The sequence below is a fragment of the Anthonomus grandis genome, chromosome 8 (assembly GCF_022605725.1).
Source record: "Anthonomus grandis grandis chromosome 8, icAntGran1.3, whole genome shotgun sequence".
In the NCBI taxonomy this organism is placed as follows: Eukaryota; Metazoa; Arthropoda; class Insecta; order Coleoptera; family Curculionidae; genus Anthonomus; species Anthonomus grandis.
Window position 1 is genome coordinate 16,867,779 of NC_065553.1, and position 144,047 is coordinate 17,011,825.

Sequence of the window (144,047 nt, forward strand, 5' to 3'; positions counted from 1 at the left end):
CACGAGTTCTCCCTTTTTTTTGTATTGATATACTATCAGCCACAGGTCCGAAGTAATATAGGAAGGAAAGGTCCAGAAGCTCAATATTGTTCTTTCGTTTTCAATAACAGATGTTTTAAATAGCCGTCTGGCATTCGTCCATGGCTTCAGGTGTATTTGTTCGTTTGCTTAAATACCAGGGATACTTGTAAAGTACAATAGATTTTAAAATACTTAATAAATTAAAATCAAGGGCATCCTATCCATTTTAGTTATGCCTAAACTATCACAAAAAAATTATAATGTGTATATTTTGCCAAAAATTATCAGTTGAAATACAATTAACGGTAAATACAGATTCTTTCAAGATTTGGTGCTTAAAATATGAACTTAATTAAAATATAAAGAATCAAAACCAGTTTAATTATGCAAATTATTTATTTTTTAATATTTAATAACAATATAACCCTTATCGTATGTAGTAAATCTGATAAATTCTTATCTATAAATTGTACATAAAAAATTTAATAGGTGTATTAATTTAAAAAATGCTTCTTTCTTGATAAATTTTTAGTTTTTTTACAAGCTAAATACTATCCAAATAACCCTCGTATGTCTTTAAATCTTGAACAGCATGCACAAAGTCAATATAAGAGTAGCCATATAGGTAGAGGTGGCCTGGTTTGCCTGAAATTGAAGCCGGAAACTCAAAATTGATTGTCCGACTGACGGTATACTCTCGAATGTAATGACAATATTGAAGTGCCTTTTCCAGTTTCGAAAAATATCCGATTTGGTAGCCGTATTCGGTTTGTTTAATAACAAAATGATTTTATAAAGATCGCCAGTTGGCTATATAAAAGAAGATTTTTTTAAAGGTTCCCTTTTCACATGTTGTTTGGAAAAGGAAATAAAAGAGAGCGAGTCAGTTGGAAGGGAGTATAAAAATACTTGAAAATAATGCGAATTTCTTATTTGCTTTTGGCAATTATTTGCGATATCATGAAGAGTTTTATGTTTTTTATATAACATTTGAATGCACTATATCATAATATATTAATATAAATGTGAAATAATAAATTGATTACACATCCCTTTTAGGACTGACGTTTTTGTTATTTTTATTGTAGTATTATAATAGCTAATAGAATATTTTTTTAATATATCAGGTTTTAAAATTTATTAAAAGAGCTTCTAGCCCGATATATATTTATTTATTTTATGTTCAACTTCAATGCATTAAAAAATTTAAGATTTCATCATCTATTAACAATCAATTTTTCATATGACTATTGATTTGTCAAAACTTATTGATATTTTTGGAGTGGTTTATGTTTATGTTATTTAATAATTTATTACCTAAATAATTTCTTATTAGTGTAGATTTTAAGATAGGTAATAGATTTTTCAGTTAAGATTTTATTAATTAAACCTTAATCGGATATTGGCGAGGACTATTAGTAGGCGTCTAGTTGGTTACTAATAATCCTTTATATACGAAGATTTTTTGTTTAATATTTTATGATTTATAATATGTATTGGTAAATAAATGTTGTTTAATCATATTATTCTTACCTTTTTTAAGTAACACAACCTTTAAAATCATTTAGCTTCTAATATATCTAGCAAGACTAAATTTCATCATTCTTTTATGTTACGTAACTGTCTTGTGTCATTAAATTTTGTAAATCACTACTGTGAAAAATATTTAATTTATTTAATGCGATACCAACCTTTTGCTTTTTGCAACAATTGCTTTTAATCATTTGGCACAGATTAGATATAAAATTTATAAAAATATTTAATTGCATTACTTAAAACATGTACAATGATTTAATGCAGATTAACTATGCCTGTTTCGGAACTTTAAATTGATCAATTCAATACGGAAACAAATATTTTATTGTATTTATTCCGATCCGAACTTTTGTGCAATAAGAAGGATACTATTACGTGGAATGTTCTGTATCTGATGATGGCTGTTTACACAGCCGAAATGCATAATACATTTACCTAAGTGTCCTACATGCATTTTTCTTGGAGATAAAGACTTCCTCTATTTGTAATCTTTATATACCATTCTCCTACAAAATATGGACTTCTATTTAACTATTAATTCTTTATATGTTTACTTGTTTAGAGTCATAAATCACTGCCGTGACAAATACAAAAATACTTATAGCTTTTATTACATTAGTAAAAAAGACCACACATCTAAAACATGACTAAATTTGGTGATTAGCAATCAATAATGTTAAATTACTTATTCTTTTCCCTATTATTTATTATGCTGGTGATTAAGTTACTATTACAATTTTTTTTTCAAGTGAATACCAGTGCTAAAGTTATAAAAATTGTTAGATTTAAAAATCGATCAATTTTAATGTTTTTATATACTTCGGGTCTTAAAACTCTTTAAATCATTGATGACACGATTGGTTTACTGCATTAAGCCAAATTAATAATTTCAGCTGCAAGTTCATACATATTAATACGCTTGATAACACAGGAAAAAGGAAATACTAAATAAAAATTTTACCAGTATATTTGGCAAAGAGACGGAAAGAAACCACCTTTGATCATGATCAACTTTCCGAATAATTTGAATGAATGATTTGTTGATTGGTTGATAAATAGGCCCAGTAAAAGAAAAAAAATTAAGTCACATAAATAAGTATTTGGTTTTACCTGTGTTATCCTGTAAATAATTCATATTAAAGGATTAATTTTACGTATTTGATTGAGGTTATCTGATCATATATTATAATTTATATAATTTTAATTTAATGTAGGCTTAATAGTGTAGAATTCTTTTTTAATGTAGAATTTCTTTTTCTTCGAGTGCCATGTAACTGCTTTTGAAGGCGTCCGTCGTCTGCTTCTGTCAGTTGCAGCATTTTAAAATTTTGCTTGTTTTAATATTCCGCAATCATGAAAGCTACTTCTTAAAGAATTAATATGGACAAATATATAATTTTCTAAAATAATGGTAAAAGATAGTTCTTCCCAATCGAAGAATAATATTAATCCATAAAAGAATATTAAAAAAATTATTCATATTTTCAAAGAGAGCAAAAACTTAATAATAAATAGAAAAATACATGTTCGATGTCTCTGTAATGACACTGGGTGAACTACATGTTATTTTTAAAAAGTAGATTTTAATCTAATTTCTCATTAGGTGAAATATGCCACCAGGAACATCAAAATCATAATAGCCAAAAATTTAAGACAGACATGTGTCTTTTCTTAAAAAATTAGTTGGTAAGACCCGTACGCAAGATAATTAATAATAATTCTATAATTAATTAATTTAATTAATACATGGGATCAACCCCATTACAAAAAATTTAAATATTTCTGAAAAAAAAAGCTAGACTACCTTATCACTAATTATTAATTAACAATAATTATCAGACTTAATCTTAATAATAAGGATAATTAAACTGATTTATAAGTAGTAATCTCTAAGTAGTAAGTAGTAAGTATTAATCTGTCAAAATGTGAATAATTGACAATGCAAAATTAGATAAGAAAAAACAAAATATATTATTATCAATGACAATGATCAAATGTACTTTAAATTATTAATCATGGAGCAAAATTATTTAAAGGAAAATCCTACAAACTCTTAAAAAGACTCTTAAAATGCAATAAGGAAATTTCCAAAACTTCAATTCCCGTAGAGTTTACTAGCTTTAAGGTTCTTTCAACAGGCGAGTGCATAGCATAGTTGGGACAATGATGAGGCAAAGAAAACAATCGATTTACCCTCAGATTACAGTGTGGAATATTAAATAAAATTTGAAAGGAATTGCGCTATTCGAATAATTTAATTTTATTTATGTGATCTACCCATGATATTCTCAGCACTCTTCTCAGATACCATATCTCGAATGCTTCCAATTTAATTAGGTAACTCGCTTTTAAAGTCCAGGCCTCTACGCCGTACAAAAGAACCGACCAAATATAACATTTTAGAGTTCTGTATCTTAGTTTAAAGTTTACATTTTAAAGGAAGATTCCTCTTAGGTGTGCTACTTCTAATTTATCCTACGACCATAAACTTCATGTTTTTAGATCAATTTTCAGGCCTTATCTAATGATTTACGTGATTTCATAAGATCTTTAGCATTATCCGCGATTATTACAGTATCATTTGCATATGCGATATTGCATATTCATATTATTCCATTTATTTTATTATCTATAGGGTTATCAAAAACCCAATCAAAAAACACTCTTTCCAAGTAGAGGCTAAACAAAATCGGTAATAAAACGCAGTCTTGCCTTACACCCTTGTTATTGGCAAGTTGCGTAATCGAATATATGATTTCTTCGAGTACAGACTTCTAATTGATCGAGGACATGGGTCCTTTATCAAAGTCATTGTTCTCACATTGTCGAAACATCCTTTCTTTGGTCCTAAAAATTTTGTAGCAAGGTTTGTATGCTAAATATTGCTTCTTTTAGTCCAAAATGACTTTTAAACCCAAACTGGCAGCTGCCCATAGCTTCTTCGCATATTCTTTTAGCACATTGTATGAAAAATTTGAAGAAATTATATCGATATAAATAATAAGATAAATTATATATCGATATAATGCAAGATAGATGTACAAAATACTTATTTAATTACAAATTCTTTTATAAATATAATCTTTTGATGTTTTTAGATATAAAAAAAAATGTTTTGCCAAAATTATCATTTTTTAAATCTAGTGTTCTTGTGCTTGATTTTGTATACACAAATTAATATATCACATATTTATATTTGGAAAAAAATAAATAAAACATATTTGTCTCTCAAAAATCTTTATTTTTGGTCCATATTTCTAATCATTCTAGCATATAACAATTAACTGGCTTTATATAAGTACAAATGCTATAATAGACATAATATGTTAACATTAATATAATTTTTATAAATAGGTTTTTTTTAGTTTTGCAAATAAGTAATATTTTTATACAGAACTTTTTTTAATTTTCGCCAAGAAAATAAATAAAACATAAACCAAATAAATCACTTGTAACAAAATATACGCAATAATAAATCTGATGATTTTTTCCCCAACTAAATCAATATCTAATCCATTAAAAAAAGATAAATTGAATTACAAGTAGTTACACATGTGTATATAACATAACATTAAATACCCATTTGGATACAAGAATTATTATTTATCTTTGTATGTATCATTTCTGTTGAATATTTCAAGAGGTGAATAATAATACGCTTTATGGTTTTTGTGTTAATGTCAGTTTATAATGTAATATATAATAATTATACATAATATCTTGTAGTCCAAGTGGTTTTTACAAAAAATCAGTTGGCAAGCCACTGAAAATATTATCCTAAATTTTAACTTAACTTAATTAAAATACGAATTTTACGATTTAATCCAAATTAATTTGATAAAGAATTTAATTACATTTTTCAAAAAAAAAACAAACTTATTATTTTAAGTTAAATTTTATTCTAGATTCAAGATATATTATATATATACATATGCATAATGTAATATTTTTAATACCTTAGGCCCCCCAGGAAACAATACCGGCCTTTATATTATATTTATATGTACATAAACCTAAATTTTGTTCTCAACATATTCTTATACATTTATTCAGAAAACTCTATTAAATACGTTTAATCTACAATAGTTTTTTATATTAAATTCTAATAAGTTTTTCCTACGACTACCACCATCAAAAATTCTTGTTTTTATGCTCATTCAGAAAGTTTTATGCCAATGGGTTGAAAGTACCACTTTCTACAAATAAAAATTAGAGAATACTTATGGGTGCCTTAAGTGGTCGTAGGAATAATAATCTTAAATAACTAGTGAGACAGTGAGTTTTACATTACAATTATGCTAATCTAGAAATAATCAACTTCTGCACTAGCCCTAAATGCTTTTATATACATTTTCAAGATATATATATATATATATATATAGAAAAAGGCACGAAGCATATAAAAGAAAGCTTTTATTTTAATATCCATCAAAATATTATTTTCTACTTTTATATTATTAAGTATTAATAAACATTAAAAAAGAAACATACATCTATAATACATGTTTGTCATAATATTTCTATATAAGCTCTATATTTCAAGTAATCTTAATTTATCACTTAGCTTTTGATAATTATTGTCATAACAGTTGAAGAGCTTTACCTTAAACATTTTTTGTCAGTGCATTTCCGGTTTGTAACCTAAATTTTTTCTTTGCAAGAAGAGGTGAATCTCTCGGAAAGTTGGTCGGTCTGATTCGTTACGGTTCCAACATTCGAGCATTAGATCGTAGATTTCTTTGGGGCAGTTATGGGGTATGTCGAGAAAAATCTGGAAAAGAAAACGTTTTTTAATACAGGCGGTAAATTAGTCGATGGTATGTTAGACATTTATGAAAAGCAGGATGGAGGATTGTTTTTTTAGGTTAAGCAATGGGTATTTCTTAACGATCTACCGATCTAACATATTATTAGCCATGCACCGTTGCTACTTATTCCAAAATATGGTATCATCTATTTCAGATAAAAGTGTCTGTATCATGTTAGCATTTTTGGATTTGTAATTGCTTTCTGAAATTTTTTTCTTTACATTATCCTGTACCTAACTCTATGATAATATTAAATACTTATACTAAATTCCGATTTATAAAGAAACTTTATTTTATTTTCGAAATTTTAGTATTTAGGAATGAGAATGTGGTACTTTATTTAAAAGAGATTTTGATAATGTTTGAGAATATTTGAGATAGATATCAAGAAGAAACTTATATTGAAATCAATCTTTACATATCTGATACGGAATTTCATCTTCGTACATGTGGTTGTATTAATTTCGTATTCTATTTCTTAAGAAACTTGTTTTATCGGTGAAGAGCATTTTAAAAGGAATTAGAAGTAATGTTTGCCTATAACATATTGCAATATATGGACGATATTCAACAATTAGTCTTAGTTGTCTAAACACGTTGAATGTGGTATAAATGTAAAACATTGCTTATAAGAATATATTGGCAATTTATCACGTATAGTACCTGGATTAATACCAGTAATTAATTTTTTTGGCCTTTTATTTCATATTAATTTGCCTATTTCAAGAAAACGTTGATAAATATTTTCGAATATATTTTGGTCGAGATATTACCGCCAGAAAACTGCTCAATATACAATCGTCTGTATAATCTTAAACATATAGCTTTAGCAATCATGACGCATTTTAATAATACTAGTTATAGACCAAATAATAAATGGAATATATAATTTTGTCCAACAGGCAAACAAATAATGTTCTGGTTTAAGAATCATGATAAAAGAATATTATATTAGCTATGCTTAAAATCATTATGCACCTTAGACTCAAATAATATATAGGAGAATAGGATAAACATTGTTATAGATGTTTACTAATAAACATTGTTTCTAAGATACTTTGTATAAATAACATGAAAATACTGTTATAACTGTCATTTATGTACCTGGTTTCCACTGTTTTGATAATATTGAGCCAGATTTTCCAGAACCTTATCGTCAGTCAAATATTCAAACGGCTGTTCCCTCGCAAAAGTTAAGATTTCCCACAGCACTACTGCAAAAGCCCAGATGTCGCTTTTTATTGAAAATGAACCCTGAAATTAGAAAAAAAATATATTTAGCAAATGTCCTTTTGTATTATGATTATAAAATAGGATTCAGGTTCTTATATATATACAGTTTACATTTTAAAATATTAAAGAATAAATGTGCAGCAGGCAACTAGTTAACACAACAAAAACTATATCTATATAACAGCATTATAATAAAATCTTAAATTAAAAATAGATTATATTGTGACCTAAAAATCTTTTTAATAAAATGAATTTTATAATGCATTATACTACTTGCCAGAAGGGCACTTTCCCATGCCATCCATCTTAAAGGTAGAAAACTAGGACCGCTTATTTGACAATAATCCTGGCTGTATATTTCCCTCTGATTGCCAAGGTCTGTCACTTTTACTTCATAATTTTTGCCCACCAAACAGTTTCTGAAATAGAAAATATTTCGAATAAATTAATAAAAAGGCTGAAAAGTTACGATTTTTTGTGAATTTATTGTTGCGACCAAATATGCATTTATTTTTGAGTAAAGTTTAAATTAAAATTTTTAATTTAATTTCTTTTAATTAAATTTATAAAATCAAATAAATAAAATATAAAAACGGGGAAGTTTTTGAGTGTCATATATACCTAGTACCTAGACCAAAATAAAAATTACAAATACAAAAAAATAGATGCTTATAATTTCATGAAATTTGGTTGGTAAAAATAAAGATAAGCTTAAATTATATGGAGAAAAAATTACGTTTAGGCAACATGACTAAAATTACCTAGAACTTCAATATAACAGATAAGAAAATATAATCCCTATATATAAAAAAATTAAAATTGCAATATGAAAATATTGAAAACATAAACTGCCAAGGAAGTAACTCTTAACTACCTGGAAGGGGTAAACATTATGTTACAAGAAAAAATTAAAACCTTTATGAATAAATATTTAGTAAGTCTAATAATTTAGCCGTTAACATTAGATGAAAACTTTAAATTTCTAATGAATATAGACAATTAAATCTTAAAACAAAAAACAATTTCTGACTTTGACTGCTTTAAATTGACTTAAGCTATCTTAAACTAAAAACCAATCCTGTATAATAAATTTAGAACTTCTGGCATTTAGTGACAATTTTTAAAATAGATACTCAAATATGGACGTAATGATTTAATAATAGAACTATCACAACTTTACAGTATAATTATGGCGTTCAGGAGAACTAGTTCAGGAATAAAAAGAAGGAAGAAAAGAAACATTTTGCCTTGATTGTACGAGGCATATACCTGCTCAACACTGTCATGAACATTCTCACCAAAAATAATAAGTCAACAACTATTAAGCACAGGTAGACAGCATCAACGAAGAACAACAAGTTCCATCCCTATAAAATTCGCTTAGTGCAAGAATTAAATGAAGACGACTTTGATTATCGCTTGCAGTTTTACGAAGTTATGAGTGAACGAGCGTTAAACAATAATAATTTTACATTTAATGTGTGTTTTTCAGGCGAGTATTCTTTCTTCCTAAATGGTTTAGTGAATCGCCACAATTGCCGTTATTGGGCTGACAACAATCCAAGGATTTTCCACGAAACACACACAAAACCGCCCCAGAAGTTGTATGAGCTGGTATTTTTGGAAACACCATTGTAGGCTCTTTCTTCCTCCCTGGAAATTTAACAGGCGATATGTACTCAGATTTGTGATAAAATGCCATCAACCCAGCTCTAAAAAATATCATAGAAGAGGACCGCGCATACAATGAACAGGAATTGATTTTCCAACAAGACGGAGCTTGACTCCGCCACATTTCTCGCTAAATGTACTCAACTATTTAAATAACAGATTTGCAGGACGCTGGATAGGACGAAGGGGCGCAATTGAGTGGCCACCTCGGTCCTTTAGATTTTTTCTTGTGGGAACACATAAAATCCGTAGTTTCCAAAACTTCACCTGCTACATTAGAATAGTTGCGAAGCAGAATTATTTACGTATGTCGCGAAGTGACACCGCAAATGCTTCTAAACGTTCGGCAACGGTCTGAAGATAATTTGAATCACTGTATGAACGTTCGGGGACAGCACTTTATTTGATTAAAATGGTAAGCATAAAATCGCTTTTTGCATTTTTGTCACACATTATTGTTTAACTTTCAAGAGCCCATATTTCTTGAACGAGTGACTTGATTTTTAAAAACTAAGCAGCGTTGTATAGGGAATGACAAGACTCTTTTAAAGAGATACCACTTGATCCCCCGTCCCATTTGAAAAAAAATAGGGGATGTCACTTAGAGGGTTGAGTTTTTTGATATGGTTTTTATGTCGAAAGTTGTCCCTCTGACAAACGTACTTGACGTGTTTTTGGATTTTGTCGAAAAGTTGTTTCCCACCCTGTAATGCCTTGCGGTACGTTTTCGATGGGCCACCCTGTATATTTAAAATGCGTTTAACTGAGACTGAAAGATCTGAAATATTAATTATGCTTGGCTGTGGTAAGAAAACTAGAACACAAAACAAACTTTTAATATTTTTCTGAAATTTAAGATCAGTAGAATTAAAGCTAAATGAAAAGAAATTGGAACTCTTAAGGATCTTGGAAGGGGTTAAGATTCTTAACAATATAAGATGAAATATTTTGATTTTATTCCACGAAAATCCAAATATCTCAAGTAATTAGCTCGATTTGGACAAGATCATGATTCATAGAGCGGCCGTCAAAAAATTATTAGGGATAGAAAAGTAGTGAAAAATTCCATTACTTTAAGAGCTACTATAAAATAATCCAAATTGCTTAAGGCTTTCACCTAGGATCTTTCTTATTTATATTAAATATCAATGATATTTCAAAATGTTTTTAGATTGATAAATTTTTATGTTTTGCAGATATCTTAAAATGATACTTTATCTCTGAAAACTACCTTAGGCTTGAGTCGGATTCATGCTCGATAGTGGGAGATCAACTCAAACACCAGTAAATTGTACTATAAATTATTTATCAAGAATATAATTAAAATTTATTTTAAATAGAGTATAACAGGAAAACCATTATCTCATACAATAGAGCACTAGAGGATACTTCATTAAAAGTCACATCTAAATTTAAAATTTCAAAAATATCAATGCTATTAGATGACTGTACGGTCTTATTAAGCTTTTATGAGAACATTGCTTTTTGCAAGCTATATTTTCGTTGCCGTCTTTGAAAGTCAGAATAGATCAGGCAGATTTAATTTAATTTTCACTGATAACTAAATGGTCGGCTGTCATTTATAATATAGTTGGTGGTACTATTAAGAAACACGAGATCTGTAAATATATATCTCTTTAGCCATTTATGTAAAAAAAACTAACCACCACTAATTATTACTACATACTACATAATAACATACTTACACGACATAGAAAAATCTTATTTAGTGATCTTAAGAGTTACCTCAACTGGTTAAAAAGTAATTAAAATGACTTTAAAATAAGCAATAAAAATAAATTGGTACAACAATAAAAGATTATCTTTGAATATGGATAAGCGTCAAGTAATAATTTTAATATTAAAATTAAATCCCATAATAGATAACTACAGGTTATCTAGGCCAGACTCTTTTCGTGATATTTGATAGTAAGCTATCCTTCACCAAGCACTTTCCAATTTATTGATAATGCAGCTTTTCCTTTATTTAATCTAATTTAAGTATGCTTTGATAGTCTGGTCTCCTGAATATAGTCAACACGTTGAATGATCTTAAGATTGTTTACAGGAGGTTTTTAAAGCTGCTCTACTTGAAAACTCGGAGTGCTTAACCTACCAGAGAAAGACTTCCATAAACTGCTTATTACCGCATCCATTGTAATCAGAAAAAAATATCTCTCACAAGTATTTTCATTTAAGCTACTGCAAAATCAACTTGAATTTCCTGAGCTATTACACAAAATTAAATTCATAGTACCTTGCAAATCATCACGTTAAAATGTATTATTCTCTCTGTGTAGAGCTCGAACAAATATAGTGCGGTATTCTTCTATTTACGTAATATATCATGTGCACTACACATAACAAATAAATTAGTATAGCTCACTTTGAAAATGAGATTTTCTGTTAAGCACTGTAATAAATAAATAAATTTTCATACTTGTCAATGCCAGTGTCTTTTTTAGTAAAAAAATACGATTTAATTACCTTATAGACCAGATAATTATAGTAAATACTATGTTTAAGCTAACGTTCCTTTAATAAAATTACATTGTGGTAATAACAAATTTTTTCCTCCATAAAGTTCATAACACATTAATTATAGCGCTAGTTTAATAACGGACAGGCTACAACCTCCGGAATGTGACCCTGGACTGATAGACAATAGATTAAAGCGATCCTCAGACACCGAACCGTTGAATTCTCGAGAGTCGTGTGGACCCGTCCAGGCGACTTCATTAATAAAGTTTGCTGCTAGTTAGGAGACATTGATGTGTCAGTTAATCTCAGATGTGGTCGACCGATTGCCCTCTGGAACTACCCCCTTCAGTTCGCCTAGATTTGGCACTGATTAGATGAGGAGGAACGTTATTAAAGGAATAACGTAACGCTATGTATGTTGTTTCAATTACCTAATCACACGTTCGATAAGTTTAAGCATCAATCATTTAGTTAGCGAAATACAGGTGGTTAGAGATAAAATGAAGTGGTGAAAATAATTAATTAAAGATAAAAATATTATCATTAAAAATTACGAAAAAAATATTGAAGGAATTCGTACCCTTCTCTTTCCAAAAAATTACATCGTTAAAATAAATTATTCATCTCGTGAAATAACTTTAACTATTTAAAGAATTATATTTTATTCATAAATAATCACCCCTTTAAAAAACTAAAAATAACATACTTTCAACTTTATTTAATGATACCGAGCAAGATTGCACAGATTTAAAATTAGGTAATCCATTAGCAGTTTTACAACACCTCTGGCATTCTCAGCTTAATGTGTAAACAGCTTAGCATCCGTGCGAGCTACGTGCCCTCTCTTTTCTCATTTTGCCTTTTAAATCAAGAGCGGCAATTATTTTCCACAAATATGAGCTTGCCGTAAAGGGGTGAAACATCAAAACAGTTAGGAAATGTAAGCATTAAAACAGATAGAGATTAAACGATAAAGAAACTGAAAAAAAGCCAATTTATAATTTTTATTTATGAAAAAAATCACAGTCCTTAATCTCTCTTTCTAATTTCCCCTTTTTTGTATTTACTGTTTTAATTTTAAGCTGTTTCGAAATAAAATTTACAACAAATTTCCTAAGCAATTGCACAACTAAAATTTTTCTTTTATTAATTTGCCAACATACATTTTTTAAATTTAAAAAACAAGAAATTATACTACTCAAACTCCTTAATCTTAGAATTTGTTACTAAATTAGGCTCCGCTATTATACTCTATAAGATTTAATGGTTAACTCTGACTAACGTTTCCACGAGATTTAATTAGCTTACAAGAATTTTCCAAACCAGATCACTTGACGTGAACTAATGCAATTATGTTTAAAATTAAAATTAAAATTTTTACTATTAAAGTAGTGAATAAACATATAAAGAAAATAGTTCAGGCTTTTAATATTATCATTAAATTGCATAATACTAATAAAAATTATAATACTTACCTAGCTGCTAAGTCTTTGTGAACGTATCCGTTGGCCTCAAAATATTTCATTGCTGACGCGACTTGTGATGCCATATATATAAGGCAACCATAACTGAAAATTAAAGGTAATATAAGTTAAAAATGAATTGGCTTTTGTTTATCAAAAAACATGTTTTTTTCTTTTTTTTTTTGTTAGCTCTTGGAATATAATAGAATGTTTTTCCACTATTAGCACTGATATATCAAGACAAATTGTCACGTTATTTCTGTGTTATAAGTGTCTTAATCATCTGTCTCTTCAGTTCATATTACCCTTTTTTTTTACTTGAAGTATCCTGGATTCTTTCAAACAAAAAAACTCAAATATTTGCTCAAAAAGAAGTTTCTAAATTTTTTGTTGCAGTCTTTAGACTAATATTAACCTAGAAAGAGATTAATCAACAAGTTGACACATATTCTATTAAAAAAGAGAGTTCTGCAGGTCTGAGATGCTATATAAATAAGACAAGAGTAACTAAAAATTATAATTAAAAGAAAATTAGTTTTCATAAAAAAAAGAAAGGAAATTTTAGGAAGAGAAATTAAATTTTAAAACATTTTATGTAGTTAGATGTTTATTAAAAATTTCACTATGTTTAAACCCTATTAATGAAAACGTTTTCTAATGAATTAACCGATTTTTGGTATTGATGCCTTGAACATACCTTATCACATTATTTTTAAAAATAGCTTTTAAAACTAACTTCTTAATTGTCTACTACAAATTGTTTTGTTACTTACTTTTTTGGACTTTAGACTAACGTTTACTTCTAAATTATCTTAATATATAAAATCACTTAGAGGGTTTTTTTTTTAACTTTTGAACTATAATGGACGTTTTTTCCACTACCTACTATATAACTAGTACATAGATATAACAAGATAAAGTAAATTATTACACTTGCTTCTAGTGTCTAAATTGTCTGCCTATAACGTATTTTTAGTTGCTTTTTCTCTTTTTTACTAAAAAGGAACTGACAAGTCAATTCTTACAGCAGAGATATCCAAATTTTATATTGCTATTCTCTGTTTGTTATAAATAATTTTTTTATTTCATCTATGTAAGTCATATATTTATATATAAGCAAATAAATTAATGATATTTGATATGACCGCTACCATTTGTAAATTAGCTTATTCACAATGAACCAAATTAGACTAAATTATATACAGTGTGATGTTTAACTGGACTAAATTCAGTTAAAACTAATCAAAATTTATCTCGCAAAATTCCTGAGACCCGTCGATTCTTGTTTATTTTTTTTTCACATTTCAAGATAGTTTTTGTATTTTTTCACCTACAGGAGGGTCCAAATTAACCCCAACTTTTTTTTTTCAAATGGAAAGCCACTTTTTTTAAACTCTCATTAAAAAGAGCCTTTTTTCTTGATTAAATTGCCCTATTTACTTTTGTGATTATTTAAAGGAGAAATACGAAAAAAAAAAATAAAAACCACTAAATTATTAAAAGTTGCATTTAATGTATAAGATACTCAAAATGAGCACCATTTACTTGTTGGCAAAGCCCAAGACGATAATAAAATTCGTTTCTGACATTTTCTAACACTTCTGGAGATATTTGTCGGATTTCTTGCCTAATACGTTCTTTGAGATCATCTAGGTTTCCTGGTTTGCTCATATAAATTTGAATTTTCAAATGTCCCCACAGAAAAAAATCAAGTGGGGTGAGATCGGGAGAACGTGCCGGCCACTCGATTGCACCCCTTCTACCAATCCATCTGTTTGGAAAATTGTCATCTAAATACTGGCGTACATAACGGGCGTAATGTGGAGGAGCACCATCTTGTTGCATCCAGATTCTTTCATCATACAAATCTGGATCGAACTGACTCGAATATAAGGCACGTAAGACTGGAACTAGTTCATGTTTAGGAAATTCTAGATATCTTTCCCCAGTTAAAGTATCATTGAAGAATATGGGCCCTATAACTTGCCTGCCAATTATGCCAGCCCAAATATTAGTTTTCTGGGGAAATTGTGTATTAGTTTCTCTTACCCAGTGTAGGTTCTCGTCAGACCAGTAGCGACAGTTCTGCTTATTAACATGGCCATTTAAGGTGAATGTAGCCTCATCAAAAAAAAGGATCCACTCCGAAGATATGCGATTTTCATCAATGGCGTTCATCATTAATTCACAGAACTGAACTCTGCGATCTGGATCGTCTTCCAATAACTCTTGAACGGGTTGCATTTTATAAGGTCGTTTGTTTGCACTTTTTAGCACAGATTTATGATAAATAGAGTTTTCGCGAGCTACTCTTCTAGCTGCAGTTACCGGATTTTCTTCCATCGCTAACAATACATTTAATTGAGTGTTTTCATCAATTTTAGAAGACCTTTGTCTTGAAACATCCCTCAGGTGCCCAACTTCTCGAAATCTGCTTTCGATTTTACTAACCGTACCTTGATTAATAGGTGGCAAATCTGGATATTTCTGCCTGAAAAAGTAGACAACCTCTAGCTAAGTATGACTTCTGTCCCCATAACCAATCATCATTAAGATTTCAATCTTGTGGGATTCGAATAAATAAGACATTTTTTCAATATAAGTTAACTTATTTAACAACAGGTTGAAATTCACTTTAACAGTGACACTACAACAATGTCAGGAAATGTCATGATACCAATAAAATAAACAAACACGCCAACAGTTTACCAATAAAAAAAATTTCGAGGCTTTTAATCATTTAATGGTTTTTATTTTTTTTTTGTATTTCTCTATTAGATAATCACAAAAGTAAATAGGGCAATTTAATTGGGAAAAAGGGCTCTTTTCCATGAGAGTTTAAAAAAGTGGCTTTCCATTTGAAAAAAAACGTTTGGGTTAATTTGAACCCCTCCTGTAGGTGAAAAAAACAAAAACTATCTTGAAATGTGAAAAAAAATAAACAAAAATCGAATCGACGGAGAATTTTGCGAGATTTGATTAGTTTTAACTGAATTTATTCCAGTTAAAGTCACCACACTCTATAGTTGATAATTTTGACAAATTATAAATTGAATGTCAGATTTACTTTTTGCACTAATGCGTAAAAATTAAACTTTATGAACCCTGTGGAAGTAATTAATTTACTCAGGATAGTAAGAAAAAAGCTTTTTGGTATTTTTAATCAATTACGTGAAAACTCTATTTGGCCAAGCAATTTTTTAAATAATAAAGGAAAATGACTTTTTTTAGGTTGCAATTAGCTTAAAGACAAAAAACTCTATTAAACACTGTACTTAAATATCTAAATGTTTTAATGTAAAAAAATTCTAGGATAGTTTAAACAGAAAAAGAAAAGGATCTAAAAAGATATTCTAGGCTGACGATTTCGATACTCGAAGCATAGATAAAACGACTTGAATTGTCTCGTCTTATCTGTGCTACTAAGTAATAAAAAGTAGTAAAACAACGTCTCTGATCTAAAAGTTTAGCAATAAAAAAGTGAAAAAAAAATTTTTTTATATACAAAAGTTAGTTCAAAGTCTTACAAAGTGTGTAAAATAATTAGATATTTTAAATGTTTTCTTTGGCAATATAAAAATTTCTTGGAAAGTTCTCGTTCATTATTAACTATTTTACACACTTAAAAAAGTAAGTCGTAAAAATAAAGTAAAACTTTAAATCTAAGAACACAAATTGATTTTAACTGAGATATTAATATTGTAATATCCAATAAAATAAGTAAATGATTATACACACTTTTACATAAATAACTCTTAAGGCCGCTTTGTTAAAACTGCCTTCCAAATAATTTTTACCAGAATTTATATAGATCCTTATAACTCCTTTTTTACTTAATCTAAAATGTTATAATTAATTCAAAAAATATCTACTTAAGGAATTAGGCCATTTTAACTTCCAACAGGCTCATGTTTAATGTAAGAAAGACGTCTATTATGGGGTTTAAGTACGATGTTCAGGGTCTGATGTTTGACGAAAATTCCCTCTTGCAGAATAAAGAGTGCTGCAAGTTCCTAGGAATTACCATTGATGGTCGCCTTCGGTTTGAAGATCATATTTTACATTTAGCTGGGAAATTATCTTCTGGTTCTATCTATGTTTTGCAGTAAGAATGGCAAAACAAGAACTGGGAGGGGTGGTTGCACATTCAGTGTACTTTTCACTTATTGAATCTCATTCGGTATGGCTTGCCTTTTTGGGGTTTAACCAATAAGGGGCTACTTAACATTGACTTTGTTATTCAAAAAAAAGCAGTTAGATACCTGTATTCTGCTAAGTTAAGAGATTCTTGCAAACCCCTCTTCATTTCTGAAGAAATTCTAACTCTTTTTTCACTCTTTATCTTAGAAACAGCTGCTCTTATTCACAAAATTCCCAAACTACCCTCTGACACTGGCCATTTGACTTGTCGTGTAAATGATGTTCCCCTACCTATTCCTACGTCTTCCCTCACCAAAAACTCATTAATTTACATAAGTAAAAAAATTTACAATCATGTTCCTCTATGTGTTAGACATATATCGGATGTTAAGAAATTTAAAAGAGAATTAAAGACGCTTTTATTGGCTAAGGCATATTATAACCTGGATGACTTTTTTAATGATAGGTTTAAACCTTGGACATGTTGGAAAGTTTTTTTTTCTTTTTTCTTCTCTAGTTTTGTCAACAAGTTTACCTTTATTTAGTAATTGATTGTTTTATTTAGTTACCTTTAATTCAAGTATGTTCAAAAAGTTTTGTCTTCTTGTGTTTAAATTTGTTCATTGTTTTGTCAATTTTTGAAATTGTATTTTTGTTTTGTTTATTTAGCTTGTAGGATGCTTGTACACAAGATTATTATTACGTAATATAGCACATTTTCTTTCTTTCTTTCTTTCTTTAAGGCTTATATAAAAATTTCTTTTATTAAATGATAATTGGTTTTAAAAATTGCGTTTAAAATACCCTGTTTAATATTTTGTTAAATTTTGTAATACTTTTTTGCCTTTTGACTAGTTCAGGTCTAATAAAACGTTTCAGATATTTCTTTATTAAAAACCACGTATTTTTAACTCTTTTTTCCGCTAATCAAATGCGTTTTAGGGTTCTATTTTCATATTTTTTTTGCCTTCCGGTTAATCTGTACTGATTTAACTTTCAAAAAAATCTTAGCTTTAAAAGATTTAAGGTCTTTTTTTTTGGCTCTATATACATCATAGGTAAGGTCCAAAAGGTAAAAAACTGTACCAGTACATACATACTGCCATTAAGTCATCTGTGTAGCAGATAAGATCTGATTTTATTAATTGCAACCATTATTGCGCCAATGAACCAAACCTACATATGACAACATGAGTGTTAGTACATACCATTTTATAAAGGCATAAGTTCATTTCTGAGCTAAAGCTTTAATTTTTAACACAAAGTCTCGTGCATTTATCTAGAGCAGTTTTTGCCTTAAGAATATCTTCTAAAATACTTAACTTCTTTTAATAGTGTTATTTGAGTTTTGTGTTGCTTTTGGTTCAACTAAGGCTCTATTTTTTGTGATAGGATTTAATGTGATTGTAAGCAGGCTTACAGATTTACCGACAAACCTTCATTCTTGCATTACTTGTTCAGTGCATCCTGTGTTGTTATATAGGCCTAACATGTCTTTTATAGGCGGATTTAATTGTGTATTTAGTTTTCAACTGATTTACTTAAAAATGATCTATTTAGGTACTTCTTAAATTTTGCACTAAGGAACTTATGTTTTTTTTTGTAAAGGTTTTTCGTTTAGGTATACTTTTAAAACTAAACATTTCTCTTTTTGAAGGACGTTTCATGCGTGTTCTTAGCATTAAATTATTAAAATTAAAAATATCATAACGGATTAAAAAAAAATTAGTTTTTATTTAATTATTAGTTTTAGAATCGAAATTAGCATGGTAAATTAAAAATATTTATTATTTAGTTCTATCAATTAAAATTTAGTCGAAAAGAAAAAAATATATTGTTATAAATTTTTGACCAATTTTGGGAATTTTCATTTTATTTGCATTTCAAAAACTAAACTTGATAATATTGTAGTCAAAAAAACAAAACTTGCAAATATTTTTTTTGCGACCTAAAAAAGTGCGTTATTCTCCTTAGGCGTTTCTGTGATATTCGTATACAATCTTAGGCTATAGTAGTATAAGAAAAATTAATTAAAATATTAAATATAAAGACTTTTGTTGTATAAATAACGATTTGAAATAAATTTATTTCCATAAAACAAAACTAAAACAAGCAATATTAAGAAAGTTATTTAAAACAAAAGCTCAATAAGAAAAAGAAACCCCAACTATCTTAATCCACCCTCCAATATTTCACAATATTTACGTTCCCAAACAAGAAACTTTTCCGTCTGCATTTCTCTAAGCAGAAATTATTCGTAGGAATGCCGAGGCCAAGGAAAAGCCCTTTCGAAGTATAAATACGACTTTAGCCCAGTTCTTGGCGCTGTTTAATTTATCACGCTCAAAGTCAAATAAATTTTGCGTACTATTTAAATAAGAAGCTTTATTTAGACTCTTGCGATCTTTAGCCGGTGCTTTTTACGAAAAATAAACAGTTCTGTAAATTATTTAAGACTGAAAAGTGACTAATGAATATTCGCAGAATTTAGGACAGTTAAATAGGTATTTGCATAATTTTATTTGATATGATACACTTTTTTTAGAATACTTTATTTTTTCAAATTTTAACTTTTTAATAAAAAGAAATTAATATTCACTTATTTAAAAGTACTAACCTTAGTACACTAGCATTGCTGGATAAAGCACTTGCACTCTCAGCTACATGATCTTGTAAGTACTGACACAGATCGCCATATTGTGAGTATTCCCTGATAATATAATAGGGTGGATTGTCTAGGGATCCTCCAAGGATTTTTGCCTGATTAGGATCTTGGAGTTTAAGGAGAAATTGTGCTTCGCTGCAAAACGTATAATTTAATTTTATTCATACGACAAACTGTTGTATTCCAAGTGATTACCCTAAGTGCCATACATTATTTTAAAGGACATACTATATCCTATAAAGGGTGTTCGAAAAATAGACGGAGATATTTCAATGAGTGATTCCTTGTAAAAAAAATATGAGAAAAAGTTTATTTAAACATGGGTCCGGAAATGCACAGTTTTCAAGATACAGGATGACAATTTTTTTTTTAAATATTAATTTTTTATTTATATTAAACAAAATATTTACTCGATTTTTTTGAAATGTAGCAGTATTACTTGCTGTATTAGGAGGCTAATTTAGCTCAATTTAGATTCAAATTAGAAGGTCCAGTGGCGTCCCAGGGGACCAAATATTATTGACAAAAATATGTACGCCACTGCCTTTTTTCAACTTTAATATTTGTTGTTTTATTAAGCATTTAAAAGTACAACTTTTTCGCCTCTTGTATTTTTTTTGTATCTCAGTTCGTTTTCAACAAAAAAAATAAATACCGTTTTAAAGGTGGACCAATTTAATGGCCACCTCGCTCCCCTGACTAAAATCCAATAAATTTTTATTTATGGGGACACCTTAAAAGTCTGTTTTTGGCTAGTCCCATACAAACAATAAAATTGTTAATGCTCGCGAAAAAGTGAGAAACAGAGACCTCAAAAGAGGCAAAAAAGAGTGCATCAGAAAAACAAGAAAATAAATTCTACTTCTCTTTAAGCAAATTTTTGTACCATGAACTACTTCCAAAAAAATATCACATTTGTGTCTCTTCTAGTCGTACAGACAACCCAAAGCTAAAAATGAAATATCAATGTTTCTTTAACAAATGTAAAAGTAATTAAATCTTAATTTTAAAGAAGTTATAATATAAGTTCTAGAAAGCTATAATATAAGTTCCATTATAACTTTTAATAGTCATAAAAAATAAATGTATCACACAAAAAACTAATTTTAGATAGTTCCTTGTATTTTCCGCATTATCGCAAAACTATTTAAAAAAAAATATCCTAAAATGAGAAAAAGCACTAAAGATAGTGAAAGTTACTTAAATTTTATGATGCGATCGTAAAAGTTTAGGATTATGTTAACGGCGCAATATGAAATTGAATTTGCTATCGAATTTAGTTGTGCCAATAATAATAAAATTGTCCTTCTGCCATTCTCAAGATATTCTAATAGAGTTTTACTATATATTTCGAAGATTTTCCCGAATTAAACCCGTTTTATTATTGGCACCTTTTTAAGAAATTTGCATATTTTTAATTAAATTAAAAACGCTTAACAATTAATTAACTTACATCCTAAATTCTTCCAAAAGTGCCACGTTGTCCAAAGACATAACGATTCCGAAATTAACTGCACTCGAATCTCTAATAAAATCGTCACGAATTTCGCATATGTGCAAATCCCCGAACCTTCCTTTTCCCATTTTCTCAATTATCTGTAATTTTTCACTAGAGAATTTCGTTAACTGGAAATCTTCCTGCGTTTTGTCTTTTTGACGACCATTATCTGGCATCTCGTTCAGACTCAAGGGTAGAATTAGATGGGGACGAGTCGAGGGCCTATAAGAACATGAAAATAATTAATTGTTATTACGAAATTTTGGTTAAGCACGTAACTGCATGATTGAAAATTTATTTGTTTTTCGATGGCATTTAAGCATTAAATTATTTAGTTAGTTTTTTATATGCAGTATTTATATCTGTAGAACATTTCTGTTTTATAATTTTATGATTGCATACCACAATACTTTTAACATTTTTAATAGTAAAACTTAATATACAAAAGTGTCTAGTTCAAAATATTTTTAATTACTAAAAATAATATATCCCAAAATTAAAGCAAAATACAAATTGCTATAATAATTATTATAAGAAGACAAATTGAATGATGGAACAAAAAGAATATAAAAAAAATATGAAAATCGCTTATATGTTAAATAATGAAATTTATATTAAATAATGAAATTTATATGGGATAAATTTCATTATTTAATATATTAGGGACTACTAATACTCATTCTCTATCTGTATTTATTTTTAATTTAATTTTTAGTATATTTCACGCAATCAGGCAGAATTTCAAATAGTTTATAATTACTTAAAGAAATAAAGCAACATTTAAAATAGATTCTGAACGAAGAAATTGAAAAGAAAGTTGAAGAAACGAATTCTGAAAAACGAGAAAAAGAAGGTAACAAACAAAAAAAAATCAATAGTTTACCTGTTAGAGATCTCAGAGCTTATAGACAAATCGTTCGAAAAAATTTCGCTAATCTCTCTTCCAGAATAATAATCATCTGGTGGGGGCGGCACTGGGGGTGGTTCTTTATTATAACTATCAAATTGTGAGTCAATTCCATGGAAGTTAAGAAAGCTATTTGGATCTAGATCTAAAAATATAAAAATAGTATTTAATCTTAATGAAATATCTCGCAACGCTAGACCCAAGATTTAGTTACTGATTCAACCTCACACAAATTATGGTAGCGCTAATCTTTAAATTAACTAAAAGCTAAGTTAATCCGTGATATATGCAGCTTTCCGGCGAAATTAATTTTGTTTTCTGGATCGTACAGTAGGTTTATTTAGGTCAGGATATCTTAAATAAATTGGGCAATATGTTTAGATTATTTTAAAAATATTTATTTACGTTCTGTATAAGAAAAGTGTTGATTTTGACTGTTTCTCTTTTTTCATAATTTTTTTATTGTTGCCCCTTGGAACATTTTCAAAATTAATTTCTCACCTAGAATTTATTTTAGTTTTTTAAAAAAAATATAATTTTATGATTGGCAATGGTATTTGCTCACAATATTAGTATTTGAAATGCAAATGAAACTTAGGTTATACCTACTTTTGCTTCTTTTTCTGTTTGTTATTTTTATACGGAGTATCTAGTTGAAAACATTCAGTGCGAAAAACTCTTAAATTTAAAAAATTAAAAAAAGCCAAATATTTTTTAGGTAGGGGGCAAAGGAACTAATAAACAGTGTGGCCCAAGTTGAGTGTACATGTATGGGTATCTTGAAAACTATAAGAGATAGAAAATTGGTTAAATGCGGAAAGTTGTAGGGCATTTAGTTACCAATTAAGTGCCGCTTTCATAACGATTTTATCTTTTTCCGATTTTGAAATATTTGGAAAAAACCAAAAAGCATTTTTGAAAAAGGGCTATATTTTTTTTATTTCAACGTATGTTTAAAATCTGTAAAAAAATATTAGGACAACTTTTTAAGGACAACGCATACCTGATTTCAGTTTTTGTTTTCGACGTTTCGGTTCTGAGATTCCATTCAAATAATGAATGGCTGCCATTAACCCTATGAGATCTTCAACACCAATCAGCCCTTCTTCGAAAATATAAACGTATACAAGACAAACTCTTGACTTTCCAAAACAGACTGCGAATTAGAAGATCAATAATACGAACTGTTCGAAGAACTGCTCACAGTTTCCACTCACTACAGCATAAGCACGGACTCACTATTATGTATAAGTGGAGTAGGATTTAATCTACAGGGTATATGGTAATGGAATTTTCAAATATGGTATATGAGGGCAACAAAGCTTTAATTGACTATGCATCTAATTTAAATATACGTTACTAAACCTGAACTAATTTGTATTCGTGCTATATTATATCATGTGCAGGTAAATGATAAATAATAATAACACCAACATACTTTCTTGACACTCGTTAAAGGTATACAAATTAATTCGTAATTATCAAATAACTCCATCTTATCCACAACACCATTAGATAGGCTAACATCGGCGTCGCACCGTGGCGTCGACGTTTTAATTTTTGCAAATTGATAATCGATATATTCTAATCAGTGCGTGATACTGCCGAATTAAATGTTACTTCGGGCAGAAAATTATGGAAATTTTGACCGCGGAACTCGCGGTTGTTCTGGTTTTACCGCCTTCGCATGGCGGGTTTTCGAACAATTAGGTCAAATTTGTCTAAATTCCATTAATATACTTGGCAACCAATTACTTATACCTTGATATTTAATAGCCCTGATTAGTTTTTACATGCAAATAAATGTATCTTACCGGTATAATTTGGACATTTAACAATCACTTGTTGACTGTAGTACGAGGAAGCATTGTTCGAGTAAATTTCTTTGTTTTCCGCATCTATTGTTACCTAAAACAAAAAATATTTTCTTTACTTACACAACATTTTCGCGATTCCCTTAACATCGTCAAGTCCGAACAAAAACAAGTTTAAACGGGTTAAAGCTTAACTGTTCCCCAATCCTCAGACAATAACCAGAAGGTTAAAAACAGGGCATATTCCCGTCCATTCTTCTCTTAAATATGAGCGTTCTTAAACACAACAATACACGTATTTTGGCCTTATCGTCTCCCGGAGCAAAGCGTGTTAATTTCCGGTACGGGAGGCAAAATGCTGTTAAGATAACGAAACGGCCCAGGTTAACTTAGCTATTGCACCAATAATCTTATCTCTGGATGTGGTAAGGTGCCCTTACATCGAAAATTTGCGTGTCGGAGCAGTCATAATTGTATAGTGAGGCTCGTTTCGGGTCAGAATGTGGCATTTTTGCGGTTAAGTAGATTGTTTTGGTACAGCGACATGCAATGCAATTGTTTTAAATTGGATTTAATGATGGTCGCTACGCTTTTGTTTTTTTTAAACCCTTATTTTGTCGACAATAAACATTTTTATCTAATATTAAGTATTGACAGTGTTTACTCAATAAATTATATGAATAATACATTACTATACCCTTCGTAGTTAAGTTCTAAAGAACGATTGTTGGAGAAAGTAAGAAATTTCAAATAATTGTGTGTACAATAAAAGTGAAAAATTAAATAATAAATTATATTTAAAAAATTAATATGAAATTTTCACAGCGCTGTTGTGATTTTAATTGATATTCCAAATATCATTTCTAACCAATTAAATCTTCTAAACAAATAGGCAAGTTATTAATATTTTATTAATTTTTCAGTTGTATTGTAGCAAAATGTGTCAATTTATTTATTTAAAGCTTCTTACGAGAGTTACATATACATCTATGAAGTAAAAATTCATTAAAAAAGTAATTAAAATATTTTGAGACGACATTATGATACAGTGGCCGCCGTGGCTAGATTAACCCTAACAGCTGATTTTTTTATTGAAGCAAGTGAAAAATTTATACCTACGAAAAAAATACATATACTACTCAAGAAAAATTTAAAACCAATAGGGGTGGAAGTCAAATAAAAAAAGATTAGATCTAAAACTTTGGTAAAAACCACATTACAACGAAGGATTAAAATTTCCAAGAAAAACACAAAAAAACGATTTTTCAATTTTGAAATTTTAATTTTCAGAAAAAAAATTTGATTTTTATAAAACTTAACTACTTTTCGGCGTTTTTCTTTTTCCCGAAAAAATTGAATTTTTTTAAAGTCGACCGCTATACAATTTTTTTTTATCGTAGATGTTTGTAAACCAGTAATTTTATAAATTAAATAAAATATACTTACTGTAAAAAAACAGGTGAAAAATTTATTAACCCAAGACTTAGTTTTGCAATAACTAAATTTGCAATAACTGTTAAATATTTGTTTAAATTTTAATAAAACTAGGGAAAAAAGACATATGTGTGTTTAGTCTCTTTATTACATTTCGTGTACTTTGTACACTCAAATTGTTTATTGTCAAATATTATACTCTTGTGCCTAGTATTTTCTATTAGCGGAGTAAATTCGCCGGCAAAAGACGCTTCTTTTTGTTGTACTTGTAAATCTTACTTTTTACCATATAACTCGCAATAATTTCAAAAGTATTCCCAGTATTTAAACATATTTTTGTTTGTTGGAAAGAAAACACTCTAGCGGTTGCAACAGTGTATCACAAGTCTCAAAGATCATTTTTATATTTTGAGTAAACTAGATAAGAATGTCGTTAATCATTATTTGTGCATTGCTTTTTTCAGCAATCGAAAAACTTTTTTATTTCTGAAAATTTTACTATACATCCTGCGGGTAAAGTAAAGTAAAGTGTTTGTGTAAGTTTTCTAAAAAGAATGCAGGTTGTTAAAACTAATAGTTTACGTAATAATTAAAGTTAAAAACAAGCCGCGCCGACTCCTCGCCTCAATAGAGGAACCGCGATATACCGAATACGAACAGATGTAACAAGAAATATTTTGTAGCTATTAGATACTATTAACTATCGACTAATTGAAGGGAAAGTTTAGCGTATTTATTTACTGAAATTGAGGAGTTTATGCAAAAATTATTTTTGTGCCAAAAATTGTCTGTGAAGTAAGTATACATAAAATATATTATACGTATTGTGTAATTTATAGTATTAGTTATATTTATTTTAACTAATAGTTTTAAAGACATTCATTCTTATGGAGTGCATTTTGTGTGGAAAATCAATTGATGGATTACAAGACGAATCGCTGGTTCATAAACCGACAAAACAGGGCCTAGAAACCATGTGTAATGCTGCTGAGAAAAGACTGGACACATGTGGACTACACGTTTTAGAAAGGAAGCAAGCTATTTTAGATAGAACTTTAAAAATTAAGTTTCATAAAAGCTTCCGAAAAACATATACTAGTAATACAAATATTGCTTCTGCCAGCACTAGTACAACCGACAAGGAAATTGTTTGCTTTAAAACCACTAAAAGTAACACTGGTTCATTTGATATAAGAAGCATGTCGTGCTTAATTTGTAACAAAACTGGACCTAGAAAAATTAAGCAAAAAAAGGAAAAGTTAGCTTTGGTACAAACAGGTGAGTAAAATTTTATTTCAAACAAGGTAATAAAACTAAACGAACTGATAATAATTTAAACCGTGTTTATGGCCACTCGATACAATTTTTTACTCAAACCTAAAAGTATCAAATTGACAAGTTATCCTACTGTATTAAACGTTTTATGTCAGACTTGGTATGGTAGTCAGGATTGTTTAAGGTTACTGTGGGTTCATTTGGTTGATTTTGCGAGTCCAGAGAGGCCCTATTTTCTAATTTAAATAGAGGATTTTCTAATTCATTCGAATGTAAAATAAGGCAAAATTCGTACAAAAATCGTTGATATTTGGGAGAATTTCACAGCAGTTTGCAATCTCAAATTAGCATTGATTCCGCTTATGGTTTAGTGTTTAGTTATATTTTTTTATGTTCTAGTTTCTAGTACAGCTATAAGACCTTAACCTTAACAGTTTTTTTACCAATTTTTTTTTCTATTTTCCTTTATAGATTTTGGAAAAAATACGCAATTAAAAATAATTGAGCCAGCGAGACAGAAAAATGATATAATAATGATATCAAAATTATGTGGCTTCGAAGATTTGTTTGCTTTCGATGCCAAATACCACAAAAGTTGCTATACTCACTACATATCGTAAAGAAATATTCATGCCATAAAAAATAAAATTAAAAAATCTCCACAAACATCACAGAAACAAGAAGAGTATTTTTCAGATGAATCGGATAATGCAAACAAGGAAAATTATTGTAGGATCGAAAACAGTAATGTGCAATTAATTTTACATAACGCAGCTGATATTTTAAAAAGGAAAAATCGCAACTTTCAATCTGAATAAAATTTGGAAGATCCCAGTAAGTACGGCTGGATATTAGAGGACAATTTTTGGACACCTGTTTTAACAATCCAAGATTCTGTGCCAGATAATTTAAGAAAGCTTTTGTCTATTCGTTGCTCAGATAAAAACTGTATTTGTGTTACTCAGGGATTAAAATGCTGTGCTGAGTGCAAATGTAAATCTTGCTCGAACACAATAATTATAAGTGAAGATACAGATTCGGAATCTGACTTATATTAAATGCAAGGTAAACCAAAAAAAATCTTAAGCAAAAAATTTTAAGTAATAATATTTTATTGTTTTTAGGCACTTTTGAAAGGAAAATATTCTACACTTATATTATATTTCTTATGTAGTAATTAGTTAATAATAATAATTTATGTTCTTCCACTAAGACTTTTAAAATTAAAAACACGTTCCATAAGGAGAACGTTTTTATTTCTAGTTAAACATCGCATCGCCTTGTCGTATTATTGTTGCCCGTCCCGAGATGCAGTCGCGTTTCACTCGGTCGGCCGCGCCTTATTTGAAATTTAAAATTTAAATATCTCAAAAAGTATAGAGCATAACTTTTTTTCTGAAAACTTTTTTGGATACGTGGCTACATTTCATTCGGTGAAAGTATATAAAAATTCCTTAAAACAAAAAAGTTTTTCGATTACTGAAAAAAGCAATGCCGGAAAGATAATTACCACATTTCTTAGTTATTTTCATAAAAAATAGAGATGATCTTAAAAGCTTTAAATACACTATTGGAACGGTAAGAGTGTATTCTTTTAAATAAAAAAAAATATTTCAATACTTGGAACACCTGTAAAGATATCGCAAATTATATGTTAAAAAGTAAGTTTTTATAAATCCGTAATTTTTTACGAATTTTTTGTTATAAAATGAGTCAGCCCAACTGAGGATGTCGTGAATTGACATTTTAGATGACCAATAAAATTCTGGATACCAACTGTAGAACCAAATGTGACTACATAGGTCACATTTGGTTCTACGCTCAAAAAAAATTTTGAAACATTTCACCGGCGTTTTTACTCCGCTATTGGACGCTAGAATTAATACTGAAGATACTCCACTTGAGTTTGAACTGCCTAGTAGTATGTTGGGTAGGGTGAACCAAGAAAATGAATATATTGATATAGCAGACAGTTATGATAATCACGACGAACTTGAATTTGAACAGAGATAAATGCATAATAACGACAATGATATCAACAATTAAAAAGAGAAGACTACAGATAAGTTTAAAAATTAAAAAAAAAATTAATATTTTTTAAGACAAATTAATATTCTGTAGTGTTTGAATCACGGTATATTAATTATAATATTTTGTATAGCATTTAATTTTAAATAAAACTTTTTTTATAGTTATATACATGAACAAAATTTAGCATTTATACAGATAATGTACAAAAATTTAAATTCGCATGCCGTAAGTTACCACAGTTTCTTCTGTATTTGTAATTTCGCACTTTTACAGTGGCAATTCACAAAAAAATACAAGTACAGTTCTTTTTAAAAAATGGTGTTATTTTTTTCATAAAATGCATTTTGAGTCATTTATTTGCAAAAAAAGAAATTTTTACCTAGCCTCTGTCCTTATCCTAAAGCTATTACAAAAAACATAATAAAAAAACAAAAATTTTAACGATTACCATATTTAAAAACATATAAGAAGAACTTGCTGAAGACCGCAAAAAGGAAAGCCTTAACAAGACTTCTAGGACCATTAGAAAGACGGTCAAATATGCAAAAGATGATTAAAAAAGAAGCTGTTAAACCAAAAAGCTCTGATAGCAATAATAGTGAAGATATTAGTTTAAAATTTACCAATTTAAGTAAAATTGACGCTTTTGATGAACCGCTAGATATAAATGATCAAGCGGAAATTAAGTATAATTTACTCCGGAAAAGTGATTTATATGTATTCTTTTAACAAAGAATAATTCATAACGTTCTAACATAAAACAGACAAAACAAATTATTTCTAGACATTCTAGATTAGTCCCCTGTTCCTGAAGAAGACGTCGTCATGATATTACCATCACCAATATTAGCGAGTGAAACATCAAGAATTAAGTGATTTGATAGTTATTGTGATTTTGAAGATTAGGGAGTTAAAGTAAGCGTCACAGTAAGCAATAGGAAGAAACAGGTTTTAACAGGTATAAGAAAAGTGGGTATTATTATTAATCTCGTACGACTGTTATTGAAAAATTAACAGAACTTGTAATTAATACCAAAAGTAATTACCAAATATTCTAATGCAAAGCTGTGTCAATTAATCAGCTTAGTTAATGATATTTAAAATAAGTAACTAGTTTTTCTGAATTCATTTTACATATTTAATTAAACGGCTATTTTTCAAGGTTTCTTATACTATAAATTATGTTATTTATGCTATATTTTAATTTTTTTAAAATTTGAAGTAAAAAATTTAATTTATAAAATTAAATTTAATTTAAAAAAAATTAAAGTAAATTTTACATTTACGGGGTTAGAGTTAACACTATAGAAGCAGCTGTCGATAATACGAATTCTTTTTTAAAATAAGGACCACGTTTTTTGATTGAGGTCCAAGGACTTAATGTAAAATTTATTATCTTTGGTAATTGTTTATGAAGAGCCCGTAGCCGAAGCCCGTAGGTGCTTTGGGTGTTGTCAAGTGCTACATGTCCCAAAATTGGGATTTATCCGGCTTCACTTCTAACTGATCGATTTTCTTAATATCCATTACAGCGGATATAAAGCTCCATTGTATTCATTATTTTTTTATCAACTTAGCCACATGCTTCTCATTAATATTTCTATCTAGATGTAAAGTTGTGAACAATCAGGCAGTAGTAACTTACAACTTTGGTACAACAATTTTGCTATTTTTACCCTTTCTTAAATGGAATAAATCATTGTTCAATATTTATTAAAAATAGGGAGGTGGTATATAATTTGAAGTCAAAGACTAAGTAGTTTATTAACATACAATGAGACCGAATGATGCTGAATAGCTTTGCTGGTATTCCTGATTATTATTTTTTACAACCAATTTAAGTTAGTCGAATTTTACTAACTCATATATCTTCACAGCGATTAAACATAGATAAAACACTTCAGTAAAAAAGTAAATTTATTTAATCTTTATTGTAATAGTCTTTTTAATTACTGACTATTTCTTATGGGACACCTTGTATAAGTTTAATTTTAAGGCTTAAATACGCTCTTAAAAAAAAACCATAAGCAAAAAATTTCCCTGGGGTCTACAGTTCTTTTACAAAAAACGTTAGTAAAAGGAAAAAATCCCTGAAAATTCATGCATTTATTTAAAGGGGATTTAAAATATATTTAAAAGCTTTGGTATATTTTGTTTGCAGCGTGCTTTTGAAAGCATTTAAAATCATTCATGTTTATCTTTAAAAACATTTGTACTGAAGTACTTACTTTTTCATCTCCATCGTTTGCAGTTTCTGGCAAATCGCTCAATGAAACTCGGTTTCTATGATTCCTTAATATAATTAAAGCAATTGAAGCTGCCAATATTAAAATAGTTACCATCAACATGCCTATAATAAAACCTATATAACTTGTATGCTCTTCTTGTTGGCTAGGACCACGATTTCCTCTTGGCAAAGAGTCTTGAAATTGAATAGCATTTCTAAAATTTAAACAAAAATAATTATAAAATATAGACATAAGCAAATTTCTTTCTTGGGCGCCGAAATACCCATTTGTTATTATTCAACATGATATGTATTAATAATACTGTAGATAATAGAGAAAAACAGTAGTGTTCTCGTTTCAACTTATGAATTAGATTCGTTATTTCAAACTAATATATTGATTTCCGCACCCAAGAACTTGGTTTGGACGGAAGTGTATACCTCTTACCGTGCAGAATCACTTTTATCAACCCCACTTTTCACTTCATCCCTTTGTATGGCGTATTCCTTGCTGCTAAAGTCTGGCAAAGTACTCTCAAACTCCGTTGCTCCATCATAAGAGAAATTTGTGCTTACGACAGCTGCAATATTGCAAGTATTTTTAACAAAAATAAAGTTTGTAAAGATTTTATCAACATGCAAAATTATCTACCTCCTTAATTAGAGTAGCTCATGAATTTGAAATGAAAAAAAATATAGCTGAAAATTGACCAGCACATTTATCTGACAATCCCATTGACAAAACAGAGGATCCGGTCAAAAAAACACTCATTAAGTACTCATCGAGGTAATGCTCAAATTATTCTAAAATTTATTTTTGTCATATTAGCAGCCTGAGAAATTCACCTCAAGAGAATATTGACAAATGAGTTAGAAGCGTATTAGCGCGTATCTAAATTTTTACAAGAGCTAGATAAAGCAATTTAATTATTAAAACGTATATGTTTTTTGTCTTTTCTATTAATTAAGGCTATTGTTCTTTTTCAAATTCCAAAATTAAAATTATTTAATTTAATAATAAACATCACCAGCATACTTTCTATTGTAGTTTTTTTATTAAATTAGACATTTTGTAAACAATGAACTACAACTTTGTTGGTTTTTTTTTACAGTCCAAAATCTAACAAAACTTAAAAAGATATATATAAAGATTGTAAAATGTAATATAATATGTAATGTAATGTAATGGAATGCTAATAATTATTTCTAGCTAGCAATGAGTGAGAAATTAAAAAAAAATCAAAATTATTAAAAGAGCTATACTGTATAGTTTTCTTTTTGCATGCCATTAAAACCAACCCCTATTTTTCTGTTTGCTCTTGGGATTGGCTGTAAAGTTTAATAAACAATTTCAATATTAACTGTTAAAATAAGATAAAATTATTATTGTTCGTTATAAAAGAATAATGAATAATTCAAAAAAATATGTTTTGAATAAATTCAATGAATATTCATCATAGACGTAGGGAATATGCATTAAATGCCTAAATTATTTATATCTATTAATTCAGGCATGAAAATTTTAATTTAAAATAAACAATAATTCGTTTGGTTGAAATGAAATTCATTTTTACCAATAACCCACATTTGTCGATAAAATAAACATTTCCATTTACGCAAATTATGTTTTCGACATAATGGCATGAAACAGATATATATATTTTTAATACACTTTAAATTTATATAAAAATAATTTAATTAAACTTACTCGAATCAAAAGTGATTTCGCTTAGTAAAATCCATCTGCTGGCAAAGTAAAGTTGCATCTTTAAAAATTTTCCTATTCTCTGATGGAGTTTAATGGTAACATTCCTGGAATGTTCCATAACTAAATCGGGCATATAAGAAAAATGTACTGGCTCCGGGTTAAATTTATTACCGTTTTGGCTAAAAAAAATTCTTGCTCTTGAAAATACCTAAAAAAATAGTAAAAGATTCATTAAATTTTCGGCTTGTTTTAAGTGAGAGGTTCTAAATATACTAAAGAGGGTCTTCAAATTGTTTCCTAAGCATCTAAAATTTCTCAAAATCAAATTTTCTTTTGGAACTATGTCGTTTACTTGGAAAATGTACAAAACAACGTAATCTCTGCTAATATTGCCGCCAAAAGCACGTAAGATTACTTTTTGACGTAAGAAAATGTTAGCGCAGCAGAAACCACTGCAAAGCTATCCTGCGGTTGCCAAGATTTCATAGTTTAAATTTGATTTAAGCCGCTGTAACTAGTTGCTGGCTTGGCTTTAGTAGTGGATGTTGGTTGGTATTAACTTGTTGTATTTGGCAAGTGAAAGATGAAAGGATTTTTTAAATTAAAAGCAAATAAGAGGCTTAATAATATTTTACGAAAGGACTGTATGCAATTTAACGTCAATCATAAGTTATTTAATAAATATTTGACATTTTAATAAGACATAAATAGTATTAGCGTTCCATTTGAGATAAATAAAGCATTTATGACCTTAGGGATATTAACATTTTGGCATTTTGTATTAGTAAGAATAATGCTCTACTCTTGTTCGCTAAAAAATTAAAAAATTATTATCTCAATAGTGTTTTCAGTAGTTAACAATAGATAAAACGATAAAATGTATATTGCTTGTTTATTTTGAATACATAGATTTTCTCGATGAAAAAAAATATTCGTGCATTTTATTTACTTTCAAGTTTGAAATATCTGTAAATTTGTATCTTTTATTACTATGGAAATAATAATATCTACCATAACTTTAACGATTTATTGAGCAAGAAATAAAAAAAAACTTATTTTCTTTATAAGACTAAAAATCACACAAATATTTATTATTTATTATTTTAAATCGTGAAATAAATATAACGTTTATTAGTGCAGTAAATTTTAAAATTTCTGCAAATGCTAACTTTTCTTTTTGTCCTCCGGCTAATTATGTATTTCTATTACAAAACAAAATATACATAAATTTTCTTCTCTTATATAAAGTTTATCTAAAAAAATGACTCGAAAGTTGGTATTTGCAAAAAGAATTACTAGATATTATCTCTTCAGTGATCATAAAAAATCATATATATCGATGCCAACCTATGTTGAATTTTTGATAAATATCATTATTGTTTTTGTTTTATTCTTTAGACTAAATTCCTATAACTTTTGTACTTACAATACAAACAAAATAAAATAAAATTAAGTGACTTGAACTTCTTCAAACAAAAACACTTAATATATTATATGTATTTAATATTACATAAACTAAAAGCGACAAGTATCAAAATATCATGTATGTTTATGTCATATTACATGTTTTTTATGCCTAGTAAATATCGCCACTTTTTGCCAGGATGACAATTTTTGACCTATATTTTGATATACGGATTTTTAGCTAGCGCATGTACATAATATATACGGTCTTACATACGGTGTTTTTATCTTGTAAAAGAAAACTAATTTATTTTGTCTTTTAAGGGATGTTTTGGATGCGGTGTTGCCTGTATCAGATTTGTTGCGCTAAGCTTTTGTCGGCATATATAAAGTAAATTACGCATTTCTTCTGTTTTTGTAACCTTTTGAAATATAAAATGGGTTTAAGAAGCAAACGAAGATTTCCTTGTGTCTTAGAAAATTTTCAAAACGAATCAGTTAGAAATATTTATCTTTGAACCAGTAAAAACAGGAACAAAATCACAGAGAATTGCATTAATAATAACAATATACCTTTAAGTGATTTCATTTTTTTTTTATGAAAACATGCGGTCATCAATAGAAAATTTTTTAATAGGGATTCTGTTCAATTATATATAAATTATATTCATAGTATGTGCAAACGCTTATCATGCTACCAAGAATCGATATTTTTAAGTAGGTGATCTTTACTCCTAAAATCATTATTTTTAATTAATTGTTTGTCCTCTTGCACTCATTTACAAAAAAGTGAAAACTGGTATTTTCTAAGCTATTGAATCTATATAGGGTATCTCACTAAGCGTGGATCGCTTTCTCAAGTATCGTTCTCCCAAAATTTGAAAACTGATTTTCCACTGGATGGCAGTAAAATAAAGAGAAAAAGAATTAAAACTAAATCTAATTTTATCATAAGTTTAAAGACTCTAAAATGACTCATAAGTGACGTCAACATCGATGATATTGAAAAATTATAATTTTTTTTTTAACAGTAATAGACATTGGTATTTAAATCAACATGTCGTTGTTGTACAGTATTGTAGTTGGGCAGTATTTCCAACCATTACTAAGTGTGAACTAACAACAACATCCTGACATTATCAATATGAAACTCGCTGAAAAATCCTTATTTTACATAATCCAAATTGCTTGTAAAAACCTTATTTTTTTCCAATATTATTCCGTGTACAAAATCATTGCTTCTGTTCATTTAAAATCCTCTAAGAATTTTTTTAAAATTTTATTCCAGGAACTTGGAAATTGCTCTAAATTATCTTAAAATGTCTTTAAATAACATAATTAAAGCATTTTTAAAATTTGTTCGAGTCCTTGGGTATCTCCGAATTGCTCTAAATGTTTTAAAGGTATTTAAAGCTCATGCCTATTGCTGTAAAAAAGCATAAAATGGGAAAAAATTGAGCAAATTAGAATCTACATGAAAACTCAACTTCTTGGATAAAAACATAGATTTTGTTCGATAACCATAAACATTCTTTTACATTTATCTATCATAGGATAAACTATAAGTTATGAGTTGACACCGTAATACTCTATTAGGAAAACCTTGGAACATTCCAAGAACTGAAGCAGAAAGGGACTTTTTGAAAATTGATGAAACAAAATACGTAAGGTTCACTTTATACAAAAAAAACTTAGAATAGAATTAGGTCCAAGTAAATCAATAAATAAATATTCCAGAGACAAGCACCATGAAATATTTAGGTATTCATTTTGATCAGCGACTAAAATGGAATACAGAAACTAAGGAACAAAAAGCCTATGAGTCAAATAGATTTTAATTCTTTTCCCGGTTCCTAGGCTTTTCCAAATTGCTCTAAAAGTCTTTAAATTAGACCTAAATTCCTCTAGTAAAGATTTTTTCGCATTATTTCAGAAACTTGGATGTCTTTCAGTTTCTCTAAAGTTTTCTAAATTATGCTCAAATACTTTTTAGTAAAGTAAATTTTTACTTTACTCCGGGTTTTTATGTTTTTCCAAATTGCTCTCAACCTCTCTAAAATTTACTAAAGTGCCTCTCTTGAGTAAAAAATCCTTAATTATTTATTTGATTTGATTTTATTGTAGCTTTTCGAACTGCTCCAAAAATGTGTAGATTACACCCAAAACGCCTCTAAATGACATAAACTTTAAAATTCAATAAAGCCTAGACGTAAAGCATCTTTGATCCTATTTCATGTTGTGCGATGTCTCCGAATTAGTCTAAAGGATTTAAGGTATTTAAAGCTATTGCTACACTTAAAGGCTTCTAAGTAAAGTAAATCTTAATTTTATTCCAGGCTCCTGAGTTTCTTCAAATTGCTCTAAGAATCTTTAAGTTATACCTAGATGCCTCTAAGTAAAGTATTATTGGTCTTAGTTCAGGCCCTTGAGTTTCTCCAAATCGCTATAAGAATATTTAAAAAATCTTACACCTAAAGGCCTCTAACTAAATAAATTTTTATTTTATTTCTGGCTCTAGGTCTTTACAGAATCACTGAATTACACAGCCCTGAAGATTTTTTACCTTATTACAGAAACTTGAGTTTCTTTTAATTGCTCTACAGTTTTCAAAATTACGCTCAAATACCTCTACGGCCGCTATAAAATTTGGATTTTATTCCAGGTTCTTGGGTCCTTACAAATTACTCTACGAATCTTTAAATTATGCCTAGAAACCTCTAAGTAAAGTAAATTTTTATTTTATTCTAGGATCTTGGATTTCACAATTGATCTATGAATCTTTAAGTTATACCCTAATGCCTGTAAGTAAAGTAAATTTTTATTTTATTTTAGTTTTGTCGGTCTTAAAAATTGATTAAACATTTTGAAATTATACGCAAAAGCCCCTAAGTAAAAATTGTCTTATTCCAAAAACTCGGGTGTTTTTAAATTACTTTAAAGTTCTCCCAAATGCCTCTAATTAAAGTAAATTTTTATTTTATTTCAGGCTATTAGGTTTTTAAAAACTACTCTCAAAATCTCTAAAATATAATGTCTCTAAAAAAATAAATTATCTCTATAATAATATAAATATAAATATAATAATAATAAAAATCTCTAAAATATAATCAAGTAAATAATTTTTATTTTATTCCAGGCTTTTAGATCTTTCCAAACTACTCTAGAAATTTTTAAATTACATTTAAAATCCTCTTACGTATTTTTTTTATACCAGGAACCTGGAAATTGCTCTAAATTATTTTAAAATGCCTTTAAATAACATAATTAAAGCATTTTTAAAATTTGTTCGTGTCCTTGGGTGTCTCCAAATTGCTCTAAATGTTTTAAAGGTATTTAAAGCTTATGCCTATTGCTTTAAAAAGAGCATAAAATGGGAAAAAATTGAGCAAATTAGAATCTACATAAAAACTCAACTTCTTGGATAAAAACATAGATTTTCTTCGGTAACCATAAACATTCTTTTACATTTATTTATCATAGGATAAACTATAAGTTATGAGATGACACCGTAATACTCTATATAGGAACATTCTAAGAACTGAAGCAGAAAGGGACTTTTTGAAAATTGATGAAACAAAATACGTAAGTTTCACTGTATACAAAAAAAAATTAGAATAGAATTAGGTCCAAGTAAATCAATAAATAAATATTCCAGAGACAAGCAGCATGAAATATTTAGGTATTCATTTTGATCAGCGTCTAAAATGGAATACAGAAGTTAAGGAACTTAAAGAAAGATCAGAGGATTGGTTTCGAAATTTATGTATCGAAAACAATAACGAAGCATTAAAAAACTCAAAACTCAATTAAGTTATTGCCTTTGCATATTAGGGTGATGTAAGTGATTGAGATGTTAACAAATAAACGTATATTTATTTACTTGTCATTTATAATAATCCTAGTAAGTACTGTGATGAATTTTTAGAGAATATGCGAGAATATTGACGGAAAAACGTAAAAAAAAACCTCGCTATTGATAACATTTAGAAAAACAAACCTCATTATTTTTCTTATAAAAAAAAATGTCCTTGTTCACAAGAGAAATCAAAAGTTCTCCCATATGTTATATCACCAACAAAAAAAACACAGACGTTTTGCAGACATCATAAGAAGATTTTCTATAGGGTTCAAATCAGGTGATCGGGAAGGCCAATCCAACAATTAAATTTTTTCGGATAGCAACAAGTTTCTCTTTAATATGTATTTAGCTGTTAGCTTCTTCTTTAGTTAAGTTAAATTTACTATTTAATTATAGTGTTTTTTACACAAATTGGGTATTGGACACCCAAAAAATTCTTTTTTGAGATTTTTTGAGAAAAATAATTTTGTTTGGTAATCGTTATATTAGCTGCAGGTAGTCATTTAAGGTCACTATCAGTTGGATGGTAATTTCTGTTTGTCATAGTCATTTGAACTAAAATGACTTTCAGACAAATTGTATGGACGCTTTGTTGTTGACTGGATATATCCAATATGTTTTACATAGACAAGAAAATAATTTGGGTTATTATTAAATTACTTTGAAAATGGCTTGTAGCCTTTAAAGTCCAATTAAATGATAAAGAAATCTTGATTTTCAGTAAAATGTGGCTTATGTACCCTGTTGCCTCAAGCCCCTCAATTTATACATGGAATGGTTGGAGATATTTCCCAACGGAAATGTCGTACTAAATTTAAAATAAAAACGTTCAAAACTTAGAGCTTAATAAAATATTTATCCCCACGCCAAATGCTAGCAATAATTCAAACATTCGTTAATAAAAAATTGCATAAAACGTAAAAAAATATATTGATAAAAATACAACTAATAGCATGTTTATTTTTATACCCATTTTAAGCATATAATTTTTTTTTAAAGCAAACACTAGAAATATTATGAAATGTCCACAATAATTTTCAATAAATGCTCATTAGCTCAAAATCCGTAAAAACCTATAATATCAACTTGGAAATCATAAAATATTTAAGCATTAATTTAAAGGGTGTATATAATCTAAACTGATAAAAACGTAGTTTTATTTTTTATCGAATCGCCCCTAAATTAAATTCAGTAACATGAAAGTTTGTTTGTGTTGAAATCAGGAAAAAACCTAATTTTTATCTATTTGCGTCTCGGTTAGAATAAAAATAATCTCCTACTTTTTAGGAAAAGTATAGATTTTTTTCTCTCTAAGCTGATTAAATTAACGTATTGCTATCTGAAAACAATATTTAAAAGGTTTTATCAATTATAGTTACCTGTACATCCTTTGTAAATAAATTATTGGTGTATAAATGTGCGGCTGAAAAATTTCTAATTTTGTCAAATTCAAACAATATTTCTAACGGTAAACCAGCCCATCCGTTAGTGTCATTTCGCCAACCGATCCATTCATAACCTTAAAGAAAAAATTTTTGTTAGAGCATAAAAATGACAAGTAACGTTCAAAAAATTATATATAATAACAAAAAGGTTTATAAGTCTAAAAAATCCATACAGCCATTGTTGTGAGTTGCAGTCATCTCTCCTTGCCATCTTTTAATTAGCTGTTCTGGCTTAACGGTAAATCGTAGAAGAAAATTTATAAAATATAAATTTAAGATAATTAATTTTTGTACTATTTTCCTTTAGGGAGTAAAGATATGCAAATAGCGGGATAAAAGTAAAGGGCTTCAAATTTATTAAAATACTTTGTTGTTTAATAACTTTGGATTAATTAATTCGTGGGGAGTTTGTCTTGAAATAATTATTTGGGGAAGAATTATTTTCTGAATTCTTCCCCAAATAGAGGTACCCACTGGAGGTTACTAGTGGACTGTATTTATTTACTGTTTATCTTTATCCAACGAATAACGAATGACTGAGACTTGCGACCTGTCTTAAACACTTTCTCCAAAAATAACTTAACTCTATTGTGTAATGCGAATCTTAAACAATTATTTGACCAGCAGGATTCTGGAGAGAGGCCCGAATCAGAAAGAGTAGAGTAAGTCGTAAGCAATTCCTCACTTAGACCGCGACTACGACTCGCAACTCGACTAATACGCTACATCTTAGCGACAGTAATCTGAATATTAAGATGATTTTAACAACTAAACTTTAATTAAGCCGTTCGATTTTTTCCAGTTTTTTCCACTTAGTGAGTGCAAAAGTATTTATTTAGTACATATTTTATTAAAAATATTAGTTAAAAAAACTAAAGGAACATGGTCTTTTTGCTAATCGAACTAAAAAGTACAAAAAAATTTTGTATTACAGATAGTTTTTATTACAGTAGTAGAAGGTCAGACAATCAATCATAATTAATTACTTGAAATAAAAATCATAAAATAATTTAAGTTATAACAGAATAATTAAAATTATAGTAAAAAGCGTAAGGTTTTCAATATATTGAATATGACAATTAGTCTATTGTCAACTATTTATGAGTTGTCATCAATTCTTGATGCGTGTCTAAAGTTTCAAGTTAATCAGACTTTTAGAAACCAGTAAAAAATTAACCTCAACAATTCCATTACATACAAACCTAGATACAACCCGAGCTAATATAAAAGCATGTTAAAAAATGTCTAAGTCCTGAAAGCCTGATAGTTTCATAGGAATTTATGGGTTATCCTTAACAAATTAACGTTTGAGGGGTTCATCAAGTATTTCTTTATGATATGGAGATCGGTACGTGTTGCTTTTATACCCAAGCCCGAAAAAACTGACTATTATCAAGCCAAATCTTTTAGACCAATAAGTCTTCTGTCTCTTCTTTTAAAGATACTGCTCAACAGAAACATCAGGGATGAAGCGTTGATTTAAAACTCTAAGCTACAAGACCAATGTCCTTACACCGCAAGAAAATCAATAGAGACGGCGCTGCAAAGGCTCGTAACTAAGGTAGGGAAGACTCTGGAAATTAAAGTGATGTTAGTAGCTGCCTGCCTGGACGTCTAAGGATCTTACGATAATACATCATTCGAGTCTAATACAAGGGCCACAGGAGAATTTGGAATAGACGCGAGATCATGCAAGTGGATATACTACATGCTCAGAAGTAGAACATTAAGATGCAAACTGCTGAGTTAAACTCTTAAACTGGAAATCTCTAAACTCAGGAATATTCACCGAGAAGTATTCTGTCGCATATTCTGTGGTGTATGGTGATAAACGAGCTGCTACTAAAACTAAGGAAAAAAATCTTTAGAACTTTACGATATGCAAATGACTTGGTGATACTTGTCCAAAGAAAATTAAAATACAACGGTGAGAGAAAGAATGCATACTGGTCTGAAAATCGGTAAAAACTGGACAGAGAAGGAAGTATGTTTTAAGATCAGTTCACTTAAATCCGCAAATGTACCATTTACTTAAAGACGAAAGATTGAGGACCTTGGGCTACTATTTTTTGCATAGTTAGAATGTTCGTTGGTAATCGTTTGGAGTGATAAAATACCTGATATATCTTGATTTCAATTTAAGCTGAAATGCTACATCTTGACAAATTAATCATGCGATCAAAATTAATTTTATTGACAAAATGCCACAATGGATTTTTGCAGGCACCACTACCAGAGTTTCTTGACATTTTTGGTTTCCGATAGGAAGACGTATTACAATCGAAAAACTGTTCATAAACATTTTTTTGGAATAACAAATGGCAACTTTTGCGTACTATTTCAAACCAGAATTCCAAAATTTTAGAAAAAAGTTTTTTTTCGGCCCACCCTTATGTGTATAAATCAAAAAAATGGAGCCTTTTTCTTAAAAATTGTTAAGATCTTATTTGTTACATATATGTTGTTAAGGAAACCGTCACAAAAGGTTGTCAGAAAAAAATATTACTATTTTTGAAGCTTTTTCTAATAATAGTTAATTAATTCTGGACAAGGACTTGATATATCAATAACTCTCTCTCAACTTCTTTCGCATATTTCCTAATTTCATTGTAGCAAAATAAGCGACTTGCTATTGGGCTATTTACCACTCGACAAGTTTAGAATACTGTCAGATTTACTTTGATATGACTATAGGATTTCTTGCTACAAGTTAGATAAAATTTGCTACAATTTGTAAAAAAAAAGAGCAACGCAAGATTGTAGTAAAAAATACAAAGCCATTTTTTACAGTGCATAATTCCAAAGTATTGCTTTTGTACATCTTTCAAAGTTAAATATGAATCAAACAAAGACTAAAACTATCGCAATTACAGACCAGAAGATCTTATTTGGTACACAGATAGATCCAAAACCGACATGCGTGGAAGATATACCACAGTTTTTACAAAAATCTTTGCGATACTTGGATGTGCTAAGGTAAATATTAGAGACCTCCTTACATTTCAAAGGAATAAATTGAAGGACTCTGATAGGTATCAGAACGGAACATATGGCCGTTAAAGGATAAATTGACGATTGTGCGAAAAGAAACCAAAAACATGCTGTTTGCAAGTGCGAGACGTTGCGCCTCAAGAGGCAAAAAATAATTGGGAGAGACACACTTGACCCAGAAGCACTAGATAGAAAATTTCTACCACAGCAGCAAAAGACCTGTACTCGTACCATCTGATGCTGGACAGCGAGGTGCTAGGCTAGATAGTGTAGATGTAATATCAGGGTGAGCACAATAAGCCTTAAACTGGGTATATTGAGACATAATGGATGAACACCAAATAATGAAAAATAATAAGTTTTTGGGTTATTTTCCAACAATATTTTTTTTCGGTTTATACCTTCTCTTTTATACATTTTTTTGTACGACTCTAAAAGCAACGCCAAAGTGAAGGGATACATATTTTCGTTTTTATGCATTTTCATAGTTTACCAACGACTGACAAGAAAATAAAGGCTGCATAAATTGTTTAAAATTTGAAATGCCAGACTGATTGTAGTAGAATATTTTTAGTTTCTGATGTTAAGGTGAAACTTGATTCTCATATTTTACCCACAAGAGCGTAGCATACATCTGATCTGACCAATATAAAACCAGGAACTAATAAAACTATTTTCTCGCACGAATCGGGGAATTTTATTTGCTTGTTTTTATCGAAATGGCTGGCGTTCATTCGTCGGTCGGTCAGCGGGCTCTCGGGCGAAGCCGAACACTTGAAGCGAATGCCACTTTTCAAAAACCAATATAAATGCAAATTTATAAAATTGCAACTCAACTTTCTTGTTGTACCTTTCGTGTGTTTCGAGGGTAACTTTCGTGCGGGGGGCGAGCTAGTGCAGCCCCAAATTTTACATGATTTTCTTTTAACGATTTGTGATGCCTTTTAAACTTTGGCTGTTGTTGCAAGACCACGTGAATCGCTAAAAACGTGCACGGATATATAAACAAATATTTTTTTTTTAATTACATGAAAGTTAAATGAAGCATTCATATTAGCGAGGGGTTTAAAGGCTTGTCAACTAAATAATAAGAAAAGATTAATTTAAATAGCGAAAAAAAATCTCAGCTGTAATTTTTGTTAGTATTTTTTTTTGTGAAGAAAAATCGGACGTCATCTTAAAATGTTCAATGATCTATGGTTCCCCTTTATATTTCAGATGCATTTAAACGAGAACTTTTTTTTTTAATAAATCTTAAAATATTTATTTTAGGGGTGATTTTTGTATTTTATCGGCGTCGAACTCATAAAACAATTGATTTGTAAGTTACAGCCATGGAGTTTTTTTAACAACTTATCAAGGGTTCATTAAGGCAATAGTTGTACATTTTATTTATCGTACATATTATTATATTATTTTATCAATAGTTGTACTCTTTTAAAATAGGCATCTTTCTGTCTGTACTGACTTAACAGAGAAATTCCAGATGTTACGCCATTCCCCTTGCCTCCTCAATGTATTTTATTTAAGTTTATCCCCCATAAAATTCAAGATGCTCCCCTCAACTTTTATGAGACAATTTACCTTTTCTAAAAAAACGAATTCCGTTATTTAGCGTAAGCGACCGATAGTCATAAAAGATTTTTATGATCGAGAAAATATTTGGTTCCACCTAATAAATCTCCAGGTTTTCTATTTATTTTCTGTGGCATAATTTTTATATTTATTGACATTTTTGAGGGTAAGAGTAATAAACGATTTTACGTTTTTTTGCAAATAACTAAGCTTACCTTTACCAAATCCTCCCAAATCTAATTTAAAATTATCTTTTCCTCTCACGCCATCTGTAAGCTGACCCAAACCGTGCTTAAGTTGATTGTTTTCTTCTATACCATCGAAGGTTTTATCACTTAAATCTATGTCTGTTCTTTTAGTCCCCTGAGGCATACTGTAACTTAATAGACCATCTAAAAAATTAAAGAATAATGAATTATTACAATAGTTGATTGTTAATTTATAGCACATAATATATTATATATGATAGATAGCAATAAATTTACATTTGGGTTATATAGGGCTTGGGGGTTTATCTCGAACTATAGGCCTCTAAAATTATCTCTTCATTTAGTTATGCAAATAAAGGTTAAGATTATATATTAAATTTTGTATTATGATAACTAGTAAATTTTTAAAGGTACATGTACAGACTTTTTAGTTAATGAATCTAAAGATTTTAATGGTAAAAACCTATAAGTTATACATGAAGCAAGATGTTAAGGAATGTCCTTAAAATATCTGATTTTTAAGTTAGGTTATGAATGTGTTATGATTATGAGGCTTTAAAGTAAAATTGATGCGAAGAATAAAAAGTAGTTAGATTGTATATAAAAAAAATGTTTTGACTTACCTTTAAATATACACCCAGTCAGTTCAACTCTCATACATACTGTCCTCACATGGTCACTGTAAGGCAAAATTCTTACTTTCGAGCATATTAGTGGTGGATCTAATGTTTGTTCAACAATTGTTAAGGTGTCCGTATTTCCAGAGAGTAACTAAAATATAATTTATAAAAATACCTTTAATACAAGTTTCCTTGTAGAAAATCTGACCTATACAGAATAGTCCAATTAAAAAAAACAATTCGCACGAATAATTTATTGCAATAAATCAATAAAGCAAAATAAAGAAAATACAGGGAAAATGTGCATATTCATGGCACGAACTGTTTTAACAAATTTATCTGGAAACGCGCTACATTTATCATATATTCCACCAGGGACGTTGAAAAAATATTTGCAATGTAAACCAGCGAATGCCGTTTTATATATTTTTTTTTGCTTGTTTGTGAGGCAATATTTTTTTTATTAGAAATGAAAATTATGATGTTAGTTAAATTTACACCCGGCTGTTAATATTGCACTTAATACATTATAAAGAGTCAAACATTGTTTATTTCTACCTAAGCTTTGCAAATAAATATCCTTATTTCACTCCATAACTATCATAATGCATAACTTAATTGGACAGGATCGTCAGATATTTATTACATTTTCCTTTCTCGTTGTTAAAACAAATAGCTGTTAATTTATTGTTGCAAGTTATTGGTATAATACAGAGTGATACAAATATATTTTGACAATGACCATTATTTTAAACAAAAATCTCGTGCAATAATTAACTATTATTAAATTAAATAATTATTAATTACACAAAAATAGAGAATTATTTAAAAGATTTTAGAGGGAATTTCTAATATAATAATTTTTAGTTAATAGCTTAAATTAAGTCAAAATTGTAAAATATCTTAAGAAACAAAGAATACTATATTGCATAACTACAACTACTATTAAAACTAGTATAAGAATAAATTGTAGTGAGTAATTGTAGTAAATTGTAGTCTTAAAAACTGTACAAAAAATCTGAAAGCTAAACTAACTAACTAAAATATAGAGTCTATTCCCATACAGATTCCCGCTTATCTTTATTTCCAGTAGTCTAATGAAAAACAGCATTTTAAAACTTTCCTTCCTTAATCAAAATAATAAATATTTCTTATTATTAAAAAAAATTATTAACACATTTCTGAAATTGCAGATTACCTGATAAAGCATCTATAAATTAATCTATGTATTTTGATAAAATACCCCCGTACTAAACCATTACCTATTTTTTTTATACGGTAATAAAGCCTGTGGGGCTCCATTAAACCGCTTCGCCATTTAAAGCAAGTTATCAGCTGTAATCAACTGTGGCAATTAACAGCTTAAATGTCCGATCTGAAATGGAGTTGGACGGACGTTTGGAAAATAATTAGCGCCATTTAAGCACATTTTAATCGGGAGATAGTAAAGAGATTTTGTGGTGATTAGTCTGGCGGAAATCTGATTAAAAAAAAGTGCCGTAGGGCATTTTATTTCAATATAAATGTACAATGTCGTTCAACTAGAGTTCAAAAGGTCACAAAGTAATGCTTCATTAAGCATAATCTGACACTATAAAATATATTTTTTAAATTATTAATAATTTACGTTCAAATAAATCTTTTTTAATTCTATTTCCATGAATGCAGTGACGGTTTAGCCACTATGCAAACGTATTTCAGTTTACTTTAATATTAACAATTTTTACTTCCTCAAAACTCTTAAATACGAATTTGTAAAGTGTGCGAATTTATGTAACTTGGTTATTGTACTGTGTTCCATTTTGTAATTTTTTTTATTAAAAAAATTATTTCTCTTTAATTTTTGTCAAAATTAAAATAATAAATTATTATATTAAAATACTGTCTTTTCTTTTAAATTTTAATGCAAAAATAAAGTGAAGCAATTTGTGTACTATATTGATTTTTTTTTAAATTTTAGTCAAATTATTAAATATATTAGAACAGTTTTCTTGTCAATTTTACACTTTCAATACAATTATTTTTGATAATTTTTAACTTAAAAAAACTGCGTAGATACTATGAAAACGAGAAATACTGCAATACTGAAAATGATCAAAAGGACCCACAGACGAGAACAGTGAAAGATTTAAGCGACTAACAACCCTAGAAAAAAAAACTGTTAAAAAGGAAAAAAAATTACAAGACAGAGAGTTAATTGCATTAGAAGAAGAGGTAAATAATAACATAAAAAGAACAGAACTAAACACTTGACAAAGGCAGGATTCAGGCCCAGGATAGGCAATATCTTAAAGAGAACGATCTAATAACTGACAAAGTGAAAATATTGCAAATATGGATAGACCACTTTCCATAACTACTTGATGGAGGAACTAGTGAAGAAGAGAAAGCACTAGATCTGCTGGCTATGGACAATCTCACTGAGACCTCTTTTAAAGAGTAAATTATAAAAGCAATAATAGTCTTAAATATGATAACGATACTATGCAGCTGTAAAACCTTATGAAATCCATATGCAAAAAAAAGGATATATTCCTGATGACTGAAAGGAGAGTACTATGATACTTATCTACAAAAAAAGGCAATAGAATGGTCTGTGAAAATTACAGAGGGATAACACTAATCTAAGTCTTATCAAACGCAATAATTCTTCTAAGACCCGTTCATCGGTTTCAGAGCAAACAAATAAACAACGGACCACCAGCTGTTTAGCATTAGGCATTTGCTAGAGAAGAGCTGAAAATTTCATCAACACCTCCACCATATATTTATAGATTAGCAGCAGACATACGACAGTGTAAAAAGGGTCAGAATATGACATATAATGTAAAATTATGTAAAAAATCTAAATGCAGAAGAAAGATTAAAGATGACCTCTCTGCAAACAAAATAGAAAGATCCACGCTTTTTAATATAGAATTGGAGAAAGGTAATTAGAGATGCCAAATCGAATGTTAGCTATTTGGGGCTAGTGGATCAAACTTGGTGCTAGCATATGCTTACGATATAGATGCGGTAAGCATAGGTATCATAAAAGTACAAGAACTTAAAATTAACGGGATACAAAAGAACAAAATATATGCATGTCTTAAAGCCAGGCAGAGCTAGGATAGGACAAAATGTGACCATGGATACATAAAAACTTGGAAATGTAAAATATATAAAAAACTTGGGGTCCACAATCACATCCGAGAGGGTAAGATTAAATAAATCAGAAAATGTCTAAAGTCAGCCAAGCGGTAGTTGTTCATACTTCCTAAAGGATATACTAGAGTCTAAATACTTGTCTAGGGTCATCCACGTCATCCTTCACCCATTAAACACGTAGTCATTCTCTCCTTTCTTATCCTTTGTTCTAGACACTTTCGTGCCCTTTGCCAGTAGTAGCTGAACCTATTTTTACCGGTAGCCAGGTCGGATGATGCCTGATGCATCGTGGGAAAAGCGTCACCGTGCCCTTCAGTATTAACAATTATGAAAAAATATTGATTCAGGAAATGGGGTATATAGCCAACGGTTGTGCCAAATCTTCAAATATTGCCTTGTAGCAGAGCGACTAAACTAGCAGGTCCAAGCCAAGATTGACAAAAATTTTCAAACCCATCGAAAACCAGAATAAACGGAACTACTAATAAAAACAAATGCTGAACTGAAACAAATATACAATTATACCTCATAAAGACACAAAAACTGAGATCAGCAGGGCACACGTGAAAACAACCAGAGAATCAAATAGTCCGCCTAATATGGAACAAAGCACTAAAAGGAAGACCACCACTCGGAAGATCAAGATTAAGGTGGCGTGATAATAAAACATCGACAATAACCTCTGGAAAATCGGAATCAGAAATAGTCCAGAGGTTAAGAGCAAGGCAAATGACGGCAAACTTTTGCTTCATCCAAGGCCCATCAGGGGCGATAGCGATATAGAGAAAGTCAGAGTGAGATGCGCTAAACATGCACACCGACAACTAGACACTTGAGTGACTAGAATGGTCTGGGATGGTCTAGGACAGTCCACGTATGAGATGGAGAGACAGCAGCACTGCAGATCTGAGAGCGATGGAAATAGAATACCATCCTGAATTTTTGCAAAATAGAAAAGGACGGAGAATGAACGTGCTGTCATCCAAGGGTTGTAGAGCTATAAAATGATGATTATGGTTTATTATTTTAAATTGGCGTCAAAATGAGGTCCTTAAACAAGATCAATATGAAAAATGTTGACCTAACAAGTAAAACGATTAAATAGAACCACAGATAGAGAATTCATTTAAAAAAACCTACTTTGACTCGTTATATTTGAGGAGTTTGGGTGCAAAACCGGATATATCTACTTTTCCCTGAAAATCGTTTTTTGGTCCTTTGTTATCATTTCTATAGGTTCATATATTTGTTTGGAAGCAAAACCCAATAAATTCCATTTAAAACGTTAAGTAAACTTCGACATTTGGAGCAAAACCGGATATATCCAAATGTTGATAGATAACAGAAGCGGATATATTCAAATAAATATGTTGTGCGTAATCTATTGCACTTTTTATTATCGATTCTAGTAGGTGTTGTTTGGACGTTGAGTTGTGATTCCACGCGCTTCTAACTCCTGTAAGACCAGTGAAATAAAAGTGTTCTTTTAGTGTTTTAGGTTCATAAGACATCCAGTCATTACAACAACAAAAAATACGTTGAAATATAGTACGTGAAGAATATAGTACGTTGAAAATTACGTGAAATATATACGTTGAAATATAAGTGGGTTTGGTAAAAACACTGGACCTTGACTGGCAAATGTATAATGTTAAAGAAATGGAAAAGGTATATAAAAAAATTAAGGGAATTTCAGAATGCAAAAGAATTCACTTAAAAAAAATTTAGAATGAAGATAATAAAACCACGGTTAAAATTAATATGTCTCAATTTTAGGAATTTGTTATGTCTTAACTTCAGTTTGGGAATCACTTCTTAAGAAGGGAAAATCAGAAGACAACGTACAGCTTATAGCACGCTACCACTAGGTAATTCCATACCAGAAAAAAAGTTTAAATCATGTCATGGAGCCTTTTGGGGATGATTGGCGAAACAGGGAATATTTTTTGTGTTAAAAAAGGCTATTACATAGTAGCAATATCGGAGCCAATGTGGATACTTTGGTAAATTTTGAAACCCAAGAAGAAAATGAGCCTGCATGAAGAAAATGCAATACATATTTAATTTTCTTTTTATTACTTTTGTCAAATGAATGAACTTTATCCAGTGTGTTTAAAGAGATATAAATATATATTTTTGCTTACTATATCTCATATGTGTGCAAAAACGGATATATGCAAACTATTTATTGCTAATAATATCGAATTGTTAATGTTTTTTTGTTTCTTTTTATGTTAATAAATTGGCCAACCCCGCTTAATTAAAGCTATTTCCTAAAAATATTACTATTTTTAAATATAAATACACAGGGTGTTTCTCGTGTTTCCTAAAAATTTTCTGAAAGTGAATATATCCGGTTATGCACGCGCATTCCTTATTTGTGATAGAACGCAAGAAGAATTCTAATATAATTTAACTTGTTAATCTCAATTATAAAATAAGAATAGCAGTAAAACTATTTAAACTTTTACTGGAAATAATATAATTTTTTCATCAGAAATTAATTTATTTAGATAAAAATTATAATTTTTTTTAAAGGCCTTTTGCTGAGCACATTTTGCTACAAGTTACAAGTGGAAGAACGGTTTTCATGTTATATGATGGCTCTTATCTCACAGCCTCCTATACACCTGTGTTTTAAACAAATTATAAAAACTCAATGGTTCATTTAATTACCTAAAAACTCATATCTAACTATCTATAATATATATATCTGCTTATTTTAAGTCAATTATTTTAGTATCTGTGCTTGTAATACTCATTTACTTTATTTTTTTTATATATCTACTACCTAATAGGAAATAACAGGACATTGACTTTTCAATTTTTTTTTGAAGGACATTGATTATTTGTTCTTAAAAAATTAAATGTTTCAAAATATAAATGAAATATAAAGTAAAAGTTGGCTATAACTGTATGAGGACACTCCGGTTTGTCCATGGATGGTCTCGGTAATCCAGAAACAGCATCCCGGTTCCAGAAATATCCTGTCAGAAGTAGACCATAAATTAAACTAGTCTTAACCTAAACATTATTTCCTTGCCGATCAGATATTTAATTATATTTAATTCATGTAATGCATAATCTAAATGCACCTAGCAGCCACATATTATTTGAAAAATCATAACCAAAACTATATGTTATTATGTGTTGTAATTTAAAGTTTACAAAATAAATTTAACAAGCTTAAACAAAAAATATACATTTATAATCATCGTATCCAAAAAAATGGCAGTAAATACATAATTCGCAGACAAAAAAAAAATAACTTTTCAATTTTCCGCAAATTTTACAGCAGACAATTGGCTCTCTGTTCATTTAAACAAATACGTATGAACATTTGAATGACTGCGAGGCAAATATCAACACGCAAAACAAAACCCCCGGCCCGAAACTCTGGGGATTTTTAGCTTGAAAAGCCGATTAATTTTTCAACTGGGGCCGATAAACAAATAACAGTCAACCGGTGAAGGCAATCGGACCTGGGAAAAAACTGTGAAAAATATTCGATTTTGGTTTTTTCCCATTTAGACTTTTTTGTTTAATTTTACATCAAATCGTTGACTGAAAGAGTTTGAGTCTGAACTCTTTTAATCAACGATCAAATATAGTACATCCATATCAGGTTGTAATTAAAATTAATGATAAAACTTGTCCCTAAAAATTGTACATTATATATTTCAAGTAAATTTAATTAATATTACACAAGAAAAAAATTTATTATTAACTATATGGTTTAATAAACAATATCAATGTATAAGCTATTGAATTTGTATAATGAACTATTGAATTTTCACTTTTCAGTTAGGCAAAAACTATATATAATATAAATAACGTTCCGGTAAAACAAATATTCGGTAATAAATTAAATTTCCATATGTGTGGCTCAGTGACTCTGAATAATTTGCGCCTGCACAGAGATAAAATGCTCATCATGAATTTCACCATAAATTGAATTTAAATGCCATTCTGCCCGAAATCTGGTATAATTGTTGTTTAAACACCAATAATGCTTTAGGCTTTTAAACTAAATCGCTCGTTATTTTTATGATTCTAGTTTAATTTAATTTGGGTATTTTAAAGCGCAAATATAATCTAATCTACTTACAAATACATTGATAATGTTATTAAAAAAATAAGGTAGAATTGCTGAATAATCGACTAATATTTATAATTAAGAAAAATTATTGACATCATCACTATGACTTCCTTCCTTTTATATAAAGGTATAATGATTCCAGGAAAAAAATACCAGTGATAAAACATAAGTTGGTAATGTATGCTAGTGGATTAGAGATTTCTCTGGCCATTTTTTGTACCATTTCTTTTCTTATTTTTTCAAAAACCAGGAGAGTTCTTTTGTTTTAATTGGTCAGTGGTATTATCCACTTCTAAGCAATTAATGTGTGACAAATAAGATTATTTGCAAGGTATTTTAGGCTCTCATTGTAATGCAAATTTTATTAATTTTCTCTTATTTCAAAAAAAGGATTAAAATATTATGACATCTCCTTGTCGCCCTCGTTTATCAATTTCGTAGTTGATTTTAGTTGCGTTATTTGTTTTTGTAATGAATTTTGCCTATTACACAGATTTTTTATACATTGCCATAGATCTTAATTACTATTACTAAATTTAAGGTACTTTTTTTTGTTCTTTGCTTAAGATATTTTTCGAATGAAATTATTTTTGTCAGTTATAAATTTCAGCAAACATTTTCTTTTCCATTTTTTTTTAGATGTATTTTCTCTTGTTTGTGTCAGTAAATACGATTTTTATTAATATAAAAGTTAAGTCTATCAACAAAAAAATTACATGCAATATTTACACTGTTTGTATTATATACGTCAAAATCATTTTTTCTGTACTTAAGGCCTGTTTGTATTTTCTACTAAAATGGAGAATGGTAAGTTTATTTTATTGTAATATAATTTGTAACCATCACATGTTCGTGTAAAACTGTAAATTGCCGAAATTTATTTCTAGCCTTACTTTTGGAGTTTTCGATTTTTAACGAGCCTGGTACTTCCAAAACAAATTTTCCTGATAGAAAATCTAATAATGGGAAAACTCAAGACAGTGACGATTTGCCATAATCAGTATTAAGAAACCGACAAGGTCCAAGTGTTGAAGGTAAAGTTCGAAGTTGTAAATTTAAAGGAAGTGTTTGCCCTTACAGCAGCATGTATACGGTTTAAAAACTTTGTTTGCCTGCAACCTCGTTTGAAGTGAAACGGTGTTTTGGGTAAAATGTTAGACTTGCATTATAAAAATTCGGTGGGTTCGAATCCCAGGGATTTATCCGTAACAGTAGACAGATCCAAATTTAAAATCGTAAAATAAAACTATTAATTTCTAACTTTACTTTCAGATTTTTCAGAGTTTGACTATTCTGATGCTGACAAAACATATTTTCCTGGTAATGATTCAAGCGATGGAGGTTCTGAGGACAGTGACGATTTGCCATTGACAGCACTGAGCCACACAAACAGTCCAACTATTGAAGGTATAAAAAATAAAGGGAAGAAGAGAGTTAGAAGAAGCAAGTGCGAAAAAAGTTGCGGAATAGCGGCAAAGCATACGTGGGACATCGGAATCAGCTTAAAGGTGCTAAAAATTTTACTTACTTCTTTCACGATGGTCGATACAAGTGTAATAACATCTCTGAAGTAGACGCACGGCGAATTTTTGACGGTTTTTGGGAACTGGGTAATTGGGATTTACAGACTGCATTTATCTCGTCTTGCATTAAAATTGAAACTCTCCTGAGAAAGAAAACGAACGCAATATCCCATAAGTTGAAATCTATTAGTGTGACCTTGAAGAATCAAAGGGTTTGCAAGGATTTCTTTTTACAAACGTTAAAAATAAGTAACGGAAGATACTCACGAGTTGTTAACAAAAAGACAGATGTCGGGTTTGTCATATTTGATGGAAGAGGAAAGGCGCCAAATTCTAGTAGAATTTTAGACGAAGACCGCGATCTGGTCAAAGATCATATTAACCGATTTCCAAGATATACAAGTCACTATTGTAGAAAGGATAACCCCAATAAAAAATACCTGCCTTCTTACCTAAATGTCAAAAAAATGTACAAATGCTATTTGCAGTTTTGTGAAGAACAAGAGAAACGTCCTGTTAAAGAGTGGCTTTATCGTGAGATTTTTAACACGGAATTTAATCTCTCATTTTATCAACCGCACACTGATACATGCAATAAATGCGACAGTTTTGATATTTTACTGAAATCTGGAGATGAGAAACAGAGAAGAAAGGTACAAATAGAAAAAGACGTTCATCGACGGAAAGCAGAGAATGCACAGGAAGAAAAAAGACGGGCGAAGAAGCTTGCTCAAGAGTCTGCAGGTAAAACTGTGGCCATTTGCTGCGACCTTCAAAAAGCACTACCAACTCCTCGTTTAACGACGAATAAAATATATTACCTGAGAACCCTATGGACTTACAATTTTGCTGTCCACGACCTTGGCAGTAATAAGCCTTTTATGTATACATGGGACGAAAGCATCGCTTGTAGAGGATCTTCCGAGGTTGCGTCTTGTTTATTGAAGTTTGTTAAGCAACTGCTAAAGACGACAAAAACTATTATAACCTTCAGTGACTCCTGCGGGGGCCAAAATAAGAATAAGAATGTATTAAAATTTTGGATGTACGTTGTTCAAAATTTTGACATACAATCTGTGGACCATAAATTCTTAGAGCCGGGGCACACTTATATGGAGTGCGATGAAGACTTTGCATTCATTGAGAAGCACAAGCGCCACGTTCAGTACATATATGTACCTACTGAATGGAATGAAGCCATTAAAGAGAGTTGCAAGAAATTCTCTGTAACACAAATGACATCGACTGACTTTTTCTGCTTTTCAGAGCTTGAAGGTATAACTACCATTGTTCGCAATGACAAAGAAAAAAGGAAGATTGTCTGGAGACAAATTAGATGGATAAGACTTGAAAAAGATCAACAATTTACAATGAAATTTAAAGACAGTCTAAGTGCAATAATTGAATTTTATGAAGCTGATTGGGCCCTAAGAAGCACAGGAAGACCATCGGCATAAAAACTTTGCCCCTTGTATAATGAGGCACCAAAAATAAAATTTCTTAATTGGCAAAATCTTTAAGAGCTGTTGCAGTTTGTAACTCCGGTATACCACAATTTTTACAAGAATTTGGCACATGAAGATTCAAAAAGTCAAAAACGGAGCAGGCAAAAAACGGCATCTAAAAGGAAAACCAAAGCAGGTGCTGGCAGTACAGAAGAGCGACGTGACAGCGACGAAGATATAATAATAATAATAATAATAATAATAATAAGACGTTTATTAGCCACCAATACAAAAAAAGCATAATTACAGAAGGTAATATGATTACATACATGGAATTGAATATTAGAATATTAAACAAAGAGAGCATATTAAAAACAATAGGTTATATAAAGAATTTAGTTAACACAAGTAAGGCAACTAAAAAGCCATGCATTCAGACTTCCAGAAAAGAAGGAAACAACTTCCTGGATTCTGTTAAGGCTTATAATAGAAGAAGTGAGAGAAAAAAAAACAATTCTTATAGACAAACTAAAAAAAAAACACAAATAGGTAGGCATATACTTATGAGGAGAAAAAGCAGTAGGGGAGAAATGGATGAAACGGAATGAAAAAATTCTTCTTTTTTCTTCTGTTTTTTTTTAAACAGTTAATTTTTGAATAATAAATGTTAATAGAATATTTTACGTTGCATTCAGTTAGTTAGCATGTGCGTAGTATTTTAATAAAGAAAGGCATTCAAGAAAAATTAAGTTTGATTTAAAAGAAGAAGCTTGGTTTTTAATTTAAAAGTTTTTTCAGTGACAGTCAAATTAATTATTTTGAACTTATTAATCAAATTTGGTACGACATAAGAAAAGGATCGCTTAAAGAGTTCTTTGCTATGGCTAGGAATTGTTAAAAGATTTTTACGTCTTATATTAATATTATGCACATCAGTACGATAGGTAAGCTTTTCAAGTAAATAAGGCGGAGTTTTTGATTTAAGAATTTTGTAAGAAAAACATAAAATATGTAATATTCGTCTATTGTGCATATTTAGCCATCCTGCTTCTTTTAATTTATAAGAAATACGTTGCCGTCTTCTTATACCAAATATAAGTTTTTGAATTCTACCTGAGTCGGAGTTATCGAGATATGGTCCATAAATTGTGTCGCAAAAATTTAACGGTGATAGTACTAAAGCATCACAGAGCAGTTTTTTGATACTTGAGCTTAAAAAATGTCTTTGACGATATATTGTTTTTAAGGCAGAATATCCATTTTTTAGTTTAAGAGTAACATGTTCTTTGAATCTAAGTTTATAGTCCAAGATTTTTTGCAGAGTTTTTAAAACTTATTATATTCTTATTAAGGTGTACATTTAAATTATTTAAAATATTAGTTCGATGGTTATCACTACAAAAAAGAATAGCTGCTGATTTAGTGGGGTTAATCTTTAGAAGTAATTTTTGAGTTTCTATATTTAAGGTATTTAAATCCTCATTTATATATTGATTAGCTTGGACAACATTAGTGTGATGAAATGAATAATATAGCTGGGTGTCATCTGCATAGCAATGGTGCTTACAGTGTAAAATTTTTTTAGTAATTTGTGAAGTATAAAGAGTATAAAACAAAGGACCAAGAATGCTACCTTGGGGTACCCCAGAAGTAACATCCAGTGCATTTGATTTATTGTTATTAGGCACTACTCTTTGTTTTCGATTAAACAAGAAAGAAGACACCAATGCCAACGCAGACTCAGCAAAACCCATATATTCTAATATAGCCAGTAATATTCTGTGATTTACCATGTCAATGGCTTTAGAAAAATCTAAGAGAATCAACACCGTAGCTTTATTTTTATCAAGTTCCTTAAAAATATCATCAGTCACTTTAGATAAAGCGGTTGCACAACTATACCCCTTACGAAACCCAGACTGGTATTTAGGAATTAAATTATTTACATTTAAATATTGAACTATTTGATATTCCATAACTTTTTCTAATATTTTTTATAGTATAGGAAGTACAGATATTGAGCGAACATCATTAAATTCAACAGGATTTTTTATTTTGGGCAAAGGAATATATAGTAGATGAAAGTGACAGGATTATTTTAGAATCTGATGAAGATTAGTTAAGACAAACTGTACTCATTATACTTTTTTTTTCACTTCTTTGTTTCAGAATGTTTAAATAAAGTATCTTTTATGTCACTTATACTTCTTTTACCCCAAATCATCATGTATGGCAAAATGGTACAAGTGAGAAAAACTAAGTTTTTTAGAAAAATACGATATTTTTAAAACCCGGATATATAAGTCTAGAAAACATTAGAATTTTTTAAATAGATATACGTAACCATTCTTGGATTTACTTTTACTAGGATTTTACTATTAGCCATTAACTTTGACCTTAGATTACTCAAAATCATGTCAATGTTACTTACACCACTTTTCCACTGACCCCCTCGTTTATTTTTTACCTCTATCTTCATAGCTATTTGATAATAGTCTGTTAAACCATAATTAAAGATATTACATTTTATGTTTATAAACGTAGTATTGTTTGGCAGTTTAATTATAAAATAATCAACACAAGTTGCTGAAGAAGGCCTACATATGCATTTATATAGGAGTGGTAATTTAAAAGCATACAAATATTTTTATATTCTTCTTGTTCATCAATCATAAAAGATCCATATTTATATTGTCCTTAATATGCGGTTTGTACTCTTCGTAACATTTTATAAATAATAATAAAAAACCCGATTAAAAGTGACTTTGCCTAAACTTGGTGATCTATATATACAATTTATTACAAGATTATTTTTACAATTTTGATTTTCCTGTAGCATAATATTCACAATATTGTATTTAGATTTTCCCGAGTGTTTTATTAAAACCGCAATCCCATCACAATTATTTAAACTGCCGCCATTATAAATGGTGTTATACTTATTTTTATGAAAGAATGAAATATTTCATAAAGTCGATTTCCTTCTTTGAAAAATTTTCTTTAGCAATTAAAGGAATTTTGTGTATTAAAGGCTTAGTAGGTATTGAGCTATACGGAGACTGTATTAAAGTATAAAAGCTGAGATAAATAGATGGCCTTTATTTAAAGCTAATGAAATATTTTTTAGGCTTTATAACTATTTAATCGTTTCTCAAAGAGTAGGGAGGTAAGAGCAGAAAAAATATATTATTTTTATCCTTTTTTTAGTTCAGGGACAAGTTTTGTAAATCACTGTAAAAATTTTTTTAATTGTATTGGATTGATAATATTTAAGTGATTGGCGACATAAAATTATATAATAGGCAACTACATTAGTAAGAAAAACAATGTGCAGCAAAAAAGGGTTTTAAGAATATCCGAGTCACGTCAGACTTTTATTGAGATAATTAAGTGTATTTAATATTCAATGTTAGTGACCATTATATTAATTACTTATGTAAGTAATTAATATATTATCAAAATTTGACATTTTCGAAGTCGGTAAGAACAGAAAATATAACCTTTATTAATTTTTTTATTTTTAAAATTACTTTAAAGACTTTTAATAACTAATAAAATTCAAATAACAGGAGACATACAATTTTTTAATATATATAACCTGCAAGTACAGAAAATAATAAGGATTAGTGAAAAATCCGAAATACGTAAAACATAAAAGCACTATTAAGTGTGTCTAAAAAATGTTCCAGAAAAGAATAAACAAATTTCAAAAATTATGGCAATTAAGTTTTAAAGCCTTAATTGCTGAAAACTGATATTACTGGCTTAAAGCAAATTATTTACTAACATCACGTAAATATTAAAATAATTTTAAAACGAATAATTTAAACTAATATAAAATTCCAATTATTCGGTTAAAAAACCATAAAATAAAATTTTAATGGGGCCACTTTGGTTACATTAGCGTCGCTTTCCCGACTAATCAATGTTTAAATAGACAAAAACATTTGAAATATTGCTCTAATTGGCAGTCTGTGTGGAATTTGCAATATTTATTATAAAGCGGTCTGTAAAGGCCTAATAAATATTTAAAAGGGTTGTGAAATAACCGAAATTAGGTTTTTTAGGAAATGAGTTGGGATTTACCTGTATTTATAAAGATGTTATTATTGCAACACACATATGCTCGTTATACTTCATATAATATTAAAACTTATTTACGTCAAAAAAATTATTAAAAATTATATGAAAGTTCTATTAGTTGAAATCGAATAAACCGGGTGTATGTCATTCGATGACTTATAGAGCCATTAGGAAAACGAATTTTCAAAAAATTTACTTTCATATTTTGGTTAATATTTGAAGAGGAAATCAATAACTAATCCTGTTTTTTATGATACTTTCCTAATTATAAATTTTAAATACTAACATCAAAAATATACAATTTTCATATATTTTTAAATAACGAATAGAACACGTCCAGTAAACCATAAAAAAAAAGCAAAAAATCATAAAACAACACACTACGGGGACACATCAGGACGTTAGGACAAACATGTATGTACTTCCCACCCATTTTAGCATATATCTATGTATGTACAGCGGAAACTGACCTATATAGATCGGACACCGACGAGATATCGGTGATGAATGGCCCTATGGGACCTTGCAATGCTGGCCAAAATTCCCTGTTGATGGTTTATCATGGTTTTTTTGGCGAAAATTTTACTTTAAATTATAAAATAAATAAAAGTATAATTTGCAAAATCTATTAAGCTTTGTTCTTTATTATAAATTAATTAATTTAAAAATAAAGACTAAGAATTATTCTTATCGAAGAAGAAATCATAAAAGCAAGAAAGGTAATTAACTTTAAAGGACATTTAATTTACCTTAATTATTTTAATCAGTTTTGTGGAAACTCAGTTTGTTTAATTTCTCGCTAAAATAGAAATTTACAATATATAATTATAAAGTTAAATAACTCAAGAGCAAAATAGCAATTTATGCTTGTAGGGTATAAACCAATGGCGAATATGTTTAATAAACGGTAAAATTTAATTACCTAAACCTTATGCTAAAAGGTAAAATTCAAAACAAAATAAATTATTAAAAAAAAAATACGCACTAAGGATCTAAGGAAATTTAATTTAACTCTTTTTGAAAGATTTTACAAGCAATGTATAGATTTGAATAAAAATAACACCAAAGTTTTACTACTAGTATTTGCACCCAGGAGGCTGACTTTGCACATAAATTCCATGAATATTTTGTAAATAATATTGAATATAGCTTAATTGAAAAATACTCCACAAACAATTTATGTACTGATTTTACGACAACCAATGTACATTAAATTTCCTTTATTTTTATGAATAAATGAAATACTTGAAGATTTAGAAAACATTGATAAAGAAAAGACTGTTTAGTATTTTTACAGGTCAAATATAACATTTAAAATTAATAAAATACTAAAACACATAGGTTTACGTTTAAAGTTAATAAAGGCATTATCGAGTCATGTTTCCGCAAGTATTGAAGTATATAATGTTTTGAAAATCAACTATTTATTTATTTCTTTTTAAGATTAATAGGGTTAGCTTATACATTATAATTATTTTTGGACCGAGTGTAGGTTGCAAGTCCACTATTTCATTCAGTACTCATATCTTCGTAGAGTCCTAGAAGCAATCAAATATTAATTTTTCTAATCTCTAAAATATAAAATACCCAATCAGTTGAGAAATGTTGACCTATGAATACTGTGCATATATTACTTTTTATAAAGATTAATTTATGTTTATTATCACCACCTAATTTTTTCTGATGTGCCATATTATTTGTACGTGCCATAATATTTTCGTAAAGTTGGCTTGAAATATGTCATTTTAATTTCTTTAAAAAATATGTGCCTTAACCTCACAAACTAAGTATTTGCGGTATATTAATTCCATATTTTTTTTACAAACATAGAAATGATATAAAAAAATATGAAATCTATTAGAAAAATTAAAATTAATAGATTAAACAAAATTACACAATAAACTTTCATATTAAAGAATTTTATAAAGATGTACTTATATCATCATTTTAGTTTTATTTTTATGTCAAAATTTGCAAATATACAATATATTATAATCAAAGATACATAATTTTAGTACTTTTCTCTTTAATAATCAAAACTGAAATAACAATTTAAAAGTTTAAATTTTCTTAGTTTTTTGCCAAACAATTTTAGAAAATTTGACAATTTCTAATTGCTCCTAGAGTTCGAAAGCGAGTTTTAAAATGAATTTTTTTTATTCTGAGGAATGTTTAAAGCATAAGAAAAATTTATTTTAAATTCTTAAAACAAATAATTTTTAATAATAATTGACTAAAAAATTGATAAACAAATAACATTAATATCTGCATAAATTGCATCTAAATTATAGAATAAATAAAATGTAAATTATGCCCATTTAAACTTTAAACAAAAACTTAATTAATTTAAATCAAAAACCGCAGCTAAAAGGTTCGCACCGCACTAACGTAGCGTTGCGTTGGTGTCAGTTTAAATAACTTTAAATTAAGTTTAAATAACTCGTTAATTACTGTATGGTCGAGGGAATTTTCGAAACTGTTTAATTGTAAAAGCTTGTATTTTATTCAATTATTTACTTTCACATTAATGACTATATTTACAACCAGAAAGACCCATGGCGTACGTTCGGTGCCGCATTTATATATTGAATTTTTTTTTTTGTTATTATTTATTTTATTTATATTTATGATATTTTAAGTTTGACACTAGGAAAAAAAAAGAACATCAGATTTTGTCTGTTACAGATATAAGGACTAGTTTCGGACTTTTTTGTCTGTCTCATTTTCAAGCAAGAAATATTTTGTAAAATGCATTTTTCTGGTAACAAAAAATATTTCTGAATTTTTTTTACAATTTTAGGGCATATTTACATATTTTACATTATAGGTTCGAAGTTGATATTTTTTAAGATTTAGACAGTTCTGAATTATCTTCCTTGAGAAGATTGGGTTATTTCATAACATATAAGCTGGTACTAATTGTAGAAAAAAATAAAAATCCATTCATATGAATAGCACGTATTTTTTGTGTCGTTAAAAATTTGATTTTAATTTCATATTTTATTTCATACAATTTTCCAGCGTTTATTTTTTTATATATGCGGTTATTTTAGCGGAATTTTATTTATGGGAAATTTTTTTATTTATTTAATTATCTTCGACATTCTTCATTTGCTATTATTTTTATATATTTATAGTTCTCTTTCATTGACAGCTAAATAAGTAAGAAAATATTTCAGAAATCTTTTTTCTTGTATAAAAAATTAAAGTTTTATATTTCAACCAGTGACTATGCTGAAACTTTATAAACTGGTATGAATTTTGCTAATTAAGGGAACTACGATAGTAAAAAATAATTGTTAAGAACGATTTCCTTTAGATTTTTAAAGTTAAACAAGTTTTAAAAAGTTGCAATTCCAAAACAAAATTAAACGAAAAAAACAAGAAATATTAAGAAAGTGTTTTTTTTGTTGGATTTTAATTACTTTCTTTGCATGTCTAAATGTTTTTTTTTTTCATTTAGGGAATTTCTTTTGGGCATGCCAAGGCTTGGTGTCCAAAAAAATCCCAGTAGCCTAAATAAAACTAAGTAAATCAAAAAAATTGTTAAATAAGTTTCTTTGGCTTTTCTTAAAATTATTTTTTTTTAAAAATATAAACAGGTTCTTAAGCCCTCTTAAGGAATTATAGAAAAAATCTAACAAACTTAAGAAATAAGAAAACCAAATAAGAGCAATGTTAATTAAAATAGTAGAAGCCAGATTATTAATTTGCATAAAATTATTGTCTGAAACTAAACATTTTTTTAAATAAACTACTAAACTAAACTACTAATTCAAATAAAATACTTTAATTTAACATAAGGTATAAAAAGCGCTAAAAACTAAAATTTTCAATTCAAAAAATAATTTAAAACTGGAACAACACATATTGATAAAAAGTCCATAAAATCATCAAAATCTTGCCAAGATTTAAAGTTATCCTAAAGAAATGCATTAAGAATTAGTATATATAGTATGCATAGGTGAATAAAAAGATTAAAAAAAAAACAAAATTAATTAAGATGGCAAAAAAATATAGTATAAACACATCTTCAGAGAAAGGTATTTAACCAGGTCATCAGAAGAGGACCTAAGGTTAAAAATAGCTAATCAAAAGTTAATAAGTTGAAGAAAAGCTTTTAAATTTATGAATGAAAATAAAAATTTGATAAGTAATTTATCCATTATAATACAAGAAAAGTTTGCCATAATGTTTACAAAGAAGTAATATGTGATCGTTTCTAGTTTTATTTATTAGTTTCTAGTATTATTTCTGGTCCTTTTTTAGTATATATGCATCGCTTGTATTTATGTATCCCTACACTTAAGTAGTGTTTTTGATATGTTTTTGCAACTCGCCAAACGTGTATATATTGGTAATATATGTATATAATTTCAAATTTTTGTTAAGTTAAAATATCTAAATTGTTAGGTAATATCTATTATTTTTTTTTTTTTGAAAAAATGCCTAGCAAATAATAAATCGTTTAAAGTATTTTCTATTTTCTTAGCCTGTAATGTTATAAAATTAAAGTAATTTTACGTTGCAGACATCAAATTTTCCAAGGAAAAGTTTAATTTTACTACTTGCTTTATATTACATTATCCTTGTTGTGAGTTTACTTGGGAATTCTACTAAATATTCATTGAGATTTACATGCAATAAAACTTTTACATAATATATTAAGAATAGTAACGATACTATAGTCGATAGTCCAAGTTATATTAAGTTTTTACATTTATTTTACTGTTTTATCCACGTGCATTCTCTTAAGAAATTTAGATATTTCCTCAGGTATTTGCGCAGAAAAAATACCAATAATCATATAAAAACTTTTTATATCAACTGTTTTTTAGGGATCATGAGACCTAATTAAATTAAAACATATTTCACTTTTGTGACTTCTTTAAAACATGTTTACAAAAATATTCTAATTACCTCTTTTCCATTCCTGTCCTTCCACCTGATCCACTTTTCCGATCCCTGCCTCCAATATTCAACCATATATTGTTCCGCATATTCTTGCCCTTGTCCATTTCCGTATCTGCCTTGTGTTTTAATACCTTAAATTGTTTATATTAGTTTGTTTTTATTAATAGTTTTAATGAAATATACCTGTTAAAACATGCAACTCTTTCAAATCTATTTCTAAATACTCCCTAGAATTTTTAGATACCATGTGTCTGGGACACCAAGCGCCACCCTGTCTATTATTTCTTAACCTAAAAAAGAGAAATTTAATAAAGAAGCGAAAAAATTAATAATGCAACAGTAAGATATGCCCTAAGTCTCATAGTTATTTAGTTAAAAGATTCGCTAGAAAGTGGGATTTTTAGTTGCGAAACAGGGCTTTGAAGTTTTAATGAATTTTTAAGTTTTTCAATTTTGAACTACGTTTATTAATTAATCGCTTTTAAATTATTCGAGATGGGAAATTCGTTATATTAAATTAATAATGATTAGGTAATGCTTGGAGAAATTATTATAAATTTAAATTATTACATAAACTTATTTTTCTTATCTGAGTCTTAGGTAAATTTATAATTGTTAAATTTTTTTTGATAAAAACATATAATATTTATATAAACATCACAATAGAATTTGTAAATCCGCCTCATAGTTTAAACTTATTAAAAAAGACTTTTTGAAAAATCTATAATTCTTTTCGTTTATTTGTTTTTAAAGCTTGAAGGCTTCTGGAATCAGTTATAATGAAATATGTATTTAACAGATGCTAATTTACCATGTAATACTTGTAAGTTAGAAGCGTTTAGAGGTAAAATTGCCCTTTCAAGATGATGGCTCTTTAACCAGTACATAAAGAAATATTTTCTCTATTATTATACCGAATAAATTATATAAAGTAACAGAAGATGTTGTTTCACAGTACACTGTAGACTGTCCCGATAGTAAAAGAGAAAAGAGATCAAGATGAGGGTAATAATGATGACCTTCTTCTTTGAAATGACATCCTGTTGATGATTCTGCTATAAAATAAATTCCACCCTTAGTTTAAAATAGCAAAGTTGATGCTAAATTACACGAAGAATTTTATAATAAAAGACTTATTGATATTTGAAAATAATTTTTGACTGATTTTGATCATATGGTAGTGAAGACTAATCTTTATGCAAAAGAGTGCCAAACCCAATTGACCAAAAAAGGAATTAATTCGTATAAATTACTTAGAGATGGAAAGTATTTATCATCTTAAGTTTTTTTTTTGAATAAAGTTCTTTATATTGGAAATTAAAAAGAAATATCTTGCAATAGTTCTAGTTCTATTAAAATCTTAGTTTTAAAGATTTACTTATCTCAGATAAATTAAATAATAAATGGTAAATTATTGTGTAAACGAAGATGCATGTAATACGGATTTTTTTCTGACATTCAGCTAGATGGTGTATTGAGTAACAAACTATTACTGTTTTTGTGATATATGTATGGAACATTCTTAGATCAAAGTCTTCTCTGGATTAAAAAAGAAAATCAATAATGCTATTGTAGAATAAGCATATACGGTTAAAAAGACCTCATTTCTAAAAACTCGTCTCCCTCATCTACCCTACCCACGATTCAAACTACATAGGAGATAAATATCCACCATTTTATGCAGAACTAGAAACTTAATGTTTTTTACCACAATTAATTCTTCATTAAAAACAAGCAAGCCAGTGGGCTTCTGTGTTCTTAATACCTTTGTTCGAAACATTGTTATGTTAGTCTTCTCTTCACCCAACATACTACCCTGTGCTGTACCTAATTTATTATGTAATATATATACATACATATTATTATATGCAAATCCATTTCTCTTTATTTTTACAGTTTGTTTTGTGTTAGTCATATAAGAATAAAACAGCTTTAAAGCATTACCTCTTACACCATACACTTTAAGCTTTCTCATAGTCTCATTGATAAAACCATGGTATTAATTCGTAAACGAATCCGGTTTAGACAATAAATCAAAAATAAAAAATTTAGTTCAGTATAAAAGTATGGAAGTATAAATGTATAAATGTACTGGGAATGTAGCTATACGTATAATTTCAAATTTATCTATATTCGCCATCATCGGCGAATGTAGATGCCTGTACAAAAGTATCAAAGGACTTTTGAACTGTGCTCCTACTATAAATGGAAAATTATTACATGTTTTTTTAGCTACTAAATTATCGACTAAAAAAACTGACATGATTGGAACATTCCGAAATACAATCCTAATAAGGTCATACAAATAAAAATAAAACTTGCGCTAAAAAGTGATACGGGAATAATGATCTTGAAATATTGTGATAAAAGAGAGTACTATTTTGATAGGAAAATAACATAAAGATATAATTGGTTTGAATACATTCATTCGATTTACATAAGGAATGTTGATGTAGAATTTTATTGTAGTACATAAACTGTGATATACTTCAAAATAGAACTGTTTACAATGCGACAAAGTGTGCATGTAAATGTAAAGTCCAAAGAGCAAAATTAAGTGCAATATCCATATTATACTGCAATGGTTTTACCATTGTTATTACAAAATGTGTTATATTACCTTCCATGCTTTGGCCCAACACTCCCTGAGTCATAACTGGTACTTGCTGTTAGGGCGAAGTCCCTGATCTTTCCTGACTCCATGCCAAGAGGTTGAAGACAAGATTCATCTAAAAAATTGAAATTTACTGAATAAATTTCATGGAAAAAAATGTATTGTGCAGTATATAATTTACAGATCTAAGTCATTTACAACATTTTTAAAAGTAGAGGCAATATAACTATATAATATAACTTGCCAGAATAGATTTCCTTTAAGACAAAATACATAGAGTGCCCGCTCCTGCTAACCCCGCTTACGATCTAAGCAATAATATCTCTTAATTTTTATAACTATACTTCTCGACCTTTTGAATCTTGGTATTTTGTGAATAAGTTGTTTTAGGTTTTAGCAAATATTTTAATGGGTTGACTCTTTATATATACCGGGTGTCTTAGGAAAGTGGGTCGCCCCTATAACTTTTTTAATTTTCAAGTTAAAAAAATTAAATTTGGTACGTGGGTGTAGCACTCAAATTGGGATTGGCTGACGTATTCAGTTATTTTCTATCACTTCTGGTTTGACCGGAAATTACCCTAACTATTTTAAATAGGATCCCCCAATTTTTTTGTCATATTTTGATAGAAAATGACATTTTAAGAATATTGATACCCCATATATCAACTTTTGACACCTAATCTGTAATTTATTTAATTTTTTATATTTCAATCTAGCGTGATATGAATAATTTAAAATAGTGCTAGAAAAATATATTTGACTGTCTTTTATTTTTCACAGCTTTCCTAGATGCGTCCAAAGTTTGCAAAATCGTTTTTTTTGGCTATAACTCATTTTTTTCCAATGGAGCTAGGGTAGCTCATTACCATAATTAAAAAGTGTATTTTTTTACAAATAATTTGATTTGAAAAACAGCTTAGCGCCACATAGCTACCTAGTTTTTTCCAATTAAAAAACCCAAAGATTGCTGTGAATTAAAAAAATATTTTTTTTCGTTTTAAATTGATTTTTTAGCATTTAGTAGCATTTACGTAATATCTATTAAACATCCAAGATTAATGGTCTCACACCCTTAACGTCTAATTATTAACGATAAATTGAAGAGATCTTGAAGTGTTTTTTGTCAGTATTTATAATACAATAGTAAGTTGGCGTAAGTCACGACAATCTGTCAGTTTCTGATATAATTCGAGTTATTCAGACAATTTTGCCAACAACAAATGGGTGGGCATTTTAAACATTTTGTGCCTTAATAAATTATTTGACATGCCAACTGTCAAATAACTTACTTGTTTTTTCATTGGGTAAGTCAGGCACCACTACAGTTGAATAATGCTGTTTTTTTGAAAGTACCCACTATCGGTTGTCTTATACGAAATTATTATAAAAAAATACACTTTTTAACTATGGCAATGGGCCACCCTAGTTCCATTTGAAAAAAATGAGTAAGAGATGAAAATACGATTTTGCAAACTTTAGACACATCTAGGAAAGCTGTGAAAAAGAAAAGAGAGTCAATTATATTTCAACTATTTTAAATTATTCATGGCACTCTAGATTGAAATTTAAAAAATTAAATAATTTTAGTTAGATGTCAAAAGTTGTTAAAAAAGTTGGGGGATCCCACACTCTAAATGTGTCCGTCAATCTTACAGCAGTATTATTTGTTATATTTAAAGCAAATTTACCATGTCAGAATGAGAATTTACTATATTTATTAAATTAGCCTAAATGATCGATAAAACTCGATTTAGGAAAATCACAGCTTTTTTACCGTCGACATAGTCATTTTACATAAAAATTAATCCATATGGTTAAAAAACCCGGCACTCTTACAAAACGTCACGAAAATTACAGAAGCCCGTAAAACTGATTGAAATACGGTTAAAATTCCCTGCTTACATTATTATAACATCACAGGTACCTGTAAATTCGAATGTTAGGCAGCTTGCATCTTAGTGAGCCAAATGCAAGACCGAAATTGGTATATGAATAGAGGTACCAAGAGAATAGGTTATTTTATTAGACCAAACGTTCCTGCAAAAAAATTCACAAAAAGAAACTCATTAATAGAAATGTTGGCTGCTCTGCATTAACGTGGAAATCTATAGATAATGATGCTTTTAATTCGAAAGTAATTATTAATAGTATTGGACCACACCAAGTATAAGAAGTTTACCATTTTTGACGAAAATCAGGACAAAATCGTGCTGCAGTCACTGAGGATACTGGCACATTACTTCAAAGAAGATTTGTCGACCTTTTGTTATCAATTTGAAGTAAGTACAGTCTGTAAATATATAATTTTTCTTTTTTTTTAAGAACATCAAACCTGAAAGTCAAGAAATATGAAATCGCATAAGTTTTGGAATTATATTAAAATTTGTATTAATATGGATGTTAACGTTGTCTTGTTTAAATTCATTTAGTATATGTACCATTAAAAATAAAATTAGTGAAATTAAGCTTTTAAACATTACTTTAACGAAACCTGTAGTTCAAAAAGCAAACACAATAAGAGGCCCCTATTTTGTTTTTCCTGCAAGTAAGCATGTTAAATGTTTATAGCTTAATAAGTCCTAATATTTTAAGGTTAACTCCATTAAGCTTATCTTTTATCCTTTGTTTCACTACAAAATAATTTTGTTATGTTAAGATATGTTTAAATAAATGTATAAGGAAATACATTTTCATTTTTTCATAAAAGCTTCTAGTTTGGGATACTCCCGCAATTTTTACACGAATTTTATTTAAGAAATATTACAGGAAAAATATTTTATATCTAAATATAAAACAAAAACATAGAAAACATACCAGCATTTTTAAACCAAACATATTATATTAAATTTACAGGGTCTCTGAAAAATGCTTAACCATTTTTACATGATTTTAATGGATATAATCGTTGAATTTGCATTAAAACCATTGGAAAAGTACAAGAAAACAGTAAAATCTTTAGTAATATTGCTTAAAGATTTCTATAATTATTGCTTACATTTTACAGAAGACCGCAGTAAAATTACAAGAAAAAAATTTACATTTTTACGAATATTTTAAATTTACAGTACTAAAATATGTTTACCACTTCTTTTGCTGGCAACATAATATGACCTACTAAATTTGCTGTAAAATTACCACATTTTGATTTTCAGTGCATTTAAAATAAGAAAGTTAGGATCGTTCCCGGTTAAACCGGAAATGACAGAACTAAATACGTCAGCCAATTCCAATTTCAAAGCTACACCCTTTTACTAAATTTAATTTTTTTAACTTAAAAATTTAAAAAGTTATAGGGGCGAACCACTATTCTAAGACATCCGGTATATCTCCTAGGAATGTTTTATTTTTATTTACTAACGTTTTAGTGATTTGTTCATGTCAAACTTTACTAAGAGCTTTATTATTATCTATAATGCACACGTGTAGCTTCTGAATCATGTCTACAAATTTCTACATCTTTTTTCTTAAAAACCCGTTATGGACCATTTTTAATAGACTTTTCAATGTGTGCCTATTAAGCTAATTATACAATGCTCAAAGCACTGCTAAGCATTTTTTTTTTCAAAAAAGTTTATAATGATTGATGATACAAATTAAATATTGGCGCATATAGTACAAATTAAATATTGGCGCGGCTTTCAAATCGAAATAAATATTATAAAATAAATACAATGTAAATTCATGTTTCTAGTAGTTTTAAGTAGTTGCGTTTAGTAAGTAGGTATATATAAGTCAGTTAACTATTTTTGAGCATCAAGTGTCTTAATTTACACCTAAACAATTAGTTAAAAGCGCCACAATAGCCAACCATTAATTTGATAATATTTGTATTGTGCTGAATAAGTTTAACATGAAAGATCTGATCCTCTTTTATTAATTTAAGAATTTGCGCAAATGATTCGGACCTGCAGTTTTTCCTTTTGCTTTTTAGAGGGTTCCATGCAAATACACATTATTGTTTGTAAGATCCAGACATGATTACCAATCATTATAACTTCTGATGTAATATTATTGCCTAGTTACAAAACGCAGCGTACATTTGGGAGTAACATAGACGTTTATATACTAGCAAACCTGATCAGCAAGATTGTAAGTATTAACATTGATAACATAAACATAAAGTTTCTGTTCTTACGAATTAAGGTTTATTTGTATAAACGCACTTTTAGATCAAGTTGTACCGCACGTGTTTATAAATTATAATTACTCTGTTATTACGGGCGATATAAACGTTGATAAGACCAAAATCCTGTTTGGAGTACAAGTAAATTATATGCACAACAATTAACAATTAACTGTTTGTCCATCGGTATCTTTAAATTTATTTTTTTTAGCAAATCGGATAAACTTTTTAAATCCCAAAAGTCTTGAACATGTATTTCCTTAACACTATAAGGACCGCTCGTCTTATTTCGGTTTTTACTCGACCTTGCAATACTAACAATTATACGACTAAAGAACCATTATAAAAATTCCTACCAAAATGTTTTACTCTACTTTATTATACCAGACTAACTATACTACATCTCGCGTTCATTTTTCAACAGTTTGTTTAAACCTCAGTTTTTATCGAAATCTCTTTGCAAAGTAAAGAGCTTGTCTGTCCCTTTGTGGCGGCAATCAGTCGTGTCAAGCTGTCCTCATTTTATTTAAATGAGACTCTATGCAATTTTGGTCCTGCGGACTTTTTATTTTTACTCCTTAGGGAAAGAGAAATCCTTTTAAAGCGTTTTAATATCGTCGATTCAGCGAAAACACTATTAACAGAAACCTTTTTTTTAATATTTACATAAGCTCTATTGACAGCTGTAAACGCGAGAATATTTTTTAAAGAATTCCCTCCGAAAAAGTGCCAACAGAACCAACTACTTTTATTTAATGTTACTTTGGGGAGTTATTTGACTTTAATTTATCACTTATCAAATAAATGAGACTTTTTACGCTGAATTAAATAGGACACTTTTCATACATAAATTAGATGGTGAAAGTTCAATTATTTAATGTAAAATGCAAGCTTATTTCGCTCGAAAGCAGTAACCACGGGTCAGAAAATCAAGGCAACCCTTTCCAGCGAAATCCTGGGTCATTTTGAAAACTACGGCTATTCTACAGAAATCCTGCTGGATAGCAGAAACACTTCTTACTGCCATTGTGATGTTAATCTGGCTGTTACGTCGCTTTGTCCGCGCTGAAATGGCTGCCATCTTATTAGACAAATCCCTTTTGGGTAGTTAAAATGTTAAGGGCTAAATATATCTTGCAAGTGAGTTGGAACGAACGTTAAATTTTCATATATTTATTATTCGGACACGGTTTATACCAGTTTATGGACAACACAATTGGTCTCTTCGGAATTAAATTATTTTTAAACAGTAATTTTTTAATATTGGATAGTCTTTAAATAGTCTAATATATTTTGGAAATTTTAATACTTAGATGGCTTTGAGGCAAATTATTATCCTCTTAATTTAAATAATATTTAATTTTAAGTTAATTGTAATGATTTGCTGGATGTGTTGTATAAGGTTAGAAAGTTTATGTAAGAAAACTATAAATCAGTTATGATATTGGAAGTGATGGTAAAGTAATATGTCGTAGCAATAAAGTAAATTTTAAAAAGTCATTATTTTAACTTATTTTGATTAGATATTATTCAAAAAAACTGTAATAAAATTATAGTTTTCACTGTATAAGATAAAAACTAAAAAAATGTAACATATTACTTTATTTACAAGTTTAAGTTTTATGAATCAGCAATAGTACATAAAATATATTTTTTAATATAAAAATTATTAACAAAAACCAAATTATATAAACAGAATAATAGAAATAGAAGGCAGCTTTTAATAAAAACAAAATATTTTAAAACTACAGACTAACGTTTTTATTTTACTTCATACAGTTCAAACGAAGTAAGATTTTAAAAATATAATAACTTACCTCCCTTTATTAAAACAAAAGATTGAAACATTATTCATTTTTACTTGCAGACTTAAAAAACTATCAATTTTTCCTGCTATAATTCAAGTATTTTTCGAGTAAAATGTATGTAATAGAAATTTAACAGTAAATATTCTTCTCTAAGAAATATTATACAGCCATTTATTTGGCTCAAACTTGCATAATTACACTTGACAATCTTAAAAACCGACAACTAAATCCAATTTTTAAATCAACACAAGCATAACTTAAATGGATACATATAACTTGTCATGCTATTCATTTAAATTATGCATTTAACTTAAGTGAATTATCAAAAGAAATAAGTTATCACAAAGCTTCTTTAATTGATGAAAAAATTGCTTAAAATAACAGTTTCAATGGAAGATTTAGACAACCAATAAAAAGTAGAAATAACATTAATTATATGAGTTTTTTTAAATAAAATATTATCTTTCCCTTTAAAATAATTACTTGCACATAACATTTATTCTAAATATATTTTTTTACTTGTTTTTGATGGTTGATGATTAGTATTTTTATACATAAACTAGTCAATGCAGTTGCTGTTCTGCAGTTTGACAAACTTTCATTATTAAGATTTTTTTAATCTAAAAACTTTTTTAATAACCAACATTCTATAACATCCCTGGTGGGTGATAACGGAGAATAATTAAATAACTCTACGCCTACAAATGCTGCAAGGCACCTCATACTGTTGTCTTAACTCAAATAAACCAATTTGCTTAACTTTGTCGTTGATAACTACGTGTTAGCGTCATTATACTATGTTCTATATATTAAGGCAAATGTACGGAATTTCAAATCATGATTATTAATTTATCGTAACGCACTCAAATTGAATTAAGTATGTACGATTTTGGCTGCTCTCATTCCGCTTAGAACCCTTGAATTGTATTTGAGGAGAAAAATATTTAAATAATTAAAATTGGAATTTACGCATTGAAAGTTATTACTAAAATTACACTTCTCCTTCTATCATCTCCAAAATAATTTAAACTTACAATAAATTTAACTTAGGGCTATTAAGGTTTATTTGAAGTGAATGCCGATACTGTTTTATAAACATTCCACTAAAATTAACCCACATTATGGTTTATCGGCCATGATGCTCTCAAATATCGCCCGAGCCCGCGATAGTTTGTCAAGAGAAAGAAAAATAACGTAAAAATAAGTTTTAAGCCTTGAAACCTAATTAACTGGAGTAATAACGAGTGACACGCTTATTAAAGTGTCCCCATCAGCGAAGACTCTGAAGTATGTTTACTTAATAGACAAGCCATCGAAATCTTTTTACGATGGTATCGATTCCGGCCGCCATGAAGGTTGTTAAAACCAGTAAGTACTTGGCAAATTTTCAATAGCGTGCTCACAGCTAATAACAACCGATAGAAATCGATAAAAATTGCTTTCTCGGTTTTAAGAATAAAATGGCTTTCACGTGAAATATTTTAAATGGATTTGTATGGAAAATGGCAATATTGTTCTAGAATAACCATTTTAAAAAGTATATCTTTTAGTGGATTACAGTTGTTTAATGTATGATTAATATTTTATTTTTAAAAATTATAAAAATTATTCGAAGTTTTTTAAAGTAACTTTTCATGTGAGTTTTTTGAAATTATTATCAGCTTTATCGATTTAGATATTAAGTCATTAATATGGTCTTTTTGAATTTTACATCCCAATTTTATTAACCAGATTTCTAATAAATTTATAACTTTTGTATTTTTTATATTATCTCACTTGAGACAAAGTTGATATAAGTTTCGAAAAACTGAAATTTTGTAAATTAAATTTAAATTTTAATATGTTTGCAGCATAACAAATTTCTTTAAAAAATCTTGCTTGGTTTTTAAAATTTTTGTTAATAAAAACAATTTATTTTTAACATTAACGAGATGCGGTTTTCGCGAAAGTGTGCTACTTTTTTGAGATACATAGTATTTTTGAAAATGTTGCATTTTTGCACTTCCCCTATATCTCCGTTATCCTTTAACGTATTGCTAAGTGAACTAATATTCTTATAGACATTTTTTTCTTAAAATACAGTGGTGTAAATAATTTTTGTTAAATATTTGCTCTTTTTGAGTTGCAAGCCAAACTTATGTTCTTATAAATAGAATACCTTATTTATATTAAGACTGCAAATTATGTCTTTTTTTTACCGTCTTAAAAATATATAATAATACAGACTTGATTCCATAACACATAAATAAATAACAATTTTCTAAAATTAATGCATAATTTGAGAGTATGTCATGGCTATTGTGTATGAAAAGAAATAAAAATAAATGTTTAATATTAGTATCTTATCAGTTTTTTCATCAACTTTTGGTCTTTTTTCAAGAATTTGCTTTGGTATTTTTTATTTACTTCACATTTATCAAGTTCTTCAAATAATGACAGCATATGAAAATCACACAAAATATGATACGCTAGTAGATTTAATACACGTTATTGAAAATTTGAAGAAATCTTTGAAATTATATATTGTTATATCCCACAGATTTAATAAATATTTTGTAAAGAGTGTGGAGGATATTATAAATAATATACCACAAAGCGGAAACAGATTAAATAATGTTTTATGTCCCCCCCGTGTTTAACATTTTTTCTAAATTCAAACCTGTCACTATGTTAAAAACGAAAAAAACTTGAAAAATGTTAGTGGTGGTGAATCTGGTATAACAAAACATGTCCTCTGTGATGTCTCTCTTGTGGTTGGTAATAGATTGTTAGATATTATTAATACTTCTTTGTCTAACGGTGTTTTCCCAGATGATTGGAAACTGTCTACTGTTATTGCTGTTCCCAAAGAACGAAACACAAATTTGCATAATTAATTTAGACCCATTAAAACGGTACCTGTCTATGAAAAGCTCCTTGAGAATTGTGTTAAGGAACAACTTGTTGAGTTTTGTGATAAAGGCAAAATAATTGTTCCTGGACAGTCGGGATTTCGTGAGCATCATTCTTGTGAATCAGTTGTCGTTAATATTTTTGATGATTTTCTCAAAGCTATCGACTGTGATAATGTTGTTTTAGCGGTATTTTAAGAGAGCCTTCGAAACGATAGATAGACAAATTTTAATTACCAAACTACGGCAATTAGGAATAAGGGATAATGCTTTGAGTTGGTTTAAGTCGTATGTTTTAACAGAGTCCAACGTGTAATGTTTAAAAATAGTATATCATAGTGGGTTTCTGTTAATTATGGTGTGCCTCAGGGAACTGTCTTAGGACCATTGTTATTTCTACTGTACATTAATGATATGGTAAAAGTTTTTGAAAAGAACTTTTATGTCCCTGAAAACATTGTATAATAACCGCCATATGTTAAATGTAAAGTTAAGAAAACAATTATGTGAATCCCTTGTACTGTCTCATTTTAATTATGCTGACGTAGTTTATGGGTTTTGTCTAGATTTGGAAAGTTGGGTAAGAATTCAAAGGGTCCAAAATGCTTGCGTTCGATTTGTTTATGGTCTCCGAAAATTTGACCATGTATCTTATTTATATAGAGATATTAGATGGCTTAAAATGGATATGCGCAGGATATTACATTTTGCAGTGTTTTTATTGAAAATAATTAATGACACATCTTCCCCTGTCTCCCTTAAAGAAAGACTAATTTTTCGGGACACTGTTCATGGTTTAAATATAAGGTTTTCTAAAAGAATTACGGTTCCACTTCATCATAGTGCCATGTTTCAGAGGTCATATTCTTATAATGCAGCAAATATTTTTAATAAAGTACCAACAAACCTAATTAATTTATCAATTCAATCTTTTAAAATAAAATTCAAGGAACATCTATTTAATTTGCAAACCAATGGAGATTTTTTTTAGTGGCTTTTGTTATTTGTGCAATTTTTCTGGTAAATTTAATGTTTGTTATGCAAGTTTCTTCTAGTTTCTTCTAATTGTAATATTTAATTAATAATTTATTGTAATTTACTAATTAATTTGCCTAAGATAATTTTTTTTTTACTACCTAATTTATTTACTGATGGTAAAGTATAGCTTCTGGTTCAGTAGAGTAGCTCTTTAAAGCTAGACTGCGCCAGTGGTTTATGCTACTTTTTTTTTAATAATGTTTTTTTTTCAGCTTTTTAATAATGTTTTTTTTTTTCTCAGCTATGTTTATGTAATTTTAAAAATAAAAGGCATATTTATTTATTTATTTATTTATTTAAAAGTGCAGGGTGGTATTATTTGCAGATGATACAATGGTGTATATTATAGGCAAAAACTTACAGCAAATGCAAATCGACTTAAATAATGAATTGAATAGTTTATTTGTTTGGCTTTGCACTAACAAATTGTGTTTAAATACAGCTAAATCGAAGTTTTGCATATTTGACAAAAAGTCACGACTTAATCAAATAGACATGGATAGTGTGAGCATTACTGTAAATGAATATAGCATTCTTTACGAGAGTGAAATTAAGTATTGGGGTACTATTCTAGATGTCAATTTAAACTTTTGTGCATATGCAGACTACGTCATGCGAAAATTCTCCAAAAAGTTGGATTTACCACCAGAGTGGGAAGAAACCTCTCCATGAACCCAAAGTTGCTTTTGTTTAATAGCATTGCACTTCCGCATTTGCAGTATTGCTCCACGTTGTTGTTTAATCTGCCACAATATAAAATACACCAGTTGGAAGTAATACAGAATAGAGCTATGAGACTGATTTTAAAATGTGATAGATATACACCAATTAAATGTATGTTAAGTGTCCTAAATAGTATGATGTTTGTGACTGAACGTATAAAGTTTAATGTCTATTTGTTTGTATTTAAATTGAAACATCGTTTGTTACCCAGCTATATCTGTGATAAGTTAAAATCGTTTGAGGATGTACACACATACAATACTAGACATCGTCAAGATTTCGCCTGAGTGAATAGGTGTAACACTGTTCAGTTACTTAATTCGATTTTATTTAGAGGCTCAATAGAATTTAATAAATTGCCTGTGATAATTTAGACCTGTGATAATTTAAACCAGTTTAGGAGGCTATTGAGAAAACATTTTTAAATAGGGATAGCTAAGAGTATTTATTTTTTTTTTATTCTTGTGTTGTACATTATATTCTTTTTATGAAGTTTTATTATACCACTTGTGTTGTCCTAGGTTAGGTTTTATTTATACCAATAATTGTTGTATATGTTTTCTTTTATTATGCTTGTCCCCACTCTATTATACCTAATGTAGCCCTGTACGTAATGAACTTTTATTGGTTAATTATTATTATTGTAGTTTATTTTCTTTGTAGACTTTAGTACTGATTTTATATTATAATTATAATTATTGTAATGTATGCAGCTATTATGCTAAATAATCTTCTTTATTTACTATTTATTTATATATTTCTAAAGCCAGAGTGATTATGGCTATGAGAATCTCTTCTATTAGTATAAGCCTGTACTTAATAAACAACTAGAAAGAAAGCGACTTATTACCTAGTTAAATGAATACTTTATTCAAGTGCGGGCATTTTGAATTGCCCTAGTATGAAGAAACTGGATTACAAAAAATCAGCATTTAATTTAAGTCATAACTCTAGGCTCTTAAGGGCATTTTTTTATAATAATCTTTATGAAAGACAGATAGGTACCAACCGATGTGTTAGAAGGCCTCCACGACCTCCAAAATTACTCAATTCTAGATTTGTTTTATAAGGCTTTATACGAAATTCAGTATTTAAACCACGATACAAAGGTAAAGTGTGTGTATAATAAAATATGCATAAAATGTGCCAATTTTGCGTTAGAGATAGTAACCGTCACCGTTTCAAACATCTCCTTTATTAGTTAGTTTTTTTTTCTTTAATAAAGTTATTTTTGTGTGTTAGTTATATTGTTACTTTATGCTATAAATCTGTTCCTGGAAAATTTTTCCTAAGATAAAGCAGTTTTCCACTAGTCTCAATTTAGAAGTAGGAAGGAAGGAACTAGGAAAAATGAAAAAGGCAACAAGAGTTTTTTCAACATCATTAAAGAGAGAAGAATAAGATACATTGGCCATAACACAAAAATAGAAAAATACGAATTACTGAGGCTGATAATTTAATTAATTCTTATTACGCCCAGTCGTAAGGAAAGGGCGTAATAAGAAGAAGAAGAAGGTTCCAATGAGTTAAATTAAACAAAAAAATATTGAAAAAACTATGCCGGAATACTACAATTAATAGTAGTAAAACTATGAAGAATTTTAGTTATTTATTTTATTAAGGTTACATAAAACATTTACAGGGTATAAGATGAAATGTACATATTACTTTATACTAATACATCATATAAATAAGTATATTATTTTACTTATATATAAATTAAATAAAGCCACATATATATAAAAAGAAATATATGTATAATTATTAACAGTTGCAGAGATTAGATTAATTGTTTAATAAAAAGAAACTTGCAGACGATTAATTAATTCGACTAATAATATTTTGATTGCTAGGTGACTAAAAATTCAAGATTTAATCAAAATAAACAAAATTTAATAATAAAATGCCCCTGATATATCTTCATGTTCATTGTATTAAGCTAAAGATTCTATATGCTCTAGAGATTATATTCTTGAAATAGTAAAATATGTTAAGCTTAGAGTATAAATAATCGCCCAAGTCCTTTACTAATTTAATCTTCTTTAATGCGTTATTACTAACAAAGTTGTTAACAGCATGGTTTAAGAAAATAAAAAATTAATTACCTAAGTTAACTCATCATATGCCCTATTAAAAAGTTGCAAATAGGTAAATTTTGGAAATTGTGATAATTAAGCCTAGTAAGGGTGATGAGCTCTAAAAATATAAAAAACATTGATATTTTTAAATTGTTTCCATCTTTATATAATTTTTTTGATCTGTTTTATTATATCTTTTTTTTTTAATATTTTCCTTTTTTTCTGTATAACCTTTTCCTTCTTTTTAGAGTGCAGATCATTTCCGGATGCTGAACTGTTTACACTATATTTAACTTTCAATTTTTACCCTTGTATTAAAACTTTATTCCGGGCATACTAAACCTGTATATATTAACCAGAAGCAGTAATAAAATATTTACTAACCTCGCCTCCAGAAAGAAAAGCTCACACAGAAAATAAATATTTTCATGTGGCAGCGTCTTTTTTGACACAAAACCGCCTATAAAATCCAACACTTTATTGCATATCGAAAGCTCAGCGAAAATTCTCAGCGGAAAATTTACTCTTGCCTTATACCGTTTGGAAACGTGTTATAGGCCTCGATGTTTGGACAAGTCTTGGTATTTCGCTGATGCTGTAATAATGGAATTTAGGTGTGAGGATTGCAAAATTTTAATGACTAAATGATATTTAGGGTCTCTAAAAATTTATCCTAAAACAAAAACACCTTTTCGTAATTTCTATACTGTAGCAACTCACTTGAACACAGTAAATTGCCCAGAAAAGGGGCCTTTAAGGTCAAGAGCTTAGGGATAACGATGTCAAGGGGTCTCGTAATCCCTTAAAAAGTCTCTTGCCTTCAGAATAGCTCCTTGTTGAAGCTTAAATTACTTTTATAGTATTTTTTAGCGCTAAAATAAACTACCGAAGTTAATCTTAAAACATCCATAAAAGTTTATTGAGATAATACTTTTTACAAAAAAAAACTACATTAGCACATGTTAGATCATACAGCTATTCCCCGAAAATATTTCTGTTAAAATTTCAACGAATAATAGAGCCCCAAAGCTCGAAAATTGGGACATTGAGAACATTCCGCAGGAAGTTTTGCAGTCCTGCAGGTTTCATAAAGACTTTAATGTTGCAGTTTGCTCCACTACGGATTTTTAACTCTATATTTAAGTCCTTAAATTATATCCAATGTCTGTTAGGGTTTTTCGGGGATATATGATGGTAACTTAATATACATCTATGAAAAAAACTTATAAAGTTGTCATAGTTTTTTTAGCATTACCTGTTAAATTTGATATTTAAAATTGAATTTCTAAATAAGGCGCTTCGCACGCTGCTAAGATATTCCATCAATTCTAAAAACCATCGAAAGCTTAGCTTAAATAATTTACTGGAAAAACAACGATCAGATCGGTGAAAATTCTTGTACGTCTCTAAGGCAATTTTCTCTGACTGCTGTTTTATTCAGGTCGGTTCTTCCATTCTTTCTTACCTGGCTCAAAAAGTACGTTTTTTAAACATTTATAAATTGAATTTTAAAATTGCATTATGTGCGTTTTTTTCGTAATAAAAGTAGTCGTGGATATTTTCTTAATCCCATAACCAACCAATAATTAAAAAATTTAAAAGAAACTTTACTTTGTTATACAAGCCGATACAAAATAGGAATTCTATAAAAACAATTTGTTATCTAGAAATATTACTTTAAGAGAAGGTTAAGATCATTGATATGCAAAATAACTACAAAAAACAGATTGATTTTAGAAATGAATAACATAAAAAAACACAAAATCAGCGTTAACAAAATGAAAGAGACTGATAACTAAATAGAGGTACAAAATATTCAAATCTAATCATGTATTTAAACTCAAAAATTATTATATATTACTTGGTAACATTATTATTTAATACCATCATAGAGAAATGTATTTTATTTATCTTAAAATCTTAATTAGACACATTAATTAGAAAAAGTTATGTTATATATTTTGGTTTACAAGATTTGGACATCTGAGCATATTCAGAACTGTCACATGAGGTATTACTTGGTTAATTCTATAAACTTATATGGGGGTTGTTTTTATATTATCTGAAAAGTAACTTGTAAAAAAAATCTATTTTATACAAGCTGATGCGGAATGGAAATTCTATAAGAAAAATTTGTTTTATAGAATTTCCGTTTTATAGATTACTATATTATGCGTTATAAAGACGCAGAGATAAGAGAAAATGTACAAATTTAATATTTGATTAAATATATGAGATACACAATCAAATTCTCTTGTTACGTCAAAGGATAATACTACAACAACTAAGCGCGGAAAGTTTTGATGAGAGCAATTCTAGATATAAAACCTTTTGAAAATTTAAATGTTTAGAAATTTTAAATATGAGTAAAATTATTTATATCCACATCTGGTAAATATCTTTGCTGACTGCACATGGAGCTTCTGGTCACTAGGGCGCGCCCTATCTTTTAAAAACTCATATGTTTCTTTTGTTCTTAATTCTTGTTGACATAACAATTATCCTAGTGTGGTAATTATGTGATTTTAATGTTTGTGTAGACCCTGTTTAGTCACTTTCTCATGCATCTTAATGTAAGTTTTTTTGTCTTCAACGTCCAGTTGTTTATTTGTTAGTTAATTAAGCCTTTTTATCATTATTGTGGATGCCCTTTTTATTTATTGTTAGTAATTTTAACCTTTGACCTTGCCAGAAGCACTGTGGCTTTTTATGTGTTGTGATGAAAACCCTCAATGTATGTAAGTTATTTTTAATACCTTTTTAGTTCAACACTTTTAATCTTTAGCTTATAAGTTTCCTCGGTTCTTTATAGATCCCTGATGATGGACATCTTATATGTCCGATTACATGTACGATAGATCTTTTTCAAATAAATTTAGTGGAGGATGACCGAAACTATTTTAGTTACCCTTTGAAATAAAATTTTGTTTAAAAGGCAATTTGGTTTATGCAAGGTGTTAATGAATTGTATTAGCACAACGGATACTATTTGTGAACTGTGTAGAATCTATCTACATAGTTAATTGCAAAAAATATCCCGCCGTATTTTTAGATCTAGCCAAGGTATTCGACACACTACTCCACGACCTACTTCTTCAGGTGCTGGAATCCTATGGTGAAAGGGGTGCTGGTTTGGATGTATTTGGCGACTACCTTAAGGACAGAGTTCAGTCATTAAAAATTGGTCAGACCATAAGTCAAGAATTAGTAATTAGAATAGGAATTCCCTAGGGTACTGTACCTAATCTTATTCTAAATAAACAAATAAATTAGGCCTTTATTTTATACTCGGTGAAGGGCAGCGAATGCTAGTAACTTAGCCGAGTATACATAAAATTACAATAATATTATAACTACTTTCAAAAAAGCAAATAAAACATACAGAAAAATATTTAACTAACTTAATATAACAAAAGTTTAGACTTTAAAAAAAGGAAAAAAAACTCACCTAGCGCATGACCGACTTGACTTAATAATACAAATAATTAAAAAAATAAATGATATTCTACAATTAATAGCAATATAATTTAAAAAAAAAGAAGAACTATCCAAAAACAAATAAATTGATGAGATGAAATTAAAATTTAAGTTGTTTCTAAGTTGAACACAGTCATTAAGTGTTACGCACTATTTTATTATTGACTTACAACCAATATTGTTTTTAATCTGTTGAAGCTTTGAAAAGACTTGTTAACATAGTCACTAATATTATATGCATTTATTAGCTGTGATGCACAGAAAGAAAATAACCTTTGAAAAATTACAGTGCTGTGACTGGGTATACATATTTTAAAATCGTGCGTGTTATTCGGTTATGTCTAGAGATTCCTGTTTTAAGTTTATTACGTAAGTAGGCTGGATAATTGTTTCTTAAAAGTTTAAATAAGAAACAACATTATTGAAGTTTTTCTTAATTTTGCACATTGAGCCAGTTTAATTCTTTCAGCTTGCAAGTTACATGATCTCATCTTTTTAACCCATAAACAAAGCGAATGCATAAATTTTGTATTTTTTGCAGTTTGTAAATTATGGTGAAGAGTTTCGAAGATCTTGCTGAAATCTAACAAAACTAAAGCAATTGTCTTTCTCTTATCGCAAGCATCAATAATATCCAAAGTCCAAGACTCCAAGAAGAGCTGAGGCAGTACTAAAATCGCGACGAAATCCTGACTACGATTTCAAGAGCAAATTATTTTTATCAATGTATTCAATCACCTACTTGTATATAATCTTTTCAAAAATCTTATTGTACAGTAGGCTGATTGGTCGTAAATTAAAACATCATTCGAGTTAGAGATCTCAGGCAGTGGAAATACTATTGCTTTTTCTATAAAGACGGAAATTCACCTTTCTCGATGCAAGTATAAAAAATGTGAGTTAACATAGGTATAACACTAGGACAGCACATTTTAACCATCTCTAATGACAGACTATCAATGTCACTGGCATTCGATTTTATTTTCGAAATAGCTTCAGATACGCCACCAGTCCTAAATCGAACCTTTGATCCGTGACTTTGCCACCCAGATATTCCCGAATGGTCTCCGCTGTAACTGGTGTAGACACCTGACGCACCGATTCAACAAAAAACTGGTTAATTGCTTCCGGATTTTTAAAAATAATCCAGTAGGTTTGAAGTAGAATTGCTCTTTGCTTTACTATAAATATTAATGTTGTCTAAACTATTCCAGAGCACTTTCCTATTCCTGTTTCTGTGCAAAAAGCTAATATAGGCCTTCTTTTCTTTCTCACTGCAGATGTAGACATGTTACGAACATTTTTATAAGCTTCCCAATCACCAGGCTGTTTAGTTTTTTTATATTTTGAAAGCAGTGAATTTCTGTATTTTTTCATTCCTTTTAAAGTGTCTGTAAACCAATCCTCTTTATAGCATACATTAATTTTCTTCTGACTAATAATGCAACAAAAAAATGGAACTGTTGTATCATATGCTGATGACACAGGGATTTTTTTCTAAGGAGATACTTAGGACTAAGGGATGATGTCATTGATGGGATTTGCAAAATCAAACATTGGCTAGACTCTTTCAAATTCTTTAGTCGCCGGACAATATTCCTCACTCTCAATATGTATTGCAGCGATTGGAGAAGTTTTTGTGAATATTTTATAAAAATAACTATTTTTTTAAAAAGAATTATCAATATACAGGTCTATGAGGAGGAGATCTATGTGCAGAAGGCCTAGCATGCAATAAAAAATTATAGGCAAAATAATAAGTTTAAGAGAGAATAAAAGGCTTTTTACCGATTTCCTGATTTCCTTGCTCTTACATCTTTGTTAATATATTAATTTCCTTACACCTACGTTTGCCAGGCTTGTATATTTGTTGTTACGCCTGTATATTTATATCTTTGGGCTTTAATTAAATTTATTACAATTTTTTTTTACATTTTCTAGTTGTAAAAATTCAAAAATAGAATAGAATTTTATTTGTATAAGTCCCGAAAGGAAATTTAACAAAATCCTTTTATTTATAATTTTTTTAAGAAAATAGACTGAAATGTCTACTTAATTAAACATAGAGCTTCTGTATAAAGTTAAACAGTCCTAACTACTTTGGTTATTGAGTTATAAAGAGTTTATATTTTTTTAATATATAGTAAGTTATTGTTAATATATAAACTAGATTTCTAGGTAAACTCATTACAGAACCTCTATATATTCTTATTAGCATGGTTTTTCAGTTAAATTTTACCCTTTCATTAAAAAACAAAAAAAGTTTTCTACAAAATTACATATTATTTAATAATTTTTTCCAGTCAAATCAAAGATAAATAATTGCATACTACTCAAGTTTTACATAAAATAATTACTTATAACGAAGACAAAATTAAAACTGCAATTACGCGAAACTATACCTCAAATTAAAACCGCGAAAAACAATTAATTCAAACTTAGTTTAAAATCCGCTAGTTGAATTAAATATACTTCAAACACATCCAACTGATTACAAAAATATAACGTTAGTTCGTGTTCGTTCTCCGAATTAGAGGCCCCAGTTATAATTAGAGTCATTATTTCGGCGTGTTCGAATAATAAAGCCTTTTGTTGCTCCAAAGGTAACAATCGAATTATATGCGGTATCAAATTACATTAAAACGCTCCAAAACTGGCACCAACAAAATGAGATTAACGTAAAACACCGACTCGAAAATGAGGTGGAATTCTCGTAGCGTTGCTATGAACAGCAAATGTAATTTTTTGGTTAATTTTTATGTATTTTTTATGATATTTTGTGTTTGAAAATTGCTGTGATTTGAAAAATTCATTTTATTTTTCTAATTATTTATGCAGACAAGATTGGTACAAAAGTGCTCAAATTATAGTAGAGGTTAGACAATTACAATGAGATATCCCAAAACGTGTAACCTCAAATACCACATATAACACTCTAATTAATAATTATCAAAAACACTTTTGTTCTATAAAAAACAAGCTATTTACAAATTAAATCTAAAATATACCTGCACAACTCAAATTTAAGCTAAGCTATTTTGGTAAATCATTGTGATTTACGATACATTCAGCTACATTTTGAGTAATTGTATTTTGTAGGCGTGATAATGTCCATACTATCAATTATTCAAATATGTATTGTAGATATATTAAAAGCACGATAATTTAGATAATGAAAGTGGTAAAATAAGCACTGTTTTTTTAAAAACTTTAATCTATATTGCCTAAACATGTATATTAAGTATAGAGTTATTCCGTTATAACTTTGAGTTTAAAAAGTGTAGCTTAAGGTAAGGTAAAGAGTTTTTTGTAATTAACATTACTTAAGTCAAAAATTGTTTAAAAATTAATACGTTAATATTATTTTATATTATAAACATTTCTTTTTAAACAAAACATTTTTTAATTTAAATAAAAAACCTTAATTAATATAATTTTTCACACATTTGTAAAATAGATAATTATTCTTAACTCAATTTCACACAACTGATTAATTTTTAAATTTATTTTCATTAAGCCAATATTTATATATTTCAGTATATATAATATTAATTACAGAGAAAGTTTTTTGCAAAACAGACTGATCAATGACAACAGCAATATGTTGGTTCTTTTTTTACGTGAAATTAAAAATAAAAACACTAAAATATAGTTTTAGCATCAAACTGGTGAACTTTTTGGCTGCTCTTGCAAATTTAAATTTACTTGCTTTTTTTCTGGAGAGATTGAAATAAACGTATTAAATTTATTTACAAACATGATGCTTTTTATAAGGATACTTGGTACAACGATATTTAAATCCATTTTAAATTATTTATTGAAATTATAAATAATTGTTAATAGCTATTAGTATTTATATTCTTTAAGTTGATTTATGTTACTCGCACATTTGCAGTGAAAAGAAAAATTATTATGCATAACTTAATTGGATGCTATTTATTTTAAATCAATTTTAATTTTTAAATAGCTTTAAATGCTGTAAAAAATTAATATTACTGTAAATGATACAATGAGTTTGTTATTAACAACAAATATTAACCAAATATAAAAACTTCTTCACATTACAGTTATAAATTTATTAGTTATACATTATACAGTTACAAAAAAATATACACCAAAAAAATTGTTTTATAGCTCCCACTTGCCCATCTTAATTTTTTTCTTTATTACAATTATGATTTTTCATATCCAGTTAGTTTAATATAGAGCCACTATGAAATAAATTATCCAGTTGATTTACGATTGAAAAAATTACATTTAGCCAAAAAATTTTTTTTACTAATTTTTTAGTTAGCTACATTTTTATGTCTTTCTTAATCCTTAAGAAGCTTATAATTACAATATAATTACCTTAAACAAATAAGGCCCTTTATACTCTATATTTGATAAGATTTTTCATTAAGAATTTCAAAGGATCAATTGTGTTAATATTTTGATTCCAACAGCCTGCTTATTAAGGATACGTTTAGTTTTAGGAAGGTAAGATTTAATTTAAGGGCATTAAAAAGTATGTGAAGGGATAGTAGAGGGACTGAAGAAGGGTGATTTTGTGGGAGCAACCGTTCGTGACCTCTCCAAGGCTTTTCCCTTTATTTCTCATAGTATCCTAATTTCTAAGCTAGCCTTTTATGGAGTTTCCTAGTCAAGTTTTAAGTTGACAAATAGCTATTTAGCTTAATGGAAGAGTGTCTAGAGAAAAGGTCACGAAAAACAGTAAGGCTTCATAGGGCCCTTACTGTTTTTCATCTATGCAAAAGATTTAACATAGTCAGTTTAAAATTTAAGACTTACTCTCTATGCACATCGGTTTTCTTCGCGTAGGAGACTGATTTCTTGCAAATCAGCTAAATTTCAACTTTTTTAAAGAACTATGACTACGACCATGGAAAACAAAGGATAACAATCTTAAAGTAAAATTTTTAAGGTCACCCTTGATTCAGTGTAAGCCTTGAAAGTCACTGGAGCGACATAGCTAAGATAATGTCTAGTTGGAGTCTTTGTCTTAAAAAGCCTTTTCAGGATTATAGACACATCCGTCTACCTTGCAGTTGTTCATTCGATGGACATCTTTTGGCCTATTTATATGGAGGCATTCTATTCATGCAGCAAGAATATTCAACTTGCACACTCCTATGCAAGTTAGTACTCTTAGAATCCTCACTTTTCCTTGCCATTACATATACATCTCTCTATTATATGCTCATTAAAATGCCCTGTAGTATGGTGTGGTGGGTGACACTTACTGCTATGAAACAAGAAGTCAAAAGGATTTTAGAGATTTTACGTATTTTCTTAAATAAAATGCCACTGAACATAAAGAATTTGCTAATAGAATTAAAAACAAATTTCTTTAAAAGTTTTTTAATAAAAAAAGCATTTTACAGTATTGAGAAATTTTTAAACATTAATGCTTTTAATATAAGAGAAATGTTGTTTGTCTCATGAAATGAATCTGATTTTATCTGTGATGGATGACTATATATAGACAACATAGTATACATGTCTTAATTATTAGGACATCTGAGCTCCCACTAAGGCTGTTATAGTAAAAAAATTGAGCTTCGATTTTGTACTAAATTATATAAATATCCAAGATGAACTGCTAAAAGACGGCTTTAATGTTTAGCTGAATATCTGGTCACTCGATTAATGCTGGTAATAAAAAAGCAGGCTTCCTTGCCAGACTGAAATTTGGGAAACTGCTATTAGATCTTAAAGTTATGATCGGTATAGCCAAATATGTAGCTATCCTGTTAATAACGAGATAACGAGTCTACTTAATTTCATAGACAGAAGCACCTGGCATAAAATAGGCAAATTACACATAGCTCAGTTATATACTTTACCAGAAAATTGCTACGCCTAAATAGTCATAATATTCAGCAAGTAACAGAGAGAGAGCTACTCAGATGACTGAAGAGAAACTACTCAATTTATGACATTTAAATTTTTGCTATGCAAACTCTATAACGAGTAGCATATTCATCAATTTAAGAGCAGTCAACAATAATTTCAAATGTAATAAATAAAATCAGAAATAAATAAAATTTGTTTTTACTTATAATGGTTTTTATGTTAGAGATAAAACCAAGCAAAATTATTAAAAACCAAATAAAATAACAAATATATGGTTATTTAAAAATGATATCTAAATTAGCTAAAAACAAAAGCAAAATATATATTAATACATATTCTAACTAATAAAATCTTCTTCTTTCATAAAATTTCTTAACCAAAAAATACCCAAAAATAAGCAGAAATTAATTCAAAAAAGTTTGGCAGTTAGGAAATATAGGTCTAACCTGCTAGCGTATTTCAAGTGGTAACAAAATATAATTAGCTTAATACCAGGCAGCTCTAAACTAGAGCTCTGTTTTGTCGGAGCGACACGTCTGAAATAATAGAAAGAGCTTTAATACTGGCGAGGTTCCTAAGTAATTGTTTAGCAAGCTAATTTTGACTTTGCTCTTAAGATGAAACGTTATGAGTTAGTAGAGTTCAGTTAATTTAATGCCGCAGAATTATGCATAAAGTTTGATTTTCTTGTTACGGACGCACCGCGACCTGCTACAAATCTTATTTATTAATTATTAAAGTATAATAAGCTATTTATTATTACAATTATCGTTTCTAGTAAAATTCTCAGGTGAAAGTTACAATATAAAGACTTATAAGATAGTTCAGTATATTATTGGATAGTTTTTACTGCAAAAGTTAATCAGTAAACCAAGCTCTTATATACTAAAATATAACAATGTCACAGTTATTAAACTTATTTAACCTCTATCTATTAATATCTCATTGTAATATATACCAAAATAAAATCGATAGAGCCTAAAATAATAAGTAGTATAGCATAGAGGAAATTCTACAAATTATCTACCCTAATTAATAAATTATCAATTAGACTTAATTCGTATAAACTAATAAAAAAATTGGCCGAGACAGGATTCACTCCCAAATAAAAAATTATTTCCTAAACTAAATATATCAAAAATAAATTCTCTACAAATTTTAAGGCATGCAAGTCACCTGTCAATTCCACAGATGTTAACATGCTAGGTCTAACTACCAGTAGAGCAATTTATAAAGAGATGTCATGGTCTAGCCACAATAATTTAAAAAAGACTAAGAGACTAGTCTATTGACTCTAAGAATGTTAAAACTGGTAAAAGAAAAATAACAAATATAAGATGTGAACAACAATTACAGAAAATTAAATTAGAATAAATTAAGCTTTAAGGTAATATCAATATGGTTTTTATTACTAATCAAACTGGCTAATAAACCTGCCAAGTGAATTACTTATTAAAAAAAAATATAAGTTTAGGTTAAGAGTTTCAAACTTATTTTATAATTAAGAATTAACGAAATATAATATAAAATAAATAACTTAAGACATCATCAGACTAGATCAATAGTTTCTAAATAGTAAATTAGCGTGTCATTTTGTTATCAATAACAAAATATTAGATTATATAATGATCAAATATGTAGTATCTAGAAACCTCTACCCTTATCTCTATATAACTTTAATTTTTATTCTTTAAAAAACTATTATTTAATATATCAGTATGCTGACGCAACTCAAACTTACTATTCTTTTTTTTTTGCTCTAGTCGAGCGAAACATGTAACCTTTGTAATTTTATTAAATGTATTTGTGATGCTGTAGATTTTGTGTTTTTACCTTTTATAAAACTGTATGACTAGCATCTTTGGAATAATGGATGAATTTTTCGAGTTACTATTCTTTTTATAAAGATTATAAAGATTATAAAGCTCTCAAGTAAGCCGCATAATTTAGTTTTAAATAATATTTGGCCCAGCAAGAAATTATATTATGTATAGCGCAAATTTCCAAATGTACATTAATAACGTAAAGCTCACATTAATTTCCTAAATAATGTGAGTCTCGTAATTACCTCAGGTCTAAGATTTGCTTTTCATGTAAATAAGTTGACCCAAACTTTATACAGTAAACTAAAAAATCTATATTGAATTAAAAATCTTCTAAGTATTTATATAAAATCAGGATTATGTTATTCTAAATAAACATAAAGAAACCTCACAAAAAATACAGAAAGTCTGTATTCATTTTACTTTCAATTTAAGAAAGCTTTATTCTGTTAGACAGGGTTTAGAACTGTTAAAATTGTCATTGAACATGAGCCACTATATTTTTAGTATAGAGTTAGTTAACAAGTTAATGGATTTAATAAATTAAATTCGCTCTAGATTTATGTTTTTTTAGTTTTTATGATTTTCTAGATTTATGATTTATTTGTTTTCCATTCATTACATCTTTTTCATGACATTTCTCGGTTAATTCGCAGTTCTTCTAATGCTTTAATTTTTAGAAAACAGATCAAATGCTGGGTGTTTATTGTTTACAAAATAACTCTTGCGAAAAGTAATTTTTTTCTATTTTTATGTATATGTTTGATTAATATTTGTTTATCTTAAAATACTTTATACTTGCAATTTTTTTTATTATTTATTGTGTTCTGGAATAAATAGTGTTAACGCACAACCATGAAGATATAATAAGAAAATGTAATAGTGGACTGTATTTTAGTAAATGATATGGTTCAAAGGAATTGTACGTTACATACACACTTGGTTTTAAATGTTTGAAGTAAAGGGCACTTACCAATGGTCTTCTGTCTTCACTGTAGATAGGGACGTCCCTTTATATAACTACCAACTTCATAAGCCTTGCTCTCACAACCAAATACTAATTAAAAAGGTCCTTATTTTAGGTTTCGTAAAATTGTTAGATCCGGCACTCACGTCGTTCTTAACCCGATTGCTAGTCAATTGTCTCTGCTTTTACCTTGCTGGTAAAAGTGCCCAGAATATACCAAATATGTGTAGTACATGCGCGATTAATAGATTTTAACAATTATGATTTAGCGGTGCGCTAACATTATCGGCCGCCAAAACACACAGTGTTTTCAGTGGGAAAAAATATACTCTCGAACAGAAAAATAAACAACAAACACCAGCATATTGTATACCCATGTAAAACTAAAAATATAAAAATAAAATTCTGAAATTACCTATTGAAAATTCCCTATTAAATTCCCAAATTCAATAGGTAAGACTTATAGACTAATTAAATTGTTAATTTTCAGGAAGAGGACACAGTTTAATAACTGGTCTCTTAAAATTACCCACTGAAGTTTTAACCGTTGCAACGCGAATTTGTCCGTCTTCACCGGGATGTTCAATAACGCGACCGAGAGGCCATTTTAGTGGCGATTTTAAATCGCTCTGAATCAAAACTAAAGCATTAAGTTTTATTGGAGTAGATGGATTTGACCACTTGTGGCGCTGTTGCAGGGTGTTTAAGTATTCGAAAGAAAATCTCTTCCAAAAATCAGCGTGTAATTTTTGTATAAGTTGCCATCTAGACAGTCTATTTATATTCAAATGACTTAAATCGGGGTCTGGGATTCCAGAGTTTAGAGGCTCGAGTGTTAGAAAATGAAAAGGTGTTAAGGGTAAGAGATCATTAGGATCTGTAGATTGTGCCGTAAGAGGACGTGAATTTAAAATGGCCTCGATTTGACAAATTAAAGTTGACATTTCTTCAATAGTCAGTTTTTGGTCTCCAACCACTCTTAAAAAATGGGATTTAAAACTCTTAACTCCCGATTCTGCCAACGCGTTGAAATGAGGTGAAAGAGGAGGCCCAAGGTGCCAATGAATTAAAAGTTTCTCTGAAGCTTCCTTGGAAAATTCTACAAGTTGATTTTTAAAACCTATAAAATTACTGCCCTGATCGCTCCAGCAATCAGTTACAGTGCCAGGTCGTGAAATAAATCGGCGAAAAGCCGATACAAATCCTTCTGTAGATAAGGTCGTTGAAAGTTCCAGGTGAATAATTTTGTATATTGTGCAAACAAAAACGCAAACATATGACTTAAAAACCTTTGCACCGCGGTAACGATAGGGAGTTACATAAAACGGACCACAAAAGTCGATTGCTATGTGAGAAAATGGCTTTAACTGATTGATTCGATGAAATGGTAAATTTCCCATTGGAGGGGGCTGATATGGTTTTGGTTTTGTTTTAAAGTAAAGTAAACACTTTGATAATAATTTTTGTATGACATGTTTAGCAGAAATGATCCAGAATTGTTGTAGTAATAAATGGTGGAGGGTTTTTAGGCCTGGATGCAAATGTTGGTTATGGGTATACTCAATAACTAGGTTAGTAAAGGGATGAACTTTTGGTAATAGGAGAGGATGCTTGGCAGAGTAGGGTAAGTCTGAATTTTGAAGACGTCCACCCACACGCAGCATTCCTTCCTTGTCAATAAATGGTGAAAGTTTTTGATAAGGTTTTGGAATAGGAACATCTTTATTTAGTTTAGAAATAAGATCAGGGAATGACGAAGTTTGGACATGTTTAATTAAGACAGAGTAAGACTTCCACATTTCATCTGGACTCGGATTTTTATACAATTTTGTAGTATTTTTCTTAAAATTCGTTTTTACTCTGAGACAATATGACAAAATGCGTTGAATTTTAGGTAATGACGAGAACTTATTGATAAGAAGATCCAAAGTATGATTCTCAACAGTCGTAGTAAAAACCTTGCGTTTTTCCTCCATATTTACAGCGCTAAAATCCTTTTTTGGAAGATCCCTTACACTATCGGGCCAACTACTTTTTGGATGCCAAAGAAAAGCAGGGCCCTTCCACCACAAATCATGATAGATCAATTTAGAAGCTGTTAAGCCTCTGGAAGCACAGTCAGCTGAATTAATAGCTGATGGAATATAATACCAAGATGAAGAGGGGATTATTTTTTGTATATGATTTACTCTGTTTCCCACAAAGGTCTGCCATCTCTCTGGAGGAGAGTTTAACCAGGCAAGAACTATTTGGGAGTCAGTATAGGCATAAATATTATTGATGGTAATATGAGTAGAAGAGGTGTGTATGACAAAACTCACCAGATTGCTTAAAAGAACCGCGCCTAGTAATTCTAATCGAGCTAGAGTTTGACGATTTGAAATTGGTGCTACTCGAGACCTTGCGCAAACCAAAGATACAGAAATTTGATTACCACCTTCTACCCGAAAATAAACTACTGCGGCGTAACCTTTGTTAGACGCATCACATATGGCTATGATGTCACAAGATCTGTTTGCAAGACTAATTTGCCTTGGAAGTTTAAACTCTGATAACAGGGGAAGTTCAGATTTTAACTCGGTCCATAACTTTACTAGAGGTTCTGGAGGAGTATCATCCCAATCTATTTTTAAGAGCCATAGTTGTTGCATAATGTATTTAGCTAATAATAAAATAGGACAAAGAAGACCTAAAGGATCAAATATTCTTCCTATGACCTGCAAGATAGTACGTTTTGTACATTCAGATTCATGTGGTTTGTATTGATAAGTAAATATGTCACTTTTTGGATGCCATTGAAGGCCTAAAACCTTGATAAAATTTGGTTGTTCTTTGTCAAAAGAAAGAGACATTTGGCGGTCAGATTCAGGGACTGCAGCTAATAATTCTGGACAGTTTGAGGCCCATTTGGCTAACTGAAATCCACCAGATTTCAATAAGTCGATTAGCTCCCTTTGAAGATCAAGGGCTGAAGAAATAGAAGGGCTAAATCCGAGAACATCGTCAATATATGTATTTTGTTTTAAAATACGACTTGCATTGGGAAAGTTTTCCTTTTCGCGTTCTGCGAGTTCATTAAGGGTCCTTATGGCAAGAAAAGGTGAGCTAGACACTCCAAAAGTAACTGTATTGAGTTCATATTCGCGAATTGGATCCTTTGCTGAGAATCGCCACAAGATTCTTTGAAATTTTCTATGTTCCGGGGTTATCAGGATTTGTAAAAACATGCGTCTTATATCGGCTATGAAAACTATCGGATAAAGACGGAAAATAAGTAATAAAGAACTCAAATCGTTTTGTAATTTAGGACCAGGTAGCAAAGTGTCATTAAGACTAAGACCTTTAGGACCCTTTGCCGAAGCATCCCAAACAACACGGAGTTTAGTGCTAATACTATCCGGTTTTAGTACACAATGATGTGGCAAATAACACGAAATATTTGGTTTGGGCAAGTTAAATGGAATAAGAGTCATATATTCATGATGAATATATTCATTTATAAAATCTGAGTAAGAATTGTATAATTCAGGATTTTTCATAAGTCGGGATTGAAGAAGTAAAAATCTTCTGAGGGCTTGAGGATAAGTATTTCCTAGGTCTGGTTCCGATTCTTTAAAAGGAAGGGATACCATAAACCGACCAGTAGAGGTTCGTTTGACAGTTTGGCTAAAAATCAACTCAGCCCTTTGATCATCCCCTGAAATTAAAGGAGCGGAAGGGATTTCTTCAAGTTCCCAAAACTTGGTCATTATTAACTCAAGAGGTTGAGCTTCTGAGTTGTGAAGAAAATAAGAAGTCGTTTTCGAGGGACAAGAATTATTGTTTACTTTCCCCAAAACAATCCAACCGAAGACGGTCTCAATAGTCGTAGGCTGACCAACTTGGCCAACAATTTTCTTTTCTTTTAGTATCTCAGTAAAAACTTCGGCCCCTAATAGTAAATCAACTGGACTAGAAATATAATAGGATTGATCAGCAAGTTCAAGCCCTTGTAAGTGTTTCCATTCATCGTTTTGTAAAGTAAATGAAGGCATGTTCGAGCATAATTGTGGTACAACAATGGCTTCAAAGGACAATAAAGGATTAACTTTCCACTTTGGTTTTATGGTACAATGAGCTATGCCCTTTGAAGTGAAGGATGACATTTGATTTAAACCAAAAATTGAGGTTGTAAATTGACGCCTTGGAAGACCAAGACGGCGAAGACAGATTTCTGAGATAAAGCAATTTTGACTGCCATTGTCAATTAAAATTCTTATGGGTTGATAATTCCCTTTACCATCCATTATCTCTACGACAGCTGTAGCTAGAAGAACAGTACCTTGAATAGCAAAGGTATTACCACAATGGGTATTTAGATTATCGTTAGTTTGGTGGGTTGTGGCAGAATTAGTAGTAGAACAGGAGGGTAGGTTTGAAGCATTAGGTTCAGAAATATTTTTAGACATATGAATTAATGTATGGTGTTTACCATTGCATGTCTTACAACGATATGTTGAAGAACAATTTTGAACAGAATGAGATGGGTGTAAGCAGTTTAAACAAAGTTTCTTCTGCTTAACAAATGAAAGGCGATCTTGCGAATTTTGTTCTGCGAATTTTGTGCATTTTGTAAGTACATGTAAGGCATTACAAAGAAAACACTTAATGTTAGGATTAGGTAAAGCATTGTTATTAGATACGTAGGCTGAAAAGGCAGTAGAGGGTTTATTATTGGATTTGAAATTCGGGTATATATTTTGTTTGGTATTTGGCTGAAAATAAGATTTGTTAGATTTATTAGATATAGAATGTTGCAAAGACTCTAAAGCTTTACATTTATTTTCCAAAAATAAATATAAAGTCTCATATTTTGGAATTTCAACTTGACTAAATTCTATTTCAAAACTTGTTCTTGTAGGTATATCTATTTTCTCTAGTAGAATAAAAAACAGTAAAAAGTCCCAGTTTTTTGTTTGAAATCCGAGAGCATTCAAGACTGCTAAAGACTCTGAAAATGTATCAATCAAATTTCTTAGTTCTTTCGAGCTATCATTTCTTAGTGTAACTGACATTATTGCATGAATTGCATTAGAAGCCATAAGCCGTTTATTTTGATAACGACTGATTAATTTATTGTATGCGATATTATAGTTATCATCTGTGATAGCAATGCCTGTTAACAGTTTCAAAGGCTCTCCTTCAAGAAAAGAAAATAAATACTGTAGTTTTTGAACATTGCCTATGTTATCATTGTCGTGAACAATTTGGTTATACAAATCAAAAAATGTTGGCCAAAATTTCGGATCACCCTTAAAGGTAGGCACACTTAATTTATGCAATTTAACATTTGATTCAACTCGAACAACATTGGAAGAAGATTGATCGGTTTGCAAGCAAAGTTTGTTGTAAATCATTTTACATTCGTAATAATTCTTCACAACATCTTTCTGAATTTTGTCTTGAGTTTTATAATCCTCATCAGAATCTTCTGGGATTGCCATAATGACAGAATTATGGTACTCTCCAAATTTTTCATAAATTTCATCCAAATCGGTATACCTAACTTTAAAGTGCTCCATGTATTGCGGACTTTTTTCAGACTCTTTAGCGAAACGATGACATTCAGCTATGCTATTAGTAAGCACATCTCGTTTCTGAATTGCCTTTTTTAAAGACATTTTTTTTTTTTTTTTTTTTTTATAGCTATACCTACTTAAATTACCATAAAAACCAATAATCTAAGGCTATAATAAAAATAAGTCACTTGAAAAGTACGCGAAAAGAAAATAAATAAGTTTTGGGATCAAATCTGCTACACTATACTAAAGCTTAAATTCAGAGCCTCGCGGTGCGAATTGACCGGAGTCGAGACTGTGAAATGCAGTAAAACGCGGGACAATTTCTGCCGCGGGATGATAATTTACTCGTCTAAAATAAATTTCAATGTCACTGACGAGCGGTGATCGGTTTTTTGAGAGACATTCAGAAAGGATCGGAAACGAACGAATGACGAGTACCGGTGCGCGCAGCGCTTTGAGCGGAGTACGGATTGCACTACACACTACGTAAAATTTTTAGAATAGTTTTGAAAAAAAACTTGTTTATATGTTTTGGAGACTACAATTATTATTTTTAATTTTTTAATTTTTTTTTATTTTATACGGTCGAAGGCACCAAAATGTTAACGCACAACCATGAAGATATAATAAGAAAATGTAATAGTGGACTGTATTTTAGTAAATGATATGGTTCAAAGGAATTGTACGTTACATACACACTTGGTTTTAAATGTTTGAAGTAAAGGGCACTTACCAATGGTCTTCTGTCTTCACTGTAGATAGGGACGTCCCTTTATATAACTACCAACTTCATAAGCCTTGCTCTCACAACCAAATACTAATTAAAAAGGTCCTTATTTTAGGTTTCGTAAAATTGTTAGATCCGGCACTCACGTCGTTCTTAACCCGATTGCTAGTCAATTGTCTCTGCTTTTACCTTGCTGGTAAAAGTGCCCAGAATATACCAAATATGTGTAGTACATGCGCGATTAATAGATTTTAACAATTATGATTTAGCGGTGCGCTAACAAATAGTGCGGTTATGTAAGAGAGCGTCACACATTTTCTATTTGATTCCTATATTGTCATTTATGTAAAACTAAAGGTATATCATTACAATTATTATTATTATTATTTATTATATATTATTAATATATTATTTATTATTATTTTCATTATTATATTTCAGTATATTGAGTGCAAATTTTGAGTTTTAGATACTTTTGTATGCTTTTGCTTGCCAAGAAATTCTTAATTATTATACATAAATAAAATTCGAAAACATGTTTTAAAATAAAAGTATGATCATACTAAGAACAATAGACAATTTTCAAAAAAATATTTAAATATGTATTTTACGTTTATGTTATTTCGATTATAATAAATTTCATGTAATAGCCTTTACTTAAATATGTAAATTACGCCTATTACGTACTTCTACATTATTTGCTCGGTGAAGTCAATTCAATTTTATAATAAAATATTCTGGGTTTTATATCGTACTTAAAAATATAAATATACTTACATAGTATTTTAATAATACCAGTATTATATGCTATTAGACCTTGTTGAATAAAAGTTTCTAAAGTTTACGTAATATTATTCAAAGTAACAGTAAAAATTATTATTATAAAAAAACTAGTAAATAATCTTTAAAGCATAACTTAAATGTATACGATTCCCGTGTTTTCTATATGATTTGTGTAAATTACGTATACTGATGAAAAGTTGATTCCTGATTAGCAGTTTTAATTTACTAAAAACAATATATAATCTGAAAATATACTTTTTATATTTATAAAATTTTATTATTGATCAAAACAATATTTTAGATCAATTAATGTATAATCAAGAATGTACATTTACACATAAATATTTAAAATAATCAAAAAGAAAGATATATAAAGAACATATTTGTATATTAAAAAAAATTATGAGCATAAATTAATTGGATGGCTATTTCCTTATTTTTAGGATACATATTTATAATAGTACTTGTAGTAACTTGAATTTTTTGCGAAAATTATAAATAAAAAAAGTTTAGAGCGTTGTAGTATAGGTATGTACTTAGGATACTGTAGAATATAATATACTTAGAATAAGGAAATTGTATAAGTATGTAGGTTAGCAAAATTGTTAAGAAATATTAATATGTATACATTTTATAAATTGTGCTTTGTATAAACAATTGGGAAAGGCAAGCGCATTATTCTTGGAAAAAATTATTACTTTTTTAGCTGTTTTTGCAGTGTGACCGAGTATTTCTACTGTCCCAAAAACCCCACATATATACAAAAAATGAATATTTGTGGAAAACAATACCAACCTATATCAAGTCCATCCCCGTCGCCAACCATTAAGCCAATTACGAAGAGTACCATTAAATTTTTCCGAATATCACCTAGGGGCACCAGGACCCGGTGACACCGGCAGCGTCTTCCTGTCGTCATGGCGATGACGTATCTTTGACGGCGGCGCCGTTACGACGGTGACGCCGATGCGTCGTCGACGGCCATATTTTCGACGCTTCAATTCGCGACGTCTCTCACGCACCGCTCGTCGCGTTAAACTGAACCGAGCGTCGAATTCGGCCAGTAGGACCTTTTGCATGTTACGTTCAGGGGGTAGTAAGTAGGCTCTAGGTGCGCAACAGGCCTGTGAATACGGAAAACTTAAGGTTTCATTGACCCATTAACAGTAATTTTTTACATCTCCTTTTAAGACTGGAAAAACTACTAAGTAGTGTATTTTTCTGCCTTATCTTGGCGTTTATAGTATTATGGTAATATTGGCAATTTTTATTATTCTTTTTTTTTTGGAGAACACTGGCACAATAAGTCAAACTCTAAGGCACTCTGCTTGTATTACGAGTAGAGCCACTACTGCGTGATTATTTGTCTGTTATTGTTCTTAAAATTCTGCAAGTTGTAATGATAAGAAAAGACGTGCTATAGGAGCTTATTACACAGACTTGCACTTGTCTCTAAAAAGGTTTTCCAATATACCGACATTTTAAATGATACTTGATAGTCATGAGTTGCATCTTCCTGTCAAAATAATTGACGAGGAACGACTTGAAGGAACACACCAATGTCCTGTCATCAGCAAAGCTGTAAATTAGAAGGCTTGTCGAGAAGGTTGTTAATACATAAATAGAAAAGGGCAGGGAGACAAGATGCATCCTAAAGAACACCAACATTAATTAATAACCTGAATGGATCGACTCTCGAAAAAGGCCATCAATAAGAGTGGCTGGCAAGTCATCAGAATTCAATGTGTTTAAGAGCTTTTCATACTTTCATACTTTAATATTCAGAGCTATTATACTAAATTAATCATATTACTTCATAGCTTCGGTCTAAATATACACTCGCCGGCACAATATTCCGCCACCCTGAAATATTGGCCAAGTTTGATGTTTTATAATTTTTTTATTTTTTATCAGATTCTCACGATTTTGCCATCAGTTTTTAGATACATTTGTTGTGATTTTTTAAAATCATTTTGTAAAGTAGCATTTTTCGATTAGGCTATATTATACAGGAGTAAAACAAACTGTTGTTTTTTCTCGTAATTTCAAAAGACCCTGTAGGAAAATTAAGGTGGATAATTCTGTTTACATACTGTTCCTTGTAATCTTTGATGTATTCTAAACATTTCGATTTTTGATTCATTCCATTATCTCATTTCTGCTGCGAGCTGCAATTTTTTTATTAAAACGCTGATTTGAAGCGTATTTTTATTAGGAGAAATAAACACTAGGTATATCATAAAGTTAATTAAAAGAAAAACAATTTTAATAGCGTCTATTTCCTCCTCTCGCAGCAATAACAGCTTGCAGTCTTCGCGGCATCGAATGAATAAGGTTCCTTATTCTTTCTTGAGGAATAGCCTCATATTCTTCGACCAGCGCTAGTAATGTAGCGTAAGTCTTGTAAGGTTTGTGGTTGTACAGGACGACGACGAACGGTCCTTTTAAGTTAATTCCAAAGATGTTTTATTGGGTTGAGATCCGGGCTACATGCGGGCCATTCCAATCTTGGGGGTCCAACTTCATCCAGATATTCGCTCACTACATGTGTAACGTGAGGTCTAGCATTATCATGCATTAACTTAAATTGGTTCCCAATGAATGGAGCAAATGGGACAACAACTTCTTGAAGGATTTCCTCATTGTAACGGTGGGTGGTTAGAGCTCCATTTTCAATAAATACAAGATTGGTGCGTGCTTCGGTAGAAGTACCCTTCCAAATCATGACTGAACCGCGCCGATATGAGATTTGTTCTGAAATGGTGCAGTCAGCATACTCGTATCTTTCATTTCTACGTCTGTATACCCGCTTACGACCATCCGGCGTCCTTAGACAAACCCTGGATTCATCTGTGAATAATTTATAGTACGTTTGCCCATTGTTCTAGAGTCCACTCAAAATGCGATCTTGCAAACCTCAGTCGGTGTTGTCGATGCCGAGGAAGTAATTGTGGACATCTTGCTAGCCTTCGTGAATAAAGTCCAGCTTCTGCTAATCTTCTACGTATCGTTCTTTCACTTACACTTACTCCATGAAGTATTTTTTAGACACACAGCAGTAGATCATCGATCTCTTAAAGAACTAATGGTGACAAAGTGATCATCAGCTGCAGTGGTCATTCTCCTTCTGCCAGAGCCTTGTCGTCTAACTGACACTGTCAAACTTTATGTCACATTAATTGCGTCCTTAGCCAACGTCGATAATTTTTAACCGAAAACTTGACATTAATTATCTAAAAATAAGCTTTAAATCAGCGTTTTAATAAAAAATTTGCAGCTTGCAGCAAGGAACAGTATGTAAACAGAATTATCCCTCTTAATTTTTCTACAGGGTCTTTTGAAATTACGAGAAAAAACAACAGTTTGTTTCACTCCTGTATAATATAGCCTAATTGAAAAATGCTACTTTACAAAATGATTTTAAAAAATCACAACAAATGTATTTAAAAACTAATGGCAAAATCGTGAGAATATGATAAAAAATAAAAATTTATAAAACATCAAAATTGGCCAATATTTCAGGGTGGCGGAATTTTGTGCCGGCGAGTATATTAACAAACTCTAATAATTTTTGTGGATTCCAGGTATTTCAAAATGTGCTGCCTTACGAGCTTCTCCATTATCTTGTCAATTATTGCTTGGACTAAAGCAATCTTATTTCATCTTGTTTAAAAATTTTTGTCAAAGTCAGTGACGTTTTGTCTATGGGTCTATGATAGAGTTTAATATCAACATTTGATCGTGCAAGTCGCTTTTTTCCATTGAAGTTGTTGCAATGGAACTACCAACAAAAACCTTGACCAACTGCTTTTGCTACAGACCAGAACGATTCTAATTAATTTGGCCAATTGAAAAGATCAGTCTTTACTCTCTCACTATCTTTTTCTTTGAAGTTATGAATTGATTTTTTGATTGCATGCATTTCTGTTTTTGACTGCGGCATTTTAATTTTTTAGACTGCCTTGACGCAACTTTTATCAAACCACGATTATTTTGTCTAAAGAGTTTTTCAAATTGTGAAATATAAGCCTCAATACCTGCCAAAATCACACGCTGAAAGATCATTGGTGCTAAAACAGACATCATTGCAAAAGAACGAAGTGAAAAACAGTTTTAAAAATCTTCAGTTGAACCCTATTAATTATAAACCATAATTTAAAAACTAATAATGTTAAAACAGTATAAATATTTCGTCAAAATAAGCCAAAAAAATTACTGGAGGCGTCAGAGTTTGATAAATGGGATAATAAGGTAAAGTTTTAATTAGTATTGATGTTCATATTGAAAACAGACCTCTATGTTTTAGCAAAATAATTTTGTAAACAGAGGAAATTAATATAATACTTAGATTAAAATATTAATATAATACTTTTAGATTTATTTTCAGTTTTAACTAGGTTTCAACATTAATTATAAATACTTCAACTTATATTTGTTCTACATTGTTTAAATGTTTGTAAGGCAACGTTTCTCCTTTTTTTGCAATTTTTACTTCAGAACTAAGCCAATGGATCATTTTTTGATATAATGCAAATTTCCTTTATTCGAGCATGAATGTCAAAAAAAAACTTTTAGGTATTTTTTTAAAACAATTAGTTTTTTATCAATATTATTTGTTTATGAAATTTTTAACCAGTTAGGTTGTTTGGTTTTAATAATATATTGATCTTGTTGCTGACTTAATTAGTTCATCTATTCATACAATTAAAATATTTGCATTTGTAGTTATATTTTTAGAGTAGTACTAATTATAGGACTTTAAGTCTGTAGTAGTCGATTATGTTTAAAGTAATTCCGAAACTGCTCGAAACTTTGGAAAATGAATTTTCGCCTGAAAAATGAACTTCTTCTAAATTATACTTAAAAAATCGTATTCATGATCTGTCTATATGTTAATTATTCTTATAAGCCAAAAATCAGCTATAATAATTTCTTAATACAAATATGAAATATAGGGAAAAAAACATTTACAAGCCTATTTTATAAAATACAAGTTTATTACGGCAACAAATGGGAACGTAAAAAATATTGTTGGAAGATATAGAGCATGAATAATATATCAACGGTCAATTTTATCCTATAAATATATGTGTATACGAATTGAATACAGATAAATAAATGACAAAAGTAAAGTGGGAGGATCTGTGGACGCAGAAACAAGAAATAACAAATTAGAAAAAAACCTTGATAGCATTTCACTGAGTTTGAAGTGGGTGTTTTTTATTTTTTAGAAGCCCGTAGGCGGAGGCGAAGCACGTAACATTTAGGGAACTTATGATATTGAAAAGGCTAAATTATTAAAAATATTGTTTACCAAGAAATATTAAGGCTAAAGTTATTATTGTATACTTTTTTTTTTAATAATAAATAAGCTTCATAAAGATAACTGATAAAATTGAAACTTTTTTTTTCATAATTATTTAGGTATAATAATATATTTATATTATTAGTCATTTTAATATTTAAATAATATTAAAAGTGATACTTAATTATTTTCAGCACCTGATGGTAGCATATTATAAAAAATGTGTGAAAAAGGATAGTATTATTATTTTCATCAAACTTTTAAAACCTTATATATTATATAAAATATAATAATAACCTTATTATTATATAAAGTTATTTTTGTTGATAAATAAATAGTACAACATTTTTAAGGCATATTTTGTGAATTAAAAAATATATTAATTTCAATTTATACTTCATTGTAGTAAGAATCTATTTGAAGTGTCCGTGCAACATAATATTCTTAATAAATGTATCTTTTTTTATATTAAAAATGGTATTAACTCGCCTTAAATTTTATTAACTTTAAATGGAGGATATTTTTAAACTTCTTTAAGCAGTAGTAAATATTGATCTTGTAAGAATTTTTTTAAATTGATAACATAATATAATTAATAAAATAACTTATTACTTAAATATTCACAGGAGACTAAATGACGATGCTCTACCTCAAAAAGTATTTATTGGTATTTAGTATTTCGTGTTTTTGTCAAATTATAAAATTTGTTTTAGACTATTTTCCTAAATTAATTATGATAATAAAATTATTATTTTTAACGAGGATGATCTACAATATATAATCCTGAAGATAATCTCATAAAGATTAAAACGTCGACAAAATACATAATTGATTATCTGAAGTAGTTTTTTTTGACCTATATACAACAAACGCAAAAATTACACAAACATATTAACTGAGGTACGAAAAATAACACACACATTAAATTTTTTTTAAGTTTGATATATTTTGTCTATTATTACATAATTATCATTCACTAATTAAATATATTTAAACGTTACATCAAACCCTTGCAAGTAAACGAGCCAACTAAAAATAGCACTGCTATCAGTTTTAAATAACGACACACTTCAAAATACTGAAAATGATATGTAAAGGGGGAAAAAAAGCAGAAAACACATCGCTAACAAGGCCCCTTTATCCTTTTAAAAATGGCGTATGCACGCATCTGAAGCTTCTTATGAAACTGCACATTTGCAGACAAAATGTCGTCATTATATATTCAGGCGAGCTATTGTCAGCACGGCTCTGTAGTTACTCCATCTCTTGTGATGCTGCTCGTTAGAAACACTGAACTGTAACACGTAGAATATCGTCTTTTTTTTTTCAACTTGTTTTTTTACTAAGATATCTCCTTCTGGCTAATTGGCGGCCGGTACAAAGACCTGTCTTATATTTTTATTATTTTGTTTGTTAGCTCTTTGCTAGGCGTTATTAAGAATGTAAATAATTTTACTTGCAATGTATATTTCATTTTATAAACAAGTTGTTTTTTCAAGATGTTTGACTTTTAAATAATAAGGAATTTCTAAGTTAAAGTTAGAAATGTTAAAGGTAAATATGAAAACATTTATTATTTTATAAAAAACAAATAATATTCATAATAATAGATACTTTTTTATAGAATTTTGTAGAATATGCGTTAATTTAGCATCTTCAAGGCGTAGAGGCAACCAATTTTTAAAGAGTTTCTAGGCGAATTCACCACCACTCTAATTTTATGATATTAAACTATTGCTGTGGATTTGTAATGTCAGTTTGTGTCCAAATCCGGAGATCTAAGACGTCTCAATGTAGATTGTTAGGGACAATGAGATTTACGTCTGGCTATCTGGATTAGAAGAATGTTTCAAATTATTGCCTATTACCATCATCCTATTAAAAAAGTCATCACAATGGTATAGCCTCTTTTGAAATTGATGGCTTTAGATTTTCCAATATTTCTTTGTATTAAAAGCGCTTCATTTGATTCTCTAGTTGCATGATTATCCTAGATCGAGAAAAATATCCTTAGACCATTATATTCTCTTCTTCATTCTTCACAATAGGAATTTAGTACTTTGCTTTAAATTTTGCACCTGCCACTCATGTAATTTTCCTCTATGTAATTTTTGTCATTAGATCTACTGAATACTATAATACCAAATAATTTACTTGAAAGTTTTTCTGAAATCAAGTTTTATATCCTTAAATTTAATTTAATTTCTTAAAATACCTTAAACACTCTTTTTTTATTGTAAATAGATTTTTAACTTTTTGCTTTAATATAAAAAATAACAGTAACTTCGCACGATAAACTTAATAAGTAAAATATAATTATATATAAAATAATATATAAACAAACCGTATATTTGCTTTGTATCCTAGGCTATTTATTTCATAAAAAATTAAAAAATAATAAATCATGCAGTTTTTTAAAAATACAATTTTTTAAGAAAATGTTAAACCAATAATCTTAAAGAAAAAGTCGCCACTAAATTATTTCAATTTTAAAAACTTTCAAATTATTATAATTATTTTTACTATTTTACACTATAAAGATTTAAATAAAATGGAAAAAGTACTAATGTATTTTCCTACTAACAAAATTAAACAATACAGAATTCAGAACTGATCCATTCTAATAACCACCTGTGTCGCTTTGCAAATAGTTTTTAAAAATAATATAAAAATATTTTAATGAGATATAAACAATATAGATATTAATAAAAATATTAAGAAAAAAAACAATTACAGTAATCCATGTAAGTAAAAATCAAAAGAATCAAAAAACTTTTGGAATCTACAGATTATGAATTTTTCAGTACACTTAAAAGTAAGTCAACATTCTTTAAATTAAATTAATCAAATAATATAATAGGGTATGTTTAGTATCTACTTCACAATAATTAGCTCAAAATTAGCTTTGATGATTAAAGACCAGAATTTGAGATAAAAAATATATATGCACAAGCAAATACCGGTACGGCATCTATTTTTCTAAAACCAGTAAATGAATAAAATTCAACAAAAATTTGGTTTTTTAAATCATTTATGCAGGTGAGTATGGTATAAGTGAAATTGTAATTTAGTTTAACAGTAACCTTCTAACAATAAGTAAAGAAATAACTATGTATTTTCCTTTTTCACTGTATAAGAATACCTTTAAACCTAATAGTTTAATTAGGATTATATTTCCAAGTAAGAATAATTCACTTTGAATGTTAAACAAGTATAACAACGCAAGATGTTTGGGCATTATTTTAACAGCCATATAAACTAGGATTTACACAGGTTAAAGTTATTTAAAAAACTATTATCGCTAATACATCTAATTAGATAAGTATTTATTTTACTAATAATATATATATTCCAGTCAAAGTTAACAAATAGTCTGACGGATTGTCAGACGGTTAGTCAGATCAGAATACTATTGGCTCCCTGGTTTCACAAATGTCAATAACTACAATAATTCATAAATTGCCCGGTGGGTATCCTTCGGAAAATCCTTTTAAGAGTTCTTATATTTTTTCCGTTAAGAAACCCTATTACTTATTTTTACTATTGTAATTAATTCGTTTTAATAATTTAAACAAAGCAGATTTTCACTACCAGATTCAATTCAAAAATGTTTATAAAAAAGTATGATAGTATGAAGAATCTGGATTAAATGAGTCCTACTAATTTGGGGCAAGGTGTAATGTGGAATTTTTTTTTCTCAACCAATGGTTATTGCTACATTTTTAATAGTAAAAAATAGCTGTGAAGCAATGGTAAAATAAGTATTGCTTATTATTATTGTTATAAATATTATTATTATTACACATCTTCTACTCGCTCTAACATATTATTTAATGATTTAATTTATAGATGACTAACCAATTTATAACCCATTTACATATTTATATATACCCATTTAAAGTATCTAGAAACCGACCGAATATAAACTTTTAATTAGAAGTTTTTTCTAAAAGTTAACATGTCAACCTAAAATGTTAAAAAAATATATAGCTCTTATTTAGGGCATTTTCTATGCAAATTTCCATTAAAACTATCTATCTCCATTAATAATGCATTATATCAATACCAAATTTTAACCTAACGGAATTTAAAACGAACGAAATAATATCTCGCTTAGGGCATAAAATCCCAGAGCTTGTCACAAAAATAATTCCACTCAACTTTATGACGCTTTAAATGCCTCGGTAAGTAAAAAGTCCTGTTAACTCTCACCTTCGCTTTGGCATTGCTGGAATAACGGCATTTCTGGGCTTGTCGTAAGGAGGGATGATTATTTTGCTCGCGTCTGCAGTCTTTAAATAGTTATAGAAGAAAAATGTGGGTCATACCCTTTAAAGTTATGCAAACACCAAGCAAGTAATTTTTTTGTATTAAAATTAAAAAAAAAAGATCATTATGCATTTATACAGGGTGATTTTCAACCCATGCGCATAAACTTGGGAAATGGTAGATAAAGATCAATAACGAGTAATAATGAGAAAAATGTAGTGAAATATTTTTGGTTTCCGAAATAAAGTTAAACAAATATCAACAGAACGTGTATCAGACGAACTTATTTTGTTTATTAATAACTGATAATAAACAAGTCATAATTTGGAATTTGTTGTTTGGAATCTTTAGCAGTACTTAATTTGTTGGTGGCTGTGATCGTTTTCGATCGTTATTTTCACACGAACAAAATAAAAGCGTTAAATGTAATGGCGCACATTTTTACAAACGAAGAACTTGTTGACAGTTTTGATTTACGGAGAAACGCATCAGAATGCAGTGGCAGCAGCTGATCTGTATGCCCAAAGATTTGCCCGAAGATATCACCCGAGACGTGGGGCTTTCTTTCACGTGTTATTCAGCGGGGTAGAGAAACTGGCAATTTGCGGCCGCGGCCTGGATAAGATGTAGGAGCTATTAGACCTAGGCACACTCTAAACCTGGAGGAGGATATTTAGAAGTTATCGGAGAACAACCTGGAATTAGCACTAGGACAATTGCAGCGCGATTTGGAATATCGCAATCTACAAGTTGGCAAATTTTAAGGCACGAGTTGCTGTACCCGTTTTATGTGCAGAAGGTACAAGACCTACTTCCAGAGATTTGCCGCTTCGAGTACACTTTTGTGAGTAGTTGTTACATCACCAGCAGTTAAGCCCAAACTTTACCATGAACATTTTAGTTACGAATGAGGCAAATGTTACGCGCAATGGAATTTTCAATTTTCACACTCATTACTGGGCTTTGGAAAATCCGCATATTACATGGAGAACATACTTTCAACAACGTTTTTCTGTAAACGTATGGGCTGGAATTCTGAACGGAATGCTCATCGGACCTTTTATTCTGGAAAATCATTTGACTGGTGCTCGGTATTTAGAATTTTTGCGCAACAATTTACCAGTGCTCCTTGAAAATGTGAATCTCAACATTAGGCAGAACATGTGGTTTCTTCATGATGGTGCTCCACCACATTTTTTACGACCAGCGCGACAACATTTAGATCGCCTGTTTCCCGGACGATAGATAGGCCGTGATGGTTCAGTTGGGTGGCCCCCTCGCTCGCCTGACCTTAATCCATTAGACTTTTATTTGTGGGGTCATATGAAAACAATGGTGTATGTAAAGAAAGTTGATAGTGAGCAAGAGCTACGACATCACATAAACGCTGCCAGTGATGCAATTCGCCTACAGCCTGGTTTGGTCCGTGCATGTACGTCTTCATGGATTCGACGAGCTCAAGTATGTATCGAAAATAATGAAAACAACTTCGAACAGTTGCTTTAAATTAGTTTAATATAAACACGTTAAAAAATACACGTTTTTTATTTAAAAAAATATAGATATCTCCAAAGCTAAAAATATTTTACTACTTTTTTTTTTCATTATTACTCATTATTACTTATCAGCTATCATTTCCCAAGTTTATGCGTATAGGTTGAAAATCACCCTGTATATTTATTATTTGGTTTTATCATTCAAAGTTAAATTATAAAAAAAATAGGTTATTCAAATAGTCATAAAAGAAAATTGTCATATATAAAAGGTCTTCAAATATGTATATAGATAATTTATGTTTTTTAATTAAAAAAATGTCAATTTACCTTTAAATGTATAAATCCTCAACGAGCAAAAAAAAAGTGTCGCCACGCCAATAAACTTTAATAATTCAAAAATATCTGGAAAGAACAAGCAACATTGCATGTTTTCGTGTAATATCAAGCGTATAACGTTCATTTTAGAATGTCATTTTTCTCTGTAGAGATGTTAATCGCAGCATGTTTGAGTATTATTAGCAAATAAGTTTGATAAGGTAAATTTCAACTGCATGGTAGTTAAAATGCATAAATTTACTTACGTTCTTGAGTAAAAAATATTATTTTTTGTTGCATAAAAACCCAAATTTACAAAAAAAAATATTCATTTTAAATACTAAATTGCGGTGGTGTATGTAAAGATGCTCTAATGGCATTTGCAGAGTAGCAAAATTATAATGGCTTCCACAGCTGGAATGTTAATTAACGAAGTTATGTGTAAAATATTTATGGCAAGGGTAAAGCTAGGCATTTTGTAATTATTTTGCTTTTACTTTGTATTCTTGCGGTTTTGGGTGATATTATATTCGCGCTATAAACAAAAAAAATTGTGGTATACAAAAAAGGTAAAGTAAATTATTATTTACTTAAATTTATTAAAAAAGAACTAAAAATATATAATACAACTCCACGGTAATTTGTAATTGAAGCTGTCTAATACTGGTAAAATAACTAACTAAATTTATAGAATAGGATTTTTATAGTCTGAGAACATTGGGTCTACTATGGATAATATAAATTTTTTATTAAATTATCTATATTTGGATTAAATGTTATATTTTAATAATTTATTAAAACATCATTTCATTTTCTAATTGCAGTTTAAATTACATCGAAATGCATTACTTCTTGTCTTTATGATAGGGAAACAGCTTATTATTATTCGTATCCTAAATGAGCAATTATATTTAAAAACCAGTTAAACTTTAATTTTTTGCCATTTATTTGGGTTTTTGTATTTTTCTTATAAATTTTAATTTTTTTATAAATTGAACTTCATTTCAGCACTCTTTTCTGAGATTATTATATCTATGATATATCTAACTGTCGAATAATTGACTAAATATCAACTTTTTGCCAGTTGTTAATCTACACCATTTTTTTTCTTATTTGCCTTGAAATATTAATATGCTTATATTTATAAATCGCTATCCTTTTATCTTATTATCTTGCGATTATTTAGCCTGGAATAATTTTAATCAGTAATGATTTAAATTTGTTGTATAAAGTTATATTTTTTATATAGTTAAAAGTGGATTTTTATATACCAAATTTCTCAATTTTTATTTCAAGTCTTTAGTATTCATTACGATTACGAAAGAAGTCAAAGCATATATCAATTTAAGGAAATCTATTTAAAAAAAATCAAATGATTTAGAACAAGAATAATTCTAATAAAGCGACTTATTAAATATTTTATTAATATTATAAAATTCAAGTAATTTTTCATAAGCTGAAACCGTATTACGGACTTACTAACTAGAACGTTTTCTATTGAAATCTTTAGGAGCTGGTAAAATGGTAGGTATTTTGCAATTTTTAGGAAACTCACTGTTTTCAAAAGATATATGAAATATATGATACATAAAAATATATTAACTTTATTCAATAAACGGTTGCCTACTGTGTCAAAGGCACCCCCGACTTATGACACTATTTGAGTCACCTTAAATAATTTTCAAATTTTTCATAGCGGATTTCATTTCCTTTATACTTGTTTTTTCAATTACATTAAATATATAAATTGATCAGAAATATTTATCCATTTTTATCCTAATTTTACTCATAATTAAATTTCGAATAGTTTTATAGGTTGCTTCTAATTTTGTTGGCGTTTCTATTTTTATTTAGGATACAAGCAATTTTAATAAAAATATCTAAATATCTGTTTTAATGAATGATCAATTTAAGATTTCTAGTATATTAACACTGATATTTGTTTCATTTAATATGAAATTCGGAATAAACCAATTTTATAAAAAAAAAACACAAAAGAAAAATTTATGATACAGAGTTATAGAATATTTGTTTTTTTTACCTATAGCTGTACATTTGCTATGCTTGCATTTGTTAGGGTATTTACTATATTTTTGTATTTTAATCAATGTCTTAGTCATTTGGAAGTGATTGCTTATAACTTAAGCTCGGATATAGATAATGTCTTAAAAACTGAAAGTAGTTTTAGAAATGCTTGGGGTCTCTGTGCTATATGGAACTAGAGGATCTTAATTTTTGAACTTAATAATCGAAAGCTATTTAAGAACTAAAAACCAACTTGTTAAATGAAATAAAAAGTATTTTATATATATCTATGTCAATGATTTGCTAAAAAGTAGTAGTTCAGGGCGAATAAACAGCTATTCTACTGTCATATTTTACTCTGATGATTTATGGGACTCTGTTAACAGTATAGATATAGAACTGTTCTTGAAGCATTCTCAACAAATTATTGGATATTTACAAGCCACTTGTCAAAAATGGGATTACCTAAAATATATTTAGACATTTTAATTCCAGAAGCACAAAAAATAAAATATTTCAGAATTAGATTAGATAACTATTTAAAATGGGATATCTATGTAGTAGGTGACTTAAAGATGTAGAAATTTATTATCCTAATTTAGGCAACCTAAGCAGTTTTTGAATTAAAACACTTAAACACTATGTTATATGCGATTATATTGACCTTATGTAACAGGTCAAGATCCCACGGTGTCGCAATAGCAACGACCGTCGGAACTTACTCAGCATATTTGGAAATATGGAACTTACCGTGAGATATGCCAATTAAGCAATCAATTTTAAATATAAATAGGATGTTTTCCAATAAAAAGCACAGTAGTAATATAATAAATTTAAGCACGTTACTCTGTCCGTTTAATTTTTGAATAAATATAATTTAAAGTAAAAATATTGTTTTTGAAAATATAAAAGAGCTTTTCAAGTTTTAACAACTGGCGCAGTCGGTAGGATTCTTCAACGTCATTAGTGGTGGATTCCAATCCTTTAAAGAAAACGAACCAGAAACAAAAGACGTCCTCACTCAGAGAGCTGTGGAGGGAACACCGAGTGAAACCCCTGACAGCCCGATCTAGAGAACGGTATCGATATCAGACGATAATCGAATCATCTCGTTATTTTATTATTATTGTTGTAATATTTTGGTGAAATACTGTACGATTTAAACCATACGTCATTTAACAATTTGCCAATACTAACCTTATTATTAATAATTTTCAATTTTAATTAACTTTAGAGAAAATTAAGTTTAAGTCAATTTCCTTTACAATAAGCAAATAAAAAAAAATAAATAAATTATAAGAATTACTAGAGAATTTTGCAATAATTAATTTTAATTAAATTTCAATTTTATTATAAGAGCTTTAATAACATAAATAAATAAAAATGCCTGAAACTTGCTCTCAAGCAACACGTGAAAAGGAAGTAAAACCATATAAACTTTCAGAAATATTTCTATTGTCCCAGAATTTGAAGGTGACCAAATTTCTTTGTGCTCCTTTTTAAATGCGTGTGATTGTGCATTTAAAAAGGCCAATAATAATCAGAAACTTCTGTTAACTATACATGTCAAAAATAAACTCAAGGGAAGAGCAGCACAGCTAATAAAGTCCCGAAATACAGCTAGTTATAATGAAATTAAACAATTACTAAATTTGCACTTTGGAGATCCTAGAAATCTCACATCCCTTATTCAGGATTTACAAAGATTACGTCAAACACCCAGCGAATCCGCTTTAACCTTTAATAATCGTGTTCAAGTACTTAATGCGAAAATGTTATCAAGTATTCAAAAAGCTGCTAATCTTACTAATGATCAAAAAGTCGCGCAAAATAACCTTGTCGAAACAATGGCATTAAATACTCTCCTTACGGCACTTGAACCTAGATTAGGACAAATAATAAGAGCAGGAAATCCCCGTAACCTCGTAGAAGTACATACTCGTATTAGAAAAGACTTTGAAACCCAGAAATCTCAGAGAACACAAATACCTTCAAAACCAGTGCAGCCAATGAGGACCCAACCTCAAATTCCTCTGTGTCCTATTATGGCCGTTTAGGTCATATGACCTCTGAATGTCGATCCCAACAAAATCAAAGACCCAATTATCAACAAAACCAAAGGCCAAAATTTTCACGAAACAGCATTCCAAACTTTCAAAGACAACTTTCTTCTCCACAAACTCAACAACCAAGAACCTTTCCCAATTTTCAAAGAAACCCTAATGCACCCGAAAGCAACAATTTCCGATCCTTAGATTATACAAGAAATCCTAATTTTTGGCAAAATCAACAGCGGACCCATCATGTTAATTTCAAAAATAATTCCTTTACTGATAGCGTAAATATCGACGACTTCGATTATCCACATCAATACGATGAATATTCTTCTGAAAATGACTAATTTTATTTAGACAAAAATAATCAAATGTTGTGAAATCTGTCAGAAAGTCAAAATTTGTAGGAAAAATCTTAGTAGCCCCTTAATAATTACAGAAACCCCAAAAACTCCTTTCGAGCGGATCAACATCGTTATTTTCGAATACCCCACGCGACATCATGCACTTACGATTCGAGATGAACTAACTAAGTTTACGCAAGCTTACCCTATAAGCGACAAAAAGGCCTCCACCATCGTGAATACCCTACTTGTATTTTTCCAACACTACGGAACTCCACTTCGCATACATTGTGACTATGGACGTGAATTTGACAACAACTTGGTAAAAGACCTGTGTGAACTGTACGATATAAAATTAACTTTTTCCGGCGTAAACCATCCACAATCTAATGGTTCTTTGGAACGATTTTATGCTACATTAGCAAAAATGATTCGAGCTGAAAGCTGAAAAATTCCACAGAACATCCGTTTAATGTACTACCCTACGCGGTAATGTGCTATAATAACACAAAAAATAAGACGCACGGTTTTACACCTTACGAACTTACCTCAAGTAGACCCTCTGAATCTCTATATAACCAAGAAAAATTAATTTCAAAATACGTCAGAGATCTCAATAGTCGAATGGAATATTATTATAAAATCGCACGTGCCAAAACTAATCATATAAAAGAAAAAACTAAAGTTAGATTTGATCAAACCAGTCCTACAACAAGCAAAGAGTATAATGTCGGTGAAAGAGTATATGTTAGGGAATCTCAGATCAAAAGTAAATCTGAAAACAAATTTAATGGCCCGTTTGAAATAACCGAAGTTTTCCGAAATTCCGCTATGTTATTAAATCCCCGTACTAAACAAATTTCTAAAGTTAACTTCGATAGACTTAAACCCTATTTTGAATAAGGCTTTGTTCTTTCCAGACTATCCACCTTCCTGTCGATTATCTTAGCCCAATTTAATAATACGCTTGGGATATTTTTCCACGAAGAAGCTTCTATCAAAATATCTAACGAAAAATGGACACTTCTAGTGTACAAAGACTTAAGTGAAATTAAGCAAGCCATTGTTAATAACGAAAAGTTTTTGAATGAATTGCAAGATTCATTCATTTACGTCCAAGAACCCAGATTAATCGCATTTCGAGCTGAAATACAAATACACGTTAGTATTCTTAGACAAATTTCTGATTCAGTAAATATTAAGCAGAGAGAAATCTTTGCGGGTACAAATAAATACGCTTTTAGGGAAAAACGAGGACTTGCCAACGGCATTGGCACCATTTGGAAATCCATAACGGGAAATCTGGACGCCTCCGATGGCGAATATATTAATAATTGCATAAATAAAGTTACTGAAGATGAACATCAACTAGAAAATTTACTAAAAAAGCAAATCTCTGTCACTACATCGGTCATAAATATTTTAATACGACAATACAAAAATTGCAAATAGACGAACAAACATTTAATAGAGATCTCGAAGAAATCCATAAGTCAATATTTAATATTAGCAATACTTTTTCATTTTACGAAGCTCAAGTTAAAGTTTTAGATATTTGTGAGTAACTAATGGAAAGTTATTCCTTTTTAGAAAATTCACTTAATGACCTCTTAAACGCCATAGCTTTTGCGAGATTAATAATGCTGCACAGCTCTATTACGCACCCAAAGACTTAATGCATTGCAAGAAAGTTCACAAACATTAAGAAAAAATAATCTTCCTTTACCTACTTACTCATCATCTGTTGCTCAGTATATCGACATAATAGGTCTTGAAGCCTATCAAACTGACACACGAATAGTTTTTATCCTAAAGATACCTCTGGTTGAACCAGAAACTTACACTTTATACATACAATCATTACACCACCCACATTTTTGATAATCCAACACACCATAAATATATCCCGCAGAACGATGATTCGATGCTCTACATCTCGTTGTCAAATATGAAAAACTGCAAACCACTTGAGCCAGTTGTTAAAACTTGAAAAACTCTTTTATATTTTTAAAAACAATATTTTTACTTTAAATTATATTTATTCAAAAATTAAACGGACAGAGTAACGGGCTTACATTTATTTTAATACTACTATTCTATCTGAGCCTATCTATATGCCCACCAAGTTTGGCTAACCGTCCGCCAAACACCCTGTATACTGCTTTAAGTATTGTAATGAATTTTTTAATTCAAAATTTTATTATAATCATTGCTATATAATTTTTATAATAAACCTTCCTAATATTTCTTGCTTCGAAACCTAACATGTTCAGTCAACATACAATAACTGAATGTTAAGCTCGTTTCCGAACGAAACGTTAAGCAATAAAAATCGAGCACAGCTTTCTGATATTGATACCCTCGTAATCCTTAGCACCCATATTTACCCAAATTGAGCAATACTTGCCTCCAAAATAAAGTCACACTGATAACAAAGGGCTTGACCCTCATAAACCCAAAGGGAGTGACCGCCATTATTAGCTGTATCCCTTTCAGCCCTTTGGTTTGATGTCGTCACATCTCAGTGACAAAATGGTTAGGCAGTTCTTTTTACTGATAAGCTACATTAAGGAAGTTCGGATAGAGACGTTTATTTTATGGATATATTGTTTGGAAATAGAAGAATAAAAAGACAAACGTCCTTTTAAACTTAATATTTCAGAGGCTATATTTAAGAATTTAATCCGCACCAAAACAATGTTGTGGTAACTAAGCAAGCTTTAAAACTATTTGTCTAAAGCTGCTACCTAAAGGGTATAATAATAAGCAGGGGTGAAACTATAAGTAACAGAATGCGAGTTTTGCAGGAAGTTTCTGTGAAAATTGTCAGCCCTTTGCTTCTTGTTGTTTAAATAGATAATGTCCTGATCCCTACATTAGTTTTCATTGTCGACAAATTTATGGAATTTGGCTGTTTAATGTTAAACAAATGGGATGGGAAGCTACATATACAAAATAGTTAAAAGATTAAAAATTAATTTTCCTAAATAACTAAGCTTTATATTTTATTTATGTTCCACTTTGTACAAAACTTAATTCAACCACATTTTGGTTAGTATAAATAGATCTAAATAGATTTAGATCTAACACGAAACCCCATTAAAATAATAGTAAGCAAAATAAACAAGTTTGCTTTTTGATTTCATGTAAAGCTGACTGATTTTAAATTGTTAATTTTACTTATCTTAAATTGCAGTAATAAAATAGTAAATTATTTCTAAAAGCCTATTTTCTTGTAGCGAGAACTAGAAGATATGTTAGGTGATATATATAATTTGTTGAGAATTCGCTTTCTCAATCGACTTATATATAAAATCATTTTCTCCGTCTTTAGCGTAACGTATAAAATAAATAAAAATAACCGTTTTCTAGTGTCTTATTTAGCAGTTAGGTATCCTTTAAATAATTTTTTACCTATTCACTACAAAACAAAATTTAAGATATTTGAAAATTAGTTTTAAATCGTTAAAAGTGTTATAAGATTCAATTACTTCATCAATTTAAATACAATATTTTCAATTTTCATCATAATTCCTGTTAAGGGATGTATAAATTCAAATATATAAATCACAAAAAATTCTCTTTATACCGCTGCATTTTAAACTGGGGCCTATTTCCACTTATCAACAAATTGAAAAATCCGGTCACATTTGGCGAAAAATCTGCCAGAACATGGAAGAAAATGAAGCTTTTAATCCTTCTCATGAAGACAATGGGCCAATAATGGAAACCGCGACAAGCAGGCAAGCGAAAAGAAAAGACACAGGTGTTTTTAAAATGCTTACCGCCGAAATAAATTACGGATTCCCTGGATGGCGCCCCAGTTAAGAGTGGAACCGCGTAAAATTATTTTCTTTATTGATTGGCGAGGCAATAAAGTTTTTGTCTTATTACTCCTTTTAAATTGCTTGATGGGAAATATTTAAAAGCATTCAATGCCGTAAGTAAAAAAAAAATTCATAAGATAGTGATTTATTGATTTTTTGAATTTTGATATCTTATGATAAATTATTAGGAAAAATAAATATTTATTTCTTAAAACTTTTTTAACCACTACCTTAAGAAAAATATTATTGCACTATAACTAGTTTAAGAATAAAACTATATTTTTAATAGTTCTATTAAGTTCTCCAAACCTCACTACTAAATTAAAAAATTAAAAAGTATCCATGATTAAAAAAGGTAATACATATTATAAGAATTTTTAAAGTTACATCAAAGACTTAAAAAAAATTGTGACATTATATATAAATGACATAGTTGAACAGGTTTGCATGAATGATTCTCTCGAAAACCTTACTGATTGATATTGAAGGTTCCTCACTAAATTTACAAAGTTGCGTTTTGTATCACAAACTTCGAGGCGCTTATTATAGACAGACAGTGTGTCAATATAATGATGATTCATTGTGAGGTTTTCTGTTTAGAACTTTAAATACAGGAATAACAAAGGACATTTTTTAAGACCCTGAAACTAAACCATTGCGCAAAGACGTATTAATAACATCCAACAGACAATCACCAATAGCATAACATATATTACAGAGAAGTTGTTTGGATATACCACTTTCACGTCCGCTCACATTGCTTTGATTCATAAGAATTTCTTTTAGTTCAATCATTTTGAACTTTAATCATCAGAACAAGGAAAGCGACCTGCTTTCACTTGAACAACTTTATATTAAGGCAACTATAAGGTTAATGCTTAAGTCATCATTTTATAAAAAATAAATTGATCATGGGCTTAATACCAGAATGGCCGCACAAAATCGTGTAGTCTTACAAAATCCTAAACATACCTTGTGTCAAAAACACATATACTATGTAGGACCTAAGCTCTATAATATGTTGTCGAATAAAATTAGATCAAGTCCATACTATAAGGTGAAAAAAAGACATAAATAGGTGGATGAGAGAAAATAAATTAGAATAGGTGATACAATGAGATACAATGATTTAGATTTTAGAATAATATAATAAATCGTGTTTCTCCTAATATATGTATAATTTTATTGTAAAAGAAGTTTTTCAGGTAGTTAAAATCTTGTAAAAATTTAATTTTTAATTTTTATTATGTTTAAAGTAACGAGTTATATTTAATATATTTCAAGATTAATTTTTTCTAGGTTTTTATAAATAAATATATTAATTTTTATTTAGGTCATTTAACAGTGAATACCTGAAATAAAAGCTACAAATTATTTTATAAGTATAAGTATAAATTTGCCTTAAATTTTATTTTTTTTTAATTTGATTAAACGCGCAAAAAGATGAAATAAAACTCAACCAAATTTCTTTAACTTGGACCATAGTGATGTCTTCTAAATCTTACAATATATCACGGTGAAAAAGAATAATTAAATGATACCAAATTAATTATTGCAATTTTTTATTAAATTATTAATTATCTATAACACCTTGTTATAAAATATGATCCTTTAAGGGGCAGAATCGTCTTAATTAAAACGGCTAAGTAATATTTTTTTGTTCAATGTGCCCTTAATATAAAATAACTTTTTTTAGTAATTTAATAATTTGTGCTGGGCGCCAAAAAATATTAATATTAGATGTTAAGGGCTACTAAAAGCAATCTTTTTAGAATCTGCCAAACCCTTTATTCACAGTTTAATTATGTATATGTTGGGCGCAAAGCCCGAAAACGGCCAATGGCCGTGTTTTTTGCTCAATCTTAGGATTGGCTTAATTAAAACGACCAAAGCTTGAATTTTATTCCATATCCAGCCAAACGCAGTCGCAAAAGATTTTGCATAGTCAGTCTGAGCCAGTGCGTGAATCGCGTTAACACGTGTCTTAGTAGTGCGTTTTGTCTTATATTTACGATATCCGTTGTAAGTGAAGGAGAATTTAAATTGAAATTAAATGCCTATATCTAGGAAAGTAAACTAAATACATTCATGTTGACAACAGAAAAGTACAATAAATTATTATCCGATACAAAAGTTTCTTTAACTAAATGAAGGCAGGGAGAGTTGCTTACATCATTAGATTATCGCAGAATTAAGAGGTACGATATTTTAACCATCGGGGATGTAGAAAAACTTATAAAAAAGCGAACTTCTAGTGAAGAAGACATAAAATATTTTTGCCACATAGATGAACTGTATGAAATTATTCATAAAGCCCACATTGATACGGGGCATAAAAGAACTCGGTGCATGGATAAAGAGCTTAAAAAAATACCGTAATATTACCCGTGATATAACTGATATTTATTTACGCTTATGTGGACAATGTCAGTTGAAGAAAAAACAGAAAGGAAAAGGGCTTGTGGTTAGACCAATTTTGAGCAGCAACATGAACTCAAGAGGGCAAGTAGACCTTATAGATATGCAAAGAGAACCAGACGATGACTACAAATTTATTTTAAATTATTACGACCATCTAACCAAATTTGTGTTTCCAAAACCTTTGAAATCTAAAAGAGCTGCGGAGGTAGCTTACAATCTTTTAGACATTTTTGTATAATAGGTGCTCCTTACATCCTCCAAAGTGACAATGGAAGAGAGTTTACAGCAGCTGTCATTAATGAACTTGCTGATATGTTCGAAGCTAAAATAATTCACGGTAAACCGAGGCACTCTCAAAGTCAGGGAAGTGTAGAAGGGGCAAACCAGGATGTTAGGGACATTTTGGTATCTTGGATGGCAGCTAACAAGAGTACTAATTGGGCTAACGGATTGCGATTTGTTAAACTAAAAAAAAAACAGATCTTTTCATAGAGATATAAACAGAAGTCCGTGTGAGGCTATGTTTGGGGTACCTACAAAAACATTACTGAAGAAGAAGAGTTAGAAAATAGAGCAAATGAAAATTTTAACGCAGACATCTCTAGCAGCTCAGATGTAGAAGAAGAAAATAATGCAGTATCATACAAGACATCAAGCGATGAAACCAAGCAAAATGAAGTAAGTGATATTTCATTTCTTTTCGTACAAAAAATAAAGTACCATTTATACAAGGTGTTTGGAGGGTGAGTCGCCAAACTTAAAGAGGACTTGGAGCATCTGAAAAAAATGGAAAAACTCCTTATAAGGATTTGCCTGAAAATGCTTTATTATGGATATAAAGGGTGTTAAAGTTTAACAAAAAGCTAAATTCCTGTAAATATATGCGTGGAATTGCTTCATTCTCGAAATAAGTACAGGGTATGAAAGTTAGCTTTTGGTTAAACTTTAACACCCTGTATCTTCATAATAATACATTTAGAGGCATATGCTTATAGGGAGTTTTTTCATTTTTTTGAAATGCTCTTTAAGTGTGGCTACTCACCCTCCAAATCATGTATTACGTAGGCAGATTATTGACCAACATGTTTTTTTCAGTGTACGTGTACACCTGAGAGGTCATGTATGCTTTGCACTCGGCAAGAAAAAATTACCGAAGCACGTAAAGCAGCCCCCGTTTCCCAGAAAAGGCAAGCCAAGAAACGTGATGGCTGTTTTTATGGAATGGAAAGAAGACTTGAAAAGACTTGAACACTTGAAAAATTATACACAAGAAACGAATTCCAAGTAGCTGATCATAGGTTCATAGACATGGTGAATGTTCCAGAAAAAAAATTAACGCTAAGAACTGTTGCTGCTGAAGATTCTCAATCAAAGCAAGGTTTTGTAAGATGTGGTTGTAAAAATAATTGCGCAAACAGAAGATGCAATTGTCTAAAAAAAGGAGTGAAATGCAACTCAAAATGCCACTCATCATTAAATTGCAGAAATAAATAATTAAAAAGAAATAATAATAAAATAATACCTACATGTATTTGTTTTTTTTAGTTCAAATACATAATCATGTTCTTTTGATATTAAAGCTTATACAATTTATGTTTACTGATTATTTCTTTTTTTTAAGTAGCCATATGTTATATAGGTATCATGTTTATATGTACGAAAAAATAAATTGTGCCTTGCACGATGACCTCTCTAAATAAATATTTTTATTGGTTTTTAAAACGTTACATAAATTTATATTGATTCGCTAAAACAAGATGTACAAGTACGTCAAGCTTTGGTTATATCCTAATTATCCAATCTTAGCTTTGGCTGTTTAGAGGCAGCCAAAGCCCGACATTAAAATAAAATTCGGGCTTTGGTCGTTTTAGATAATCCGATCCTAAGATTGAGCAAAAAAAAACGGCCATTGGTCGTTTTCGGGCTTTGCGCCCAACATATATAAAAGATTGAATATTGCATCACTAGTAATTTTCTTTGCTTGGAAACCAAATTGTGCAGGAATAAGAAGGTTGTAAGGATAACTAAAAAAATCTCACCGAGTCCACTAAAGTAGGTTAATATTTAAGTGCATTATTGAAATATCTCATGGTTTAATTAAGTATAATAAGAAAGAATTACTTAGTTACTTTCCATCAGTCAATATTTCTTTGCTTATTAGCTTCTTGCTTATTATTTCCTTATTATCATAGTGATCAGAATATCAGAGCTTTTTACTTTGATGGTTTTCAATATTCGTTTCTATTTTTGACAATCTTCTCCAGGACAAAATGCTCTTTTGTGAGCAAGCATTACTATTATTTATAGATGCAAAGAGAGGTCTAATAGCTAGTCTTAGTTATCTCAAAAGCTTATTAAATTTATAATAAACGTGATACTCCTAAAAATTCTTCAAATAATGAATATCTTTTACTTATGCAAGCACACTAAAGCCCACCCAGGGTTAGAAACATATTTTTTATTTATTTACTGGATTTATCTCGCTCAGTTTTTCTGATTCAACTGCTTGTAATTAATAGAAAGCTCACTTTCACTACCTAAAATGATTAATAACTGGAGTAAATAAACAGACACTTAAAATGGCTCAGGAACAAGTTAAAATGTCTTGAAATCCTTTAAGGGTCTACCATTAATTAAAGAAATACATTAATAAGGATGCACATACAGAATTTTAAATACCATAGTGCATCTATAAAAAAAGAGGCATTGGCAGAATGATTATCTTTTTGTTTTTGATTAGGTAAGTTTATATATTATGTAATAAGTGATGTTAGCCTGTAAGAGATTACTACACATAATTGTATTGTTACACATTTTAACAAAGTTAAAATTTTCAAACACCTACATCAGCTACGAGGTTTGTAAATTTTGTAAACTGCTATTCTAGTTATCTATTTTTTACTTTGTCAACTATATGGTTACAATAAATCAAATTAAGTCTAAACAATTTCGAAAATTGTAGTTAGTAATGAGATCTAATTTTTTGGAGATTTTTATGTAGCAGACTAAAAGTTTACAGGATGAATAGGAAAAGCTGCATTTAAACTCTGCTAGTAACAGCCCTGCACTTAACTGTGTTTATTAGGTAGGGAGCGCATTTATTTTTTTAAATTCTATAGCAAAACACAGTGTAATTTAACTCTCTTCTTTGAGACATATTCAGCCAGTCCAAGTCTTTTAATTTGTGTGGTCTACGTATTCCGAATATGGACTTACAAGTATTTTGCATACGCTTCTTGTCCCTACGATCGGGACAAGAGCCATAAACAGTATCACAAAAATTCAGATGTGAAAGAATTAGGGAATTACAGATCATCTTTCTTATTTCCATAATTATTAGGTTTTTTTAAATTTTAAAAAATAATTATTCTGTTCGGGGCCTTGGTAGTATGAATTATATTTATTACTCATTAAATATTTTCAATTATTTTGCCTATACTCATGAAATTTTTGTTAAATTTTTTTGCTGTACCTGCTTCTTAGTGGACCTTTAAAATTAACATGATCGGGCACAAATTGTGTCTTATTAGATAGCAAGGTCTTTAAAATTTTTTTACAAATCTTTAGGATTATTCGTATTCTTAACTACGCAGTCCTTATAATATTTTTCTTTTCCTACTTTAAGTTTATACACAACGGCAATTTTTGTTATTTTATACTCATTTTACTTTAAAAGTAACTTTTATCTAGAACAGTCACAATGAATATTTTTTTCCACTATAATTTTTAAACAAAGAAGTTTTCAATAATTTGATTTCTAAGTAATTTTAAGCTCAGAGCTTATTCGATCTAAAATATTTTTAACACCTGCAATAAATTCATGTAGGAGGTATTCTTATTTCAGTTAATGACAAGCAACTTTTTTTGTAGTTATTCATATTTACAGAAGATTTTTAATATTTTATTATTTTGACAAGTTATTGACTAATTACCAGAATTAAATAATCAGGTATTTTATGTGTAAGATGCTCGTTATTTGTAATTATAAAATCTATAAATATCTTTCTTTCAGGAGCCATCCTACTATAGTCCATTTCTTAATCCGTAGGAGCACACGAAAGGGTCGATAGCCATAAAACGGTCGTAACCCATTGGCATCCCACTTCTCTTAATGTACTTTTCAAGTACATTAAGACCTGCATGTTTTTATTTGTTGGGTTTATTTAATAGTGCAAGAAATAGGCCAATTTTAGCCATAAATTCTTTGAATTACTTAAGTACCTAATGAACAAGTTCTTTTTAACCCTTATAAGTAGATATTATCTAGGTAGGTAAATATGGAGGTATAAGTATTATAGGTACCTAAATTGTGCATCTTAAATGCAAACAGGTATTTATATTTTATGGTATATAATGTAGATATATCCTAAAAACTTAATCTATTTTTCAGTATTGTTGCGCATTTGTTGTAAGAATATCAAAGTTTAGCCCCGTAGTGTGTAAAGGTGTTTTAGATTTTAAAGTAAGGACTATAGTACTAAACGTACATGATGCACTTGTGCATCAAATGCCTCTAAGTACTGTAAAGAAATCTAGTTTCTACATGTGCCAATATGACAGGCATAAGTAAAGCAACAATTTACAGACTTCTTAGTGACAGAAAAAGTGAAAACCGTGAGAACTTGCCTAAGAAGAGGGTAAAGAAAACTGCCGGTAGGAAGCCGATAGCAGTTGATGAGACAGCAAAGCAGATCATCAGGAGGACAGTACATTCATTTTATTTTAAGAATGAAATCCCAACTATCGACAAAATTTTGACACTTATAAAAGAAGACGAAAATGTACCAGAAATAGGAGGAAAAAAATTATGGAAAATTTCACACAAATTACATTTTTCTTGGCAAAAGCAAAATAGAAAATCTATTTTAATAGATAAAGAAGAAATAGTCTATTGGAGAAGACATATTTAAGGCAAATTAAGGAGTATCGAAAGGAAGTTAGAAACATTTATTATTTGGATGAAACCTGGCTTAACGAAGGACACACCGTGAGCAAGTGCTGGCAGGATAAAAATGTTGGAAGCTCCCGTCAGGCTTTTTTAGAAGGTTTATCGACTGGCTTGAAGTCTCCTTCTGGTAAGGGCCACAGATTAATAATTACACATATTGGGAGCTATAAAGGATTTTTAAATGGCGGTCTGCTTGAATTCGAATCGAAGTCAACTAAGGATTCCACGAAGAAATAAACGCTGATGTTTTTGAAGATTATTTTTCCGAAATGATCAAGTCAATTCCCGAAAATTCAATTATTGTTATGGACAATGCCAGCTACCATTCAAAATTAATAGAAAAATTATCATCATCCTGCTGGCGAAAAGGGGAAATAAAAAACTGGCTTACCGAAAAAGAAATACTTTTTGGAGATGACGCGGTAAAAGCAGAGCTTCTGACAATAGTTACAGAAAATAAATTAAAATATAAAAGACACGTTATTGACGAAATGGCAAAACAACACAATATAACTGTACTTCGTTTGCCACCTTACCATTGTGAATTAAATCCTATAGAGTTAATTTGGGTTCAAGTAAAAGGATTTGTGGCTAGAAATAATAAAACCTTTAAATTGAAAGATGTGAGAGAACTTCTGAAAGCAGCAGTGGATAACGTTAACCAAGAAAATTGGAGCAATGCTGTGAATCATGGTATAAGAGAAGAAGAAAAGATGGGGACCCTCGATAATCTTCTAGAAGAAACTGTCAAACCCTTATTTATAACAGTATGAATGTCTGATTTGAATGAAAGCGATGAGAGTAATGAAATGTGTGATTTATAAATTGATTTTTTTTGTATATTTCGTAAATATTTTTATTGTAATATATGTAAATATGGTTAATAAATTAAAAGATCCTTATATTTATGTACCTTTCTTATAAATGACAAGATATGTTTGGAGAGTTGCATTTTTTATTGGTTGGTATTAAAAAAATTAAATTTTACAATAATTTTTTAAACATTTAAAAAACAATCAAATTGCGGTATTAAATAAATTTTTATATTTCATTTTATTTGCCATAGTTTCATAATGAGGCTTTTCCGCTTTTAAGAAATGTTTCTTGTTAATTTAATAAATATAGGTTATACCTACCAATCATACTTTTTCTAAAAATCTTTATCTAATAGATAATAGATGAAATCCAACATTATTTATAAATTTTTCAGAACAGATAATTATTTAACTAAAAAATTAAAATCATTATCCATAGTCGGGACGACACTGGCAACCCGTTTGTCATAAAAATGAACTCGAAACCATTGTTCCGAATTTTACGATCTATTGTATTTGAGACCATACAGGACTTGTCCACTTAAAATTGGTAAAAACAGCCTGGTTTATCAATTTGTTACATGTAGAAAAATGGAAGACTCACCCTATATTTATGCTACTTCTGCATAAATAATGAGGCACTATTATACTACGTACTACGTATTATACTACGTACTCTCACCAAAAAGGAAATAGATTATAGGCGGTTTAACAAGTTGTGTTAAACCCGTTGTAAAAATAATCTTTTTTATCTTGTCATCATGCTTATTTTAATATGCATATTTTGCATATTTTAATATGCCTTTGAATAAATCAAAATTAAAATCTAATACTGGTGGCGTTAAAACTACTAGCTTCAACTGGATATTCAATAAAAAAATTCATAAATTAGGCATCTTAATTTATAGAATTATGAGAAATTTCTCATATATAATATCGCTTTTTTTAAACGCCATAACTCCTCCTACTCCTTACATATTTTCTTTCATATCCTGATTCTCTTCCCATGCTCCGTTATGTATGTTCTTTTTTTTTCAGTAAAATATTTATTATTAAATATTTTAATTATTGTCTTTTTTTTAATTTTCTTTTGGCCTCAACAGAATTCACGGAGCCTTTTGTTATTTAGCCTATTATTATTATGATTATTGTGCTGTTGTTACTAGTACATGGTACTAATTATAGTTCAGTATCAGGTGTTACATAAGTCTGCTTAAAAGTAAAATCTTGGGGTTCAAATAATTAGTCAATAAAATGATATTGTACAAATTTAAAAAAACTGATTAAGGAAACTTTTAAGAGACATTTATTACGTTTAAACTTATATAAAAGGCCGTATGTAAGACTAAAGTAACAAGAAAAATTGGAGCTCTATAATAAAAAGATGTAAAAATTTAATATTCCTTGTTTGTAAGTTTAAGAGGCTCGTTTTCATATAAACTTTTATAAACTATTCGTAATTTAAAAGACCTCTTTAGACAGTATATTAAAGTACTACCACGACTTATTTGTATGAAGTTTAATAAAATTCCTTCTGCCATCTAAAAAATATAAAGAAAAAAAATTTAATAAGCTTCTCACCTAAATTTTAAAACGAAACAACAAACCCCTATCTCGTACTCCTCTGGCCTCCAATTGGCTTGGCGAGCTTAACAAAGGCCTTATTGTTTTAAATTGGCTGGCCCAAAATTAAATTCACCCAAACGCGAAGGGAATGGGCGCTCGCTCTCGTCATAATTTCATTTATGAAATAATAAAATTTCCACTTTTGTGTAATGGAAAATGGCTGGGACTGGATTTTCGGCGGTTTTCAGAAGCACACCGCTAAAAAAATCATTTGAAGGAGAGCGAGGTCGGATAATTTTCGCGCGGCGGTGATAAAAATTTCGGAATTCTGGTTCGCTTGTTTTCACGATACACGTTTTAATTACAAAGAGTATTATTGAAGTTTTCCAATTAAATGAAACCGTAGGAATATGAAATAAAACTATAACAAAGTAGATGTTTCAACGGCATTATGGTCTTATCAAAGGTAAATTTTGAAAGTACGCGTTAATCTGAAACTTGAAAAAGATACAAAACTGCAACATTTACCGCTATAGAAAATAATGCACTTTAAAGTTTAAACCGACAACCTTTAAAATGCATGAGAAGCGAAAAATATGCAAGCTCAGGTTGGCGACTTATAAATGGAAATAAAATTTATCCAAAGATTCTCTATATTTTATACATATTGTTGGAGAACAATATTTTAAGAGTTTTTCATATTATTTTTACGTTACCAAATTATTTTTTAAAAAATATTTAAAAAGACGTCAAAAGAATATTTTAAGAACTCACGGCCTTGATCAGTGTGTTTATTCAATATTTATAGTCAATTTGTTCAGCATAAAATAACTCAGTTGTGTTTATTCACCTCAACGTAAACGAAATATACAAATAACAAAACTTGGCAATATTTTTACTTTTTTGGCCGTTATTTATCTTGATTTTTTACTTGGAAACACCTTGGTGCAAAAAATTCCGGTGGCCGTAAAACTATTTTCCTTTTTCTTAATTGGCTGTAATGGAATAAAATTTTCATTCTTTGCAAAATGATAGGGTTTGAAAGAGTAAGAATAAAACACTATTAGTTTACTGCGACGTTTCGTCGGTTTTATTCCAGCTTCCTTTAATAATTATTATATTATTCATTTTATTAATTCTATGAAGGAGAAAAGCGTTTGCACACTTTTTTAATACTATTGGCAGTATTTCATCAGAGCTGGTGGCCTTGTTAGTGTTGTTGCATCGAAGGAGCCCGTTTTGGAAAAGTTGATACGGTTTTGCCTTATGTAAACTGACCGTAAAGTTTGATGCGAATATTAGACCCAACAAGTCTGCCTTTTCTATTGTGGTTATCGCAAGGGAGCCATCTTTTCTAGTTAATGGTGAATTTTTGGTCTACAAAAACCTTGCTACAGACTAAATTGATCTTGATCGATTTGGTCACATAAGAAGTTTGTTCCTCACTCTATCTTCATATTTGTCTTTCCAGGTATCGTTGACACGATTTGTAGGGCTTTGATGATGGCACTATTTGCGATAATCAGCACTTTTGTCATTGACTATTTTAATGCAACTTTTTTTTCGAACCATAGTTTACTGTCTAAAGAACTTTTCAAAGTGTTCGAAATATAATGCCTCCATGCCTACCAAAATTATCTTTGAAATCTAGCTCGCATACCCTGAAGGATCGTTGGTCCTGAAACAGAGATATTTATACCTATATATTAAAAATTTATTTATATTTATTACTAGGGAAACGAGGAGAGAAATTGTTTTAATAGTCTTCAGTTGGCCAATCTAATTGGCAATCTTTTTGGATCCTGAGTTTTAATTTCTAGTTTACGTATTGCGCCTATTAATTTGTTATCTGATGTTCCTAGTGGTACATGTAGCCAGGATGCTAGCAAAGTCTTCCTGTCTATCAGGGATTCTGGTTGACTTTGGTATGAGCTGCGTGAATATATTGGATAGTTTCACAGCTATCAAGATTTTTAATATAATGCTTTTTTAGAGGTAAGACTATAGGTTCTAAATTTGCATGTTTTTTTTAAACTTAAGACAGCCTCTCACGTATTCGCAGTTCGCAATGCGAATATCCTCCTAAAAAGTATCCACGATCACTTATTCCTTGCACGTTTGTGTTTATTGAGTGCCAAGAAAATCTAATATAGGTATCGTGACAATAGAAAAGACTGGCGGCGGCAACCCGTTCTGAATAACTTTTTTCACATTTTCGTTTTCTGCCCTTTCCTGTCTCCTATTTTGCTTTCGTAGTGTATTTTTTTTTATTTTTTAACTTGTTATGCCATGTTTGAAGGATATTCGTTGTTTGAGAAAACGTATACAAATAGAATTTATCGAGAAAATTGAATAGTGCTTGTTTTACGCTACGATGGATTTGGATACAATATAACGGCTCTATTTTTGTGTCATCTTGAATATAGAGTCGTTACCCATTTTCATGTTTGTCACTTTAAGGGGAAAGAAGTTGCATTAGCATTAGATTTCAATGATGTATAAAGCCAAGATACAAGTTCTTATTAAGAGTAAAATAACAAAAAGATGAGTCAAAGGGAATATTCTATAAGTCAGGAAGTAGGAACATATGGTTTATACTGTATTATATTATCACGGAGCTGTCAGTGTTTACACAGATGTATTTAACATGTTAAATAGTGAAAATGGCGCATGTTACATACTTGAATAATAATTCAAAAAATCCTTGGGAATAAATCAACGCAGCTCTATTTTTACTGTCAAGGCCTATGCCATTATTGATGTCCTATACTATATAACTCAGTATCCAGTATTCAGAACGTATTTCATATTTATAGACAACAGAATCAAAAACATATATACACATATTGTATATATATGACATCAGTGTTATTTTGCTGGGTTAAAGGATATTGTGGAATTTAGGGAAACGAAATGGTGGGCCATTTAACTAAAGAAGCTATTGATAAAGGCATATCCGTTCATGGATAACAGTTCTATACTATACTTCCTTGACTTAGGAAACCAAGAAACAAAAATGGAGACAACAATGTGGTGAATATAGAGCCAATACTTGTAGTTGTTATACAAAATAAATACTTATATAAGAAAATCCGTATCATGTAATGTGTAATAGTATAGCTACCGGTGATGATATAAACCATCTGCTTTTTGGACGTCAGTCAAAACACCAAGGGGCATTTGCTCTTTTTAACGAACAACTGGCAAGATTTAATTTGCTAATAACAAATGCATGTAATTTAGTAAACATGTCGAAGGAAGACAGTTGATTTACTATTTATTACTTAATTTTGTACAAGTGGCGGACCGAAAGCTATAATTGAGTTCTTCTATATGTTTTACCTTATAAGCAATAGAAGGAGTACGTCTACGACGTTCTGAAGATGATTTTCTGGATTGTATCTAAAATATTAAAATAGGATAATAATTATTAACTTGAATCTCAAACAAGACTGATTCTATAAGAGCTAAGGAGTTTGTACCTATATTTAATTTTCGGACTTATTTTCATTTCGATGTTCTACAATCTTGAAAACATAAAGAACGAGGTAATATAATTCTTTAACTTTTCCATGGTTTAAACAATGTAAATGCTGGTATTAGTACCTGAAAAATAAAATAAGCATAGAAGTAAATTAAATATTAAATATTTTAAAATGAGCATGAGAAATTGGATACCGCAGATTGGCAGAGAAAGATTTAATAATTTAATAAATAATACATAGGGTGACTGAACTAAGGAATTGCAAATCTCAGAAAGTAATTTATAATATGAAGAAAATTTAAAAAAATCAATTAAAAAAGAGATGAAACTGAAACAAGACCTATGCGGACATGACTCATATCCTGAAAAGAGATATTAAATACTGAACTTGTCAAAATCTAAATTACCTGTCGCTACAACAAAAAATTGTTATTATTATTTTTTATTTTTTTTATATAAATTTAATGTCATTAATTTGTATACGCTTGTAAGTTATCACGTTATCACGTTAAGTTATCACGTATCACGATTATTGTTTATTTACTGGTAGATTGAATTAATTGTTTTGTATTATTTGTCCATTGTTGTAAATAAACTGATTTATTTATTTATAAGGAATAAAAATATTACTCGTTATCCCCATAGGTTACATTCCCAGTAGAAGTTTAGTTTTGAATACATTCAATTGTCTTCTTATTCTTCCACTGCTATGCATTATTAGATGTTTGCGATCACTTTTGACCAGCTTTCTTTACCTTCCCGATTGTTCCAGTATTTCAGGCCAGATGTGTGTATATAAATTGCCTTGAAGGACCATTTGGCACAAAAAGAATGTTTAAGTTTAGATTATATTCACTATTATACGCTGGATAACATGCAACATATAGTCCGTCGCAAAAGTTATATCTAAATTCATTTAAAATTATGCGATTCGTTTCTTGCAAAAGGGCTCGTACGCGTCGATTTTTACTTCAAGTTGCGCTTTGTTGTGCGTTAAAATTGTATCTACAGGATCACTCAAAAATAAATTTCGAGCATAAACTTCATTTGTTCAAACGAGAGCACCTTCCTTTTAATTACATTTTTGAATTCTACGTATGTTTCTTGCATCGTGTCCTACATCTAAAGTTAACAGTTCACTTCGAAAAAAACACGATTCATGTAACAAATAAAAAAGGAATAAAAATTAATCTAGATGTTCAAAATGGTTGCCATTCACGGCTTGACAATATCCAAGGCGAGCGATATCTTTCGTAGCACATTTTCCATCATCTCCCGAGTCGTCTAGATTATTTGGCCTATTAAGAGATAGCTTCGACTTAATAAGGTCTTCACAAAAAAGTCCATTGGTGTTAGGTCAGGCAACTTAGCAGGCGATTCGATACGTCTTCTCCGTTTCTATCCACCGATTGGGAAAAGTTTCATCTAAAAATGTACCCATAGTGGCAGCTTAGTGGAGAAGAGCATCATCTTGCTAAAAAATTAGTTCTTCGTCAGGATAGGCTGGATGATTAAAACAGAACATGGCTTTATTGAAAAAAAATAATATTAGATACTTAATTATTATTTAGATCTTGTTTCGCCTATGTCAAAGTCATACTCTAATAACCCCTGCACTGGAATAACTTTATATGAGTGATATTTATGCTTTCTAACTATTCAATGAACGTCAGAATTCACCATGTGTAAATTAGCCCCAATCTGCGACAGAGGTGTGCATGGATTTTCTTCCAAAGAAAGCAAGACGTCAAGGTGTTAATTTCTATCGTGTACTATCACCAAACTCAACTAAGCACAGAATTTTTATTTTTTGTTGTTCTGTTAACTTTACTATTTCGAAAACCGCAACTTTGCTCGTACACTTAATATCTATTTGGCGTACAACTATATACATTACTAATACAATACTAATGCAATACTAATATAATACTAATACAATACTAATACAATACTAATTCAATACAGTTTCAATGAAAATATTTAGTCACCAGCCAACATTTAAAAAACACGAATGAATGGCATTTTGCTCTGTCTATAAAAATTCTCAGAGATAAGGTGCGACTTTTAACCCTTAACCCACCATGTGAAAATTTTTTGCATAAACAGCCGTGTCGTCTGACAGACTACTTATTAGAAATAAACAAAATGACGCTCGTTTTTTTTTTTACTTTATTTTTGGAATTTTGTAGTGACAAAACTTAAACACAATATTTACTCTAAAGAAAATTTAAATTCGGCTTATACAAAAAAAGTGAAAATATTGTAATATTTTTGGATAACTTTGTTGAAAGAAAAAGTAGTATATTATATAATTCAACTTAAAAATCAATTAAACCTAACCAAGTTGCCTTGTAGCAAGAGCTAAATATTTCGTTTGTTTATACACATATCACATAATGGTTTCGAACATTGTAAGCAAATTGCACATTTACACTGCACACATAAATATTTTGTCATACGGTGTTTTGCTCGTGGACATAAGTAACATCCCTTGCGTTTTTGAAGCACTAGATCCCCTTCTGCTTGTAGTTGATCTACTTCCGGTATTCCCAAAATTCTAATAATAGTGTTGCATATATCGCGAGGTAATCGAGGATTTTTCTGGCACCTCTCCATGTTTTCCCGAACTAAGTCAGCTGCTAGTTCTTTTGCAAACACTGATTTTTCCCGAACTGCTACGTTGTCCCTAAAACATTGATGTAAAATATACGAATTTATTACAGAAATGTTCAGAAATGTTCTCGGCAATTGTATCTACACCTCCCTTGTTTCGATTATAATAGGCAATTATTTCTGGCTTTTATGTTTCCGGATCAGTAAATTCTTCACTTATCATGTATAGAAGAAACTAAGACTACCGATTTTCCAGGCTTACTCACATGGGAAACCATGGTGACCTCTTCTCGAAATCCGTATAATGATAACCCTAATTTTCTCTTTTTGTTCGGCAAAAACTCCGTTGGAATTTCTCTTTTATTTTTCCTAACTATTCCGACGTAGATACCTTTATTTTTGAGCAAAACATCTACAAGCTTCATGGAGGTAAACCAATTATCAGCTGTTATGTTCCGATTGCTCCCAAAAAAAGGTTTAGCGAGGCGTATAAAAGCCTGGGTCGGTTTAGAAAACTTCTGTTCTTCTGCACTTAGTCCAAATCCATCGGATCCTTTCCCACAGTAAATAAGCATTACAAAGATAACTCGTCCTAGCATCAGTGAGACACATAAGCTTTATGCCATATTTACAGCTAAAGCTAACGAGCATGCTCATCAATTGTCATTGATTCTCCCATACCATAAAAGTCTTGACAGTTTTTAACAAATTTCAGAAATTGCTGATGTTGGGTCTTTTTCATTACGATAAATTCTTGTCTCAGGGTTATCAAATCTCAGAGCAGCTAATAAAATTGCAAATCTATTTTGGCTCATTACTGCCCGGAATATCTCTCTGCCCGATCCATCGGTAGTAAAAATTATTTTTATATTTTCATGGTTTGATTTGAATACCGATATGTAAATCAACAAACCTAGGAAAGCTTTCAATTCGATTTTATCTAAATCTCTTATATGGCTAATACTGTTTTTATCCTTGTAGTTTGAACGTATTTGGAAGAGTTTGTGATTTGTCCATATAATTATCTGTTCTAAAATATCGTCGGAGAAATATAGGTTCCATACCGAGGTAGGACTTGCGCTGTTACCTAGGTCGCGAGCTCCTCCTTTTACAGTTGGAACCTTCATGACTATGTTGTATTTTCTTACGCGCGACGAAGGAATTATCTCACTAGTGCACCACCTGAAACGGTTTTTTCCGTAAAAATATTTCTTTTCTCCTTCCATAACTTCAGAATCAGCAGTATTTTTGTCTTCATCACTATCACTTTCATTACAGTCTTCTCCAGAATTTTTTTCGACGGACCGGCCATATCAGATCACACGATGTTTCTAACACAAACGAACATGTGGTGTCTAGGAGACTACGCTGAATTAACTAACTGAAATAGTTTATTTGCACAAGGGCATAAAACAATGCCAGTCAGGCGATATTTAATAAACCAATAGGATTAGATGAGGTAACAAGTTTTGGAGGCGCTTCGTTTTAAGAAATATAGTCAATTAAATTTATTGAGTAGTCTGTCAGATGCCACATGGCGGGTTAAGGGTTAATAATAATGTTCGACCGGTGATGTGTCGGTGACTTCTTTATGAAACATACTTAGAATTCCATGCAAAATTTAAAAATTAAATTAAAAAAGGTGCTTTTACTTGAAAAAATAAAGTTGATTATTGATTTTTGTTTTTAACAATCCTGCAGATTTACGTATAAATAAGCGCAACTTGAAATAAAACTCGACGCGTTCGAATATTTCTGCAAAAAACCCATAGCTTCATTTTATATGAATTTAGACATAACTTTTGGGACGCGCTGTATATGTAAATTAGGTTAAGGTAGAAAACTAGTGGCTCAAAAATTCTATAAGCCCCAAGACCCTTTTATAAATAAAAATAATAAATTAATTCTTATAGCTCCATCTACCTTACAAAAGCAAAACTATTTTAATTCACTTTATGCCTTCGATTGGTCTCTTATTCAATTTCCAACTCGTTTGCGCGAAGTCAATATTCCTTTATGCGGTTATTTACTACGTACAACGGAAGGTGGCGCCATACGTTCTAAAAAGTTTCAAAAACTACTTTGCTCCTTATAAATAAAAAAAAAAATTAGGATGATCCCCAGTATATTAAAATAAAAAACGCCATATTAATTCATAGAATTTATTATTAAAAATAGTAGTAAAGTTCGTTTTTTTTTAATGTAGTAAATTTATTTTATTATAGTCCTGGTTAATCTGCTAGTAAAATGTCAAAAAGCGAAACAAAATATTAATTTTTTTTAAAAATTCGGTATTTGAAACGCACTGTAATTTTCAATAAAAGAAAATAAAAATAACAAGACATTTACAAAAATTTAACCTTATTTATTGGATAAACTTATGAAAAAGGACACGCTCAATTCATTATTTCAATGTCATCCACAAGAGACCACACAAAATAAACGATCTGATACAATCCATTGCTAAAGCACAATAATAATATTACTGGCGGTGATCCCTTGTCATCCTGTGAAATCCTGCAGGACCTTAACGTTAGCCCGGTCCCAAAGAAAGCATAAAACCGAAAACATAAAAGCAGTGATTTAACAAAATGACCGTTGTATGACAGGAAAAGTGAAACGTAAAAGGAAATAGGCTCTGGCATCGAGTCCTATGGGAAATTATCGTCTTTTTATCTTTATGATACTACATCGCCCATGGTATGTTAGTCACATTTGCGGCATTACTAGGTGTTAAAGATTTATCTAAATTTTAATGGTTTGGCACTTTAGTTCTTTATTATTCAAAAATTCATGCAGGTCGGGAAGGAGGCACTCGAAAAATTATAACGATCAAGTTTTTAAAGACAGTTAAGAGCAAATAATGGATTTTTAACTGCAAGATTTATAATATCTTTCAAATTTAATAAAACTGTTTACAAGATTGTACCTAGATATGCCATTTTCTTGTTCATAATTGGTAAATTTGGGAATTTTTAAAATGCTGTCATTTTCAAAGCTCTACGTAGATTTGGCACTATCAGTAGTGTAATAAGTAAATTATCAAAAGCAATTAGAGGTACTTGAAAAGTAAAACTTTTTAAACATTGCAAAACAGTTATGGAAGCACTATGGGTACTTTTTTCAAATTTGTTTAATATTACCGTTTTCCTAAATCCAATTACATCCAAATTGTTAAAGCTTTTATAGTTTCCTAGACGTGACATTTTTGGAGTAAAAAAAAATAAAATCTAGGAAATTTTAAAATTCTTTGATTTTTAAAGCTTTATGTAGATCCCATTCGAATTCAGTATTTTTGTGATGTAGGCTTTAACGTTAGTGTAATCAGCAAAATATCAAAAGTAAATATTTTTTATAAAAGTTTCATGATAGGATTATGTAAAAATTATAGGGTAATTTCTTCTATTTGAATGGTCTACCACTGATAGTAAAATTTAATAAAAATAGTGCATTTAGAATTACTTTATTTAAAATAACTAATATACACTGTTTTTTAAAACTGAAAATGTAATTATTAGCAATTGTTGACATCTTTGACGAAAAAAAAAGTTACTTTATTATAGATTTTTATGTTGTAAACGTAGATTTACTCTTGTATATTTATTTTTTTTATCATATAATTTAAGTAAAATTTTCAAAGACTTTTGGGTTATGAATGGGTTGGGTCATACCTAAAACTGCGTAAAGCGAATCTTTCATAAATGAGATTCTACCACATCTCGTTTTATTAATTTTATTAAAAAATCTTACGTCTCGTTCATATTTATTCCCACTGCAGGGGAAAATAAATTTTTACGAACTCATAATTAGCTACTTACTTTATTGGATAATATGCTACTATATAAGTAAATATTAATTTAGAAAATACTATACCAGGCGCTCTTTCTTCTTTTTTTCAATGTTTGAGCTTATAAGATAAGTATTTTCTAAATTGATATAAATTGACATACCTTAATAGTAATATGCTACACACCAAATTAAGTAACTAATTCTGATATTAATAACAAAAAAATAAATAAAATATAAAGTTTTTACCTTTGAGGATTTTACCGCATTTCATTAATAAATATGACTTAAAAAAGGCTTCAAATGGCATTTTTGTAAAAATGTTATATTATTTATTGACAACCAGCATCATTTTTTTGAGACTAGGATTTTGCAAAAAACATGCAGAATATATAAATTTGTAATTAAATACTAGTAGTTCTAAAATGTTAAGTTTTTGACATAGATAGTTATACTTCTTACAGTCGACTATATATAGTAATATTTTATGATAGTTAATAGTTAATAATTACGTATAAGTATATACAAGAAACAAATAAAGGATTAGTACCAAAGCTGCTCTATTTAAAGCTTGTCGGTACTTTTCTTTAGGGATATATATAGTCCAATCGGGTTTACTTACAGGTCAATATTGGGTTTTCTTGTCCGAAAGTTAAAGTCCGAAAAAATATTCCACAGCTGGTTTTTCAATAAGTCACTCATAATTTATCGGTATCTGTTCTTATTTAATTATTATTAATTTTAAAATTACGTTAAAAATAAGAACATCATTTTGTACAACACATACAATCAGAAAAGACAGAATAATTTAAATTCAAATACTCATAGTAGAATTAATAAAGAACATGGAAATTATAAAATGTCTAACAAAAGTTATTGCAAAAATAATAAGAACAAGCTACAAGGTACTCAACAGACCAAGAAATATAGTCGCATCTGAAAACCGCATAAAAACCTTAAATTGAAAATTGCCTGAGAAGAGCAAGAACACCGATTAGAAATTCCTCTTATTTTAATAAATATAACAATGTGCACATTTCAAAGTTTCATTATCATTTATAACAATTTGAAACCAACTAGAAAACGACGTCTATTCCAAAATTCCATGTACATACTCTTCGACAAGTTACCACCATCCGTGCTGTGTTTAAACCTTGTTTGTTCACGTCAGAGGTACAAGATTTAAACTGACAGTAAGGCGTAAATCTCAGCGATTTTAGTCTAATTTTAAGCCTCGGCTACCGGGTTTAAACCTGGAAAATGCTACTTGAAAATAGAAAATGGTTAAACTGAAATTATTTGACCGCTGATATAATTAATTATATTTTTTTCTTAAATTCTTTATTTTCCGGGTATATAATAAATTATAGTAATAAAACGTTATTTTCTTGCTATTTAAAGATAAATAAAAAAACGGTAAAACGCAAACTGTAGAAATTTTACCAGCGGTAGCAGCGGCTTTTATCTGTCATTTAAATGTCAAGAATAATTTGCCATAATTGGCCTTAATGCCCCGGCGAAATTCCGTGAACTCAATAATGTGTTTTGCATTCTCTTTGTCTTTGATAAATAACATTACAGTTCTTTATATTATATTTTTCACAATAATTTCTCTTAAATATTCACAAAGCGGGGCTTTTTAATATAACTTTGATATTATCAAAGTTCAATTAAACCTAGCTGGTTTGTCATTTCTTCAGCTCATTTCAATCAATTTAAGTTGAGAAACTTAACGTGAGAAGAGAACATATGTCAGGGGCAGTAAAACTGCGCCCTCTTGGTAATAAAGGGCCCCATAAGGGCGCCAGTTATACAATGGCCTGAGCCCTTCTTTCGATTTTTATGGCCCTTGGAATTATGGGTGCCATGAAGAAAATACAGAACGTCGCGTCAGGCGTAATTTGTCTTAAGAGAAATTACTAGGGGTGTTTATGTATGGGTTGGTGTATGTGGCTGTGAGGGGCTTTTGAGTATAAACGTGAGTTTTGGCCTTAGTTTCACTATAGAATCTCGGTACTATTTGCTTTAATTAATTACTGAGTAAAAGAAGTGATATCATTATTTAGTTTTTAAAGATTTTGATTGGTTTTATTATTTTAAAATATAGTAGTGAATTTTGACAAAAACTGTTGTTAATACTTAAGATGTTCATTTATGAGTTAAAGTACAACATCTTGGATGCTGCTTTCCAGGATTTTTTTTTTTTAATTTTTCCAAAAAAATATTAAAATAAGCAGGTAGGTCATTAAAATAAAAAAATACCACGTTTTTTCTAAACACTGACATAATGGCATGATGACTAAACGATTGAGAGAAATGCATTGCTGAGTTTTTCTCAAGCACTTTATACGAAAAAAAGATTTTTTTTTGTATTTCATTGATTTCACGTATTACAAAAACCAAAAAAATATTCTGATTTTAAAAAGATTAATGTGCAAAAGCACTATAAAAAAAATATGCGTGAGGAATAGGGTTTTTTAAGATATTGTTTCATTTCTCTCTTGAGAATTCAGCTGGCTACATTGAGTATTTTGGAAGCTTCCTTTCACTTGGCTTTAATGCCTTAACTTGTAAAAATTCTAAGCAGTTTAAAAGTTCCATGTTATCCTATGAAGCTTTAAAGACAAAGTGATACGTGTCCTAGATTTCTGTAAATTAAATTATGTTTTTTAAATATAAACGGCAGGGATGGGTGCTCTTTGACTATTTTCTTATAAACATCGAACTTTTAATTATAAATCGTTTGGTGCAATTTCTTTCACATCAACCTTATTTTTATTTGGGGTTAAAATTGTCTGGATATTGCTAAAATAAATTAAATAAATAGGAAAACTTGCAAAGTACCAGTTTTTGTTTTGGCTCGAATAGTTGTTGAGCCAAATAGTGATAGTAAAATAAAGGTAAGAATACGAAGTCACGGTCTCATCAAATCCATATAATTTTTTAAAAGTTACACGTGCTTCGCTTCTATCGGGGCATCATCCGGCCTAAAAATACAATAAGATATTTTTCACAAAAAAACGCCTATAAATTATGATAAAAGTCATTACACATTACAACTAACAACAAAAGAAAAGCTAGGTTAAGTTAACAATTCTCACCATAGATAAAAATGTATGCTTAAAAAAATTAAAAAGTTAAATGTCACCAGTGGGGAACGATCCAGCAACCTTTAGATTCACAGACGCTCGTCTAACCCATAGGCCACCAAGTAACATTATCAAACATGGGAAACAATCCGAACTATATTAATAAGTGTGAATATAAGTAAACAATCTTAACAATAAAAACTAAAAATATATAAAATCGAAAAGGAAAAGACTTTTTAAATTCTTTGAGAGAGATTCTTATAACTAAGGTTCACATATACAAGGACAGGGCTCTCCTTAGCTTTAGTTATTTCAATTTTTTCCAACAAGTCCAGTTTTTTACCTTTTGAGCACTCATGCAAAATCCGCTCCCTGAGTTAAAGAAAAATCATGTGAGGAGGCCAATAAATAATTTGCAAACGCCGCTTTAGTTTCAATCATGACAGTATCCCTGTACCTGTCCACCAAATTTGTATGTTCCTTTATTCTGGTGAAAATTTGTCTCCCCGATTGCCCTATGTAAATGGCGTTACAGTCATTACATGAATTAAGTTAATAAATATATCCCTGATTTTGAAAAGAAATCTGCCTTATCTATTGTACTAACTAGCTGACTTTTTAAACTGTTTATAGTTTTAAAAGCAATTGTGAGATTTGCAGACTTGAAAAACTTTGCAAGCTGAAAAGAAATATTACCAAAACATGACATTGATCTAAAAAGGTGACTTTTTTTATTATTAAGGTGGATTAAGTTGTAAGTGAGTTTGTATTTATTATAGAATTAAGAATAAAGGCGATTAATGATATCAAGTGGAAAACCATTCTTAAAAGCAATATGTTTAATTATATTTAGTTCATCAAGGAAAGCTTCTCTAGAAAGGGGGATGTTGGAAGGCGATAGAAAAGGGAATTAAAAGAGGCAAATTTGTAGGAACAAGGGGAGTTTGAGGAGTATTGGATGACATTGTCCGTAGTGGTGGGTTTGCGGTATATTTCAAATTCAAGTTTGTTGGTATTTTTTGAAACAAGCACATCAAGAAAAGGCAACCTTCCATCTCTTTCTTCTTCAATGGTAAACGAGATAATTGCGTGAAGAGAGTTTATAGAAATGAGGAAATCCGCCAATTCTAGATCATTTCCGTTCCATACCACAAAAATATCATCCACTTATCTCCTATATACAGTGAGAAAAGCACCAAACTTCCCATTGACAAGCCTTTTCTCCAAATGATGCATAAAAATCTCACTCAGAAGACACTTCATTGCTAGTCCAGTAACTTATCTAAAATAACTGTTGTTGAAAACGAAAAAATTCTGATTAAGTATTTGCTTGAGGAGTGTTAAAAGATCATCAACAATAAATCTGTCAAGCAGTGACTTAAGCAAAAGCGACCTGACTAGATCACCAATCACCAGGTGGAATGCTTGGAAATAAGTTCTTAACGTCCAGAGAAATTAGTTTTTGAATCCTCTGGTATGGAGATATTTTTTAAAAAATTTGTCAACTCTACTGAATTTTTTGTGGAATAAGTACTTCTGAAACCAGTTACATTTCTGAGTGTGGTATTTAACCAGGCTGACAAGTTGTAACAGGGTGAGGTTACAAACGATACTACTGGCCTAATAGGGAGATTGGGTTTATGGATTTTAGGAAGGCCGTAGAGGAGAGGAGTTCTGGGATTCATAGGGTATAATTTTTCTTTCCTAGTATGAAAAAATTCTTAAGTCAGATTACACCTATCAAGGGTTTGTTTAACCTTGAAGAAAAAAGACCTAGTAGGGTCTTTGTTTGCATTAACAAAGTCACTGGAACCTAAGAAATCCAAAACCTTAATCATCCCTCTTAAGTATAATCAGGCAATTACCCTTGTGAGCTTTCGAAAGGATTAAATCGTGATTCTTTATTTTATTTTTAAGAGAAGTTAGATGTTTATTTTTAAAATTATATTTAAGTTAATATTAGAATTTAAAAAAAAAATATATTATTTTAGTCCGCAAAATATTTTTATTATGAATATCAGTATTCTGCAAAACATTCTCAGCCTCCGCAGCTAAAGTCTCCCGCGTGCGCAAGTCAGTCTTCTTAGAAAAGTTACATTTTAAATTAGGATTCAAAAAACTTTCCTCGTCCGGTGTAAAAGCCACATTTGTTAAATTCAAGTACCTTTTATGAAATTGAAAGTGACATTTTCCTAGCTGCCTACGGAATAGAATATTATTATTTTGTCTTAAAGATTGAACTTGAGATGTCTTAGGGTGATTTAATTTGCGGTTTGAACGAAAAAAGGAGTTTTTAGAAAATATTTGAATCTCACCTCTAAGTGCTGAATCTAAAGTACAAAACTCCCAATGGGTTAACTTAACCTAGCTTTTCTTTTGTTGTTAGTTGTAATGTGATCTGTGTAGGTCTAGGTAATGACTTTTATCATAATTTATAAGCGTTTTTTTTTGTGAAAAATATCTTAATGTATTTTTTATGCCTAATGATGTTCCGATAGGAGCGAAACACGTGTAGCTTTAAAAAAATTATATGGAGACCGTGACTTTGTGTTCTTACCTTTGTTTTGTTTTCGTTTGGTCTCTTAGAGAAAAATGGATGATCCATTTCTAAATAGTGAGAGATTTGAAATCCATGTTTTCTGAAAAACTCGAAAAATGTACTTATGAGGTCTTGATACCTACCACGAATCTTTTTATGCCAGAAAACTTCCAATGGGCTAAATTGCTTATTGACACCCAAAAAGGAACAAAACTTTTAATAAAGACAGAAAATTTTTCAATAAATAAAACTTTTTTTAATGATTTACCCCTTGGCAACAAAACTTATGTAATTATTATAGAGTTTTCAGCAATGTGTTATCGAGACCAAGTAGCCAAGTCTATGGGTTTGTTCCAAGATGTAAGGAAATTTTTTTAAATTATTTCTTTATATACAAAAATATTAATCTAAACAAAATTGAGTTTAAATAAAAAAGAGCAAAAACTTTTAAGA

General features: G+C 29.6%; 1 protein-coding gene across 3 annotated transcripts; it reads right to left on the reverse strand.

Moving 5' to 3' along the window:
• Nucleotides 1-5,957: 5,957 nt before the first annotated feature.
• Nucleotides 5,958-99,712, reverse strand: LOC126739495 (discoidin domain-containing receptor 2-like). 3 transcript variants are annotated; one of them, XM_050445197.1, is made up of 18 exons: nt 99,494-99,712; nt 66,847-66,955; nt 64,410-64,516; nt 64,233-64,357; nt 45,019-45,166; nt 44,402-44,578; nt 39,555-39,694; nt 32,913-33,120; nt 31,653-31,785; nt 31,206-31,419; nt 24,238-24,331; nt 22,400-22,568; nt 21,472-21,738; nt 19,971-20,153; nt 13,226-13,318; nt 7,876-8,017; nt 7,470-7,619; nt 5,958-6,328 (listed from the first exon to the last, which is right to left on the reverse strand). In XM_050445197.1, the coding sequence occupies exons 1-18, from the start codon at nt 99,615-99,617 to the stop codon at nt 6,176-6,178; spliced, it is 2,736 nt and encodes a 911-aa protein (XP_050301154.1). In that variant the 5' UTR covers nt 99,618-99,712; the 3' UTR covers nt 5,958-6,175. The 3 variants fall into 3 exon arrangements, with proteins under 3 accessions (XP_050301154.1, XP_050301156.1, XP_050301155.1); XM_050445199.1 differs by lacking the exon at nt 99,494-99,712 and adding an exon at nt 97,922-98,191; XM_050445198.1 differs by lacking the exon at nt 99,494-99,712 and adding an exon at nt 91,634-92,054.
• Nucleotides 99,713-144,047: the final 44,335 nt, after the last annotated feature.

Excerpts from the sequence above, each read along its gene's own strand:
- LOC126739495 (XM_050445197.1), bottom strand. The coding sequence starts at position 99,617 with ATGACGACAGGAAGACGCTGCCGGTGTCACCGGGTCCTGGTGCCCCTA. Across the intron at positions 31,420-31,652 it reads GATAAAAGTGATTCTGCACG|AAATGCTATTCAATTTCAAG; the intron begins GTAAGAGGTATA and ends TTTAAATTTTAG. Across the intron at positions 7,620-7,875 it reads CATGGGAAAGTGCCCTTCTG|GGTTCATTTTCAATAAAAAG; the intron begins GCAAGTAGTATA and ends TTCTAATTTCAG.